Source organism: Dermacentor variabilis, chromosome 5 (assembly GCF_050947875.1).
Source record: "Dermacentor variabilis isolate Ectoservices chromosome 5, ASM5094787v1, whole genome shotgun sequence".
Taxonomy (NCBI): Eukaryota; Metazoa; Arthropoda; class Arachnida; order Ixodida; family Ixodidae; genus Dermacentor; species Dermacentor variabilis.
The window spans coordinates 11,394,421-11,533,109 of NC_134572.1; the positions used below are offsets into that span (position 1 = coordinate 11,394,421).

General features: G+C 46.0%; 1 protein-coding gene and 1 long non-coding RNA gene across 2 annotated transcripts; one reads left to right on the forward strand and one right to left on the reverse strand.

Annotated features, from left to right (window-relative positions):
* Positions 1 to 620: 620 nt before the first annotated feature.
* On the reverse strand, positions 621 to 81,141 carry Fas1 (fasciclin 1 Fas1 domain-containing). Its single transcript, XM_075691708.1, has 13 exons — positions 80,968 to 81,141; positions 51,065 to 51,209; positions 36,905 to 36,999; positions 35,168 to 35,349; positions 34,142 to 34,271; positions 33,463 to 33,613; positions 30,941 to 31,124; positions 25,588 to 25,744; positions 22,130 to 22,274; positions 8,192 to 8,339; positions 6,885 to 7,056; positions 6,190 to 6,298; positions 621 to 3,643 (listed from the first exon to the last, which is right to left on the reverse strand). Exons 1-13 carry the CDS (start codon positions 81,079 to 81,081, stop codon positions 3,438 to 3,440), a joined length of 1,938 nt encoding a protein of 645 aa, XP_075547823.1. The 5' UTR covers positions 81,082 to 81,141; the 3' UTR covers positions 621 to 3,437.
* A 27,113-nt stretch (positions 81,142 to 108,254) lies between these two features.
* Positions 108,255 to 115,957, forward strand: LOC142581798 (uncharacterized). Its single transcript, XR_012828295.1, has 3 exons — positions 108,255 to 108,516; positions 110,032 to 110,168; positions 115,169 to 115,957. It is a non-coding gene; the product is annotated as an uncharacterized LOC142581798 (long non-coding RNA).
* The last annotated feature ends 22,732 nt before the right edge of the window (positions 115,958 to 138,689 follow it).

Below are 138,689 nucleotides of genomic sequence, written 5' to 3' on the forward strand. Positions count from 1 at the left end.
CCTGTATATCATTTATTTACTTCCTTTATGTTGCCTCTCCCCTCAATAATGTATATTTACTCTGAGGGTACTGTAAATAAATAAATAGATAAATGCCCTGTATAACGGCTGCCAAGCACAATGTCATTGCAAACGAAAAGGGCGTCAAGGCGGTAAATAAGTAGATAAGCCTATATCTCCGCTAGCATAGCTGCAGGAATTATTGATGCAAATGCAAAGGACCAAAAGCCTAGCATTCCCTCAAAGGGCTTTTAACTTTCTGAGCTGACCTGCAGGTGTAAGCGAGCGGACCAGGTTATATATAACCTTGGGTTGATCGCAATTATCATGACAGAGCGTGCACCGGAGAGGCTTCTTCGGCACAACATCTGTGACGTACTGCCACAACTTTTCAAATCCCTTTCCGGAGCTGCCACTTTCGATGCTCAATCTTTTGTGAATCTCGCCGCATAATCTAAGCCCTGATCGGAACAATATAACCTTTTATTTTTTTTTTTGTAGGACGGCGTAGTTGACTGAAGTGTAGGGAAAAGTGATGCAGTGCATCTATGAGCATGCGATGCCCGTGGTGTTACACGAACAGAAAAAGGAAGGCGTCACGCGAAAGCGAGTGGCTGGTCAACATTTGAAGCACTATTTTATTTAATCTTTCAGTTTACACTCATACTTTGCACAAAAAACATTTTTCTCCGCAACATTATCGCACAATGGTAATCATGGAGAACTTGCGTTCTGTGTGTATGCTGGGGATGTACAATTAAATTAGATGGACCCACACCTTGACACACTTGGTTCGACATGCGTTCAAAATATGGCAGTGTTGTTCTCGTGTAAATAACCAGAGGCGTGTTGCGCGCACCCTGATCGTTTGCGTGGCCACGGGGCCAGATTTATGAGAAGCCCAAGGGGGATTTCGACAACCAGCAGACGGCGCTCGGCCAACCAAAAGCGAAATGAAATACTATGCGTCTATATAAATAGCAGCAACTATCGTAACAAACCAACAACAACGTGTATAAAAAAATAAAGACCCTCTCTGCTTGACCTGATCGCAGGAATCTTGCCGTTTTCGTGACTCGGCCGCCAAGGTTTCCCCCGGGGCCGTGCTCCCCCGCCGCGTAGAGCCGGTGACCTCGAGGCAACCGGACACTCGTGGTGAGCTAGCGCTGCTTACGCGAAATCTTCTTCCAGGCCCAATGCGTCGCATTTTAGCGCCCGTATCACACCGAGGCCTCTGTCTCGCGAATCAACCAAGCAAGAAGCGCGCACGACCCAGCCAGGTCGCTTACGCAGGCGAGTGTCTGTGATTGGGAGTGCTACGTCGCGCTTCCCGAGTGACTGATTCGCACCGGCAGCGACCCCAGACAGAAAAATAGTATTCTTAGTTGAAGCATAGTTCCCTTTTATTCTTTGGTTCTACCAGGACACGGAACAAAAAAAGCTATCGCCTCGCACAGGAAGGCGAACACCTCCCATGAAGGTGCGACCGGGCGGCGCCTTTCCCCCGGGACACCGCACAAACCCGGGGAAGGCTTCCGCGCAAACGCCGTCGACGAGGCGCTGAGCGAGGTGCGCCCCCGAAAGAGACACGAAAAACGAACAAAGCCACACAAATACTTGAAGCTCGAGAGAAACATGGGTGAACAGTGGAGTATTCCATACAGATAGTTATGCATATGAGAGAGTGTCTGCATTATGTGTACATATAATATGCTGTACTTGTAAGGGAATCTTAATTGAGCAGAAAGAAAAGTGTTTAACATTAAGTGACACTACTGTACACCAACTTTTTTTTTTCACAAAGGATGGTAGCCACCAAAATATCTCTGCGGGTTGCGCGAACAAGAGATAAGCTTATAATGTATATCCCTATGTACAAGATGTTTAAGGGATCACGAGAGAGACGCAACATGTTTTAATCTCTGTGGTACTTCCGAAAGACAAAGCTTAGCGAGTGAAAGGATTTCAGAGTAAATGTGGAACGCAGCAATAGGTTTCATCGAATTACTGTTAATGAACGCTGCGACTTGAAATTTCACGACTTAAGTGGCCAATCTCTCCCGCATTCTCTCCTGCTTTGTCAAAAATTTTCTAAAGAGCTCCGACGCAACGCTTTCCAATCAGAATAAAGTTGGCAGAAGCAATTCGGTTATTCGCGCTAGACATCACATCTAGAGCATTGGCTCAGCTTTCTTTAAATGGAAGCTTCACACGAACTTCATGACGCACGTCACACATAGACTATACAGTGTTCATACTGCCAGTACAGTTCACTTCAGAGTCATTCGCAGAGGAACCAAAATTAATTATCTCCTATCTATAACTGCGCAAAAAATAAAACAATTGACTCGAGTCGGCTAGAATAAGTGAGCTTTAGCTATGCTGCTGAAAACAAAAATAGGTGCTTATAAAGACCGAGCAACAGCACAGAATTGAAAGATTCGCCGTGCCATTTCGTAAAGCATTTCTAGGAGACCCCGTAGAATGTGCGTTATGTACAGGGTAATAATATCTGTGATGGAGATGTTGACCTAAAAACCTCTTACAACAAAATACCACCAACGCCAGTGAAACAATGGGAGAAACGCGTGTCCGCGGCAGCAAAGCAAAGGCGCATCCCTTGTGGCAGCTCGCGCGCTCCGGGTTGGGGTTGGCCGTGTCGAGCTCCGCTACCTGGCGCTTCACCGGAGGTCGTGTGGGTACGTGACGCAGTCGACTCGAGCATCTCACCGCTCCAAGAGCAAGCACGAAAGAGCGCGCCTCGTTTGCGCCCGGCTCTTGGAAGAAGTGGGGCACGGAATGTGTTGCATTATTGGCTTGTCTCGTCCCTTCCTTGCGCTGCGTATAAAGCCGGGACACGTTGTGACCGCTGAGCACTCGAGAATCCCGCTCTCCAGGAGTGGGCCTTATGAAGACTGCTTGACGAGAAAAGTGAAGCGGGGTGATCGAAAATTGAAGTCAACGTTAATGACACTAAAACGGGCCGGAGCGAACAGACAGCGCGGCGCACCATTTCGACAAGAAGCACTTTTTTTTTCTTCTTTTTTTCAAGCTGATAAGAAATTAACGTCGCCCATCCTTGAATGAAGAGCTGCCAGTTATCTTTTTTTCCTTTGTGCGCCACACTAAGCATCCGAACTTAACACGCACACTCACACAGGTGCTCGAAAGGAACGAGTCAAAAATGAGGTTTACCCCTGGCCAAGGGTCGACACGGCGACATGCACAGCGACGTGCTAGACAAAGTACGTCGTCGTTTCGTACAGCAAGTGCGTAGGGCAACTTGCTCTACCGTTGAGCGCTATCTGTCCAGCAACGTGTTCTACTGGAATGCGCAGTCGCCGTGCGCCACCCGAGGCAGAAACAGAATGGCTTTGTTTTTCGAAACAAGGAAGTGGGTCGGGGCGAATGCGGATGAGTGGCGGCGGCCGCGGGGCTCAGGCGCGCGGCGTCCGGAGTACGAGCCCTGCGGCCAGCCCCAGCAACACGGCGGCGAGCGCTGTTGCCGGCGCGGCGGCCGCCGAAGTCATGTCCCTGCGCAGCATCATCACCTTGCTGATCACGTGGATGACTCCGTTCGTGGCCTGTACATCGGGGCGCACGACGACCGCCTCGCGGCCTTCCCACAGCAGGTGGATTTTGCCTGTACCACGGAAAGGAACACGCGCATTAGTATATTTCGGGGGGTGGGTGGGGGTGGCACTTTGGTGGAATAAATGGGCAGACAGATCGTCTAGACAACACGAAACAGAATGTACAATTGTCAATGATGTGGGCGAAACGGCAATCAAACGATGCCTAAGAAAGAGCCAGCTTCTAGTATTTTAGTATCCCCCCACCCACCACCCCCCTTGCCTGCACCTCCTTTGAGCTACCAGCACTTTATTTAAATACAAATCCAACGAGGGTGTACGGTAATGTGCATCTTGAACAAACAGGCCAGGCGGCTGGAAAACACATAGCTTAAGCAGCACACATTCGAGTTAAGAAGTAATGATCACAGAAAGGAGAGAAAGCACAATGGAAAGGGTCACAAAAGGTGCACGTCGCAGGTGTACGTTGCGGGACCAACAAAGTGTTTTGCGCGAACTGTATAAAGAAATAGGGAAAGGAGCAGCGAAAAAGATTTACAGTACACACTGTGGATTTGAACTCCATTTCCACACAGTGGCACTCGGAGACTTTGCTTCTCAGGCACTCCATTTTCTTTTTCTTTATTGTCGGTTTATCGCAGTACAATGACTCTTTCAAGATAAGCTTTTTCATCTCAGCTACTCCGCTGAACTTCGCCCAGCTGTCATGATCGGCTGACGGAACTCTCTGCAGCTTATCTATAAGAGAGCGTCAAGGTAAAATCAATTAATTTACGCCATCGATAAAATCTGAAAGGCAGGATAGGAAAGAGAAGGAAGAAATAAAACAGTCGCACTTTCGTCTGAAAGGCGAAGCATTGATTGATGTAGCAAATTAATAGGCAGCTATATAAAGTAACGATAGTAGTTTTATCGTCCGTATAAGCTTGTAAACACTCGCTTACTATCTAAATTAACAATCACGGTATCACCGCGCACAGGCAAACGTGAACACATCACACTCGATGACCACGGACACTCAGTATCAAAACACTGGCGTGAGGAAGCGCGGCCGCAGCAGCGAGCGCTTCAACGCAAACCGAGGGCCGAGAACACAGCACGCACGAACGTATGAGCCGTCGACGCACCTAGACTCTGCCCCAACGCAGATCGCTTGCAATAGATTGCACGACCGCGCGCCGCAGTGCAATACGCAGCTGCTGCCAGATTACAACGTCGCTCCCTCCCTCCGTCCCCTCCGCTCGGTGCCTCGCACGCGACGGAAGACGGCACGCTTCCTCCCCGCTTTCCTCCCTTGAGCGCGCAAGATGAGTCGCGATCGTCCGCTCCCCTCGTAGGCTTTCCCTTGCACGCACATACAGCATACGGCGAGCGGCGACGGTGTTATAGCTCTTGGAGTTTATGCGGAACATCACGGCGACGCCGACGGCAGAGATGCGCCTGGAGTGGCCATATAATTGCTATCGCAATAATAACGGTCTCCTAACGTGTATGATGATGATGATGATGGTGCTTATCGGCATCTCCTTTGAAACGAGGCGGCGACAAATGGTAACTTAGCCTGCTTCATTTAATCATGTTTGACTACATCTATTGTCATCTAGCGTTGTGTCTATCTGATTTCATTTTAACTTTCGCATTTAAAACGTCTACCACTATACTGTACCGTAACCTACGCTTGCAATAAATACGATTTTATAGTCACCAATTATCTAAGTGTCTCTGACTTATCTCGAAGGCTGACCACCAGCGGGGAGCGCCACCTTCACAATGAATCAAGTATTCCAGTTGAGAGGAAATTGCGCCGCGTGTCTGCGAATGCTTACCACAATTGGTGCTGCACTAAAAAGCGCCAGACTTACTGATGACACTGAGCTGGTGCAGTTGCTGCAAGAAAAGAATATGTGTCTGGGTGGCTATGGTTGGTTGATCCGCCATGAATGACATGATACCACGCCTTGATCTATAAACCAGCACCGAATTGAAACGAAGCCAGCGATAAGAAGCGATAGGGAAAGAAGATAGCGGCCGTGTCTCTACGCTCCACCACCACCGAGGAGCGCAACCTCCAAAAATGAAGACATGGAGCAAGGTCGACATGTTGATGCGGCCTGAAACATTGAAAGTTTTCTTCTCGAAAGGAGATTACTCGAGCGTAGCTGCGAATGTTTGCTCCAATTTATGCCATACGTAACTGTATGCGATAAATACGTACTGGGTATAATAACGTTCCAGACCAGCATGTCACCGTTACGCGCCATGAGCTAGAATGCAACGTTCGGAATAAAATCTCAGACGGTCAACTACGCGTTTGTGACTTTTGGCGTGAAATGACCCGGCAGATCTTTGCAAGCACCACTTATGTTTACATTCGCCGCTGAAATGCACACTTTCAATCTCACAATAAACTCTTGTTTGGCGCAATTTATGCGGCATGATTTGTTTCTGTCGCATTCATGTAAAGGCGGCTAATATGAGGTACCATGGCCTCATCTGAAGCACGATGGTTAATTACTAAGTAACTCGAGGTTTTACAAGTTCCACGAGTTGTCGCATTACAATTTCTAGACTAGCCACACACAATCACTGCGCTCACCATTAACATTTCGGACGTCCATCTTGCCTCTGGCTGTCTCAATGGACTTTAAGTTCTCCAGTTCCATTTGAGGTATTTCTCTTCCTACTATTAGGTGACGCTCAAGAATCTGGCAGAAGAAGAAATAAGAAGAACATGGTCACAATACAGCCTACCTGATCTGAAGACTGTTCTTGAAAATTTTAGTTTTCCTAACATGCATCAGAGTCACTGGAACGCTGTTGTTAACCGGTCCTGTTTCGTTTAACAGCCTTCATGTTGCGAAACAACATCCTCGAACATATGCTACCATCTATTCTATTCTGTTAAGTAAAAGCACATCGCCAATCTGCGTAAAATTTATTCAAAAGGACGAAATGATGCCTTGCTTATCAACCTTTTACATTGGTTAGTGCTGTGTTTTTATTCAGTACAATCATCTGAACCACGCCCTCGATTTTGCCTATTTAATTATTTCCGTACAACACTCAAGAGATTATTCGTTGTTTTATACATACCCTTAAGTAATTAACATAGTTACTTTCAATGTTATATACACGGAAAATTCGGACATATATACTGCTAAGTTAGCTTTCGAGACATCGTGATGCTACTAATATAACGATAGACGTGATAAAACTTGAATAAGATATTGTGTTCTAATGTGGGGAATCGGTTTTATGGCTACTGTGATGGCACTATAAAGAAATACTCACTTTCTCCGCATGGTACCCGAACTGATCCATAGACAGCTGTTTGTACTCAGACGGGAACTCTAGCTTGATGTCGTGCCAGGCGTTGTCACTCGGCGCAAAGAATGTGTACCGCTTGTCGGTGTTCTTCAGCCGTTCAATCCAGCCCTTGTGTTGGGCGAAACGCCTCGTGTCCCTGCGGCAAAAATCAAAGAGCCGGTTGATTAATTGTCGCGACATCCCTCTGTGCCTTGCATCACGCGAATATTTCCACACGAAATTAATTAAATCAAGCACTCCACACAGACCAACGCGTAACGGTTTTGACCAATCCGTTACCGCCCATGAGCCTAAAATTTGCAAGAACAGGATTGGTCAGAACCTGGACCCATTTTCACAGAAAGCTCTTGCGCTAGAATTCTTATGTAGCAGTAAATAAATTAGACAAAATATTATTAGACCCCGCCCATCGTCGCTCATTTAGCGACACATTCTCGCTCAGTACTTTTGGCTCAATGAAAGCCTTTGGGTACTTTTGCTGTCAAATTTGAGGCTGTCCAGAGTACGTCAACGTATGTGAGAATGCGAATGCAGGTCCTCTGTGCCGCTGATACCTTAACTGTCTACCCTAAGGTGGACACGTCACATATTCAGTGACAGAAAGGTCGTGGAATAAATACATATTCCTTGACAACGTTGAGCTTTTCCAGGTGGACTGCATCCCAAACATTCACTGACCAAGACCACTGCTGCTAAGCTTCAGTGATGAGACGAGAACCACAACATTATCATGATATGAAAAAAAGTGTTTTGTGACAATTAATAGAGTTTTGGCCTGTGCATATACCAAGTATGCTTTTTGGAACGCCGCACTGCCGGAGACGCGAATGTCAGCCGAAATGCCCGTAGGGCCCATCTTGCGATGCTGAGCTCAACTGGAGCGCTCTGGGTTATAATTGCAATGACGGACTACGTGGTTATTTAGCTCGTGGCGCAAAGGCGTGGCCAGCAAGATAGTCATTAATGCAAAGTGGCTTCTTTTTTTTTTTTTTTGGTGACTCGACAAGAACGGTCACACAACACGGGCAAAAAATAAAAAGAAAGAAAACAGAAACGTTCCTTAGCGCATGTCGGTTGAGCAAAGCACCCCAAGTATTCGGCATTCCGGGATTTCGTAGCAGACCGCAATACAGTTGCAAACAGGCTAAAGCTCTCTACTACAATTTCAAAGATTTTCAAGCAGGATTTATTTATTTTTAATTTACTATAATTTGTTCTCACTTCGATCTTTTTACCATCGCCTCCAGAACCCGTGGTCACGGTATACTCACTTAAGCTCGGGGTCACTGCTAATCTTCTCGTAGATGGTGTGCGAAGGCATTCCAAGCACGCGATCAATGATGTGGATCACGCCGTTGGTGGCTCCGATGTCCGCTTGGACGGCAGTGGCATTCACGCCGCCACCTTCCACGGTTAGCGCTGCAAAAGTATCACCGGTGGAGTGAGCGTATGTAACGGGCAGCAGTTATATTTGCGTGTGACGCAAGTTCAAGATACAGAAAGGGAGGGAGACAAAATGAATAACGTAAAGAGGCCGACAGAGCAAAATGTCGGGCTTCAGGGGAGACCAAAAATTAAATTAAATTATGGGGTTTTACGTGTCAAAACCACTTTCTAGTTATGAGGCACGCCGTAGCGGAGGACTCCAGAAATTTCGAACACCTGGGGTTCTTTAACGTGCACCTAAATCTAAGTACACGGGTGCTTTCGCATTTCGCTCCCATCGAAATTCGGCTGCCGTGGCCGGGATTCGATCCCGTGACCTCGTGCTCAGCAGCCTAACCCAATAGCCACTGAGCAACCACGGCTGGTTATGGGAGACAAGGAAGTGGAGACGGGAAGATAAGAAGGAAGTGGAGAGATAGAGACACCGCGTAGATACAAGTTAACATTACTACGTACTACAGTCACAAAGGCAGTGTTGCAGTTGTTAACGGCAACTCAGGCTACACGTTCACGGTACAGCGCTGCTTTACTCTCACTGACCTTTCCAAGATCTTAAGGGATCACTCATTTTTAGGCAAGGTATAGTGGAAACATTAACCCTTCTGCATTTCCCTCTTGATTGCTTTCTCGCTCACTCACTCCTTTCAATAGGACAAAATCAAGACACAAGACGGCAAGTCACATCAATGTTCACATTCATGGACATCGATGTCAGCCGCATCGATGTAAAATATTGTGGTGAACACATTAAAAATACTAGGGACAATACTTTATGCATACTGATTTGATTGCGAGCCGTATATATTCATGTAAGGGCCGCACTCCCACTTTGGAGGGCAAATTTTTGGAAAGATATTCAAAACATTCCGCCGGAAAGCAAAGCTGGTTCCGTTGTCGCTAGGTGACGTTAGCTGCTTTTCCGTCGACGCCGCTCATGCAGACGCCGCCGCGCTATTATTTCTTTGTGTGGCGCGTCGTCTAGGCCGTGTCGGCAGTTTTTGCAATCAGGTCGGTGGCATTTCGCCTCTAGTGAAGGGAGCCCTATGTGGGGTCAGCGCTGGTCAGGAACGATGGGCCGGCATCTGAGGTCGTTTACTGCAGCGTTATGTCATTTACGCCTCTCTTATCCTCTGCTACACTTGCGGAATCAGTACGGACCTTTAAAGGGCAGCTCAGGCGATTTATCAATGTCCACTGATCCTAATAAAATTTTGAATATACGTTCTCTTTTACACTCTATCTGTGCTAAACGATATGGCTGCAAGTCATTTAGTTTTCCTGAAAATGAATTTTAAAGATTAGTTGCATTCCCGACTCATGACTTTTTACTGGCCACTCAGTGTTCGTGACGTCAGAGACTACACCCCACTGTAGCTGAAATCGTCGCTGAAATCGCCGCTGTCTAGTTCGGAAAATCTATAAAAGCTCCCTGTGTCGTCAGGAGACATCATCAGCTTCCCTTCTTTGGCGTTAGAACCACGTGTACTGCGTGTTTAGCACGCGTTCTGCGTGCTTACATTATGGTTGTGTAGAATCTCACATGGAAGGAAGGAAATCAAATTTATTCGAGGTCCTGCAGGCCACGAGAGCTTTCGGCTCTCATGGAGTGGGCGTCTCCCACGATGGAACCGGGAGGTTGAGTTTCCTGGCGGCGTCGTGGACCTGCTGGACGGCCCAGAGTTGGGGAGCGAGTTCTTCGCTCCGGATTGCTTCTTCAAGCTTGCGCTTGTCCTATTCGTAGTTTATGTGAGCTTGCGAGCACGGCCAGAGTGAATGATATACGTTAAGGGATCTATTGCAATTGGTGCAATAAGACTTGTCGTAGAGCTCAGGCATGTAATTGTGTAGTCTGTTTCGGGTATGGTATGTGTCTGTTTGTAGCATTCTGAGTGTAACCGCTTGAGCTCGAGTGAGCGTGCGGTGTGGCGTGCTATACTCTCTACGTTGTAGGTAGTAGTGTTTAGTGATTTCATTGTATGTAATGGGGGCGTCCTTGTTCTCCGAGTGGTCGGGTGAAGCAGCGCGGTCTCTAAGCATGATGGACTGATCATGACCTCACACGAAGCCGCTACCCGTTTCGGTTTCGGTATCTTGTTTGTAAGTTATTTAAAGTTATTGAGGAAATTCTAAGCAAATTGAACCACCCGGTACAGTGGCAGGATTGTCAATGCTATTTGGAAATGACAGTATTCTAATATGGTTAAAAAAACGCCGGAGTTGACCTTTAACGGACCGTCATTGGCCTGATTCATCTAAGTGGCGCAACCATATAAGATTCTAGAAAAGATGTGCACCCCTTACACGAGGTGGGATTGACAAAAGAAAAGAAAACAGCAATTAATATATGGAGTAAACAAGTATATGACGCAAATATTAGGTTATACGTAGTATGACTGCATATAACGTCTGCAGGCTTAGAGTGACGCCTCACACCGGCAAAAGATGCCGCTGCTGATGCTTTTGATGGAACTGGAAATGCGTAAAAATTACATGGCTGCAGATTTTTCACTAAAACAATACTCGGCAATATTAAACAAAGAATACCTTCTGGAATGTAGAGAAAACAGAGGGAATGCCGGACATCGAAATTAAAGACGATGATAAAAACGTGAACAAGATGAAAGCAGGAGCCATCGTTCCGACAAGTGGACTTGACGAAACGTTGGCTCTGGCTTTCATCTCATTCACGTTTTGATCATCGTCTGGAAAATAGGCACATATGACTACGAAATAGAGGAATAGAGTGAACTTTCAATGTTTATTCAATCTTTTATTGGTGGGATTGACAAAAGAAAAGAAAACAGCACTTAATATATGGAGTAAACAAGTCTATGACGCAAATATTAAGTTATATGTAGTATGACTGCATATAACATCTGCAGGCTTGGAGTGACGCCTCACACCGGCAAAAGATGCCGGGAGCGAGTGGGACTTTACTAATCCAGGTAAACTCAAATTAGGAAGGCCCACTAAGCTCGAACAAAGACACTCGCTCGCCAGAACAGAAATTGGCCTCCCTGGTGCAGTATTCGATCACTACCTCCCTCACGCTTCCTACAACTAATCCACGGCCCTCAGTCCCCAGCAGCTGCGGAGCACCTGACCAAGGCGGCGCCCAGACCTGTAACGCAGCAGAGGGCGCTACGAATCTCTGGGTCCGGACAGGCCGCCAATGGAAACTGACCCTGTCAACCTTTGATTGCCGAACTCTGTCAAGTTAGGCTAGCTTAGCAGGACTCCTTTAGGAGGAGGAGGAACATTATTATTACAGAAGTCGTTGCGTGGTTTATTCCCGGGTGGTTCCCTCTGACAAGGCTCCACTGGCGATCGCGGCTCGCCGGGCCTGGTCGAGGGTCGCCAGTTGGCTTCCCAGGTCCAGTTCGAAGAGTCTCGCCTCCCAAGATCACGTAGTGAGTGTGTGTGTTGTGACTCGTGGCGAAATTGCGTCGCCCGGACGGTCGGTGCATTCGTGTGTTATGTGCGCCAGTGTCGCTGTGTCGTTGCTAGACCAGGGACATGTCCGGGACGTATATCTTTCTGGGGAGATTGCGTGTAGACGAGACAAGTGTGGGTATGTGTTCGTTTGCAGGCGGCGCCAGTCCCTTGGAACAATCAGACATAGTTTGGGATATTATCGGCGTTAGTAAGATTAGAAGGACTGGCGAGGCTGAGTACCGTTGCTGAGTACATATACATTGCTGAGTAACGGCGGTGTCCTCTGCTATAAAGGTCTCCCAGATAAGAAGCAATACGGGGTAGGATTCCTAATCCATAAGGACATAACGGGCAACATTGACGAATTCTACAGCATTAATGAGAAATTAGAAGTAGTCGTAATCAAACTTAATAAGAGGTATAGATTAAAGGTAGTACAAGGCTAAGCTCCAACATCCAATCACGATGATGAGGAATTTATAAAGATGTTGAATTGGCGATGAGAAAAGTGTAAACTCAGTATACTGCAGTAATGAATGAGTTCAATGCAAAAGTGGGGGAAAAGCAGGCGGGTGAACAAGCAATTGGCAACTATGGCGTCGATTCGAGGAACGCTAGAGGTGAGATACTGGTAGGATTCGCAGAAAGGAATAAAGTGAGAATAATGAACACCTTTTTCAGGAAGCGTAGCAACTGAAAGTGGACCTGGAAACGCCCTAATGGTGCAACAAGAAATGAAACTGATTTCATACTTTCTGCCGATCCCAGCATAGTGCAGGATGTAGAAGTGATAGGTAGGGTAAAGTGCAGTGATCATAGGTTAGTGAGAGGTAGGATTCACCTCAATTTAAAAAGAGAAGCAGTAAAATTGGTCAAGAAGAAATAGGTCAACCTAGAGGCAGTAAGCGTAAAAGCGGACAAATTTAGGATGGTACTTGCAAACAAATATGCATCCTTAGAACAAAGAGACGATGATGACATAGAGCTAATGAATGAAACCGTAACTAGGCTGACTTCAGAGGCAGCAATTGAAGTGGGAGGCTAGGCACCAAGGCAACCAGTAGGCAAGTTCTCACAAGTAACAAAGGACCTAATAAAGAAACAACACAGAATGAAAGTGTCCAACTCAAGAGATAAGATAGAATTTCCGGAACTTTCAAAACTGACCAACAAGGCGAAAATAAGTGATATTCGAAATTATAACGTGAGAAAGACTGAAGAAGTCGTAAAAAATGGACGCACCCTGAATCAGTGAGAAAGAAACTTGGCATAGGACAAACCAAGATATATGTACTGAAAGATAAGCAGGGTTGTATCATCAGCAATCTCGATGATATAGTAAAAGAAGCGGAAGAATTCTATACTGACCTGTACAGTACCCAGAGGACTCAGGAGAACTACATTCGAAACAGTAATGAACAGGATACAGAAAACCGTCCTATATCTAGCGATGAGGTCAGAAGGGCCTCGCAAGACATGAAACGGGGAAAAGCGCCAGGAGAAGATGGAACAACAGCCGACTTATTCAAAGATGGAGGAAACATAATGCTTGGGAAACTTGCGGCTCTCTATACGAAGTGTCTCTCGATTGCAAGCATCCCAGAAAACCGGAAGAATGCAAAGATTGTACTAATCCACAAAAAGGGAGACATTAAATAACTGAAGGCCCACAATAGTAGGCCCATAAATAAGCTTACTCCCAGTATTATATAAAATATTCACCAATAGAATATCCAACAGAATAAGAGCAACACTAGACTTTAGTCAGCCAAGGGAACAGGCAGGTTTCAGGAAGCGATACTCTACAATGGATCACATCCATGCCATAATCAGGTAATCAAGAAATCCGCGTAGAACAACCAGCCTCTATATATGCCTTTCATAGCTTGCGACAAGGCATTTAATTCAGTAGAAATACCAGCAGTCATAGAGGCATTGCGTAATCAATGAGTAGAGACCGCTTACGTAAATACCTTGGAAAATATCTACAGAGATTCCACAGCCACCTTAATTCTACACAAGAAAAGTAGGAAGATACCTATGCAGAAAGGGGCCAGACAATGAGATACAATCTCTCCAATGATATTCACTGCGTGCTTGGAAGAAGTATTCAAGCTATTAAACTAGGAAGGCTTAGGAGAAAGGATCGACGGCGAATACCTCAGCAACCTTCGGTTTGCCGATGACGTTGTTCTATTCAGCAACACTGGAGACAAGTTACAAAAAATGATTGAAGACTTTAACAGAAGGAGTGCAAGAGTGGGGTCGAAGATTAATATGCAGAAGACAAAAATAATGATGAATAACTGGGCAACGGAACGAGAGTTCAGGATCGCAAGTCAGCCTCCAGAGTCTGTGAAGGAGTACGTGTAACTAGGCCAATTAATCACAGGGAACCCTGATCATGAGAAGGAAATTCATAGAAGAATAAAAATGGGTTGGATCGCATACCGCAGACATTGTCAGCTCCTGACTGGAAGCTTACCGTTATCATTGAAAAAAAAAAAAGGTGTACTATCAGTACAGTTTACTGGTGCTAACATATGGGGCAGAGACATGGAAACTGACAGAGAAGCTTGAGAACAAGTTAAGGACCGCGCAGAGAGCGATGGAACGAAGAACATAAGGCATAACCTTGAGAGACAGAAAGAGAGCGGTTTGGATTAGAGAGCAAACGGATATAGCCGATATTCTATTAAGCATAAAAGCGCAGTCGCCGCAGGTTCAACTACATAGAAAATGGGAAGTATACGGGCAGAAAAATCCGTGGTTCAAATATTGGTTCAAGCAAAGATAAAAGGTCAGAGTGAATGTTGGTTGTCAGAAACACGTAAGATAAAGGCCGCACCTAGAATATTTTGGAACCACATAAACTTCATCATCATCATCAACCTATTTTAGGCCCACGCAGGACGAAGGCCTCTCCCTGCGATTTCCAATTACCCCTGTCCTGTGCCAACCGATTCCAACTAGCGCATTTCCTAATTTCATTGCACCATCTTGTACTATGACGTCCTCGACTGCGCTTCCCTTCTCTTCGTACCTATTCTGTAACCTTAATCGCCCGCCGGTTATCTAACCTGTGCATTACATGACCTGCCCAGCTCCATTTTTTTCCCTTTAATGTCTATTAGAATATCGGCTATACCCGTTTGCTCTGTGATCCAAACCGCTCTCTATCTGTCTCTTGACGTTATGCCTAGCATTCTTCGTTCCATCGCTCTTTGCGTGGTTTTTTAGTTGTTCTCAACCTTCTTTGTCAGTCTCCAAGTCTCTGCCCCATATGTCAGCACTGGTAAAATGCACTGATTGTACACCTTCCTGTTCAATGATAATGGTAAGTTTCCAGTCAGGAGCTGACAATGTCTGCCGTATGCGATCCAACCAATTATTATTCTTCTATGAATTTTCTTCCCGTGATCAGGGTTCCCTGCGGTTAATTGACCTAGGTAAACGTACTCCTTCACAAACTATTAGGCAGAAAGTCTGGAACACTACAAGATATCCTAGACGAGCATGGAAACAAATTGAAGGGGATGCGTCGTTAATTTACATCCGAAAAATAACAGCCGATGCATTCCAAGGCAATGATGAGGTAGCTTTAGAGAAAAAGAAGAGTATGAATGAGAACCAGACGGAAAACTATTTTAAGGCACCAAAGAACAACACACAGCACACAATAGAAGACAGCGGGACAGAGCCTGTCTTGTTAGAATAATCAATCGACACCAACTTGACCAACAAGAAGTTCTCTTCAGCATATGGAAAAGGAGCCGGTGCTGAATTTGAAATGGAAGACAGCCGAAGAGAAAATTCCTAAGCGCACAGCCACGTGGTTATAGACGAGGTTTCCGTTAGGCTGATTAACGAACTAGGAGCAAGAGGTAAGGAAGCTTTGTTGAAAGCAGTAAAATATGCTCAAAAGGTAGATGCATATCGGACAGTTGGCAACATAGGAGAATGAATTTAATTTATAAAGAAAACGCAAGGGGGAAAAGATATAATTCACTCATATAGACCGTAGACCATCACTCATATAGACCGTTGACCATTACAGCGGTAGTATAGACGTTAGCAATGCAAGCGATTAAAGGAGAGCTGCAAGCGAAGCGTGGACAGAGAATAATGGCATACTGGGAGAACTTCATAATGGTTTCGGAATCGGTAGGCGTCTGGATGATAACTTATTTGTTATTACTCAGTTTATTGAAATATCCGGTGCGGAAAGTTAACCATTATATGTGGTTTTTCTAGACATTACAAGAGCATATAACAACGTAGACCACAACATATTGTGGGGTATTCTAGAAGGGGAAGGCTTAGGTGATGATTGTCTACAGCTTTTCAGAGAGATTTACCAAGAAAATACCGTTTGCGTTGAATGAGAAGGGATGAGGAGCGACGAGAAAGTTAATATCAGCAAGGGACTGAGGCAGGGGTGCCCTTTATCCCCGCTGCTGTTTATGATGTACATGGTGAGGATGGAGAGGCACTAGAGGGAAGCAACATCGGATGTAATCTCTCATACAAACAGGCGGGCACCATAGTAGAGCAGATGCTTCCAGGTTTGCTTTATGTGGACGACATTGTGTTGCTTGCTAACAAGCAAAGTTATACGCAACGTCTGGCTGATATCTGTGAAGAAGCTGAAAATTTAGGATTGAAGTTTTGCGTAAAAAATCGGATTTTATGGTATTCAATGAAAACACTGAACAGACAGTGTTAATACAGGGTCACGAAATACCTCGGCTAAAAGAATACAAATATCTTGGTGTATGGATAAACGGAGGCCATGTATATCTGGAGGCACAGGAAAAACTGATAATAGCGTAAGGGAAGAGAAATGCGGCCATAATCAAACACAGAGGGCTATGGGGATACAATAGGTGCGAGGTGCTCCGAGGTATGTGGGAAGGTGTAATGGTTCCAAGACTTACTTTTGGAAATGCGGTTGTTTGCTTTAAATCAGGGGTACAATCAGGACTCGATGGGAACCAAAGGTCAGTGGGTCGCCTCACATTGGGCGCTAGCGGGAAGACTACAAATGAAGCTGTGCAGGATGATATGCGCTGGAAAAGTTTTGAAGTGAGGGAAGCTCATAGTAAAATTGATTATGAAGAACGACTGAGGAATATGGAAGAAAGTAAATGAGCTGGGAGAGCGCTCAGATATTTCTACAGGAAAATAAATTATTCACAATGGACGAAAAGAACTCGGAATCTTACCAGCAAGTATGCGGCCTGTATGGTGAGCAACAACTGTGTAACAGCTGTGTCTTACCAGTACTCACGTACGGGACAGAAAATTTGAGGCTTACTAAAAGAGTTCTACTTAAATTGAGGACGACGCAAGGAGCTATGGAAAGAAGAATGATAGGTGCAACGTTAAGGGATAAGAAAAGTGCAGATTGGGTGAGGGAAGAAACGCGAATTAATGACATCTTAGTTGAAATCAAGAAAAAGAAATGGGGGGGGGGGGGGCATGGACAGGACATATAATGAGGAAGGAAGATAACCGATGGTCATTAAGGGTTACGGACTGGATTCCAAGGGAAGGGAAGCGCAGCAGGGGGCGGCAGAAAGTTAGGTGGGTGGATGAGATTAAGAAGTTTGCAAGGACAACATGGCCACAATTAGTACATGACCAGGGTAGTTGGAGAAGTATGGGAGAGGCCTTTGCCCTGCAGTGGGTGTAACCATGATGATGATGATGATGATGGTGGTGGTGGTGGTGGTGAGCAACAGAGCAACGAAAACGTCAAGCGGAACGTCAGAGAGACTGAGATAATCTCGTGCGTGGCGGTAATGGAAAAGAGGCCGGCCATAAGTAAGTACTTAAGAGGAATAAACGAAATCAGGAAAGAAATAATTTATGATAACTCAAGGGGAAGCTCATTACTTTTCGGAGTGAGATCAGGGCCGCTATTTTGTAGCGATGTCTTATGCCTCATTCTATGCTATTCTTATCATCCACCACACACGGCCGCCTGGTCCCGTTGATAATGTGGGCAGACCATCGCTCTGACCACTGGCCAAGCGCGAAAAGCCTGAATAAGCATATAATCGGAAAAGGCATCGCTACAAAATACCGGCCCAGGATGCCTTAGAACACGCACCTATAAAGCGAGAGATAGGAAGGAAGAAAAAGCATGTGCTTGCAGCGGTAAAGCTAGGGAAACGATGGATCATGTCTTAGATGTGAAGATATCTGCCCAGCGGTTAATTTATAGGCTCCTCTGGCCTCCTTGAAGCCTTTGAGTTCAGCGATAGCAGGGAAAAAGTAAACATATCCACTGTAGAAATTAGTAAGAGGCGATAGGAAGCTTGGTGGTAGAAACTTAGGAGATTACAAACAACTGAGGCGTACGGAAACAAAGTTTCCAATAGTGGTTAAGAAAGCTTGATGCTGTGAACTTTTCTGTCTTTTCTTTTCTTCTTTCTTTTTACATAGAGGTAGGACATTAGGCAAAATAATAACAACAGCCTGATGACGCAACCCACCACCTCGCTTCAAAGGGGACTCTCATAGCATGCATACATCCATCCATCCTCAGAGCGCTCCTCGGTAGTTTTCCCGGCGTGCGATTCTCTTCTCCACCTCCAGGCGCTTTCCTCCTCCGGCGCTCGCTTACTTCGCGGGTTCAAACATCGCATCGGCGACTTCACTGCCAGCGGGCCAAACGAACTTTCGCGCAAAATTTTTGTAACGCCGTGTACTGACGCAGCACCACAATAGTCACGCGCGTTTACGCGTCATTTGTAATGAAGCACGAAGATACGCGGCTAAGTTATGTCTTTCTTCCAAAGCAAAGCTCACCCACACACATGGCCACTGGGACTCTCTCCGAGGTTGCTGTGCCTATGGGCGGTGTACAGTAAATTTTAGTGTACGCATGCATAGTTGACTGTTTAGTATTGTAGTGCTCGGCGCTAGGTATATGTGTCCGCTTACGCCCAGATTTACCTGCGCTGGTTTGTTTGGTGCTGCAGGATGCATTTGTTTCGCCGGTTACTGGTGAATATTTCATTCAGAGTGTACAGACATCGACAGCCCGGCTAGACGTACGAACGGGAAATTCGCAGTAGCAGTACTTCGTTAGTGGGCTCAGCGCATCCACAGCCTCTCCTTTACTTGGTGAGGTGCGTTGACTGTATTGCTGTACCACCAAAAGCTGTAGCTCATCTGCTAATGCGAAGGTAATTTTCGGCGACTGAAATCAAAATGCGGCCGTCACGCCAGCAGTTTCTCCGTTCGAACGTCTCAGCACGAAATTTCCCTAGAATTGAACAAGTTGTCTTTTCACTAAACACGGCTTAAAATCGCTATATATAGGCAAATTTCCCGAAATTGGCAGCACTGAGTGGAGAAGTGCTCGCTGTGTGCAATATGTTAGGCTTTAAGGCAAATCGTTAAATATAACAACAGTCTTCTCAAACTGTAGCATTCTAAACAAATTTGACAACGTTCTTGCCCTAACATTGACCACTCCAGAACCAACGCTACCGTTATAATACGTTATCAGCTTGAAATACGCATGGCATTTTTCAACCTTCACATGTGCGTCGTACCCAAACGCAAACGGAAAATGTTGGCGCGTGATGGACAAAAACCACGACTACACTTAATTTCTCTGCACGCGGACGCTGGAGGGTCTCCTGTTACGAAACTGCCTGATGACGATAACTCTCGAGAAATCTTTAGCCTGCACAGAGTAACGCACGAGCACGAAGTGGTCACGTATATTCGGGACACCACTATTAAAGAAAAGCGATAGAGAGCTCGTGGCGCTGCTGTTCAAAAGACTGCGAAGTGTGGGGTCGATGTTGGCCCGCCATACGTGACAAGCCGTCAGTTTTTGGGCCGTTAACGGCAGCAGAGGGCAGCACAGCTAGAGAGTAAGTGGCCTCGGATGTTGTGCTTTCTCGCGAAGTGATATCACTTCGCCTCATCGCCTCACTTTATTTTATTCGACTTATCTTGTAGTGCAACATTTGGCCTTCGAAGAGCGACGGAGTCGGCGCCTGGCGCCACAAACACGGCGCGGCTCCAGAGACCGGGCGCGACGCCTTTTTCGTATACACCCCGGCGGGAGCGCTTGCCGGCAGCGATGGGTTTCGTCATCCTGACAAAGGCGCCGTCGATAAACGCGTTTTTCGCGTCGCTGCTCGATGCGGAGAGGAACCTCCGGGCTTCCAGGCGCACGCCGCGCGTGCGGCCGCACGTTCGTGCAGGCGCGTCACGCGACCGGTGGGCCGTGCCGCGCCTCGGGTGATGATCGCTCCTTCCGCAATGATCTGCTCTCGGCGTCGTCACGCCCGCGCTATTGAGCGCCGAGCTGCGCGCTAACGTTGCTGCAACGCTGGTCGACTCTCGAAAGTGCACGAGCAAAGCGGGCAATTCAGCAAGCCCGACGTCCTTGCGCGAGTTGCTAAACGTCGTCACTTTTCAGGTTGGCATACCTTCCGCGTACCTTAAATGCAATTTTAGCGAAAAAAAAAATCGAGTAGGCAACGACTGTTGCCCCGTGTAATTAATCCTTGCGACTGAATAGAACACTGGAATGATAAATATAGATGTAAATCCTTGTGATATACTCGAACAAGGATCTGCGGCTTTCTTTTTTTTTTTTCAAGCTTTCTTTCCGTTCTTCGCGTCACTTATACCCTTTGTTTCCTAATATTTCTGGCGTAACAGCGTTATCGGTGGTATCTTGTTGTCTTTTCTCAAGTCGGCCTCGTTGCAAGGGGGCGCCATAGAGTACGCCATGCGTCATAATGGTAACGGTCAACCTGCACTGCGCTTTCGATACCCTTCTAAAGATGACGGTTTGTAAAAATGGCCAAGATTAGCCAAGATTCGTATGGAATTAGAAAATGACATTTAGTCCTGCCTTGAAAGTAAATGAATCATTTGACAAAAAATATTGAATGATGTGCAAAGTAACATAATGTGCTAAGAATTTAGCAGGCCTTGAAACAAACATAAGTTCATTGACGGCTGAGCAGATATCCTTGTGACAATGTCTGATGGACGATGTTGCCGGATAAGGAATGTCAGGAATGGAAAAGTTAAAGCCAACTTTAGGAAACGTGGCGTCTGAAACATTTTTGTTATAAGTGAGAAACGGCGACAATATAAGAATAAATACTCTATTGTCCTAGCGTCAACCCGTGGAAGAATGCAGGCAACGTCTTCTTTCTCCAACTAAAGCAAAGTAGAAGCTATTTAACCCCTTACTACAAGTAAGAGCTACTTTTGTCTGCCAACCTGGACTGCAACACCATATCTTCGACCGAAACGTACCAACACTGACGCTTCAAGCAGCTTTATAACTTAAAAAAAAAAAACAGTGGCACTGCGTCTTAAAACTACCGCCGGATCGCAACTCGGTTCGTATTCATTGAAACAGACAAGAATTCTCAATATCCGTGGCGAAGAGTCTGCATGGACATGTAAGATACCAATTTACTGAACGTGCTGAACGTTAATCTTTGTTTATTGAGCATTTGCGTCGTCGATGACTGGCCTAACGGATGTATAGGACATTAATAATTAATTAACACAATTAAGCTAAAAAAAGTAACAACAAATACTTCCCCATGTTTTAGCGCTGAGGAGTGCGAGCCTAATAAAAGCACTACGTGGCTTATTGTAAGCCCACATGGAAGATGTGACTGTAGTGTGCCACGACGCGCTTGTGGCGCTGGCTCGCGCTTGCTCGCTCGTATCGCTATGGTGTCAGAAGCATCTGCACCGTCGGCGCCCGGAACCTCGGCAGTAGCGATATGTGGCCGTCCACGTCAGTACAACGCAGACGAAGTAACGGAGCGCAAGAACGCAGCGAAACGAGCGAAGAGGCCAGGCAGCGAAATCCACCATCGTCGTCAATTCTCCCCATTACATGACAGGCGGAACGAGCATTGATACAAATATTACTCGCAGCGCAAAGCAGCGGTAAATCACCGAGTTCATTCTATAACCAAAGATTTTGCGCTGCACACGCACCAGAAACGGACAGATCTCTGAGGGAAGTAGCCCTCAAATTCTTACGCATTAAAACCGAAACGACAATAAGGTGCTCGCCGTACCCCTCGTCGTTGCTTGAATAGCGCCCTCCTCGTTTAACCTCACTTTGTAGAAGTCGCCCATCATCGGCCTCACATCACGATGTCCGCCCTCCCTCATTCTTGCCTACACAAGCTTTCTGAGTGCGATCCTCACTTCACCCTCACCTCATTCCGTGAGAGGGATGGCAAATGAGGGTGAGCCTCAAGAGGGTGGCCATGTCCGCTTGGAACACGCCCTTTGCATCGAAAGCCGAAACTCACTGCGTCCGTGTTCTCCCTCGACGACGCGCATGTAGAGCATCCGCCGGCTGCTGGCAGACTCCCGCTCAAAGATTCCAGCGCGGCCCGCGTCCAGCACCTCGTCAGACGCCACCGCCTCGTTCTTGATCATGTGCAACCGGAGGAGCTGCGAGAAATGGGCCCATAAGACGCGAGAGAAAAGGACGTTGCTATTTTACTGTCTACAAACAGCGACCCCGACAAACTTGCGGTTTTCACAACAGAAATAGAACGGACAAGAAAGGCAAAGGAGAGACACAGTTGCGTGCCGAAACATAACCCTGAAAAGTTAGCAATTGTAATCTGCAGATAATCACAAATGCACATATCGACTTCACCAACTAATACGTGAAAATGTATAACTATGCCTCCTTGACGCACGATGGTGGTTTCTTTTACTCGAGAACATATAAAAGTGCGGCTCCTACGTTGAGCTAAGTTGAAAACAAGCTTTTTTTTTTCTTCGGCACAATAGACTGGTACACGTCCGCGTCTTTCTTGCGCTCTTTCACCATACTGCGTATCACGAACCAATAAGCCCAACGACATGCCTTGCTAGAACACGGGACCGAAGGTTTCTGGGATGACGCGGGCCCACTGCTGTCAAGGCGCGTGCCTGCACAGGGAGGGCGCGAAAAAGACTACGTAGCGCGCGTGTCATGCGCGTCGATCGCAGCGCACATCCGCCGTTTTCATTACACAAAAATCAATGACTCCGAGCTATCCCTAAACTTCAGATTTGACGAAAAACACTACGTGTAGAGCCGACGAATGAAAAGTTGTTCACGGCGCATAAAAAAAGCCAGTTGGCATGGAGTGAAACGTGCAACGTTAACGAGAATTGGATAAATAAAAGGGATGCTCACAGGAATGCAAGCAAGCAAAAATGAAGGCAAGAAAAAGGCCCAGTATGGAACAGCGTACGGTAAATGCTAGAAGAGACTGATAGAGACCATGTGCATCAAACATGAAGGCACGGTTATTCGCATTACTTACGCACAGATTGTCATGTCATCGTGACGCGAAAGAAAATAGAATGATGAGAAATATGCAAGGAATGAAGCTTCGGCATGTGCGTAATATCTTCTGCATTGCGACTTGCCCGCCTCGACTATAAATATGTATCTCACAGGCAAGCCAATGACCCAGCACGACCGAGGCGCTGCAGGATCACTCGCAGAGGGCGTTCTCCAGATTGTATGGTTCCACGGAAGAAAGCTCTTATCTCAGGGTATGTGATTCCCTTTAAAGAAAAAAAAAAAGAATAGACAGCTTCTTTTGTTTCACGGAGTCTTCATTAAAAGCAAATTCTAATGATATCCACGGGTTAAACCAGCCCGCGTATTTTATCAAGTTTTGTATATGTTCAAGTAGTACTCCACCTTCCATTACTCCCTATCATTTCCGTTTACAACACACGGTGAACAGCATGTTATGCCTCGGGAGATCATTAGATAGCACCTACGCGTTCGCGTCTGAAAAGCAGATCTCTATGCCGGAAATGTGTCAGTCATCGTACGCACCGTCGAGAGCACCAAACGCGTTTGTTCAAGCTGGTATCGCAACCAAGGCGTTATCACTGGGAGTGTTGTTAACCCGGTCGTACCATTTTTTATTATTATCCGAACAGCGCAGTGTTCTCAAGCAGTATTACACTTGATTACGGAATACAGCAAAAAAGAAAGCTAGATTGAGAAACACAACAGAAAACTTTCGCTCTACGCCTGCATTAAAGGGACGCTAAAGGTTACTGTGAAGGTTACTGTGAAGGTTACTGTAAAGGTTACTGTGAAGTCGAGTTAAAGTGATAAAGCAATGCTCTAGAACGTCTAAGGCATCAATATAATCCCGAACAGAGCTTTAGTAACCGAGAAATTGAGGTAAATGCATGACACGATTTGAGACCCCCCCAGCGACATTCCGGTACTAGCCCGATGACGAAGTCACTCCTCATCCTAATTTATGTCACTAGTGCTCAACTAATCGTTTTAAAAAGATAATTTCATTAGGTTATCAGACGTAAGAAAATGCTACTTGTCTACTTCTGTTTGATTCTAAGAAAAAACATTTTGACGTTACCCTTCAGTAATATGAGTGGTCGAAAGGTTTCGTTTTCGCTCGACTCTGCGCGCTCGACTCTGCGCCGCGCGCGCTTTGGAGTTTCAGTTGTTTCGCTATCGCGTTGTTCTACGCTGCTTCTGCTGGCTCGCGAAACTTGCATTTGGAACAAGCAGCGAGAATGCCACGTCCATGTGATTTCGTGGGATGCACGAACGGTCCGCTGAACTTGGCCAAGGGCAGTTGCAGCGGCGAATCCAACGTTACTTATCACTGTCCCAACGAGTGAACCTCTCCGCTCGAAGTGGCTAAGTGCCGTACGTCTGCCACAGCGCGTTGGAAAATAGCCGAAAAATCGCATAGTGTGCTCGCTTCACTTTCGTCGAGAGGATTATGAGTTCAACGCCGACTTACTGAAGTCGTGTGAAGCGTCTTTCAAAGCAATGCGTTCCCGCAGCGCGGTTCCGTCGGTCTTGCCTGCATTCTTCGAAGCGCAAGAACAACTGCAGGTCGAAGACGGGGCGGTGAGTGCGGTCTTTCGTTTTCACGAAGGAAAAGCTACAAATGTGCGAATATGTACAGCCATGACATACAGTTGCCGTCGTAGTAGTACGCAACGACGCCGACAGCGCGAGCCCTAAGCAGCAAGTCACGTTCATCAGTGCTTAAATCGCTGAAGTCGAGCCTAGCATTGCGAGCCAATGTGTCGTTGTCAGGGTCGTCTATTGCAACGAGCGTCAAAGTTGGCGTCATAAAGTAAAGTACCAGCTTATCGTCACGCGCTTTCCCTTCCCCTAGCAGCCATAGTTCCGCTTTCGCGATGCTGTCGGCTCTGTCTTGGCTCTGTTTCTGGCCACGCGTTTGTGTTTTGCGCAGAAAAGCCGTATATAGTGCCGTCTGCGGGCGCCATTTTACTCACCGACGGCGCAACGTCACTATGAGACCATGAGGTCACCACTCCTCGATCGGAGGGCGGGCGATTTGAATTGCGCTAGAGGTACGCGGACGCTTCAGAACGCATTTTCTATTGAAATAAGTCTCTTCTTCGCATGAAACAAGCGTTTCGAGGTTTTTGGGATGGTATTTCAACAGTCCACGTTGACTTAATATTAACCTTTAGTGTCCCTATAAGTTTCTTGTTGATATGTACGAACATTTTAATAATAGTCGCTGTTGCGGAGTGTAGCAGCTCACTTGCACCGATCAAAGCCTTTCGTTTTCGGAGAGCGTTCAGCGTTTAGTCGAGAACCCGGCACACGAACACTGACAACTGACTAGCAATCTTCCTATGTGCACGGCCATGGTATACGCTCCGTCGAGCCTAACTTCAGGAGCCCATCTCTCGATAAGCTGAAGAGGGGGGAGCGTTCAGCCTAACGTACCTGTGTGAGTCCAGACGTGTTAGCCTTCAGTGTGTCCAGCACGCTAGCCGGGATCACTTTCAGTGCCTCGTTGGTGGGCGCGAACACGGTCTTGGGCTGGTTTCCATCCAGATCCATCAGGAAATCCGGCGAGTAGTCCACCAGTCGCATGAAGTCTCTGGCAGAAAGAAAAGCCACGCAGGTAAACAGCCCGCTCCTGTTAATTATTTTAATGCATTTTAGTAGCTGTCTTAAACCGCGACTAAATATTACGTGCACGTGCACGAGGGTGATAAAGACGCTCGAGATCAATGTGAACGGTTCAACGGTTACGCTCACCGCTCTTGTCAAGGATGTCATTGTGGAAGGGTGGCATTGGCGACACGAAAGTCAATGAAAAGACGGACATGCCCTACACGGAGGCGAATGTTTGGCAATCAACAGATGCGTTCACTCAACCTCGAAACGCTGGGACCTTTTGTTCATGGCGGCAGGCACCGTTTCCGCTCTCTAAGCGTCGGTGACAGAGGCTGTGCTGCTTGGTCCAATCTTCTCGCGAAACGTCAGTCCCGCCTGTACAAATATAACGAAAATTCACCTCGATACTCTACAGTCGGCAGGAACTTCAGCATTAGCAACATAAGGCGACGACACATAGAGTGGCTGGCATAGAATTGCTATGTAGACTCCCCGCCTCCACTTCCATGCCCCCTTCCAGGGACTACAAAGGTTGACACGTTGCATGTCGGAGCGGATTGTACCAGTGACTGCAGCGTCGACGCGTTGCAAGCTATTCACTGTTACTAAAATAATAAGCGCCACATCAATTTCAACTATGGTCAAATCAACGTCTCCGTAATTTCAAGGTAAACGCTTGATCGACTTAGCCTGATGGGGGCCTCAACTGCTCTACAAGCTTCTTCTTTCGTGTTGAGCGTCCAGACGGATTCTTTGGGGCTTTTATACACATCATTTCACTAAAAGCTTTACAGCCGTTAAAGCTGTCAGAATATCTTAATTGGCGATGACATTTCCTTTGATCTTTGTGTCATCATCATCATCATCATCATCATCATCATCATCAACCAATTTAAATTCACTGCACGCAGGACGAAGACCTCTGCATCCGATCTCCACTTACCCCTGTGCTGCACCAACCGATTCCAATTTGCGCCTGCGAATTTCTTAATTTCATGACCACACCTAGTGTTTTGCCGTCCTCGACTGCGTTTCCCTTCTCTTTTGTGTATGTATTTTCTTTCTCAAATTCATTGGTTGGCGGCATTTACCGTTCCAACAAAACTACACAAGAAAGCCATAGAAACAAAAAAAAAACACAAAAACGGCAGCAAAAGGCACAGGTACAGCTCCTGCACGTCCAATGTGCCTTCTTTTGTTCTCGTGTTTCCATGTGTTCAACCATCTTTAGTCGAACAGCTGGATCGTATTGCGGCTTTCACTGGCACGTTTAGTGGAATGTTTGCAAGAAGCGCGGTCGGAATGCAAAGGGAGTAACCGCGATAAACTGGCCCAAGAAAAACGAAAAGCAAGACCTTGCTCACGCGCCATGGAACTAGAGGCACAAATTACAGCGCGATATGTTATAACCATTCGGAATGAACCCAGTTTCTGACAAATTAGATTAACCATGCGACTCTACTATAGCTAAGGTTCGCTGATGATCGATGAAATGCGAATGATTAGACTATTTGGCTTTGACTAATGGTACATCCTACCTCTTACTAAAGCTTTTTTTACGAGTGCGTTAGACGGATCCGGCGATGTTCTTATTGCAGTACGTTTCACGTTAGGATACCTCGGGCAAAAGCACGTCAGACAGCTGAACAGATGTTTGCCTCACGCCAGCGCTTATTCTGTGTGTGTGTGTCGTGGTGCAGCCTGCCTTCGGTGCAGACAGCGCTGATCCCTGCCGTAGCAACTGCTGTATCTGCTTCCATAAGGTTGATGCAGCACTCTCACAGCCCGAAAAAGGCATACCATTCGGTGGCCCTCAACGCCATACTATGACAAAGTGCGCTTATCGCAAAAAGAGCAAGGATGCAATTACGCTCCGCTATCGATCCACTTAAGCGATTGGTGGAAATCCGTGCATGTTGCCCCATTTCGTAATCACGAAGATGCCGAAGGCGAAAGTTCAATCTAGAAATTAACAGAGTCGTTCACTAACGAAAGCAGAGAAGTGCAACTTTTCTCCAAATAGTTAGTTCTGCTGACCACCCTTCAAGTCGCATTCACTTTTCGTTCGCGAAAACGCGCGAATGACCTTTGTCGTACCGTCCACTTTGTCGCTGAAAGTAGTTATCTCGTGACACTTATTCAAAAGATTGCTTTAATCATACCACTACGCAGACCACTAGTGAAAACCTGAAAATTGGTAGCATAAGTAACAGCGTCGTATAAGACGTCGTTGTCTACATCAGCTTACAGGCAGTTTCGGCTGTGTCCGTGTGTACAAACTTCTACTTTGATGCTGTTTCATTTGTTTAAAGTACTGAATACTGTACAGATTAGGTTCTGCGCAAACGTGATGAAGAATAGTTCAGTAGCTCACTTCGAAGGTAATGAACGCTGGCTGAAGGCTCGCTTATCTTGCCAAAAATCCAGTCTATGTTTGTATTCAGTACGTTATAGATTAAAGATTAGTGTACAACGTACGTAAAGAGCCCAATAATTAGTTTAGAAATACCACAATCAAGAAAACAAATTCGGCAGGAAGCTGAACAGTTTGCCGTCAGTGGTTAATATTACAAGTTCAGAAACTATTGCAAGCCGGCCGCTTTGTTATAGCGTTGTGGTAAAATCTCCGACTGCTACGCTAGGTACCTTGGCTGGAATACCAGTTCACTAAATTTCTTGTTGATTGGTTTCCTTTCTTTTTGTCTGCGGCAGTTTGCCTGGCGGCGTGGCGAAAACCTTTTCGTCAATCACACTTGACAAGGCGGGACCAGACGAAACAGTGCGTCATCGCTGCTGCCGGACTGGCGCACTCGCCGGACCGTCGGGGAACGCGGTTAGCTTATTGCGCCGTCCTTACATGCGCTACACGGCACGCGTAAAAGCACCGGAAGAAAGGTATTGTAGAAACAAAGCAACGATCCCACTGGTACGTATGACCCGACGTTAGATCGGGATGCCGCGCCGCAGTGAGGACGCGCTGCTTGCTGCCATTTGACGTTATCAGATATAGATGGCGAAAATACTTTGGCCATGTCAGAGACGTTGCTGAAAAAGAAGCCAGAGAAAAAGAAATAAAATTTAACTTAGGAAAAAAAAAACGTTTTGCCGGAGAATCAAACCTTGGGCCACAGAGGGTAAGTAAGACGTTACCTTAGCGCCACCGCAGATTTTTTTTTCTTTAATATATGGGAAAACATACATGGAAACAGCACAAACAGAAATTCAAGAATAGTACATGCTACACAAAAGAATTAAATATCGGGTAAGCATACGCATGCATTGAACATCTCCATCAAATCTTGCGGCTGCGCCGCACTAGCTTGAAATGCTCCTTCTCCATCAGTATAATAGCATCATTCCATGGAAGGACTCTGGTAATAGTAACCATTGCCTCAAAACGTTCTGGACTCTGTCACTTTGTTTTTGTCAATTTTGGAATGTTGAAGGCCGGTTACTTTACGCCCATTCTGCTCTAACATTTTACCTATAACATATCTAGCCCCTAGCGAAACTTCTAAACGGATTTTTCATCAGAACGACGAGCCCTTCGCCGCGCCAGCATGACAGAGTGCCGTCCAAGTGCGCCACGGCACGCACTTCTCTCCACTGTCGATGCCGGATTCCAGCTCACACACATTATGACGGCAAGGTATGCGTGCATGATAATCAGCTCTGTACGTAATTTACGCACTGTATTCCTAAGGTAGTGTGAATCTTCGCGCAATGCGGTTATGGACGGGCGTTCTCCCTACGGATGCGCCATTGCGTCGTATCATTAGACCGACAAATCGGATTGTTCGCACGTTCGTTCGACGTAGCTATATACACACTTCGAGGCTATTATCATTACGTTTCGAGCACGTGTGCACGAAAAAAAGAATCTATTTGTATTGCAAGGGAGTGCAAGTGAGGTATTTTATATCGGACGCACTTATCCCTCTATCTCGACCGTCGCTTGCCTGATATGAGGAGTGCGCTACCGTTCGCTCTATGCGGCGGAGAGAGGGCTCTGCGTCAGGCGGAACACGCGCCTGCCGCCTACTCTCGCGGCGGTGAACTAATCGAGTGGGCAATCGTGCAGGCATCTAAGGGGCAGTTGCAGTCAGGCGCATGTGTTCCTCAGGATTATTAAAACGGAGTACGAAGTTGAACAAAAGTTGGATGTAAACTTCGGATCATCGGCTAACATCGATCACCGCCATTTCACTAAGCTACGTACGTGCGCGTGTGCGTTTTCGGATCACCGTTCCGTTGAGACGAGGACGCCGCCACCTCGAAAAAAATAAGCGACATTTGACTCGGCAGCAGGATCAAAAATTAAATCGCGCCGTTCAACATCTCGAAAGAACTCGTGGGCCATGAGACCAAGGCGTCTTAATGGCGAGCTCCGGTAAATGTCAGTCATCTGGACTCGATTAACGTTCCCCCAAAGCATGAGCGTTTTACATTCCACCCCCGTCCGTATGCGACCGCCGAGGCCCGGAATTCCACCCGGAATTTCGTGTTTAGCAGCAGAGCGTTAAAGTCACTTCTCTGGGTATCCTCGATTGTATGACTCGGTAGAAAACAATTTTGGCGTGCATTCGACTGCTCGCGAGCAAGTTTAACGTTTATGTCAGATGTGGCCAAACATCACGCCACACGTCACTTTGATTACACCTTTTTACTCTAATCACGCACCTGGCTCCTGCAGCCATTCGTTAATCTCTTGTCTGGTGGTAGACACGTTGTCGCGATACCGTTTCCCGATGTGCAGACAAAACTGGAGAATTTTCTTAAAGCACCTGTTTTATATGGCATTGCCTCACCTTGTTATCAGGAGTATTCGGAAATAATTATGAGTAACCAGTATTCGCGCATCGCGGCAGCAGACGCATCCTTTAGGTTCCAGGCTTCGTGGTCCAACTTGGCGACGGCATGTGTATGGAAACGGAACAGAGCACACACCGTCGGATCAACGGGATTACATTATTAAATGCGGAACGTGTTCCACCTAGACGGGGCTATCTCGCCACTTTGACTCTGCCGTAACGTAGTCTGTCGAAAAAATGCAACTGCAAGAGGAGATTGGCTTCGTAACCACATCGCGCAACTGTGTGAACTGTGAATATAATGTACCGAAATATACAGTAGCCGACGATGTCCTGTATGCCCCACCCAAAAGGTGAAAACTCACTCGAGGCGTCCGTGCCGCTCCCGGTGGAAGAAGTCCTTGATGGAGGTGTCGACAACCATGAGCGGCTTCTCGATCAAGTGGACGACGCCATTCTTGACAGGGATGTTTGGCTTGACGATCTTCGACAAGACCACACCCTTCTGGCGCTGCGGCTCGGTCGACATGGTGTTGCTCTGCGCAAACACTTCGGCCAGAACGGGGCAACCACTTCATTATGCGGACCAACAAGCGCCTCAGGAAAGATCCCAAACAGGCGCATGGCTACAGTGCTTTGCACTGCATTATGCCATGATAGAATGTGTAAGCGCGACGGAACGAGGACGTAGAAAGAAAGAGACACACATAGACGGCGCTACTTTGAACTATGCATTTATTTTCGCACGAACCGATAAATACGTAGCGATCGAAGGCAAACAAAAGAGACAAAAAAAGTACATTCAGTGGTGCACATCGAAGAACCGTACACGTGTCTAAGGCATGATCAAAGCATACACTGCAATAGTTACAACGATAAAACGAGGAATTAAACCGAGAACAGTACAATTGTACTTTTCACCTCAAAAAGTCTGCTGCAGCTACCATCCGAGAGGCAATAAGCCAGTCCTATACCATTTCCTTCCGCTCATCTAAATCTCGTCAAGCGCGCTATAGTAACATCTTGGTTCATAATTATCTCACAAAGTCACGTGACCCAAGGTGGAAACCAGTTTCAGGGATCAAGCCAAGAGCCTGACAGAATCTGGTTACCGGTTGCGTCTACTCACCTCGGTCGCGGAGCGCTTGAACAGGAAGTATAAAAACGCGTCAAGGGGAAGCAGTAGCACTGCTAGAGCAAAGAAAGTTGCTGTAGTGCCGTACATTCATTGTATTTCACATGATTTTAAAATAATGGCCCGAAAGTCAGGAGCGGACGCGGGTTTCTTTTTTCATGCCCCTGTGAGGCCACAGAAGCTATGCAAACAGGTTAATTCAGAAAATAACACGACGAACGCAGGTTCTACTCAACATAGCAAATATTTTGTAACCTGCATTCATAACGTTGTCTATGCCATTCTGCTTTCGCGCGAAAAACGTATGTCGGTCAAACAGGCAGATGCACCAATCACGGACTAAATAAACATCACTGACTACACACCCTCCGTGGTTGCCTAGTGACTGCGGTATTGGGCTGCTAAGCACGCGATCAAGGGATCGAATTCCCGCCACAGCGGCTAAATAATTTCGATGGGGGCAAAATGCGCGAACACCCGTGTACTTAGATATAGGTGCACGTAAAGAACCCCAGGTGGTCCAAATTTCCGGGGCCCCCCACTACGGCGTGCCTCATAATCTGATCGTCATTTTGGCACGTAAAACCCCAAACTTTAATTTGATTTAACTACACTACAGTAATTCCGGGCCATTTGGGCATTGATTGCCGAAATTGCGGCTGCAATCCCATGTTTGAAAGTACTTCTGTTTTATATAAGGCTTGAAGTAGGATGACAAGAGAAATTGTGGAAGCCCATGGATGGATGGATGAATGCATAACTTTCTTGAGGTCCGTCGGCGCGCGCGATTAGTGCACAGCGGGCCGCTCCCACGTCGGGACAGAGAGGCCATGCCCCTCTGCCGCGTCGCGGGCCCGATGAAATTGTGAATTTAGAAGAAAAGTGCGTAAGCAAGCCTTCAGTGTTCAGAAAAAGAGATGCAATTCCTCGGTTTATCGCCGTAAATATTGCAGTGTATATTTTGTCCATGCCTTAGAGACGTGTGCAGTTCTTCGATATGCACCACTGAATGTTCTTTTTTGTCTCTTTTGTTTCCGCTCGTTCGGTATATACTTATTGATGCGTGCGAAAAGAACTCTATAGTTGAAAGTAGCGCCGTTTCTGTGTGCCTCTTCTTTTCTGTATGTATACGTCCTCGTTCAGTAGCGCCTACACATTCTATCATAAATTATAGCAAACTAACCCGCCATGTCAAGCCAAGTTCATTACGTCCATAAGGTGGCAAGCACCAACTAAACAACTAACTTCCTGGTGCCCGGACAAACTTGTTTAGAGCTTGTCGAAATATATCCCTAAAAAATGTGCTATAACTTACACAGCATTTTCAAAAATCCTCCTGTGTACATTTTGTTTCCAAAGTATATACTATTGCCACACACATTTTATGCGATGACTGAGTTTGTTTCGATAAGGAAGTGTGGAATACGTGTCGCCATTATCGATCGATCGATCTATCGATTGTCTGACTTTTATTTATTTCATTTGCAACAAAGCTTGTACACACTGGGTATCCACATGGTCCTAGGCTAGTTTGGGTCCAACAAAATTTTATTTTTTCACAATGCAATTCGGACAGGGTAAACAACATTGAACAATATCAAGTATACAATCATCAAATTCAATCATCAAATACGATCATCAAACCATCACATATCGCGTTAGGCAGTGACTGCGACAACATGTAAGTCGTTCTTGCCTTTCGCTGCCAGTCTTACGTGATAGGGGTGAGCGGAGAAGGGAGAACGAACTCACACGTGTACTCGGCACCGGCCGAATCCGACTGGTTGGCGAGTGACAGCTCGACCTTGACGGCGTTCTCTTCCCACGCGGCTGACTCGTACGTCTCATTGCCCATTGTGCGCGTGAAGAGCCGGCGGTTCTTGATCACGTGGCCGCGAACCACCTGGTGAGAACGATCGGCGAGAACATTGCGACGGGGAACACGAACCAACCGCGACGAGTACGTGCGGCTTCAGCCGCGCTTTTTCGAAATGTTGGCCTCTCGAACGAAAACTTCCATGCCAGTACGCAATCGCTACGCGCTCATGTAGCAACTTTTCTGAAGGCAGCGCTTGAGTGCAGTGCCGCCTGTCTTTTTCTTTCATTGTTTTTAGAAGATGACAGTGAAACAGTCAGGAGACCAATTTTCTTGGCCTAACTGCTTCACAGTGTGGTACTATAGAAAACAAACAGACGTGTAACGGTAAACGCGAAAGCAAAATAACCCACAGTTAGAATTGAAACGGAACAAATACAAACGAAGTCGACAGAACAAAGACTGAGAAACTGCTTTCAGTCTGTCTTTTTGACAGTGAGTTCGCGACAGTGTTGCTTTCAGCCTTTCCAAATCTGTAGCGCGTATCATTCTGCTACATTGTGGATCTTACGGCTCAAGTAAAAAAAAATGACGTAAACAGAGGGCAAGACTCACGTATTTGTCAATCTCGACGCGGGTGCGCTTGGCCGGGTCCGCGTCGTCCACAGGCACAAAGAACGTGTGCATGCCGTCCTCTGTGAAGAGGCTCTGTTCGTACGCCATCTGGACGCGTGAGTGAAAGAACCTGCGCAGACCCCGGCGACAGAGTTGTGCTTACCACAAAGCTGCGCAAGCACGTGACTGCGAAGACGCGGCCGCCGAAAGCTGTTTTCTAAGCCACATGTGCAAGCAGAAATTTCTCGTTAGATCAACTTGTACACACTATTAATGGTCTGCTGAACGTTCCCACCAGAGTACGGGAAGATCTCGGACCAGGATGACAACTCTAAGAGAAGCAATCGACACTGTTACTGAATGCGCCCCGTAGTCCTTGGTTGTTTCCAGGGCGGAAGCCTTGATAGATATTGCTGTTAGTCTCTGCATTAGTGGGGCATGTCCCACACTCCACCTTTCGTTATGTATTAAGGGGGATAATAAAGACGGAATGGTGCGCTACATTACAACCGGCTATCCTATAGACTAGTCACTAATCAAGAAAAAACCTGTTCTCTTTCTATTCATCTGGCTATAGGTGGAGCCCACATCTTACTCATTTCGTCAATCAACGAGAAGAAAGGGGGTTAACCGAGGTGCCCGATTTTTATTAGTCATATCAGAAGAAGCCAACAAACACTGACACCAAGGACAACATAGGGGAAATTACTTGTACTTTAATAACTGAAATAAAGAAACGATAAATTAATGGAAATTAAAGTGGATGAAAGAACAACTTGCCGCAGGGGGGAACCGAACCCGCAACCTTCGCATGCCATTCCTAATTTTCTCGCTACTGTTGAATTGACTGCTGGAGCAAAATCTATGTGGCACTTCCTTTTAGTAATCGGGATGCTTCTCCGTCTCAAGCACTTCGCAAACAACGGTGCCTCATTTAAGCTCACACTAGTGCTGGTGAGCTCACAGCATGCGTACTACAGTGTCACCCACAAGGAGAAAGTAAAAATACAAGCTAAAAATACTCACACCAGCCTCTGGTTGATGTTGTAGATTGATGGCTGGTTGAGGAACTCGAAGGCGTTCGGCGTAACACCGCTGGTCGGAATGAACGCCTCGAGCACGTCGTCAATCACGTACAGCTTCTGCTTGTACTGCTCGAACGTGAGCTCCCTCCGCCGAATCACCTTGGCGTTGTTAACGAAGAAGAACTGCGAGACATGACAACGGAGAAAGTGCTAATCGAAATCCCCATTGTTTACGTTATGTGCCGCACTTGCAAAGATTCGGCAAGATATTACATAGTACTGCATAATTAGGCATTATTAATATGCTGCATTGTTTATTTTTCGTATTTCATCGTTATGCTTCCCGCTTTCGCACTCCCTTCTGTAATACCTTGGGGCCTTGAGGGTACAATAAATAAATAAATAAATAAATAAATAAATAAATAAATAAATAAATAATTCTCAACGCTATTAGGTTTGCTACACAAGTGGGACCGCTGTGATGAAGCAAAGTACCCTACCTTCTCTCTACTCAACACTCTGCGTACAAAAAATGAAAAAAATAAACGACTCTCGTATAAGTTTGTTGTCAGAAAATTAGCACACCGGATACTACATTCGAGGGGCGTTAACTTCACAGCGATTATGATGTGTGTCTTGAACGAGATCACCGCAAGGCTAAGAGGGACGATGACCGCCTGCCTGGCGATGTGGTTCACCTCCGGTATGCCGTAACGGTGGTAGAAGTTAAGTTGCAGATACATTCTGTACAGAACTTGTGACTAAAGCCTCGGTAATCCATTGTCATACACATTTATGTGCGTTTAAGATAGAGCCGTAGTAAGAATATGGCAAAATTAAGTGCGCAGCTACGGATTTCGTAAAAAGCGTTCTGTAGCATCGCAGGTTTTATTATGAGTGCTATATATATATATATATATATATATATATATATATATATATATATATATATATATATATATATATATATATATATATATATATATACATATATATATATATATATACATATATATATGAACGAGAAGAAGGGAAACCGAGGGTCCCGATTTTTATTAGTCATACCAAAAGGAGTGAACAATATATATATATATATATATATATATATATATATATATATATATATATATATATATATATATATATATATATATTGCAAACTCTTCGACGGATTTCTCGCTACCCTAAATTACTTCCTTTAATTTATCAGTCTCGTTAGCCCCATCTACAACGTCTGTTTACCGACACTAAATACGTCGAGCCATTCGACATAGACACACTGCGGGAATTACACGTTAATATACACCTGTTGAAAGTGGCTCGGTGCGCGAGGAGGAGCAGAGACGAAACGTACCTTGTTGCTATACATTGCTCAGGCGGCCGAAGGTTTATACTTACCTTTTGACTAATTCACGGACTGCGCTACACGAAACCTCCAGTGGTCCAGCAGCTACGCCTAAACCCAACCGTAAACAAGGTTAACTGGGAAATGCCAGTGGTGACCAAAGTTTGGTCAGAAACTAGCCGGTGCTTTTACGAGATTGGTTCTTTGACGCTGTCGATTAATTATGCCAGAAAGGCAGCGTGGAAACTCGTAAACACGGTTTCGGGCTGCTAGCGCTCGCGCAGTCTGACAGGAAGTATTCAGGTCAAGGCGCATTCAGGTCAACGATAAGAGAAAATGAAGCCCGCTCTTATCTGCATTTGCGTGCCCGCGTGGCAGAATGCGAGCTCTTACCCTGTCCCGCGCCCTGGTGAGGTAGAGCTGCGGTGACCCTTTGGCAATTGTTGGCACCGACGAAGGAAGGTTGTCCTCCGCCAAATTGAGCGAAACTGAAAGAAAGGGGGGATAGAAAAAACGTTGACGGACCAACTCGGGTTTCTATATCCAAGAATGCGCTTAGCTTGCTTTGAGAGGTGATTATTTCTGACACTGTGTCTTACACGTACGTGAGATCCCAACTGGGATATCAACCGGTACTTCAAGCGCAACAAGGATAATTCCGGAATCCTGTGCAGCACGTGATACTCGTATGTGACGGCCTCTGGCGACTAGAGGCCCAGCGTCTCGACTGATAGCGTCTGCGTCCTCAAACCGAGGCGCAGCGTTTCAATGACAGCGTCTCAAAACACTAACTGTCACCAGGGAAGAATGCGAGAAAGCTACCACCGCGCGGTACTACCGGCAGCGGTGCTGGCGGTACTGTACCACCGTGTGGCTTTTACCGCTGTGTGAGACTGAACCGTTGTCGGGATCAGCTCACAAAAATGGTTAGGCGATCGCAAGACATGACGATTAGTTCCAAACAGAAAGCTAAATAGAAGCTCCAAATATTTCCGTTCACCAAGCGACGTTAAGTGCAGCTTGGCTTCTATAGCGAAAATACGCGTTCTAATAGAACGCTTGTCCCTCCATCGGAAAGCTGTTGTGCACAGTATGCGACAGCAGACACCGCGCGATTCGTGTCTCGCAGGGTCCGTGTTCGCAACGCCACCAGATTTTATCAGCGAATACACCCGTGACATTCGTGAACACCCGTGAATTTAATCGTAATTCCAACGCGCGATTACGACTGGAAGTGCTGCGGAGTTCTTGCAGCCATAGTTTACATCACTTTGCAGTCTCATCAATGAGGTAAGACTCTGGTCTTTCGGAATTACCGTTACGTTGGTCTTTATAGCTTAATGGGAACGCGAAGTAACCGAGAAACAAACTAAGGGCAGGAAAGGCAGTGTCGTTCTGTGCTCCTGGCTTTGTTTAAATTTGGACGTTTTTTCTTATGTTGATTTTTATGCATAGTTTTTTCTTCTCGCAAGCGTGGATATTTTGTTTTGCAATGGTTTACTGTATTTGACGACGTTATGAGTGAGCACAGTTTGCAGCTTTAATGGGGTAACTTAGTAATGTCTGCGGTTCGTTCACACAAACCAAACAGCGTAAGCAAGAATCGCATTTGCCAGTATCGTTCTAAATCTTTGGTCACGAGAATTTGTCTTGAACAAAAATTTAATAACGACTTTGAGAAATTTATTGTACCGAATAGTGTAAATGAAGAGGTAATTGGAGATCGCAGAGAGATCTCTTCGTCCTGCAGTGGACATAAAAAGATGATGATGATGATGATGATGATGATGATGATGATGATGATGATGATGTACATGGCGTCGTACAGTATGTTCACTAAGGCACGAGGTTCTAAAATTTGGTTGGGCCTGCTGCTAACATCACGGAGTCAAAAATTTTCTTTATGTACGCACCAGCTTGATCAAAGCCTGCCGGCCGGCCTTGCAGGGAATGTTCAACAGTTCATCACGTATGACATTCTGGTAAGCAATGAGTGCAAAGATGTGAACGTGGCGGGTTTCGGCGCATTTCAACTGGTCTACATAACTATGCAGTCAAGCACTATTTATTTATTTATTTATTTATTTATTTACAATACTCCAAGCCCCGGCAGGGGCCGTGGTAGGGTGGGATTGACATCAGTACACATCAAAATAGCGAAACAGTAAACGAATAAAGAAAACAAAACGACAATAACACTGTACATGATTAGTAAACACAATTATGGCAGTACAAATCATTAAAAACAAGAAATGGCACGGAACACACTTCACATACTCTGTTCAATGAAAGCCTGAAATTGATCAACGTAGTACACTTCAACCCACTAACTACCTAGGTTGTTCCACTCAACCAGCGAGCGATGAAAAAAGGAGTATTTTAAAAAAACATTGTTTTCAGTTTGAAAAGGAAGCAAAGTAAAATGATTTCTGCGTCGCGTAGCGTAACCAAGAGAATGTGTGACGTATTGATGAGCGTTGATTTTTAATTTGCCTTTAGCAACTTTAAACAAGAAACGCAAAAATATGACGACGCCAAATAAACGGACGCACACAAGAGAAGAGAACGGGACAGGGCGCCGTTTATTTGGCGTCCATTATGCAAGAAAGAAGTGAGGCATGCAGACAGGACACATGAGTAGAGAAGTGGACAACACGTGGCGGCGTTCATGTTGTCCACTTCTCTACTCTTGTGTCCTGTCTGCACGCCTCACTTCTTTTTTGCATAATGAATCTTTACCAACCAGCTCAGCTTTCTGTCGTTCTAAGATTATTTGGCGTCTTCATATTTTATAGTGAACAGCTACCAACTAGCCCAACAAGAAGTGATTTTAAGAAACACAAGCCCGCTCTCTTATTTCGGTCTGATAATCCCCTCAAACCTGCTCTTTCCCTTAATTCAGCTTAATTCAGTAACAGACGTAATGCCATACTGATTGAAGATGAACCTGACTGCTTTATTTTGCATTCGTTCTAATTTATTGATATTAACAGAAGTAAATTTATTCCATATTATATTGCGATATTAAAGACGAGGTAAAACAAGAGATGTGCACGATAAAAGTTTAACGACCTTATAGTAATTGCGAAGACATCGCTTCAAATAATGTAATTTTGTTATGGTATTATTAGCAATGTAGTTAATGCGACAGTCCCAACGCAGATGGTGAGCTATGTGACGACGCACATATTTGAATTCAGAAACTCGACAAAGTTGGTTACTATCAGCTGAATACTCAAAAAATCAATGGAGGCTTCTTATTTGTAATTGTGAAAACAACACTTTTAGCGTTATTCACACATATCTGCCACGTATAACATAACTTCAACACACAATTGAGTTTAATATTCAGTTTAACTTGATCATCATGGGAATTTATAGCAGAATACAGTACACACTCATCAGCATACAACCGGAGTTTCTCCGTTATAACTATGAACAACGTCATTAATGTCAAGTATAGAAAGTAACGGTCTCAGTGCGGAACCCTGGTGTACCCCTGATAAAACCGGTAGAAATTTCGATGGAAGTTCTCTGTAAACGACATATTGGCGCCGAGACGTCAGGTATGCTTGAAGCCGGTTACAAAGCAGATTATTTTTTAGTATGCTACGAAGTTTACTTTGTAGTTTCGAGTGCGAAATCTTATCAAAAGCTATGGCTAAGTCCAAGAACACTTCTTCTATTTGACTTCGGTCATTTATTACTGAAGCAAAATCATGAATTACTTCAACAAGTTGAGTCATGGTTGAGGAACCCAACCATGCTGAGCTGGTGAAATAATACAACGAGTATCAAAAAATACAATAATGTGTTCATAAAAAGATGTGTTCCAGTAACTTACAGCAGGAACAGGTTAGGGCTACGGGCCGATAACTTGTAATCAGTTGTTTGTGTTCATTTTTAAATAGCGGCTTTAATTTGGACGTTTCCAGTCGCCCGGCAACGCACCTGACGACAGGGATGCATTGAAGATAAATGTGAGAAAATTAGACGACCGCTCAGCATACCTCTTTAAAAAGACATTGGGTATTTCATCTGGTCCATGGGATTTCCTCTTGTCTAAGTTCTACAGAAGGTTAAACACACCTGGTTCAGCGATTTCCAAATCATCAATGGCAGCTGCAGGATTTCAAATTCAGCGAAATGAGGTACGCATTGAGTTATCGGATGTGAAAACCAATTTGGAACGATCGTTGAATGCATCTGAGACTTCTGTTTCGTCAGACTTTAAGCGATTGTTTATCACGAAGGTGTCAGCACAAGAGGCTCTTGGCGATATGAATCTCTAAAACTTAGTAGGTAATTCCTTTATTAGCCTACATAGGTGAACATTATATAAAGTGTTCCGTTTTCAAAAAAATTCGTTTTTCTAGTTTCGAGGACAAGAGCTTGATTTGATCGCGTAGGCTTTCAGTTTTGCATTTTTTTCCTTTTTTTAGGCGGTTAACTTTTCTTTTTAAATGAATAACATTTGTTGTGATCCGAGGATTAGACTCATTAGCTTCCCTAAGCTTAAATGGCACGAAGTGATGAATACTAGCATGCACAGTGTTCTTGAACTTTAACTACATAGAATTTACATAATCAGAATCGTTAATAGCACTATTTTGAAGTTCACTAAATGATAGCTTAAATCTATCAATGACACTAACATCATCGGCAGCATTAAAAACTGACAAGCGAGTTACAATAGTTCACTTTGTGTAATGGAGCTGAATTGAATCAAGACAGCTTTATGATCTGAAATACCATCAATGACATCGCATTGATTTTCATCGAGGATGTTGCTACATACAAAGACAAGATGCAGAACAGACATACTGGTACCTTGAATGCGCGTGTAAACTTTGACCAGCTGGTTTAAATCAAAGCGAAACGCAATGTCAATGAGCTCTTCATTATTAGCGTAATCACTATTACCAGCTGAAAACGTGGACCAATTAATAGCCGGGAGATTGAAATCGTTACACAAAAAAATCTTGGTAATAATGTTCGCACTGTTCATAACGTAGTTTTGCAAATGCTCTAGCACTTCCTGCCCAACTCCTCATTCGAGGTCAAACCAATTAAAGACAGGTAAAATATTCAGTGTCGTGTACGTAGAGGTATATGACAAGAGTCTTTGGCGTGAACTCGAATTTCCGAATCGCTTTAATATTGGTCAATCTTTCTAGCACACAAAATCTTAGAAATGAGGTAGTTTTAATCTACAATTATTCGCGTCTGCAATTCTGTGGTAAAGTTTGGTCAACACGAAAGATACTGCAGTGCTTACCGCTTGCGATTTTTTACAGCGAAGCTGCATGTGGGCCAAGGCATTCCCGTCGTCCGCGAACAACCCGCAACCGCGCGAACGCGCTCGTCTTCTTCCACGGCTGGCTCCGTTGCCGCGCACTGCTTGAGGGGGCACGAGCCACTCATTGGTAAGAGGAAATCATCATCAACAACAACAGCAATATTGCCACCTGCAGTAGTGGGTACAGTGCAAAAGAAGAGGCAGGAAGGCCAAGGAGGAAGAAGTGCGCGTGCAGCAGCGGCAATGGCTCGAGCACTGTCGTCGTCTTCCACGGCTGGCTCCGTTGCTGCTCGTTATCCCAGCGTAGAATTTCATTTCTCTTCTGTCGTCATAATAGGGAGGCCGCGTCAATTTTTTTTTATTTACGGTGGTAGGAACCATTGTGTTAGGGGGTACGAGCCGGTTATTCTCTTACGTGGCGCACTCATTATTAACACAGGTGATGAGAGAATGTCTGTGCGTACTAGCGTCACGATGACCACCGATCGGGACAATAAATATGTTTCTACCTTTGTTCAAAATTCCATGCAGCATCTCTGTCGTGTGCTAAACATCTTAGCATGGTCATCCACCTTCACAGAGTTGAATGGCTCATGATTACTTTAGTGTAGTCACTGTTTCTTTCTTTCTTCTATTTCTTCTTTTTCTTCTTGTTGTTCTTCTTCTTCTCCTGCTTTTTTTTTTTTTTTTTGCTGGGAAATATCGCAGTTTTAGAATCTGTAGATTGGTGCCGTTACATCTCGCGTTTATTGTCGGCGGCAAAAGCACCTTCATTATAATAAATATAATGCATATTTACGACAAAATGAAGGGGTTCATTAGTTCGACCTGATACGCAGTCATCTTCATCGTCATCATAATTTAGAGCCCGGCAGTACGAAGGCCTATCTCAGTCAACTTCCAACTCTTGCTATAAATTGGGTTATGAGAATTGCTTAAGTATACGCTTTCCCACCTTCGCCTAATTTATTCATGAGGAAAAGTTTATTCATGTTATCAGGTCTCTTTGTTTGCCTGAAAAGTTTTGATACGGGCACTAAATTACTCTTCATTTTTATTAAACTGTAATGAATTGGTATACACATATGTGGTAACTAAAAACAGTGCTCATATTTTACGCCCGCGTTGCTTGTTTAGTCTTCGACTCCGTAAACAAACAATTATTAGGATCTTCATTATCACAGGCGAGATGGTTACACATCTCTATTGGGAATTATAATATTTGTAGTATGCCTCACGTCTCAGGTCTGCTTGTGACATCTGATATACTATCACGTGGTGAACAACAAGAAATATATTAAAACCTGCCTACTTTGTTACAATGTACCAGACTTCAGGTACAAACGTTGGACAATGCTCACAATCATAGTGTCAGAATTAATACAGTTATGTCTTGCAAGTTCTATTGTTTTATTTTTTATGGTGTCACGCCACTTAATACTTGTGACAGCTAGCAAAACATTTAATGTATACCAATGTTCTATTTTTTTTTAACACAGCATGCCGGATAGAGTTGCCAGAGTAAGATTATATGTGGAAAATAGCACATAGAGCTAGGAGACTCCAACTTTTTTTCGACTGTACAAGAAACTTCAGGTGGACCAACAACCAAAAATATTGCATACGCACGCAGAAAATCACTTGTCCTCCAAAGCACCGTCGGTTTCTGCACAGCACCTGAGTTATCCCACCTTTGCAAACGTAGCTGCTGCTCTTTTGTAATTTATGAGGCTTTGTTGAGTATGCGATTAGAGGAGACAGACATCTCTGTACTGTATTGCACAGTGCCGACGCTACAATTTTTTTTCAGTTCAGGTTTGGTTGAGGCAAACATGGTCCTTCTTAGTGCTTTGTGAAAATAAATTATCGATAAGCATCTTTGCTGAAATTATTTTGACTCTGATATCTGCCAGAACGCCAAACTGCAACCATGCGTTTCACCTGTCAGCACAGGAGAAATGACGATGCAGACAAAAAATAACTGTAACACTGCTCTAGAATATTGTGCTTATGGAAAAAAAAAAAAAGCCGCCAAGGGAGCTGGCGGACTCGCCGGGGCACTTCTTTTTACGAAACGAACTAATGATGATGATGATGATCGCTGGTCCGGAGGATGCGTGCATGCTTGCGTCTTCTTTTTCAATACAATTTTCAACAACGCTATTTCTTTCCCTTAATCACTGTTTCGCATATTGTGGACTGTTGAAGAGTGTTTGAGCAATTTTTAAAATATAATTTCTAGGGCGTTGCGAGTCAAAATCACAATCTGATTACGAGGCACGCCGTGGTTGAGGCCTCGGTCCGCGTTAATTTTCCCCACCTGGAGTTTTTAATGCAAAGAGAAGCAAGAAATCTTCTTGAAAACAGTGTCATTCACAAAGTGTTTCGTTCTTTTATTCCTTCGGATGGACAGGCGCCAGAGAAGCTCCCGCGCGCGATTCTGTGTCGTCGACAAGGTACAGTGCGCTCCCGTTATGACGACTTCGTTGGCTAACAGTTGTTACAAACGGGTTATTTTCCCCTTCTCACTGTCGTTGCGCAAGCATCATCATAAAAAAATGGAAACAAAATAGAAACACAAACGAAAGGCTAATCACATTATTATCGGATCGTAAATGCGCACAAAAGCTTACTATCTTCATACCCGCCAACTCTTCCGAATTTTTCGTAAAGTTTGCAACATAGGGCTAGTTTTGTGATTTTACGAGTGTCGAATAAATATTTACGAAAAATATTACTCGCGTAAAAGTGTTGCTGGTCGGTCTCCGGCCCCATCGTTGGAAGTCTTTTGATGGCGTGAGCACGCCAGTGGGTACTTACTGCGAGGAAGTTTACACAGACAAGTTCCCAAAGCAGCTGAAATCGCTGCTTTAGGAACTTGCAGAAAGTTGCTGTGGTCTAGAAACTTGCTTTTTTTCAATTGTTTCACTTCCAAATTTGCTCCTGTTGGGCGCCGAGTCTAAAGTACAGTCGTCATTAATAAAGTGCGCATATATCTCACAAAACGCATGTGTCCAAGGGACCATTAAAAAAAAATTGTGCGGTACCCCCCCCCCCCCCCCCTTTCTGCCTTCATCTCACTGTCGTGTCCGTGGGATTTTACCAATTTTAATGCTTACAGTGGCAAGGATGTGTGTTCTTTTAAAGGGACACTAAAGGTTAATATTAAGTCAAGGTGGACTGTTGAAATACCATCCCAGAAACCTTTAGGAGAAACTGCGTTCTGAAGCGTCCCCGTACCTCTAGCGCAGTTCAAATCACCCGCCCTCCGATCGAAGAGTATTGACGTCATGGTCTCATAGTGACGTTGCGCCGTCGGTGAGTAAAACGGCCCCCGCAGACGGCGCTACGGCTTTTCTCCACAAAACGCAAACGCGCGGCCAGAAACAGAGCCAAGACAGAGCCGACAGCAGCGCGAAAGCGGAACTATGGTACAGTGTACTAGAATTACTGTACTGTAGTGTACACTGTACTGTACTGTACTGTACTGTAGTGTACTAGTAGTACACTGTACAGTGTACTACTATGGTACAGTGTACTATTCTAGTACACTGTAACTGTGGTGGCTAGAGGAAGGGAAAGCGCACGACGATAAGCTGGTTCTTTATTTTATGACGCCAACTTCGACGCTCGTTGCAATGGATGACCCTGACCACAACACATTAGCTTGCGATGCTGGGCTCTGATGCGATTTAAGCGATTGAAGCGCTGATGAACGTGACCTGCTGTTGAGGGCTCGCGCTGCCGCCGTCGTTGCGTACTACTACGACGATCGCCTGCTTTGGAAGGCACTTCACGCGACTTCAGTAAGTCGGCGTTGAACTCGTAATCCTCTGGACGAAAGTGCAGCGAGCACACTACGTGATTTTTTGGCTCTTTGCCAGCGCGCTGTGGCAGAGGTACGGCACTTAACCACTTCGAACGGAGAGGTTCACTCGTTGGCACACAGTGATAAGTAACGTTGGATATTCGTCGCTCCATCTGCACTTGGCCAAGTTCCGCGGACCGTTCGCGCATCCCACGAGATCACTTGGACGTGGCATTCTCGCTGCTTGTTCCAAATGTAAGTTTCGCGAGCTAGCAGGACCAGCGCAGCACGACGCGATAATGAAGCAACTGAAACTCCAAAGCGCGCGCGGCGCAGTCGAGCGCGCAGAGTCGAGCGAAAACGAAACCTTTGGATCACGCATACTACTAAAGGGTAACGTCAAAATGTTATTTTTTTCTTAGAATCGAATAGAAGTAGACAAGTAGCATTTTCTTCCGTCTTATAATCTAATGAAATGATAATTTTAATACGAGTAGTAGAGTACTAGTGACATAAATTATGATGAGGAGTGCTTTCGTCATCGGGCTAGTACCGGAATGTCGCTGGGGGGTCTCAAATCGTGTCGTGCATTTATCTCAATCTCTCGGTTACTAAAGCTCTGTTTGCGATTATATTGACGCCTTAGACGTTCTAGAGCATTGCCTGATCACTTTAACTTGACTTTCTGGTAACCTTTCGTGTCCCTTTAAGACGTAAGCATTTCTAAGCTCATCCAACCAGAAAACCGTCCCTCCGTCCGTCCCGTAAGACGACCGCTTTCGAGATGGCGCCCGCAGCAGCGAGCGAATTCACCTTTGCGCTGCCTCTCGCTTCAACGCCAACGAAGCCGCGAGAACACAGCGCTGGAAGAGCTCTCAGCACACGCCTCACTCTGCCACTTTCGCTCGTCGCTTTCAAGATACGGGACCGCGCGTCTCTCTTCAACGCTAAGCAAACGGCGAGAACACAGTGCGGCAACTGTCAGCAGTCAACACACTTGTCGGCATCGCAGATCGCTGTCAAAGTGCGGCCCGCACGGCGGTGCCATACGAAGCCCCCGCCTGAGTACGTTTGGTCACGCTTCACAATGGTTCAATGGTTCTTTCCTCGTCCGTTGTCGTTTGCGCCGTTGCATGATGCACTCCAATATCGACCACCAACTAGCCCGCCTTTTCCTGTTAAAAATTGATATGACACCGGGCTGCGTGGAGACGAGCAAGTGGCACAATCCTAACGCATACTTTTTAATTCGAAAACGGCCGGGTTGAAGTCCACAGTACTGAAAATAGAACTAATGTTTTATACATGGGCGCGACCCCGTCTCAGATACGAATCCCTGTTGCATACCGCGATAGTTTGCTTGAGCTTGTATGCTGAAGTCGCAGGTCTATACATAAGCAAATATATGTGTCCCGCCAGGGCAAACCCACAGAAGATGCTATAGTGACCTTTTCGTTCTGAGGAAGCACTCGCGTGAGACACGGAAACATTTGCTTTCGACTAACCCCCCCCCCCCCCCCCCCCCCGCCCCGTTTCTTGCCATCCGTCACTCGAGTCAAAGTAATTGTTATTTTGGTCACTAAGTTATTTATGCTTCACACAATTTATGATTTCTAGTTGCTGATGGTCCGTTTGTACAATAAAGTGTGGGCCATATCAATATGCGTAAACAAAAACTTTTGATAGCCCAAAGTAGTTCTAAACATTGCTTTTATACTGTGGTGGGACACTGGCCCGAACGAGACGTTTTATGTCCTTGTTACCATGTGTGTTTGTTACGATACTACTAGTGTAAGCTGCGCATGTGCGTATTATGCATGATTGTTTCATTTTAAGCATCACACTTGCGCTGGGCGTATGGCCAGTCACAGATATCCAGTACACCATTAAAGCATGTCTCTTTCTGTAACTCCGCCGCGAAGTTTTCATACGTTGTTAAAGAAAGCTGCAACAGTCAAGAGGAAGTTTAGTGACATTCAATGACACACACGATAATCACGAAGTGATTTGTGGAGATCGACACATTTAAACGCGTTTCCATATTATTACCCGTTAATATGATATAGCACTAATATGTTGCAGGATCGGGTTCAACATAGTTTTGAATCGCAGCGGTTATTTGTCACTGGTTGGCACCTTCACTAACATTGCTCCCCCATCACGACTGACACGCGGCGGTGGCACGAAGTTGCAGGCTCAGTTCGCATTCCAGTGCCTATCACTTATCACTCGTTAAAGAACCCCGCGTTGTCGAAAGTCTCCCCGAACCTCTCACCGCCGCCCTTGTCATGGCCCAGGTGCAGCTTTAGGGCGTGGAATCCCGTCAGCTGTTACCATCAAGACTGACCCCGAAGTTTTTTTTCTTGGAACCATTCTTGCGTATGCGGGCGGCTTTATAAATTCAAGTCCTGAACCCGGGGGGCGGGAGGGGGGGCACTTACCCACGACGACGTGGCGTCGGGTTACGGTATTGTATCAAGTGCGAAGACTGCGCGAAGCGTGCGTGCAACGGCATTCTCAGTGATGCCGCATGCCGCAGCGGGAGTCAGGCCGAGGCGCCAGCATCTACGCAACTGCACCGAATTCGACACGTAGAGCGTCAAAGCCTGCGCGGGAGTGCTGTTAAAAGCTCCGGCACGTTGCTTTCCCGCGGCGGGGCGAATGCCCCGGCTGTGACGCGGAAAACGGTGCCGGGTGGCAGGCACCTCGGTGACGGCGCTTCCGACGACAAAAGGCGCCCTCGGTATGCGTTCCCGCTCGCGGCGAGGCTTGGTATTTCCTGGACGCCTGTGGGCGAGTGCACGAAAACCGCGCGTTTTCCGTCCGTGTTCTTCTTTTTCTTTGTGGAATTTCTCAAGCTAGACGGAAGTTTGTGGTGGTCGCTGGATCCGCGTCACTGCGCGTGTACCACAGGTAAACATGTGCAACATTTTGTCGTTGCAAATGTCTCATTAGCTAAACTATCTGCCCTCGTGATTAGTAGCTCTAATAGACTGAATAAAGCGGGACTAATGCTTACTGCTAAATAATACGCCTCTTAAACTTAGCTGCTGCCCAATTGTAAGAATACTTAAGAGCCAGCAGATAGCGATCGTGATTGTAGAAGCTCTTGCTTTATTCGCTCACTCGCTAATTACCTGCATTTTGAGCTACTGCTCACACTCGAGGATAAAGATTAAACGTAAATATCGAAGCAGCTGTTTTATTACGACATCCTGATTCGCATCTATACTACAATGAAATGCGCATAGTGGAATTCTCACTATACTTGCGGACAACTTTCCGTGACAATGAAGGCAGAACTATACGGAGGCGAAGCCCATGCTTCCGAGCGGTACTGAAAACAGACTTGCAGTCTAATTCGCGTTAGGATAAGCTGGAACTTGGAATAAAAGACATTAGCATTTTGCATATAACACAGCACTTATCTTTAAAACTGAGACAAAATACAACACCCTGTGTTATAGATTCATGTTATTTTTCTCTTTCCCGTTTTGGTAAATGCGAAACCGTCGTAAATAGGGAGCTAGCAAAGAAAGCGCTGCAATAGTGTGCCGGGCTACTTGGTGAAGTTAAGAGTTGCTGGGAAGCTCCGCCCGCGTAGCTTTCCCTTCATTGCCACAGAAAGCTGTCATTGAGTAAGTGGTAATCCGAGCCCGATGAATGGGATGTCAAGATGAACAAACGCAGCAGCTAAGGACTAACATTACTCATTGCGCAACTTGTATTCTGTTTGTTAGGCGTCGTGTTCGTGACCTTTTGCTTGCGTTGTGCGACCTGATACTTCCAACACGCAACACCCCACGCGATAAGGTTACGTTTGTTGCAACGCATTATCGCAAGAGAGTCTCTTCGTATCCGATTGCACATTCGTCATGATGAGTGGTAGTAGATGTTCTCGAATTGACTCAACAAGTACCGGCGAGACTCATCTGCTATGCGCAATGGCGCGCTGTACTAAATAGGGACCGCATAGAAGGTGGTCACTGGATCATGAAGATGGATGGATGGATGGAAAACTTTATTTGGTCCTGCAAGTAGTGATAATTAACCACTAAGCGGGCCGCTCCCACGTCGGGACCGGAAGGCCAAGCCTCACGGCCGCGTCGTGAGCCTGCTGGACAGCCCAGAATTGTTCATCCAGGTCCGGGCTGCGAAGTGCAGCCTCCCACCTGGACGCATCCTTGATCGCCGAGTCTTCAATCCTTTCGCAAGACCAGAACATGTGTTCGAGCATGGCTAAAGCACCACAATCTTGGCAATAAGGCTCTGTGTACGTCTCCGGATAAAACATGTTCAGTCTCCGTGAGCAAAGATAAGTACCAGTCTGTAGTAAGCGTAATGTAAGTGCCTGAGCCCTGTTTAGTTTAGGATGCGGCAAACCATAAACCCTGCAATTAAGAAGGTAATACTTCGTGATTTCATTGTATGTGGAATGGGAGTCTCTGTTCTCGGGGAGTACCGCCACGCCGTGGCGCGGGGCGTCGGAGGGTAAGATCTCGCGCTGCCTCATGAGCGGACTCATTGAGATTCGGAGGGGCTCCCTCAATCCTCCCAAGGTGAGCAGGGAACCAACATAAGTACTGTTGAGAGATCTCACATGTCTGCATAATTTTAAAAGCAACCTTATCCACCTAGCCCTTCTCAAAGGCCCTAACGGCGACTTTGAATCGCTATATACAAAAGGCCTGCGCCTGTCAACCAGGGCGAGTGCAATAGCCGCTTGCTCCGCGACCTCTGGCCTATCAGTCCGAACGGTAGCAGCGTTAACGACACTGCCCTCATTGTCCACGACAACTATGGTAAACACCTTTCTCTCCCCGTTAAAAGAAGCATAATGAGTCTCAGCAGACAAGCCCCCCACATTTCGCTCCGGATGCATGTTCTTCTAAATTCTAATGCGACTGTCTCACCGAGTTCATCACCTCGGCGATAAGCAGTCACGGGTTCGGTACCGGCCGCATTCCGATGGAGGCGGAATGCAAGAACGTCCGTGTACTGTGCACAGGGTGCGTACTAAACAACTTCACGTGGGCAAAATTTATGACTTCGCCTCATAATGAGGCTTTGTTTAAGGCATGTATAACCTCAGATTTTTTAAATCTTGGTAATAGCGGGGTCATGGCTTCGTGCGAGCCAATGAAGAAGGTCAGAAGGAGGACGAGGAGGAGGAGAAATAACTGTTTATTTTTGAAACGGTATCCCGGGGTAAGTTCCGGTTCTACTCTAGGTGGGAGGTCAAAGGTAAAATAAAGTGTCATAGAATGCGGCCACCCATCCAAGAGATGTTGAGAAGTACAGTTTCTGTCTACCGCCGAGGCTGCAAACGTTCAACATTGCTGGGCACCCAACGTTAGCCACGACACAGCGACGGACTCGGCGTCATCGGGGCTGAACGTGTTCCCACGTGGCTGTCCACGCATGCGCGCTGATTGCACTGACTTACCGACATGGTAGGTGACCTCGATGGGCTTGTTGGGGAACCTCTCGCGGAAGCTGTCGATGGCGTCATTGGTAGGCGCGAAGCACGTGATGTCTGTGCTTTCGCTGTATGCCACGAACAGCTTTACCCGCTCGGCCAGCTGGTAGAACTGCGCATGCGCAAAGGAAAGCGAGGGCAAATAAGAATATTATTGCATGGATTCCACAACATCTAGCGTGTTTTTAGCGTCATTGGACTGTAACCGGTACACCTTGATCGGCTCAAAAAGCGTAATACGGTCACATCAAAGACAGGACTACGACATCGACTTCATCATTGAATACTCTTTTACAGCTTGATAGACGAATAGTGGATAGACGAGAAGACACATTTATGTGCAAATGCTCGCATGTAACACGGGGAGGCTATAACTTATACATGCTGTTAGCTCAAGTTGGAGGCATTACAGGACATTTAGCTGGTTCATATGAGTAAGCTAAATTGAAATTATGCTGTTTCACTTTCAATGAAACTTCTAGCGTAATCTACCTAGCACAGCAATTCTAGACGCTTTCACTCAATTCTCGTTAGGAAACTCGTATTACGTCACTACTCCAAACAAATTATTTATTATGCGCCCCTTAGAAGCGCACGTTCATACTCAAATCACCTTTCTTCTTTATTTTTGTAGCAAAAATAGTCATTTTCATTTTTGTAGCGACTACAGCTTTCGATAATGCTCGAACATTTCAAATCTGAATCGCGACGTACGAAAGGTCGTCGAGTTTCACAGAATTTGGAAGACACGTTGCAGCTGTCCATGTGCCTCGTTCAATGTACCTTGGCTCATGGAGCATAGAGAGTTATCCATTGACTCCGATAGGGTTGGCGCCTCTTCTTGAGGCTGTCTGAAAAGGAGCCGCTTGAGGCTCGATCAGCTAACCTCTGCTGAATTTTGTTGCAACTGAAAGCGACAACGCAGTCATCGATGCGCGTTGAGTCCGGTGTATAACTTTGCTCAGTGCATTGAAACAGACGGTGAGAGGGGCGTCACTCAACAATCAGACGCAATTATCGGCACTCTTCTGAGAAATCCCGAGACGTAGTAAGAGCACACGCCCGACGTGATGCCTGACGTCGCAAACCAGCACAAGTGGCGTGACGCGCCGAATCAACGCAGAGGAAGAATGGGATAAATTATGAGGAACGGGACAATTGTGAGGCACGGCGCACAGACTCGCACACGATTAGAGGAATTCGCGTAGGGCGATCAAGAGCGTCATGCAAGAAGGAACACGAAATGCGCTGAGCTGGACGCGAGAACCGAGCTGCCCTGCAGGAGAGCAGGTCGTATCCGTGCCTGTTCGAAAAAAACATTTACACCAGCGACGCGAAGGTGGGCGCTGTCGTTCGTTGTCCGTCTCAAAGACATAAGTATACGTTCAGCTACAGTACTGATAGCTCTCTCGTTCGTCGCATTACTGCGCAGTGGTCTGAAGCCGGTCTTCTGTATCACTATCGTTCACAGTCGTCAAACCAGACCAGAGCTACAGCCGGCTTAATGCGAGAACCGCGGAGCGGAGCTTCTGCTGACATCAGCCGCCGCCTGATGTGACGGCAGCGATATGACGTCTGTCGCGGCTACCACAGTGGTAACAGTGTAGCAGTCTATCACGCTAAAAATGCACGGAGGACTGGCTGTTTTCAACGCAGACTGTGGTGGTGGTGCTTGCGCGAAACGTTCTCGACGAACTTATAACGTCCACTCGATGAACTAGTGAGGAGGCGCTTCATTTAACCATTCACTTCGACACTGCCTGGACGTCGGAATTTGTTTCACACAGCTTAGTACAGGACAAGCTTGCAGAACTCCACGCAGTTGTCGGCAGTGTAGGGCACGTGCAGGTTACCGGTTCCGGGAGGGTTCCGCGCGAGTAAAAACTAGCACTGAACTGGTGCGAACTAGTTCACGCAAAGCAGGACAAATCGAACACTGTGCACAGGAAATCTACTTTCTCGTCGCTGCACTGTCAAGGTACGAACCACCAACTGACACGAAGAGCAACAACGTTCAAGAAGGTATCGCAATAGAATTGGCCGGCAGGCTATTCTTGGACTGAGTTTAGTGTAACTTAGTCGATGAGGGAAAGGGGGAGGGAGGCTGAGGAAACGCAACATGGACCATCCGCGGTTTTTCAGGGCCTATAACGTTCTTCTAATGAGCACGAAGTCACGAGTTTGATATCTCGCGGTAAATGCAGCACTCTGAAGGAGGGGGAACGCAAGAACACTTGTGCACCATGCATGCTTCATGTGCACGTTGAGGAAACCCGGGCGGTAAAATTTATTCCATTATTACTTCTCTCGTAGCTCACTGCGTTCACAATCAATATTTTCCCCCTGGAACATGCTACGCATACGCCCTGGTAAACTCGCTCCCCTTCCCTCTCAAGCCTTTATAATAACAAAATATTTTATTTGTCTTAACGTCCGAATGACTGCTACTTGGTTTAATACAGCTTCTTTATTCTGTAAGTGATAACTGCGTGCAACACTCAAAGCTTTGCCGACCACGTTTCCCATTATCGGTGTGTTAGACTTTTCAGGCAACAGTGTTGTAAGGTTCACAGCACTCGTATAAGCTGAAAAAACTGCATGTTTATTACATACGTTGTATAGCGATAACACCAACGATTGCGCGACAGATCTCTGTTTCTTCGAGGTAAGTTTTGCGCGTGCGTGTATGCGCGTGTTGTGTCTATGCGAGTGCGTGCGTCCGTGCGCGTGTTTGTGCGTGCGTGTGTGCGTGCAAGAGAGAGAGACAATGAAGTAAAGTGATAACTGGTACACCGCGCCGTAGCAGTCTCGCGCTCGTGTGTCACCTGAACATCATCATCATCATCAGCCTATTTTCAGTCCACTGCAGTACAAAGGGATCTCCCTGCAATCTCCAATTACCCTTATCCTGCGTCAACCGATTCCACCTAGCGCCTGCGCATTCCTTATTTTCATCACCCCACCTAGTCATCTGCCGTCCTCGACCGCGCTTCCCTTCTCTTGGCACCCATTCTGTAACCCTAATGGTCCACCGGTTATCTAACCTACGCATTGCATGCCAGTTGCATTTCTTTCTCTTAATGTCAATTAGAATACCCGCTATCCCTGTTTGCTCTCTGATCTACAACGCTCTCTTCCTGTCTCTTAACGTTAAGCCTAACAATCTTCGCACCAACGCTCTTTGCGCGGTCCTCAACTTGTTTTCGGGCTTCTTTGTCAATCTCCGAATTTCTGCCCTATATGTCAGCACCAATAGAACGCACTGATTGTACGTCTTTCTTTTTAATGATAATCGCAAGCTTCCACTCAGGATCTGACTATGTCTACCGAATGCGCTCCAACCCATTTTTTTCTTCTGTAAGTTTCCTTTTCATGTTCAGGGTCCCCTGTGAGTAACTGACCTAGGTAAACGTACTCCTTCACAGACTCTGGAGGCTGACTTGCGATCCTGAACTCTCGTTCCGTTGCCGAGCTATTCATCATTATTTTTGTCTTCTGCATATTAATCTTCGACCCCACTCTTGCACTCCTTCTGTTAAAGTCTTCAATCATTTTTTGTAACTTGTCTCCAGTGTTGCTGAATAGAACAACGTCATCGGCAAACCGAAGGTTGCTGAGGTATTCGCCGTCGATCCTTTCTCCTAAGCCTTCCTAGTTTAATAGCTTGAATACTTCTTCCAAGCACGCATTGAATAGAATTGGGAAAATTGTGTCCCCTTGTCTGGCCCCTTTCTTTACAGGTATCTTCCTACTTTTCTTGGGAAGAATTAAGGTAGCTGTGGAATTTCTGTAGATACTTTCCAAGATAATTACGTAAGCGTCCTGTACTCCTTGATTACGTAATACCTCTATGACTGCTGGTATCTCTACAGAATCAAATGTATTTTCGTAATCTATAAAAGCCATGTAGAAAGGCTGATCGTACTCCGCGGATTTCTCGATTACCTGATTAATGACATGGACAATAAATTGTAGAGCGTCCCTTCCTGAAAACTGCCTATTCCCTTGGTTGACTAAAGTCCAGTGTTGCCCTTATTTTATTGGAGATTATCTTGGTGAATATTTTATATAATACTGGAAGTAAACTAACGGGCCTATAATTTTTCAATTTCTTAATGTCCCCCTTTTTGTGGATTAGTATAATTTTGGCATTCTTCCGGTTCTCTGTGACCTTTGAAATCGATAGATAGTTCGTATAAAGTGCCGCTATTATTTCAAGTATTATATCTGCTCCATCTTTTATTAAATCGACTGGTAGCCCATCCTCTCCTGCCACTTTTCCCCTTTTCATGTCTTGCAAGGTCCTTCTAACTTCATCGCTAGTTATAGAAGGAGCCTCTGTAACCTGTTCATTACAACTTCGAATGGAAGTATCCTGGCCACTTTTGGGACTGTACAGGTCCGTATAGAATTCTTCCGCTGCTTTTACTATGTCTGCGGGATTGCTGATGATATTAACCTGCTTATCTTTCAGTGCATACATCTTGTTTTGTCCGATGACAAGTTCCCTTCTGACTGATTTCAGGCTGCGGCCATTTTTTACTGCTGCCTCAGTCTTTGTCATGTTACAATTTCGAACAACCCTTATTTTCTCCTTGTTGATCAGTTTTGACAATTCCGCGAATTCTATCCTATCTCTTGAGTTGGACACTTTCATTCTTTGTCGTTTCTTTATTAGGTCCTTTGTTACTTCGGAGAGCTTACGTAGTGGTTTCCTTGGTGCCTTACCTTCCACTTCAATTGCTGCTTCTGAAGCCAGCCTAGTTATGGTTTCATTCATTACCTTTATGTCATCTTTATCTCTCTGTTATAAGGCTGCATATTTGTTTGCAAGTGTCAACCTGAATGGATGGTTCATTCATCCCGTGTTTACTTGCTTGGAATTCTTCCAACATATCTGAATTGTGCATCCCGGAATCACTAGGCACCACCGCCGTCACATACTCAAAGTGCTTGCATAATGACCTCACTGCGAGAAAAAAAGTTCCTGTACGTCGCGCAACTTGAAACATGCTTCCCGATACGCACTCCTGAACGGGGCTCCAGAACACATTCGAAGACAGCCAGCCTACTGACACTACGCCCGCCGAAATCGTAACGCGCTGGCATTCTCAGATTTCGAGCCGCAGTATTGAAACGCAGCCACGGCATACGCGCACATTGTCTCTCCCTGGAGGGACAGCAAGCGTCCGTTCTCTTCTCCGACGCTCTGCGCCAAACTGGCGTGGCCGACTGCCGGCATGGACGGCCCACACTGCTCTGGCCGCGTGCCCTTCTCCAAGAAAAGGACCCGGCGCGAGCACCTCCGATGCGAGCCAGAGAAAGAGTGGAACCCGGAGGCGTCCTTGGCCCCACGAGCGCGTCCGCTTCGTTCTGGCGAGGCCGCTCCAGTTGAGGCAATCCGGCACACCGGCCGCCCAACGGGGCAAGCATGCCGGCGCTCGACCACGAGGCCCGACCAACGGGACGCATGCGGCGTCACAAAGATGCGATGCCTGCCACTACCACCTATAGGCGTCGTCAGACCGCACCGGCAGAATGCTACGCCTTTCCACTGGCGTGCGCTACTCTCTCGAGCGTGCCTCTTTATATTGTTACGGTGGATTTGGACAGGACCGTGCGCGTATGAGGGAGACGAAGAGGACGTGGTAGACTGTCTACTGGAGCTGTGACCTTTGTACCAGCCTGCATGTTTACCACTAACCTTTACCTATGTAATGAGTTATATATACGTTTGTGCGTCAGGCTTCCTCCTCGTTTACAATATACCACAATATTCTCTAAAGTGGCACAGCTCTTCAGAGAGTACGGCGAGTCTTCTAAACGAAGTAGGGGAAAGCTCTGCAACTTGCTCATTCGAGCCGTCAGCTGTAGGTACTGCAGGAGCGAGCAGCTGAAGCGAGTACAGCTGAATAAATGACCAGCACAGTGCGCACTATCAAGAGGATTGGGCCTTGTTCTAGCTGCACGCTATCGACACCATGAAGCTATTTTTGCGAACACGAAGACAATCTGCAGTAACTCCTTCCGATACCTCGTCCAATGACGACCGGTTGACGACGACCCCCATTAGAGCTGCGCTATCGCTACCGCTGCTATCCAAAGCTCCAATTCTTTGTCTTCGCAAAGATAGTCAGCCACGCTCGCTCCACTTTGGATGTTCGGTTTGATCATTCTGGTGATGTGCTACATCACATCCTGCTGGGCGAGAAGCAGATCTATAGGCCACTCTTGGAACGGATATGGCTTGTACGAAGCATTTCGTCGTTAAAAGGAACATATTTTCGTAAAGTTGGAGGAGCCCATATTCAGCCCATTCAGCCCATATACGGGCTGCATGTGGACGAAGAAAACGTATTTGAAGATGCCGGTTTTGACCTTATTGTAAAACCCGTTTCCTTTGCAAACTATAGCGGTTTATTACTATCATTCCCAGAATGAATACAAAGGATAAATTTAAGAGCGCACAAAGGGCACGGATCAGGTTATCTTGCCGTCTTCAACCTAAGAAACCAATCAATTTAATAGACGTCCCTTATTTTCTTCGAAAAAAAATAATTAGGCGGCGACGTTAAAGCCCTTTTTTCATTCTCAGCACAGCGAGCCTTGCTATCCAGGAAGCGATGTTGTGTTCAGCTTCGACTTTCGTGTAAAGAATTAAACATATCACCAATCTTCCAAATGCGCACAGAATCGTGGAGCACTTTTCTTCATGAGAACCATAAGCATTATTAGAAATAACGGAAGGCTGAAAGAGAGCGGACATGAAGGTCTCCTTATTTGTTTACTTGAGACCGCTTAAAAATGCGATGTGCTAGAAAATAGCATTAGTCCAAACTACAGGTCGATAGAGTCACGCACATCGCTTTAAAAAAAATCACGTTATTTTATATATGTAAAGAGTTGCCATCGAGCAAGACAACTCATCCAAGTTGAAGCTTGATTGGCATTCCTTTCCTTTCGCTCACACATGTTCAATGCAACGAGTTCCATTAAAGCTAACGTAATTTATTTGCTTAAGCCAACAAATGACAAGAAGCACCAGCGCCCATGCTCCTCCATGAGACAATCCTATATGCTTTAAGTTTTTTTTAACCTACAATCAATGTTGGCACTGCAGCACGACACACGGAGAAATAAATCCCTGAGTGGTGCCATATAGAATTTCACCAAACGGGGATTGCGGTGTTTCGATATGAAGGTTTTTCTGAATTTTATATGTGGCAAGACGAGCACTGCGTGGAAGATATGGACACAGACAGAAGCACACGGCGCTGACTTCCGACAATCCAACAGTGACCACTGCAAGTCAATGCCGGGTGTGCCTTTCTTTCAGTGCACCCGTCTTTTGCGCTGGGCTCGTTTTGCATTAATTACCAGCTCGCCCAAGCCTCTACCCTTAACAGCTCTAACGATGATTTCAAATCGCTGAAAAATGGCAACATGGACAGCCATCCGCCTAGAGTGTCCAGAAACTAATACTAAAAACCACGTTTAACACTTCATGAAAAGCCCGCAAAAGGTATATGGCATGTGGCGTCATACTGTTCAATCAGTACCATATCTCTAACCGCGCCCATGCCATGCCTGTGGCATTTTCGCATTTTTTATCACACATGACGTTAAGACCACCAGCATCGGTGCGCCTCGCCGGCAGCCGGGTCTTACCAGGAGACCGGGCACGGCTTCGAGTCGGGGTGGCCCGTCGGAGAGCAAGAGATGCCATCCAACCCAGGCAATTCGCTATGGTTACACATAAAGGAGCACTACGCTACAGCAAATGAAGAGTATTATTCTCCTGGAGTATTCCACTCAGCGACAGCTTGCAACGCGCTTTCGTTGTGCGGAATTCAACGAACTACACTCGCTCTTTGGTGGAAGAACGCACAACGTTTCTTTAAGGGCCTTGCTTAGCGACGGTGAGGATGTAACTGCTCAGTCTTAAACAGTGCTTTCTGAAGGAGATATCAAATATACAATGTAAAATAAATAAGTAAATAAATAAATAAATAAATTAATTAAACGAACATAATTGAACACTAAGTAAGTAAGAAGTAGTATTAATCATGTTGCTGTTGAGTTTTATCTTAGTATCACTGAGCTAAAAAAGTTGCTCTACGTTTGCGAAGCCTCTTCGATCACGGATGACATCAAACGCCAATAATTTAATGGAGATTTACGTACTCAGTGATAGGATATAAAAGACGTGTATGCAAAACAGCGGCACAACGTGAGGCGATGGCACACTGACAGAAGATGCGACGCCCATATTGCGGAATATTGCCTTCCTACAGCTAGCGTGATTCAGCTATTTGTGGGGCATTCGAAGCGATGCTTGACAGGGCTGTGCGAGAAAAAAAAAATATTGCACTTCCTCAAACGCGCTTGTAAGTTGCACCTCGGCCCCAATGAAATTTTCATACCGAGTGAAGTTGTTCCAGTTTTAGTTTTCCTCGTTTTCATTTCTCGCAATAGCTGTCGGGTTTTGCTATCGGCAAAACCGGCCAGGAGGTACTACAAAAATAAAGACATGTCGTGGCCAACTTAAGAGAAGAAAAAGGAACATACCGAACCAAAAAAAGAAGAAAGAAAGAAAAAAATGCACGAGCGCTGTTGAAAGTGAAAGTTATGGCAATCTGTAGCGCATGCGTTATCACCGCCGTCACTTGGCAGAGCTAGTAAATATGGATAGCACGTGTAAAAATTGGCACCGAGTCAATTGCCGCGGCCACAACAGCTGGCTGCTATAGAGGTCGACGAAGGAAATCTGGAAATGTCTTTCGCTGCATACGTTATCCAGTTGCATGGACGATGGTGCTTTGGCCTTATATGAATGGCGAGAAAAAGATAAGATATTCATACAAGCGGAAAAAAAGAGAGAGCCGACCTTAGATCCCTTGAGCCTATTATGTACTCTAAGTGGAAAAATAGAGAAATGAGACCATGAGGGATTATATGAGTGCTGACATTCAGAACAATGTTCACCTCCTGAATGGCATCCGTAAGTCTGTACGGTATACACGATGGCGATCTGAGGTATTACCCCAATTTTACCACAAAGGCGCCCCCCCCCCCCCTCGGTAGTCTGCACAGCACAGCACAAGACTTCGTTTTTTTTTTTCGTTGCTGTTTGGCGTGGTTGGCTCAGAAAAACAGCTGCTCAGGCTGTTGATCCCCGCAACAGGTGTTCGCATGCCCCGCAGCATCTTTAGGCGGCTTTCAGCGAATGTAAGGTATCTTCATCTCGTAGACAGGGTTTAAAGCCGCACCTTTTGCAGTAAAAGAGGGGCAATCACAAATGCTGACGTAGCGTGAATTAATGGACCATCTGCTGTAGTGTGATTGCTTGGCCACTATACTTACTAAATATAGCAATGATGCAGCAATGAGCAAGTGCGTATCTATACAACGTCTTCGTGTATTCGTGTTCACACGGCCACCGAAGGTTTGATAAGTTGGAGCCATTAAAGTGACGAGGGTAAAGCATGCTCAGTTGAGTTAGATGTGTTTTACGTCATTCTGAGGCCATTTATTTATTTTTCTTTCATCCGTGGATGCGGAATCGGGACAGGCGCAAACTAAAGATATGTCGTCAGGTGTCCCAAGCTATTCTCTACCTAGCTTTCAGTAGTCAATACTGCTGGTATTAAAGCACGGGCTTTCATGTCTAGTTACCAATGTGATCACATTTCTGGTGAATGGATAAACGCTCGTCCCAGAGCTCCTCCCCCATCTCCCCTTCTGCTTCTTCTTTTTTGCCTTCATCAGAGCAGCTTTATAACCCTGAATTACAATTTGATAGACTTGTAACGGCCCCAAACAGGCTGTCCATTTTACTGCTTTCCTACGAACGTCAATGTTTTCCTCTAACAGCAGACTGCTGCTTTTACACAACCTTGAAGACTGCTTGTCCACCAATTACCGCTTCCTAAATTATACGTTTTACGGTGCAGTTACACGGATGCCATAGAATGTCAGACATCCTTGTCGACGAAGCAGTGAACGTAAAATGCCAGAAAAGGCCTCGTGTTATATTTCGAGACGTGTAGAAGGTCAGTAAGCGTAAAGTCGTTGGACAGCGTGTCCTAGACAAGCATGTTCACAAATGGTGCCGGCGGAACGCGCAACGCGTCTTGGGCGGGCAGGGTAACATTACCATGACATTTAAAGCGTGTCGTGAGCAGCTTCTAAATACGCGGGTCATATTTCATGACTTTCACAAGTGGCAGATTACAAGAGCGCGAACAAGGTGTTCCCACTGCGCCAATGTCATGTATGCGTTTGTTATTTGTTATAAACTGTCCCTTGTGAAGGTCACGCGCCAGTGGTCTTATATCTGCGTGTTCTATTTTCAGCAGTACATGTTGTCGAAAGTCAGCGGTGGTGCTTTCCGTTTCTTTCCTCATGCCCGCGTCGTCTGTGCTGTACAGAATCCTTATTAAGTGATAAATAAGCCCGCCTTGACGACATAGACGAGTGAACCGCAAGGAGGAGGAAGGAAGGAAAAAGTGGAGAAGGAAAGGAAGAGAGGTTAACCAGTTTAGCTCAACAGGTTTGCTACCCTACACATGGGAGCGGGAGGGGGGATGAAAGATGGGTAGGAGAGAAAGAGAGAGCACATAGCACAGCACACATATCGTCAGTTACAGTCCGTCACTCTTGCGTGGTACCTGACATCACTGTCACAGCCGCTTGTCCAAGCCCGTCTCTTTCAAAAACCGAAGTAGTAGTCCCTTCGTCGCCTTCAGCTGCGATGTCTTCTGTCGGCGACACGTGACAATCGTTTCATCTGACAAACTGTCTATTGGCAAGGTGCGTAGAACAGACGCCATGGGGGACTGTCTCTGAACATTATATTCAGGACAGTCGCACAGAATGTGTTCTAGCGTCTCCTCGCAAAGACAGGCATTGCAGAGAGCGTTGTCGTCCATTTTAATGCGAAATGAGTAAGAATTCGTGAATGCCACCCCTAGCCATAAGCGATAAAGCAGAGTGCCCTCTCTTAGGCGGAGTCCAGTTGGCATACAGAGATGCATCAAAGAGGGCAGGTGGTATTGACGATAGCTCCGGCTGGTCTGGCTGCTTGGTGTGCACCATAGAGAGAGCGTGATCTCCTGTGCAAGCACTCGAAGTCTGCTGGCTGCGTCGGACCGTGAAAGTGGTATGGCCTCTTCCTGTGTGTCTTCAAGAGCTGCCCGAGCGGCATTATCGGCGTCTTCGTTTCCTATGACGCCGCAGTGACTTGGCAGCCAGTGAAACATCACGTGGTGTCCTTTCTCATGTGATATATGGAGAAGGCATCGAATATCGAATACGAGCTGTTCGTATGGCCCGCGACGCAGAGCTGATAGCACAGATTGTAGGGCTGCCTTTCAGTCACTGAAGATTGACCCTTGTCGAGGAGGTTCCCGATTGACGAAACAAAGTGCAGCGCGAAGAGCAGCTAGTTCCGCAGCTGTCGATGTCGTTGGGTGGTCAGTCCTAAAACTGATGGTAATAACTCTTGCTGGGACAACCACAATACCGGACGAACACTAAATGTTTGTGGACCATCAGTAAAAATATGTACACTATCCGCATACCTCTCGTGCAGAAGAAGCGGAGACAGTTGTTTCAGCACAGGCGACGACAGCTCAGACTTTTGCCCGATTCCTGGTATACATAGATGTAATGTGGGGCAAATAACACACCAGGGGGGTATCGATGGTTTAGATGCAGCGGTGAAGCCCGAGGGAAGTTTGTCGTTGTACTTGACGATAGCTTTAGAGAATGATGCTTGGTGCCTGCAGTTTCTGAAGGTAGTGTTGCAAGGTGGTGAAAGGGGGCAAGTGCATAATGTCTGATGTGCGTACTCAGGGCTTCCACCGTAATGTGAGTTTGCATTGGATGGTCCCGAGCAATCACAATGGTTGCCTCTGTTGACGTGCATCTGGGCAAACCAAGGCAAACTCTGAGTGCTTGAGCTTGTGCGGCCTGCAGAACACGAATATTTGTCTTGCAGGTGTTGTTCAGTACAGGTAGATTATAGCTTAAAAAACCGAAAAAGAGAGCTCTGTAGAGTTTCAGCGTTGCGTCTACTGACATTCCCCACGTCTTTCCTGTCAAGTATTTAAACAACTGGGTAGTTGTTGTCAGGCGCCGTTTCATGTAGGCCACGTGCGGTCTCCAACAGAGGTCTCGGTCAATAATTACGTCAAGAAATCTGTAGGTTCTGACATAGGAAATGGTCCGCCCATTCACTGAGATGACATAAGGCGTCACTGGTTTGCGAGTAAATGCCACTAATGCGCATTTTTCTGGTGATATGCTGAGACCTTGTTTACACAAGTAGCTCGCTGTCAACACCCGCCGTGGTTGCTCAGTGGCTATGGTGTTGGACTGCTGAGCACGAGGTCGCGGGATCGAATCCCGTCCACGGCGGCCGCATTTTGATGGGGGTGAAATGCGAAAACACCCGTGTGCTTAGATTTAGGTGCACGTTAAAGAACCCCAGGTGGTCGAAATTTCCGAAGTCCTCCACTACGGCGTGCCTCATAATCAGAAAGTGGTTTTGGCACGTAAAATCCCATAATTTTTTTTTAAGCTCGCTGTCAACGTTGCCGCTCTTTGAAGCCGCGCACGTATCTGAGGACGTATAACTGCCGAAGTCCAGACACAAATGTCGTCTGCGTATATTGAAATCTTGATGGTAGTTGGCAAGTATTCAGCAAGTCCAACAAGAGCGAGGTTGAGTAGCGTCGGGCTGAGAGAACCGCCTTGAGGAACGCCTCTACTGGTATAGCGTCGCGTATAGTCGGGCCATCATCAGTTAACACAAAGAATGATCTTGCAGATAGGTAACTTGCAATCCACAAAAAGACTCGACCACCTAGGCCAACCGTCGCAAGAGCGTCGAGAATGACCTCATGTAATACTTTATCGTATGCGCTTTTCACATCTTAGAATAAAGCTGCAGATAAACGCTCACGGGACCTTTCGTGCTGGACATATGAAACGAGATCAACTACATTGTCGATGGAAGAGCGGTCACGTCGGAAACAGCCATGGAATTCGGATAAATCTTGTAGTGTTCAAGGTACTGTTCCAGGCGGCCGAGAATCATTCGTTCCATTACCTTTCCTACACAGCTGGCCAGCGCTATTGGGCGGTAAGAGGTGAGCTCTAGTGGGGATTTGCCCTGCTTCAAGAGTGGCATCAGGCGGCTTTCCATTCAATTCGTCAGGAACATTTCCCTCCTGCTATGAGGGGTTGTAAAGACTCAGCCATTCTCTCCGTGGGGATTCTCCGAGATAGCACAAGGCTCGGTATGATACATCATCTGGACCCGGAGATGAAGAGCGCCTGCAGAGAGCTAGTGCCGCTTCGAGCTCCTCCATTGTAAAAGGAAGGTCCATGCAGCAATCACGGGAACTGTGGACGTCACCTCAGGCTGGAGGATGTGGGCGAGTCGCTTGGTCTGCGATCCGCGCATAAAAATCTTCTGCGACATCGATGTCTTGCCGCCCCTGGAAAAGGGCGAGCGCCTTGAATGGAAAACGCTGTTCCGGAAAGCAACGCAGACCTTGCACCGTTTTCCAATTGCGAGACAGTGGCTTGCGGGGGTCTAGTGTTTGGCAAAACGTTCTCCAACGTTCCGACGCTAATCTATCCATACGATGCTGAATATTCTTTTGCATCCTCCTGGCTGCCCTAAAGTCATCGATTGATTTTGTACGCCGATATCGACGTTCTGCCCTGCGACGAAGTGCTCGAAGTTGCTCTAATTCCATGTCGAAGTCGTTTTGTGTGGAAGAGATTGTCATCATGCGAGTGGCGTTTTGCATCGTATTTTTAATTGTTTGCTCTAATCCAGAGGGTAGGCCGTCGCGGCAGGCATCTTCCATATCAGATTTGAAGTTGGCCCATTGAATCGTCCGAATGGTATTCCGTGGACCAGATCTAGACGACAAGCCTTTGACGTTTAGAGATGTGGGAATATGATCACCCCCATGTGTTTCAATATCTGGAAACCACTCCACATACCTGGCGAGAGAGTTGGAGAGGAAAGCACGAAAACATTGCTTATAACTGCGTAACACATTCTGTGGACGAAATGCAGTGGGAAGTTTCATAGAGCAACACTGCTGCGCGATATAATATTCGGTCTGTCCCAGTACTTCCATAATATACTCGTTAAATTTCATTCTTAGTATTACATCCGCCTTGTAGATAAGTAACAAACATGTTTTCTTATTTGCCTTTTTTTTTCTGGCCCCCCGCTAACGAAGGGGGGCCCCAGAATTCATGGTTAATTTAGAGGTATCGAAATAAAGCGCCGCGTACGCCTCGCTGACCGGAGTGACACTGCCTGCGTAGGGCGAGCAAGCGCGCCGCTGACCCCGCGACAACGTTGCGAAAACGCACAAGGACAGGATGTCTTCGCATCTCACGATGGTGGTGCGCATGGTGAATACGCCCTTGGCCAAGGGACAAGAGCTGCATCTCTCGAACACACACACACACACACACACAAAAAAAAAAAAATGAAAGTAAAGGGGAACGAGAAAGAAGCATCGGCTGAATGCGGGCGTCTGCAGTTGGTTTTTCTGACTGCTCCACAGGGAATAATAATAAGAAGAAAAAAAGCACTAAGAGGAAGATGCATTTGGGCAATTTCAGCATACGCTGAGTTACTTAATAGCTTCTACGTTCTTTCACAATTTATTATCATTATTTTGCATTTTCCCACCAGTCTCCAGGATCTCTTCAACTCACATGTCCCTGTTCATGCGGAATAACATGTAGGTAGTTTGATTGTAGCAAGGAAAATTTAGATATGCAACGCCGCGAAATCTTCCAAATCAATGCTGCTAACCAACGCCACCCTGGGGCGATATTGAGCCAGAAGGGAGAACGACCCCCACTGCGGTGACTGTTATGCTTTAAATTCAAGAACCAAATGTAAAAAAAAATTAGGGGTTTTACGTGCCAAAACCACTTTCTCCTTCCTTATGAGGCATGTCGTACTGGGGGGCTCCGAAAATTTGGACCACCCGGGGTTTCTTAACGTGCCCCAAATGTAAGTACATGGGTGTTCTCGGACCAAATGTAAACAAACACACTGGCGGCAAAAAAAAATAAATAAAATAAAAAAAGAAAGGCACAAATGTCAAGCAGTTCTTGCTGTGGGACACGGCGTTAGGATGTCGGTGATTTTTAAAACGGAGCAGGTGCTGATGCGCCGACGACACACACGAAGCGCTACATTGTGTGCGTACTGTGCCGCGTGTCGTCCGCAATGTGGCTTTCTCAGAATTGGTCCCCCACTCAACGTGCACGGTTCTAGCGACCGATGCGTCGGTCACGGCGGCGCTACAGTGTCACTCGCGTTATCTTCAGCGCCCGCCGTGTTGGTTCAGTGCCTACATGGCGTTCTAGCTGTTGTTAAGCGTGATGTCGCGCGTTGGATTCGCAGCCGCGTTCGGATGGGGGCGGAGTGCAACATATCTCGTGCGCTGTGTTTTTGGGCGCACATTACGGAAGCCCAGTGTTGCGTTTCGCCTGCGACACGTGGTTTTGCCGGCGCGACGGCGGCGGGGCGGCGGACATTTTGGCCCGATCGTCGTCACCGCAACACTCATCGCCAGGTGTTTCCAGGCGCGTCTGCGGCGATGCGACCGCCTAGGGATTTCGTTCCAGTCATTGTGCCCGAAACAGGCGAGGCCAAAGCAGGGATCTCCTTCCAGTTATTGGGCCCGAAACAGGCGATGCCAAAGCAGGGATCTCGTTCCAGTCATTGTGCCCGAAACAGGCGATGCCAAAGCAGGGACCATCTTCTCGTTACAGTCATTGTGTCCGACCGGCAGCGCCACGACAGTATGCTGCGCAGCGCCACGACAGTGTGCTGCGCAGCGCCACGACCAGGTGCTACGAGATCGTGCGCAGCGCCACGACATGGTGCTACGGCATCGCTACGACAGTGTGCGTCACCATTAGCCCATTGTACATTCACGTGCTCGTCTTTTGAGGGGTTCCTTCTTGCCCTCAACTGCGAGAGTATAAAAACAGCTGCCCCCGGACGCCAGAGGAGGGCTCCGATTTCTTCCGTTGAGTGAAGTGCTCTCCCGTCTCTCTACTTCGGTCAAACCTGACCGCCAACTCTTTGCGATGTTAAAATAAACAAGTTGTTTCGTTGTTACCTGTCGACTCATGCTTTGCCGGGACCTTCGGATGCTTGCAGTTGTACCCCAGGCCGCCAGGCCAACGCTACCCTTGGGGCTTGCGACCCAGGTACAACCACGGGCGTCAGCGCCGAGGTCCCAACAGATCGTACCCGCAGTCGGATCCAAATATCTGGTTGCCAGCGGTGAGATCGCCTACGACTTCAAACAACGGTCTGCCAGCGGCGAGATCGCGACAACGGAGGCCAGCAGCGAAGAGATGCAGTTGACTGTATGCTGAGCAGCTCAACGACGATCCGGGAGCAGTGCAACGAGCCCTGTGTGACGACTGGTTGCCTGCAGCGGAACGACTGCGCGGAATTCCTGCCTGCGAGGTTTGGTGAGTGCGGGACTTTCTTCTACTGAGCTTTGCCAGGCTTTTTGTTAGTGTCAGAAACAGAGCTGGTAATTGTGGTTGTCGTTGCTGCCGGGTTAGTTTGCGGCAAGACAATAGTAAGCAGTAGAAAAAGCAGCATTCAGAGCAGCCATGGATTTGAAGTCGTTGCGCAAACCGAAATTGTTGGAGCTTGCAAGAGAGTTGGGTCTGGATGTCTCGGACAAACTCAGAAAACCGGAACTGATAACGGCTATTCTTGAGTTAGAGGCTGAGGATGACGAGCTGTCGGAATGCCTTGAGACTATTGAGGAGAGGTCAAAAAGACAGGAGCGCGAACTTAAAGAGCAGAAAGAAAAAGAAGAGCGCGAACACGCTTTGGAAATGAAGCGTCTCGAGGTAGAGATGGAACGCGCTCGTAATGGAAGTCAGGCACACGGTGCAGGAGAACGCGTATGGTTCAAAATGACTGACCTGATGCGGCCGTTTAAGCTTGGAGAGGACATTGGTTTGTTCCTGGTTAACTTTGAGCGAACGTGCGAGAAGCAGGGGTTCTCTCGGGAAACGTGGCCACAGCGCTTGCTCACTTTGTTACCCGGCGAGGCGGCCGACGTAGTCGCTCGCTTGGATAGAGAGGAAGCAGAGGATTTCGACAAAGTAAAATCGAGTCTGCTAAAAAAGTACCGGCTGTCTGCGGAAGCGTTCCGTCGGAAGTTTCGGGAAAATGAGAAAGGCAAAAGTGAGTCATATACAGAGTTTGCGTATAGGCTTATGTCGAACATGCAGGAGTGGCTCAAAGAAGAGAAAGCGTTTGGTGACCACGATAAAGTTCTGCAGTGTTTCGGGCTAGAACAGTTTTATAGTCGGTTACCGGTGAACGTGCGATACTGGGTCTTGGATAGGCCAGACGTGAGTACGGTGGCTAGAGCCGCTGAGCTAGCCGAGGAGTTTGTGACGCGTCGAGCTCGCGGAGCTAAGGACGGTCAAAAGGGTGAATTTGGCTCCAAGTCTGAGAGGCCAAGGTTCACGCCCATGAGATTTAAGGGGGACACGCGTAGTGAGGATGCGAGTGAAAGCAATCCGACCAAACGTAAAGAGACGGCAGCCGAAGCCGAACGCAGAAAGCGGTTCGAGATGAGGCGAGCGGGCGTTTGTTATACGTGCCAGAAGCCGGGTCACTTTTCGGCGCAGTGTCCGGAAACAACACCAAAAGTTGTGTTTTTTTCAATAGGCAGCACTGACGAGAACATGAAGCTTCTTGAGCCTTACATGCGAGACCTCCTCGTAAACGGGAAAGAGTGCCGAGTGCTTCGCGATTCCGCAGCTACGATGGATGTAGTTCACCCGTCTTACGTAGAACCCCATATGTTCACGGGCGAGTGCGCGTGGATCAAGCAAGCCGTGGAAGCTCATAGCGTGTGTCTGCCGGTAGCAAAAGTGCTTATTGAAGGACCTTTCGGAGCGCTTGAGACGGAGGCGGCAGTGTCATCTATGCTGCCACCCCAGTACCCGTACCTATTTTCAAACAGGTCCGATCACCTCCTGCGCGAGAAGGGGCTTTTGTTTGGTGAAGCTAGTGTTCAGGCCTTAACCAGATCGAAGGTTCGGGAGCTCGCTGCAAAGGCGGTAGTTGCGGGGCCAACGTTATCAAACAACGAAAAAGGGTCAGAGGCGCAGCAAGCTGATATTCAGAGCACGCCCGAACTGAATAAACTAGAGTCTGTAACGTTAAAGGCGCCAGATACTGGAGAGGAAAATCCCGACGCGGGAAAGTTAGAAGAGCTATCTACTGATTTGCTCATCGCGCCTACGTCAGACGGACTTGATAGGTTGCTAAAAGTCAGCCGGACGGCTTTGATAGCCGAGCAAAAAAAGGATGGCAGCCTGGAAAACGTGCGCTGCAATGTCAAAGAAGGTATCGCCAGGAAAACTGCGCGTTTTGTGGAAAGAGGTGGAGTCCTGTACCGGAAGTATCTAGACCGCCGAGGAGTGGAGTTCGATCAGCTGGTCGTGCCTCAATGCTATCGTCAGGATCTGTTGCGCTTGTCACATGGGGGTTCGTGGTCCGGACACCTAGGAGTTAAGAAAACTAAGGACCGTCTCTTGCAAGAGTACTATTGGCCAGGGTGTTTTCGGGACGCAGACCATTTCGTGAGGACATGTGACACTTGTCAGCGGGTGGGCAAACCAGGGGACAAATCGAGGGCGCCGTTGAAATTGGTACCTATCATTACGGAGCCTTTTAGACGGCTCGTTATTGATACAGTGGGACCTCTGCCGGTAACAGCCACGGGGTACAGACACATTTTGACTGTGATCTGCCCAGCGACAAAGTTCCCTGAAGCAGTGCCGCTTAAAGAACTCAGCTCAGTTGAGATAGTTAATGCACTACTGTCCATATTTGCGCGAGTTGGTTTTCCTGCAGAAATTCAATCAGATCAGGGCACAGTGTTTACTAGCGCTTTGACGACAACTTTTCTCGAAAGGTGTGGGGTAAAGCTGCTACACAGCTCAGTGTACCACCCACAGTCGAATTCCGTTGAGAAGCTCCACTCCGTCATGAAGCGCGTGTTGAGAGCCTTGTGTTTTGAACATCAAACTGACTGGGAGCTGTGTCTGCCTGGGGTGATGTTTGCTTTAAGGACCGCGCCGCATGCGGCTACGGGGTTTTCGCCAGCTGAACTGGTGTACGGTCGCTCGCTTCGATCTCCGCTTCGCATGCTTCGAGAATCATGGGAAGGTAGGGGCGACGACCCAGTCGTGGTGGAGTACGTGCTTAAGCTCCTCGAACGCTTAAGAAGGGCACAGGAGTTGTCAGGTGAAGCAATGACAAAGGCCCAGCAGAGGGCCAAGGTTTATTATGATCGGACAGCCAGGGCCCGTCGTTTTGAGGTTGGCGATGAGGTCATGATATTGCGCACATCGCTAAACAACAAACTAGACGTGCAGTGGGAGGGCCCAGCGCGAATTGTTCAGAAACTGTCGGACGTTAACTACGTGGTAAGTCTGCCAGGAAAGCGGAAAGCACAGCAAGTTTACCACTGTAATCTGCTCAAACCTTATAGACAAAGGGAAGCAGTGGTGTGCATGATGGTAAACGTTCCTGAAGAGCTTCCGGTCGAGCTTCCGGGACTAGGCTCAGTGACGAACAGGGAAGACACCGGTCAAGTCATTAGTGACCTTATCAGTAAAGCACCGCTGTCGCCTGAGCAGAAAACCGAACTACACCAGCTATTACAAGAGTTTCAAGGTCTGTTCTCTGAGAGGCCTGGTAGGACTTCTGTACTTACTCATGATATAGAACTTACCTCCACAGAGCCAGTACGATCCAAGGCGTATCGGGTGTCACCCCGCCAGAGCGATATTATGGAGGCTGAGGTAAAGAAAATGCTACAGCTCGGTGTTATTGAGGCAGGTGAGAGTGATTATACCTCCCCTTTGATTTTAGTTGAGGTACCGGGCAAGGAACCTCGTCCTTGCGTCGACTACCGCAGGCTTAATTCCATCACTAAGGATCAAATTTATCCGATCCCTAACATCGAGGAGCGCCTTGAGAAAGTTAGTAGCGCTCAGTTTATTTCCACCCTAGATCTTGTCAGGGGTTATTGGCAGGTTCCACTTACAGAAGAGGCTAGTAGGTATGCGGCGTTCATTTCACCAATGGGAACATTCCGTCCTAAAGTGTTGAGTTTTGGTTTGAAGAACGCGCCATACTGTTTTTCAAGTCTCATGGATAAAGTGTTGCGGGGACAGCAAGAATTCGCTTTACCGTATCTAGACGACGTAGCGATATTCTCCGCATCCTGGTCTGAGCATATGACACACTTGCGGGCAGTGCTAACCCGCCTGCGCGAAGCAGGCTTGACAGTAAAGGCTCCTAAGTGCCAGTTAGCACAGGCCGAGGTTGTCTACCTCGGTCACGTGATTGGTCAGGGTCGTCGCCGCCCCTCTGAAATAAAAGTGGCCGCTGTGCGAGACTTTCCGCAACCGCGCACAAAGACCGATATTCGGTCGTTCTTAGGTGTCGCCGGCTACTATCAGAGGTACATCCCTAGGTACTCTGATATCGCGGCTCCCCTGACGGATGCTCTAAGAAAGACAGAGCCTCAAACAGTCGTCTGGGACGAGACAAAGGAAAGAGCTTTTAGCGCCCTAAAGAGTGCCCTAACAAGCCAGCCTGTGCTACGATCGCCAGACTATACAAAAGGGTTCATTGTTCAGTGCGATGCTAGTGAGCGAGGCATGGGCGTTGTACTATGCCAACGGGAAAATGGAGAAGTAGAACACCCCGTCCTGTATGCTAGTCGTAAGCTGACCAGTCGTGAGCAGGCGTATAGCGCCACCGAAAAAGAGTGTGCATGTCTCGTGTGGGCCGTTCAGAAATTGTCATGCTATCTAGCCGGCTCGAGGTTTATCATTGAGACAGATCACTGCCCTCTCCAATGGCTGCAGACCATCTCTCCCAAAAATGGCCGCCTCCTGCGCTGGAGCCTCGCTTTACAACAATATTCCTTTGAGGTGCGTTACAAAAAGGGGAGTCTCAACGGTAACGCCGATGGCTTAAGTCGAAGCCCCTAACGTAGGAATCAGCCTCAAAATTGTTTGTTACTGATGTTTTTCTTCCTGAGGCAGGATTTTTTTTAACATATTGCTTTTGTTTAGTGTTTCAAAGTGATGATATGCTTTCTAGTGCAATTTTTCAATTTGTGGACGCGTTCTGAGTGATGCTAGACTACTGTAAGGAACTAGGCAGTGGTATAAAAAGGGGAAAGAGCCTGGCAGGGCTTAGTGAGGGTTGTGCCGTGCTTGCTGACTGAGCGGTTGAGTTTTCAGCGTAGTTCTAACGCTTGCCGGGAACGAGAACAAAAATGTGAACTCTCCCGAAGTCACTTTGCAGTGTCCCGTGCGAACCTGAACGAGAGAACGAGGCCTTCTCTGTGCGCTGCGCTCAAGAAACGTCAAGGGACGCCCGACTTCGGTTATGAGCATCATCGAGCGACATCCCTCCGGACAGCGGATGCAGTCCCCTGTCCATCGGGATCTCCTTTCCCCGGCGGGGCGGTCTGTTGCGTTTCGCCTGCGACACGTGGTTTTGCCGGCGCGACGGCGGCGGGGCGGCGGACATTTTGGCCCGATCGTCGTCACCGCAACACTCATCGCCAGGTGTTTCCAGGCGCGTCTGCGGCGATGCGACCGCCTAGGGATTTCGTTCCAGTCATTGTGCCCGAAACAGGCGAGGCCAAAGCAGGGATCTCCTTCCAGTTATTGGGCCCGAAACAGGCGATGCCAAAGCAGGGATCTCGTTCCAGTCATTGTGCCCGAAACAGGCGATGCCAAAGCAGGGACCATCTTCTCGTTACAGTCATTGTGTCCGACCGGCAGCGCCACGACAGTATGCTGCGCAGCGCCACGACAGTGTGCTGCGCAGCGCCACGACCAGGTGCTACGAGATCGTGCGCAGCGCCACGACATGGTGCTACGGCATCGCTACGACAGTGTGCGTCACCATTAGCCCATTGTACATTCACGTGCTCGTCTTTTGAGGGGTTCCTTCTTGCCCTCAACTGCGAGAGTATAAAAACAGCTGCCCCCGGACGCCAGAGGAGGGCTCCGATTTCTTCCGTTGAGTGAAGTGCTCTCCCGTCTCTCTACTTCGGTCAAACCTGACCGCCAACTCTTTGCGATGTTAAAATAAACAAGTTGTTTCGTTGTTACCTGTCGACTCATGCTTTGCCGGGACCTTCGGATGCTTGCAGTTGTACCCCAGGCCGCCAGGCCAACGCTACCCTTGGGGCTTGCGACCCAGGTACAACCACGGGCGTCAGCGCCGAGGTCCCAACAGATCGTACCCGCAGTCGGATCCAAATACCAGGTGGTCGGTACCAATGCAGTGTCCTCCATCACGGCGTCTCATCAAGCCCTGTCAGTATACCATGATAACTATAACTTCCATTGCAATCTAAACCCACAGCGTTGTGCACTATGTGTATCGCAGCTATCCTATCCCAAGTTGCTTCGAGATATTCAACACAAGTAGAGGCCACCAGTACTTGTCACACATCGCGCGATGATTTATCGTTAAGCAGGATATGTATATATTGCAAACAAAGAAGCTGAGGTTGTGAACTTGCAATCAGAGATGAAGAAGGAAAAGGGAGAGACAGAGGCGTAATCCGCACAAACGCGTGCGTAGGCTTCTGAGCGCAGAAACTTATCCATATTAGGAATTTTAAAGTATTTCTATATATTGTCTACCTTAAATAGGACCTGCCGTATTTGTGATATTCCGGTAACAAGTGCCTGCTTCCAATATGGCCCCAACGGTCTAGCTGCACAATAAAAAGAAAGGCAGACTGCCGAAAGGCTCAATGAGTAGGCAATGAGTAGGCAATGAGTAGGCGTGTGTTTGGGACGACAGCGATTATTGTTGGCCTTTCGCTTCCTTCTTTTTCTACTTTTTTTACATGGGTATGCGTAATGAGCCACCATCGGCTTCGGACCCTTGGGCGTCGACATTACCGCATTACCTACCTACGCCAGACAGGCTGCAGGCGTGAGGCTCCCCCCCCCCCCTTGTATAATTATGCGGATTGACTGCCAAGATTTACCACAGCCATGTCAAAACAAACATGCTCGGTACAAGGGCAAAAGGAAGAAAGAACATAGTCGTTCATAACATATATGCGCTTCCTGTCCAAAATAATCCTTGTAAACATCTCTATGAAATCGCCCATTATGGCTGATAAAAGTGTCGTAGCGAGTGCATTTTATATTCAGGCAGGAGGAATTTCCACTGAATTCATGCCTGTTTAAGAACCAAATGTCAATACGTTAAGACAGAATCCATTAATCAGGAGTTGAATTAACAAAGCTTTTTGTTCGTAAGTGCTCTCTGCTATTGGCCAGCCGCCTTCGTTAATTGTATGTACAGCATCAGCATAGACTGAAATTTGGTCTTACGAACAATTCTAGCGTGAGAGCTTTTTGGGAATACGGACCCACAATCCACCACAGACCAGAAAATGAAATTCTGCACTAACCTGAGTAATTATAGAACCACAGAGAAAACAACCTCGACTAAGTGCCTGATCTATAGCTTCGCGAAGTTAGGGTAGCTGTAAGAGGCATAGTACAGAACGCTATGGGCATAGATAGGAAGTTATAGTCATCTTGGTATACTAAGGAACCATTACGAGCTTTCGTGGCTTATTCCTACGCGTAAGAAAAATAAACTAACCTAAACGGGCGTTAGCATGTAGCAACTGTTAATTTCCGACTTTCAAGACCAGACTATATTCGCATGCAACTTCCGATGGAAAGAAAATCTAGGAGGCGGAGCTTCTGTACGTGTGTTACTGCGCCTAGTAGTCCGGCAGCGTTCGGCAGCGCTTTCGGTTTCTCGGAACAGAGGCTGGAATCGACGCAGCTTCCGCGTGCGGCGGTTTCCCGTTTGCCCGTACGCGGAAGGGAAAAGTCGCAAAATAAGTCAACTTCAGCACTCAATGGTGTGTTTTGTCTTATTTAGCGGTTGTAAATAAGGATATTGTGCTTTTTCTTCCCCATCTTAAACTAAGGGGCAGCGAGTGCGGGACTCGATCTTTTCAGAATCGCTCTCGCTTGTGCGCACTTTGCCTCCGTAGCTTTCCCTTCATTGCCACACATATTTGTCCACGAATGTAACGTAACGGGCTACCCCACCAACACTCTTCTTCAAGGCAAGCTATTCTATACTGAACTCTGGAATTTCCCAATAAATATATTTCAACAAATAACCGAGTTTACAACACAGCAATAATTAACCCTGGCGTGAACATGAAAGAAAATGAGAAAACCGTAACGTTAGGCGATAACGAGGCAAACGAAGGATTACGCGCTGCTGGGAAAATACGACTATTCCAAACCATTTCTGAGCAACTTCACATTCTGAATAATGGCTTGTCCCGAAACAATTCACCGACGATTATGACACTCCCTAATGCGAAATTTGAGCGCAGCTCTATACGTGTTTTTATTTCGCGATATGTTAACGCAAAGAATCTGAGCGAGACACGTAGCAGAATCGGCAATCGTCGAAAATTTGATCTGCGGGTTAAGCGCGTCGGCTTTTATAGATGACTCGTCGAAGGTTCCAGTGTAATCGCTGGTGCCGCGTCGCTTCCAGAAAGTATACTACATAGTTCGCGTCGTGCATACAATCAGATCGCAAAACAATCGCAAACCATGACAATCGAAACAAGCGCGAACAAGACTAATCCAAGCTAACCAAACAAGCGTGAGCGAAAGCCGACGCGAGCAGGCGGTACTATACGAAACGAGCGTTCCGGCTGAGACCAGATACGAGTACGCATGGAACGGTAGGGCGGGTCCGCATGACACCAGTTTCCCGTGCGCACGCCACTGAAGGGGCTGCTCTCATTGGTCTCCGCCGTTCGCGGCTCGTGTCTTTCATTCTTCCGTGTTGTGCTCATTCGCTCGGTTACGCCGACTTTCGCCACAGGAACGAGCGCCTAAGAGGTGCACCCTAAAACAATAATAATAATAATAATAATATTTGGGGTTTTACGTGCCAAAACCACTTTCTGATTATGAGGCACGCCATAGTGGAGGACTCCGGAAATTTTGACCACCTGGGGTTCTTTAACGTGCACCTAAATCTAAGCACACGGGTGTTTTCGCATTTCGCCCCCATCGAAATGCGGCCGCCGTGGCCGGGATTCGATCCCGCGACCTCGTGCTCAGCAGCCCAACACCATAGCCACTGAGCAACCACGGCGGGTCCCCCCTAAAACAAGGTTGATACGTGAGGGCAAATTTTCAAAATAGTCCTGCCAACTTATATTATTCGATGGGAAACTTTAGAGGATATTCTTAATCGAAAATTCATTTGAAGCCATAAAATAGCGGTGTTGTCTGCTTACTATATATACAAAAGCGGTGAGGAGAGAAAGAAAAATCGCAAGAATAAAACAAAAAGAGCGGCAGCTGATCTGAGTTTGCACATTACTCTGGGTATAGAAATGTCGTACCAGTACACTGGCGACACGCTTCCTTCAAGGCAGCCTCTATACGCCTGCCAAGTTCGAGAAGGCCGCAACTAAGAGCAATCTGAAAACCATTTCCGTGACTCCTTCGAGCCGACGTACCGTCGCTCAGTTGCTCGCTGCAAATGCGCACGGAGACTCGCTAGCGCACGTGCGAAGGGACGTCCCGGTGTTGCAAGCCCTGCGCCGACACTGGCCGCGCGTGTTGAGTGTCCGTCGTTGCCGCGAGGCATAGCTAGCCGCTGTTGCTGCGGTATGAATTGCACAACCATGTTACGTCACAGCAGAATGTGTACCTGTTCGGTGGGTAGGTGAAAGCTAAAGGGGATCGATGGAAGCGTTTCATTCCTTAGCCGCGTTGCGTCACGGCACACAAGGGTTCAGTGCTCCGAGCGGGAAGTTATAATTGCGGTGATGCCAGCGACAGACGTCAATCACGCTCGGGACACTATAATCTGCGTGGAAGACGCACTCATATATAGAGAGCAGCCGAGGTTGGTCATTGGCTATGACGTACTGCTGCTGAGCAAGACGTAGCGGGTTCGATTCCCGGCCTCTGCGTCCGTATTCCGATGAGGGCGGAATGCACAAACGCCACTGTGTAGTACCAGGTGGTGGGCGCACGTAATCGAAAGTGTCCTCCACTGTGGCGGATCTCGTAGTATCTGCGTCGTTCTCGAAGGTTAAACATAATAAAATAGAATTAATAATGAATGCTCACACACTCAAGGAGAGAAGACTCTAAAAAGAGCTCAAATTAATTGAACAGGCGAGGCACATCGGAACGCCGAACAGGTTTGAAACCAGTCACTATACGCGTGGGCTGCAATCACAGTGTTTTTGTTGTTTCCTTTGATTGATATGAAAAAGAAAGAAGAAATGCTCAATTTCTTATGCGGGAGGTAGGTGCGAGAAAAAGCTTATCATTTCGTATGTTTTTAGACAATCCGAGTACAGAAAATTTTCTCAGCCCGGTCTTCCGAAAAACTTTTCAAGATATTTTTGGAAAATTTAGGTGAATATAATTATACTGAAGTCAAGAAATTGAAAAGGACAGTTAATATGCGTAGGTCACAACAAGAACCGAGAAGACACATGGCGCGAAATGTAAACATAAGTTAGAAGAAAGCAGCACGCTGTAGTAGTTCAACAAAACAAAGAACAGGAATCTGTCTGAACTGGGACGAAATTTTTAATTAATATTGTGTCGAAATTGGCACTGTATTGGCGTACGAAATCGGTAAACCAAAGGATTTAAAGTCAATTTATAAGCTACTTTTAATGGCGCTTTATAATCGGTTACTCTGCGGTGCCTCGCACTTAATTATAGTTCATACTGTGTTAGAGGCTTGGCTATAGACGTTTAATGTCGATACGTAAAATGAAGTATTGTAAATGAACGTAAATGACGAAACGCACCATTTCAACTGCCGAAGCAAAGTTTGTTGTGCTGGACCACTTGAGCACTGTGTTTCAAAGCCATCTACAAGTGTACGCAGACGGTTCGGTGTGCGCACAAACAGATAGCTGTGCAGCGGCATTCTGCATACCATCCCTTGGTGTGTCATAGTCTGACCGACTGGATCGCGTAGTTTCCTCTACAACAGTAGAAAGCGCCGCAATCACCGCGGCTTTGCGGAAACTACGGGCCTTTTCTGCACGAGATGTCGTGGTGCTGACGGATTCCAAGTCAGCATTACAGAGATTACATCGGGGCCTACCTCTAGAGAAATTTACAAGGCAGTCTCTGGCACTGATTGACGACCTAACGAGCAAAGGATTTAACATAAGGTTTCAGTGGATTCCATCACATGTAGGAATTGATGGAAACGAGGAAGCTGACGCCCTTGCACGCCTGGCGCTGACATGTGTCCCAAAAGTGAAAGCTCCAAAAGCTTTTCAAAACCCTAAGGGTGCCATCCGCCTTCACTATAGAGAGATGCACAAGAATTCACACGAATCCTGTGTGACTCATGGATTTACACGCGAACAAGCGACGCTTTTGTACCGCATCAGGACCGACTCCGCGTACACCCCAGCTTGGTTATTCAAGACTGGGCTTCGCGCTTCCCCACTCTGTGTTTTCTGTGGTGACATTGGCGACATCGAACATTTCATTTGGCGATGCCCGCAATTTGACACAGCATGAAAAGCGATGGTCGATAACCTACAAAAGTGCGGTCTTACGCACAGGACCTTTGAAGACGTTGTTTTCCCCGGAGGGCACGCGGCATTCAGGAAGAGAGCGCAACGAGTGCTGACAGCCTTCTTGCGCGACACGGGGCTCATCGACACCTGGTGACACAACGCTGATCTCAACTCGAAGGAGGATCAGGCGGAACAATTGCCAGCTATCCCCGCCTGCTTCAACATCACCACCACCACCACCAAAATGAACGCCTGTAAAAAGAAAGTATCTGGATTGCCCACAGCTTAGCCAGCTATGGTTGAAGTACTCAACAGCAAAGCACAGTCTTCTGCCTCCCAACGAAAATGCATCAGGACGCCCCGTAAAAACAAATTGCAACTGGCATGAAAACAGCGCATGGACAAGAACTTAACACTGCTGCTTATTAAGACGGAGTAACTGATCGCAGCATACATCATGCCACGCCCACTTTACAGTTATGGTGAAACGCATCCCATGTTATGCCACTCAGACCTAAAAAAATACCGCTTACAAACAAAACACGTTGCCGATAGCTGTGAAAATAGGCATACATGGACTGTTTCTCAATATTGACGTCGATGCTATTCTTGTACGCACCCAAATTTGCCTTAAGGAAAAGGTAAAAGAGAGAGAGAGAGAGAAAGGCTAACGACAGTGGTTTTCCCAAGAAAGTGACTGCGCGGACGATTTCCTCATCGCTGTTTGCCAGCGCCGAATGCTCGCTTTCCTCGCCTATTTTTTCTGGTCGGCCAGTGCGTAGCAGAACGCCCGAGCGACCAGCCACGGAGCATCGCTGGCGTTTGAGTGACGCATCAGGTTCTCAAGCGACGACTCATCTGTCTGTCGAGAATCGAATATGAGAAAGAGAAATCCCGTAGTGTAAAAACGCGCCCCAAACAGGCAACACGCCGACGCGTCGAGAGGGTGAGACTTCCGCAGACACGCGGCGTCAATGAAAGCACGTGCCGCTCCATGAGAACCTGTTTGCATGCATAGGCACGAGCTAAGCGTTGTAAATAAGGAAAAAGAGATGCACTACCGGTACACAAACGACCGCTCCTGACGACAGGCAGCCACTTTCGATGCAAGCAGCACCGCCCTTCCACCACGACGGTTAGAGAACCACGTTAGTGGGGGATACGAAACGTCGTGACTCATCCGGCATTAGACGGCTTGTCAGCGTTCACAGTTTTCTGCAGCGTCATCCTCGTTTGAAACATTATATGCCTGCGAGACGCTGTCTGCAGTTTTCTTTTTGGCAGAGACGGGGCACGCCTGCCCATTTCATGCTGAACTATTAACGCTCGCCGCTTCGCATTTTCTATCGGCAACTCCGCGACGGTTCCCGTGCTGTAGCACCGAGAATAAAGGCTCGCCCGTGCGTCACGCTGAAATCCGAGACGCTACGGTGGAAGTGCTTGTGGAGGGCATCCGCAACGGTCGGAGATTAGGCCCGCACGGAGCGATTCTCCGGCGAAAGGGCTTGTAGCCCCGCCCCACGGCGAATGCTACCGTGGCGGCCGCTTCACGTAACGTCCGTTTCGGCGGCGTGTCTCGTGCGCCAAGGAGGAGTCATCAGGCGGCGCATCTTTGGCAGATTCGCCTCGGCATTCGGCACGCTGTGCATACTGACTCGGTAGATGCGCGCGGACGAACCCCACACGCCCCGCACTGCAAGGGACTCGTTCCTGCCCCACATGTCGCGCTGCTTCCAGAAAGGCAGGATAAGCAGCCTGACCACGGTGATGGAAGCCGTTGCCGGCGAAGAGGCGACCCCACCCCATGGGGCGAGTGTGTCCGCGCGCACTGTGACGGCGGCGTCGGTGCCTGCTTTGCTCGAAGGAGCCGACGACCCGAAGCGCTTCTTCCGGCCCTGCAGAGGGTTCCTCCTTTGTGCGGTCAATTGCGCGCCCCATTCACGGCTCGCTCGCTCGGGCCGGCTCGTTCGGGTCGGCATGGAAAGACCGGAATGGGCGGCGCTGCCGGGCTGCGCGCACGGGCCGCTGCGGCGGTTTCGATCGACCGGCGCCATGACGGCTCGCCCATGCATGGGGTCCACAGAACATGGCGCCAAACTGGTCGCGCGCGCGCACTGCCAAGGCGCGCGAAGCAACCGGTCTACTTACCGAGGACAGCTCGCCGTCGTTGCGTATGGCATCCAGCACGTTCTCGGCCGCTCCTAGCGCGGCGACGATGGCGAGGAGCAGCGCGGAGCACACGGCCATCGGCGGCGTCATCATGATCGTGGCACGGGGACACAGCGCGGAACGACGCCGGCCGAGACGACGCCTAGCGCATTGTTCCCCCGCGAGCGGCGCTGCCTCTGCCGGAGAGGGGAGGGGGGACTAAGGGGTACGAGGGGGGGAAGGCGTTCGTGGCGTCCAGCTGACGTCATCCCCCGCCAAGCACCGGTTTTGCCCGCGCGCGCGCAACAAAGCCACCGCGGGGCGCCCGTCCGCTCGACCACGCTCTGGGCGGCGCCCACCGGCTGCCGCTGCTGCACCGTCATCGCGCACCGGTGTGTGACCCCCCACCACCACGAACAACCACCGGCAACAAAACTACAATGGACCCACCTACAGGAAACCTGGCCGCGTATTGTAGACTCATCGGGAAAAGGGACTCCGCTTTGCATCGGCGCTGACCTCCTCTCCTTCGCACCAAAAAACAGCGGCAAACGTGTGACGCATTAAAGGCACCTGGCCGCTCAACGAAACTGTTCGTGCAAGTCTCTCAAGTTGTCTTACAACCACCGCCACCAAAAATAATGTTACATTGGACCCACTTAAACATCGCGCGCGTCGAGACACCCTTCAGACGCAGCAACTCCGCTTCACGACGGTACCGGCCTCCCCCCCTGGCTCTGCGAGCTGGGGCAAATGCATAATGGATTAGCTTTTATAAGGACCCCGGCCGCTTATAGCGGGCTTCGAGCCGGTGGTGCGAGACGTCTTCACGGCCACTGTACGTTGTGACCGGCTACTGTGCGCGAGTTTCATGCAGGCGGTGCGACCCGCCGTGTAAAAGGTACTCGCGACAGCGAGAATCCCCCCGCTGTGTTCCGGCGAAAGTCGCGAGTGCATGGCCGACTGCGCGCCCGACTGCGCATCTGCGAGTTCGAGTGGCGGTGCGAGCGAAGAGTTTTTCAACGATAATTGATCTGCGTGCGCGGCCAGGTGTGCCAGCAGCGCTTACCACTGGCGGGACTCGGGTTTCGCACTGATTGGCAGCACGGCAGAGGGAGACGGCGGAGAAACGTGAGCGTCGAAATTGGCGCTACATTTTGCCGAAGCGCCGACTTGCAGCATTGGTAATATAATTGCAGCCCACAGAATAAGTTTCCACACAATCTGCCTGCTAAACAAAGCAGCAGGACAGGTGGGCTGCATGATTAGCAGAGTGGCACACAAGCGATATGGCATGAAAGAGGAGGACACACTCAGGTTGGTCAACAGCCTGATAGTCAGCCGGGTCACATACTCACTGCCGTACCATGCAATCACCAAAACCAAAAAAGAGCAAGTGGAGACCATCCTCCGGAAAGCGTATAAAACAGCTCTCCACCTCCCAAGGAACACATCAAACGACAAACTCATGCAACTTGGAATCAGCAACACTTTTGAGGAACTAAGGGAATGCCACCTCAACGCACAAGTACGAAGACTCAGCAATACAACAACGGGAAGGGCGCTCCTGACAAAGCTAGGTCGGGAAGTAGAAAAACCACAAAGTAGCAGGGCCACAATACCAGACCCACTAAGAAAGAAACTACGCATACAACCTATCCCTCGCAACGTGGACCCAAACCTCCATGCGAGTAGGAGACAGGCTAGGGCAGAGTTTTACGAAAAGACGATGGGACATCGGGACAATACAGTCTATACCGATGCGTCCCTATACTCACAAGCGCACAAAAACAACGCTGCAGCGGTAGTAGTAAATAATCAAGGAGAATTAATCACAGGACTCACGGCCGAGGTGGCTAACATAACCGAGGCAGAGGAAATTGCTGTCGCACTGGCAGCGGAAGAAGGTTACAGATTCACAAGAGGCGTGCCGGAACTATATAAGAGGCAGAATTAGTAACACGGCGCTCAAGATCCTCAGCAGAGTTCCAATCGCTGAGGGACAACCCACACATAACATTATCTGGATACCAAGCCACGCAGGGATCAGGGGCAACGTAGGGGCGGACAGCCTAGCTCGAGGGATGACCAGCCGGACAGGGACGTCAACCGCCCCAGAGGGGCCACAGATCAACTGCGGGAACAGCTATTCAGAGCTATTAAACCTCTATAAGGGGCTAAGATATCAATATCCCCCACCACATAAAGCATTAACAAAGGAGGAGGCCGCAGGATGGCGGAGACTGCAAACGGGCACCTTCCCAAACTTACACATACTAAGTAGGATGTTCCCCACGCGGTATAGCGCAACCTGTCCGTGGTGTGGAGCTAAACCAACATTATACCACATTACATGGGAGTGTACGAGAAACCAGGCATTCCACAAACACAAAACACCAAGTGCGGAGCAATGGGAGAGCTGGCTCACCAGCCGCGAGCTAGAGGCTCAAAGAGCTCTTATAGCGCACGCGTGCGAGGCGGCCCGGCTCAGTGGAGCCCTGGACTAGGGGCCCATCCATGGCTGAAGAGGACCCAAGCTTCAAGAACGAAGACTTCGGCCTCGACCCGCTAAAACCTTAAAAGAGTCAATAAAGTTTTCCATTCCATTCCATTCCCGTGAATTTGTTGGTCGCCTATTAGCCGTGTCAATTGGCAGGGAGGGCAGAGTTTACATTTAGTTAATGATAGGGCAGTATCAGTGTGCTTGTGAGTAACGCGCGGACTGTAATAAATTGGTGGGTGATGGGGCACCTCGAATGAAAGCATGTACTAGCGTCAGAACTTCAGCTAGTTGGTATTGATGCATGTTAACCTGTCAGAATGTGGAATCTCCGGTCCATATTTTTTGAAGATGACAACCCGATCCATAAGTACGCTCTCCCCCTCCCCCGCCCCCCCCCCCCACCACACAGCCTTCTAGAACTCTCCACAACCACCATTTCTACACTGCATACTGCACAAGATCGTGTCATCATTCTAATCCAGACGTCTACCGTCGTGAGCGCTGCGACTGAGCGACTCTAGGCCTGTGTTGAGCAATAAATAATCTAATGAATTTCGTATGTCTGAGCAATGCGCGCAACAGGAAGGTAGGGTCATGTAAATTTGCATGTGATCCTGTCGCTCTTGGACCGTCCAGCTGTGCTATAAGAAATACTTTTCTGCTATAATTTTTATTTTCTCCAGAAGGTATGAAACTTGTAACACCTTTGTCAGTGGTACAGCACGAGAGCCATCGTGGGAAGACCGATAGAAAATACAGCGAGCATATTGTTGAGTTTGAGTGTATTTATCCCTTAAAGAATCGCTAAAAGTGATAACATTGGTTACTCTTAATATTAAGAGTACCTTCCTAAACTGTAAACAAACGAACGACAAGGTCGGGCGCACCTATAATTAGAGAAGATTCTGTAGCAAGAGATCGAATGCCCTTTGGGAGCCTGTATCTGATAACTGGTTGCATGTCAGCTGATATTCTATTTTCTCTATAACCGCTATCGATCTCCAGTCTGCATGTACCGTCACAGTTGTATGAGAAGTCTTGGTTTGACCCGCTACAGGTTACAGTAAGTAATTGTTCCAGTTCGGAGTAGCCAGACATCGTATGCGGCCGGAATGTAGTTGCTGGAGTCCGAGAATGGGGCTGTCATCTCACTTGTTTATTCCAAAAATGACTCCACCTTAAGTGTCTTTAATAGAGGTAATGCTGGAAAGGGCGTCGCCTTTGGATTTCCTTTCACTACGCAGACGGGCAGATGCGCATGTCTTGATTGCCCAATGATCCATTTGCGAGAACAGGGGAACGCCGCTGCCTCTGTGTGCAGCTAAAGCGACTCAGAGCAGCGGCACGCATATACCGCGATAAATGATAGGTAGTACCACGCCACTCTTTTTGTTTATTCTTCGCATTTGGTCAGCGTAAAAGAAGACTCAGGCTTTGCAAGGCGGCGGCGCGAAAAAGAGAGGGGAAATGCCGGACCAGTTGTCCAGGAGTGTCGGCGGCGGGCGGAGCGAGTGCGCCTTCCGGGCCTCGTGTGCTCGCATAGTGCGCAACCAGGGTTGCCAGGCGTCCCCTACCTATTCAACAAGTTCAATGCCCACGGGCGCGGACAAAGAAACGCTCGCCCCTCTTCGGGCGAGGCAGCCAAGGAATTGCTCAATTGCCCCAGTCTATTCAGCGTTCCGTAAACGAGAGATGAGACGGCGCTTACGAAGGATAGCTTCCATCGGATCCACGTGGCTTCGCGGAGCGTCGAAAATGTTCGAGTCAAGATAGCACTTAATACATCGAAGCACACAGTGCTGGCTGCAACAATTGAGGCTTAGCACTCGCAAAATTTATCTTACAGCAGTTATATTCGTGATTAGCCATCATGGGGGTCAATCGTCTGGCTATGACGCCGATCGGCTAACATGAGTGGCGGATGCTCGCGAGTCGACGAATCAGAAGGCCCTCCTACATTACAGTTTTCTGAATGGCAGCCCCGGTCACAAAGTATTATAACACTCTGACCAAAGTCCAGTCACAATGTAAGCTGAGTCCGTACACATCTGCAGAATACAAAGTGTTGAACCAAGTAGACGTTCTTCAAGCACTTGGCTTAACCTTCTATCCATAATTACGACTGTGTGCTTAGAAAATCACAGGAAATGTCGAATTGAAGAACATGTTTTCTCTTCAATGACTAGTTCCCATTTAGATTAAGATGTTGTGCGTAGATTCATCCAATTCTACTCGCCTTTATGAGTCCAACACTTACCCACTTGAACTGCCTAGGTATAGTAATTTACTAACGGATTATTCTTGTGCTTTCTTCCCATCTTCTTGGAGCCTCACCTATATGCGCGATAGGAAGTTTGTTATCAGATTACAATAGGGACACAAGCACGTACAGATAATTTGAACATAGAGGAATATATAAAATGCACATTGACTACCGTTAATGGGGTACAAAATAGCTTTTGTGCTGCTAGCATCATCATAACCATCATCATCGTCTTGGGGAAGGTTAAATGTGCGCCGAATGCAAGTACCAGTAAATGGGCTTACAGTATAATCGCTGTATACTGGCCGACAAACTTGTGGCTGCAAAAGTATCTGCGTTCTCCGTAATAAAGAAATAAATTCCTACATAAAGCCTATCTAAAGCATATGAACCCTTTAACTGAATAGTGCAATATATTCAACGTGTGCTTTGACACACTTGCTTTTGTTTCATTTTGCCATTCGGTATGTGCCACTGGACTAGTACGCATTTTTGTCCATTTCTTCGGGAAGGGCATGTGCCACTATGACACTAAAGGCAGGTATTACTTAAATGTAGCTGGACATATGTGTGGTACTTCTGTGTTCATACACGTCATTTACACTCCTCAATCGACAAGCTGCATGCATTGTCTTCGTCCTTGAAAGGTCTCTAAATAAGCTATGCATCCGCTTCATTTGGTGTTTGCATTTCAGCGTATTCTGTGCCCGCGAGCACTCATAGCGGTAACGCTAGCATGACGAGGAGTGGGAGCTCGTCCAAAAGCGAAGGCTGGCCCTTTCACCCTTTCAACCCTTCGGCATTTACAAAACTCACATTACGCGACCCCCAAAGCTCCTTGCGTGAGAAGTCGGCGCACGTGAAGCCCTGGCAGCCGCCGCAGATGACCGTCAACATGGGGCGCGAGTGCACCGTATGCGCTCCGTCGCGTGGACAGTCGTGCGCAGCCACGGCCGGACCAGGGAAAGTAAACGCGTGCTCTCCTCCCTTTGCGCGCGTCCGAACCCGTGACCTCGCAACACTGGGCACGCTGGCAGACGGCGCGCATAAAGCCACCATCCTCCTAGCCTCACCATCGTACGCTTGCCCACGCACCCGCGGCATATACGCTGCGCGGATCGCTAATTCTCCTCGCACTTGTACTTTATTTGGAATATCACGGCAATGGCGACAACGAAAATTCGCCTGAAGTGACCTTATAATTGCTATCGCAAGATTGCACGACAGTCGCGGCCTTTGTTTGAGATTACATCTCGTGAACAATGTAAAGCTTCACATCGATTCCAACATGTTTATCGGAGCTGCATATTTTTCTCCTGGATTGCGGCGTCATCTCGTAGCATATGAAGTGTTGTCTTCATGGGCGACCTCCGCCGTTGGGGATGATACAATGGTATAACACAAATAATACTAATTTTCATCGAAAACTGGTGGCAATAAGATGACTTACACTACCATTACTTAGTGCCACATTCACCTGAATTTAGGTTGCGGTAGAATTCTTTCCGTAGCTCTTGGGGTTTACCTTGCAAACAATAAATACTGACGTCACAAAGTTTGTTCTCAGTGTCTACTATTGCTGTTAGCCGCGAATTCTCAAATGTCAGCAGCGAGCTGTTAAGCTGAATGTACTGGCTACGAAGCAACGAATCGTGAACGTCCCCATTGTGGTGGCGCTTCGCACATCACGTGACTTGACGCGTTCCCACGGTATAGCACTACGTACTGTGTCTCTTGGTATACGCGATATCCTTCCTGCGAGCGTCAGAGCGTGCAGACTGACACGCGATCACAGCTGCGACGCATGGTCCTGTTTTCGACGAACCATAAACGAACGTGACTCCCTCTCTCTGTTTTGTTTGTAGCTGTCACTACGACAACAAAGTGGAGTCTGGTGTGAACGTTGAAATCTGCGTGCCGAAGACCGATGTGTCGATCACTGTTGATTACTGGTACCCGAGCGGTAAAGAGCTTAAGTTTACGTTCATACGGTGTTTTGGCAGTGTCCAGTTCCTGCTAAGATGCGCCGGTTTATTTATTTATTTATTTATTAAGATGTCATAGGTAAGCTGTTCCTTACATAAGCTTCATTGTTCAGACCCTTTTTTTCTATAATCGATCCAAGAGGCTGGCTTGTCAAACAGTTACTCACTCTCTGTCATCAAGAGTGTGTGTGTGTGTGTGTGTGTGTGTGTGTGTGTGTGTGTGTGTGTGTGTGTGTGTGTGTGTGTGTGTGTGTGTGTGTGTGTGTGTGTGTGTGTGAAGATGAACCATCAAGATTACATATTCTATACTAAATACTTGCTTTCATCAGCTAGACACTTGATATCCCACTGAGATACCACAGGAAGTGCATTTTCTTGTCATGTGTCTCCTTATTTTCTTCAAGAGCATTTCTTTCCTTTCGTCGAATTCCCTACAGAGTAGCATGTAGGCGAATCGGCGTTGGCTGAACACGATGTTTATATTTGAAGACCTTTCTCCCTGTTTTAACGATCAGTGTTCTTCATTCTTGAGTGAGGATATAAGGCCAGAGATGCTCACTTGCCCCAGGAGCCTCCATTTCATGGTCCTTTCCTGATTGAAAGCTTGCGTTCCGTGCCATTTGAGGGTGCTGAAAGGGTATTTATGAATGAAGCACTGCACAAATGTGCTAACTCATTCTAAAAGGCATATTACTCCTTCAAAGCTGGATCTACATTTGGTCGGTTGTAATGGTATTAGCAATTACAGATGTCAAAGAAGTTGAAATTATTAGTTATGTGTGATTGCGGCTAAACCATGGCGCAAAATTAGTCGTCCCGACATCACAGATTTCTCTCTATTTCATTTACACTTACTTTATTTTTTGTGCATGAAGCTGACATAAAGCTTGTTTAAGACAGTTTCTGCTTGTTTTCGATTACTCTGTTTTCCATTCAGTGGATCCTCTGAAAATATATTTAGCCCCGTCATTGCAAGGCCTAAACTTATTACATAAAGGAGAAGGAACTTCAGTGATGCTTCCACTAGTCTCTAGTTTTTACGTCATTTCGGGCACCTGTAGCCTCAGGACACAGCAGCACTTAAATATCTTTATTTCAAAAAGTATAATCTAAAAATATGCCCTAACATAATGGACACATTTTGTGTGTTATGAAAGGATACAGTCACTTCTTGACCCTAATGGGGTTGGGTGGTCCAGTATGCGAACAATGACACGTACTTTTTACGAGGGGTAGTCCACGAAGCGGGCGGTAAGAGTAAAGTGATCGCAATGGTGGAAAAACAACCGCCGGAAAGTCAGCTCTTACTGCACATCATCTTCCACATCATTTAGTCGAGCACTCGGCGGCAGCACGGCACCAAAAGACCCAAAGCACTGAGAGGGTTACAGAGTTTTTATGCACTCTTGTCAATGCAGCAGTCGTAAACAGAGGCCTTCGCCAGCGATTGCGGGCGCCGCCTCTGTTTACATTTCATGTGCTGTGGCTGTCGACAACTGTTTATGCAGTTCTCGGCTGTTCATGTAGCTGTCACCGTGCGTTAGACACGGAGCCTCTCTGGGGTCGCTATATTTCACGACGGTGTCGCGGAAGCAGCGCTTGCTGTAGTCGTGTAGTTGTTAATCGTTTTGACAACCACGACAACCACCATGCTCATGGCAGTCTGCGGGCGCCTCTAACGCACACATCTTTGTCGAAGCAGGCAGCAGGCAGCTTCTGCATCATCATCATCATGAGCAGCAGCCTATTTTATGTCCACCGCAGTGCGAAGGCCTCTCCCGGCGATCTCCAATTACCCCTGTTCTGCGCCAACCGATTCCAACTAGCGTCCGTGAATTTCCTAATTTCATCGCCCAATTAGTCTTCTGCCGTCCTCGACTGCACTTCCCACCTCTTGGTACCCATTCTGTCACCCTAATGGTGCAACGGTTATCTCACCTACCCATTACATGACCTGCCCAGCTCCGTTTCTTTTTCTGTTAATGTCAATTAGAATATCGTCTATACCCGTTAGCTATCTGATCCAAACCGCTCTCTTTCTGTCTGTTAACGTTATGCGTAGCAGTATTCGTTCCATCGCTCTTTGTGCGGTCCTTAACTTATTCTCGAGCTTCTTTGTCAGTCTCCAAGTCTCTGCCCCATATGTCAGCACTGGCAAAATGCGCTGATTGTACACTTTCCTTTTCAATGATAATGGTAAGCTTCCAGTCACAAGCTGACAATGTCTGCCGTATGCGCTCCAGCCAATTTTTATTCTTCTGTGAATTTCCCTCCCATGATCAGGGTCCCCTGTGAGTAATCGACCTAGGTAAACGTACTCCTTCACAGAATCTGGAGGCTGACTGGCGATCCCGAACTTTACTTCCCTTGCCCGGCTATTCATGATTATCTTTGTCTTCTGCATATTAATCTTCAACCCCACTCTTAGATTCTCTCTGTTAAGGTACTCAATCATTTGTTGTAATTCGTCTCCACTGTTGCTGAACAGGACAATGTCATCTGCAAACCGAAGGTTGCTGAGATATTCACCGTTGATCCTTACTCCTAAGCCTTCCCAGCTTAATAGCTTGAATTCTTCTTCCGAGCACACAGTGAATAGGATTGGAGAGATTGTGTCTTCTTGTCTGACCCCTTTCTTTATAGGTATCGTCCTACTTTTCTTGTGTCGAATTAAGGTAGGTGTGGAATCTCTGTAGATATTTTCCAAGATATGCACGTAAGTGCTTGTACTCCTTGATTACATAAAGCCTCTATGACTGCTGGCATCTCTACTGAATCAAATGCATTTTCGTAATCCATGAAATCCATATAGAAATTCTGTTTGCACTTTGCTGTTTGTACTTTGTACTTATATAATACTGGAAATAAGCTAATTGGCCTATAATTTTTCAATTCTTTAACGTCTCCTTTCTGTGGATTAGTATAGTGCTTGCATTCTTCCAGTTTTCTGGGACCTTTGCAGTCGATAGACACTTCGTATAGAGAGCCGCCAGTTTTCTAAGCATTATGTGTCCTCCATCTTTGAATTAATCGACTGTTATTCCATCTTCTGCTGTCGCTTTTCCCCGTTTCGTGTCTTGCAAGACCCTTCTGACTCATCGCTAGTTATAGGAGGAGTTTCTGTGTACCGTGTTCATTACTGTTTCGAATGGAGTTCTCCTGGGTCCTCTGGGTACTGTACAGGTCAGTATAGAATTCCTCCGCTGTTTTTACTATAGCCTCGAGGTTACCGATGATGTTACCGTCTTATCTTTCAGTGCATACATGTCGGTTTGTTCTATGCCAAGTTTTCTTCTCACTGATTTCAGGCTGCGTCCATTTTTTATGGCTTCCTCAGTCTTTCTTATGTTATAATTTCGTATATCCCTTATTTTCGCTTTATTTATCGGTTTTAACAGTTCCGCGAATTCTAAATTATCTCTTGAGTTGGACACTTCCATTCTTTGTCGTTTCTTTATTAGGTCCTTTGTTACTTGGGAGAGCTTGCCTACTGGTTGCCTTGGTGTCTTACCTCCCACTTCAATTGCTGCCTCTGAAGCCAGCCTAGTTATGGTTTCATTCATAACCTCGATGTCATCTTCATCTCTTCGTTCTAAGGCTGCATATTCGTTTGCAAGTACCAGCCTGAATTTGTATGCTTTTATCCTTACTGCATCTAGGTTGTCCTGTTTCTTCTTGACCAATTTTACTCTTTCTCTGTTCAAATTGAGGTAAATCCTAGCCCTCACTATCCTGTGATCACTGCACTTTGCCCTACCTAACATTTCAACACCCTGCGCTATGCTGGGATCGGCAAAAAGTATGAAATCAATTTCATTTCTTGCTTCACCATTAGGACTTTTCCAGGTCCGCTTTCTCTTGCTACATTTCCCGAAGAAAGTGTGCATTATTCGCAACTTATTCATTTCCGCGAATTCTACCAGCATCTCACCTCTAGCGTTCCTAGAATCGACGCCATAGTTGCCAATTGCTTGTTCACCAGGCTGCTTCTTCCCTACTTTTGCATTAAAGTCGCCCATTACTACAGTATAGTGAGCTTGCACTTTTGTCATCGCTAATTTAACATCTTTATAAAACTGTTCCACTGTATCGTTATCGTGACTGGATGTTGGGGCGCAGGCTTGTACTACCGTTAATCTATACCTGTTATTAAGTTTGATTACGGCTACTTCTACCCTCATTAATGCTGTAGAATTCGTCAATGTTGCCCGCTATTTCCTTATGAATTAGGAATCCTACCCCGTATTGCATCTTATGTGGGAGACCTCTATAGCAGAGGACATGGCCGTTAGCCAGCACTGTATAAGCTTCACCAGTTCTAATCTCACTAAGGCCAATGATATCCCAAACAATGTCTGATAGTTCCTCAAAGAGTTCTGCTAAGCTAGCCTCACTCCACAGCTTCTGCACTTACCCACAATATATTTTGTAGAAGAACTGGGTGAGGACAGCGTTAAATAATGACACGAATGCTAACGTATATATTCTGGCCGCTTCATCTACCCTGCGGCATATAACTGAATTCTAGTGCCGCGCTTTATTGCACTACCGGTCCACGACAATCCATGCTAGAATATGCCGACCAGAAAACCTGTGTTGAGTGGTAGCAGCGCAGGCTTGGCAGCACACGCCAATCCTTACCTGCCCGCATAAGCAGATGCAGTAATTCAGACGGAAGGGTGTAATTAATGTATAGACGGCATTTGTGTAGTGACCTCTAGTATTGCCGCTATATCATTGCAATCTGTTTTCACATTTAAAAGAAGGCTACATCTCTCCTGCCTTATGGCGAAAATAGTTTTCTCGCATGGACAGTGTATCGTGCCAGGTTGATTAACAGATGCAGCCACAAGGCTTCTCTCCCTCGCGCGCGAGCTTACACTAACTCAGCGGAACACCAGCGAATTCACGAAGACACGTCTTCACAGATTGGATCGAAGTTTGCAACTCCGTCTTCCACCAGGGTTGGCACGAGCGGAAACAACACTTCTGTGCCGCCTATGGCTCGGCGTGGCTTTCACGAACTCCTGCTCCTTCCGCATTGGAATGGCCGACAGCCCTGCTTGCGACACCTGCGCTGCGAAGAGACGATTGCGCACCACCTCTGTGACTGTCCACGTTACAATGTGCCAAGAAAAGTGCTCGTGACCACGCTCGAAAAACTGGACAATCGCCCCTTGACAGAAGAGAAAGTTCTAGGACACTGGTTCAGACGGGTTTCGGCACTGAAGGCCTTAAGGGCTTTGCTCAAGTTCTTAAGGACATGTGAATTGTGAGACTGCCTTTGACTATTGTTGTGCGTAACATCGCTTTGCTATGTGCATTTTTTTCTTGTTTTTTTTCCTCTCTTCCTTCTCCTTTTATTCCCTTTACCCTTTCCCCAGCACAGGGTAGCCATTCGGCATTTACACTGGCTAACATCCCTGTCTTTCCTTCCCTTTTGTTTCTCTCTCTCTCCCTCCATCCTCTTGAGAATAACAGGCCTCAGTAAAGCTGCACGCGAGCTTCATTGCATGTACAAATCTTTAACAATGGCCTTGGGCTGCATGCACTACGTCGAAGAGCATGCAGTCGAGCGAGCACCCATCGTGTTCAATGGAGGCCTGCCCGCAGTGGGGCGCACACGCTCCGTGATTCCAGGCGGAAGCGTCGGTGTCGAGCGACGAGTTACGCCTCCATTGCGTGTGCTCACCCGTGCGGAAGAACGCATAATTTCCCGATGTTCACAGCACATGTGTGTAGACATCACTGTTAGACAACGAAACATATGACAAAAATATGGGCCACTTGTGTTATATGAGACGATGGATTTTCGCTCTTCGGGCTTGAAACCGATTGAAACTTGCAAATGTAGTCCAAGCGGCGTACTCGAGCAGTTATCTAGAACAGCGCTCCTTGACAATATTGTTGTCTTTGACGCAAGAACGAGACTGTTCTCATTACTTTCTGCCTTATTTCGATATAGTGGGCAAAGCAGGCTCTCTGTTCATCCAGTCACAACTTGGTTTAATTTTCTTTCATATACTCATTTCCACGTCCCATGGCCAAGTACACGTCACATGGAAATTGTTTACTTAATGAAGCCAAGAGAGAGAATTAAAAAAAGGCAGTCTGCCAAGTACTCAGAGTGCCGGGCTCTGCGATTTATTTTTGCTGGAAACCTCGTTTGCGCAGCCTATAAACATTGCATGTCTTTAAAAGGTGGGTGGCTTTTTCGTAATTCGAGGCGCAGCAACAGACACCGGATTCGGGAGCTTAGTGTGTTCTGTAAATCTCTTACGATGCCCCTTATAACGTGCTACACGATTCTGCATGTCTCTGTTTCACGATTGACTGACTACATGTCCGCGATTCGTCTTAACGCTTTTCAGCTGCCTTCAACATCTATTCCGCAATGCCTCACGTGCGTTCTCTCGATCTGCAATGTTTGCAGGATTTGTGATCAACGTCTCGCTAGCTGCAATCGTCAGATGCGCACGGCCTACGTCCCATCACGAGCGCTGGGTATTCTCAGCGCATGCGGCTACGTTACGTCGTGATTATGCAATCGGCTGACTGAGCGTTTCAAAACTGATAGCGCCCAACTGTGACCGCGACTACGGCGCCCCCTTATTTAATTATTCGATTTTCACTAATAACGGCGTTGATCTTTGTCAAGGTGACGTCTTACGCATGGGCAAATTGAAATATCTCTCATTTTCAGGTAGCCGCTCCTGTTTCGGATCAGTAAAGAAGTGAAAGAATAAATAAATAAATAAATAAATAAATAAATAAATAGTTTGTAAAACGATCGCTTCTTGCTCAGCAGCTCATTTTAACAACATTGTAATGTACGCACGACCATACACCTTAAAAACCGCGTGACACCTTCAAACTCCGCGTACTCCCTGGATACTGATGGAAATGTTTATAGTTTAGGATGATTGCAGCATAAAGTCATTTCCCGCGGGAAGTGCCGCCCTCTACATATGAAGAGAGATTCCTCATGTGGCTTTGAACGTCACCGATCTTTGCACCGATACTATTGAAGTAGTGGCTGTGAGGATACGGCTTGGCTTCCGAACTCTTTCTGTTGCATCCGTATACGTGTCTCCGCGGAAGAAGGTAGCAATGGACTTGTTTCTCCAGCAGCTTTGTGACCGTTGCCCAGCGCCCCGAATTATATGCGGGGACTTCAACGCCCATCACTCTGTCTGGAGTGACAGGAACACAGATTCCCGCGGACGCAAACTTGTAGAAGTTATCGACAGTTTGGACCTGTGCGTGGCCAATGACGGAAATTCCACTTTCTTCCGGCCTCCAGCCTCAGCCACATCCATAGACCGAACCTTGCATTCATCTGACGTCCGCGTGAAGTGGTCAACTGCACCTGACCGCATGGGAAGTGATCACTATTTAGTGTTTACTGCCGACTTCCATATGTGCGGCTGTAAAATTAGCCATGTTGTTAATTGGGACAAATACAGGGAGCAACTTGCATGTGTTTCTGGTGATGTGATAGACAAAATGACTTCTGGTAAGATGGCTGCTACCACAGCGGTCAGGTTGCCTAATCATTTCCGACTCCGGATTTAAAACTCAGGAACCTTTGCGCAGCGCGCAGAAGGGCGGAGCGACGACTGATGCGGAAGAAGGACGACAGATCCTTGAAGACGACCTTCAATAGGCTTAACTGTGCCATTCGACGCCATACGAACAAGCTCTGTAGGTCGCAGTGGGCATCTTTCTGCGCTAGCTTGACATTTTTCTCACCGATGACGGGAATTTGGCGAGTCATTGGCAGTCTTGCTCGTCCCAGTAAACATTTCCTAGTAAAGCTTTCGAAGCGCTTGCACTGCGCAAGCAGAAACCTCTCGTGTCTGTGGCAGAGGAATTTGCAGATGTATTTGTAAGTGCAAGTTCAGGAATTCATCCCTGCGCTCTGCCTGCAACATCTACGTCTGTGATGGACGCCCCGTTCACACTTCGAGAGCTACAGACAGCACTCAGCAGCCTGCGGCGTAGACGTGCACCAGGTCCCGACGGCATTACCAACCAGATGATGCAGGACCTACCCCTGGAACACCGGAAGATGCTCCTAAGCTATCTCAATCGAGTGTGGGAGACTGGCGACGTTCCTCCTTCATGGAAGGTGGCGTGTGTTGTCCCAGTGCTGAAGCCCGGCAAGGAAATGACAGACTTGGCCTCGTATCATCCGGTACCACTGACGTCGCGTGTGGCTAAGCTCATGGAGAAGCTGGCAAGTAAGCGTTTATCTTGGTGGCTCGAGCATAGAAGGGCTCTGCCAACATGCATGACTGGATTCCGAACAGCTTTAAGCGCGCAAGATAGCGTCTTGGACTTGATAAGCCATATTGAACATCATAGAGCTTTTGGCCTTTCAACACTAGTTATTTTCCTAGACGTATCAAAGGCTTATGATAGCGTCCTTCAGAGCTCAATACTAAATAGTTTGCAGGCCATGGGCGTACAGGGCTATCTTCTGCGATTCATTCACTCATTTATCAGTAATCGTAAAATTCAAGTGCGGTTAGGAAGTACCACAAGCACCGAAAGGGCGGTATCGCGAGGTGTACCTCAGGGAAGTGTTCTTTCCCCAACGCTCTTTAACGTTGCAATGGCTGGTCTCCCCGCTGAAGTGCAAGAACATTGCAGGCATGTCCATATGTCGATATACGCGGACGACATTTGTCTTTGGTTAACCGGATATCCACACAAGCGTTTAGCTCTGATAGCTCGACAGGCATTACTTTCAGTTCAAAATTACCTTTAAGGTGTTGGGTTGACTCTCTCGGTGGAAAAATCTGGCTTCATCATGTTTCCAGGTAGAGGATAGAGAGAGAGAGAGAGAGAGAGAGAGAGAGAAACTTTATTGATTCTATCAAGGGGTTTAGCGGTGAGCCGTCTTGCGCTTGCTGCCTGGCTCTTCAGCACGGGTGTGCCCCTATTCCAGGGCTCCACTGAGCCTGGCCACTTCGCACGCGTGCTGCACCATTGCCCTTTGGGCGGTGCAGGAGTTTCTGTATTGTGTCGGGTACATTTTGCTTAGTATGTGTAGATTATAGAAAGTTCCGGTTTGTAGCCTTCTCCAGTCGGCTGCTTCCTGTTGTGTAAGTAGTGTGTGTGGCGGAGGATATTTGATTCTCTGCCCTCTATAGTATAATATTTCCGCACACGTCGGCTCCACCGTCGTAGGGTTCTCGAGAGGCTCTATCTGTCCAGCTCGGTATGTGATCTCGCGAACTAGACTGTCTGCTCTCACGTTCCCTTCTATCCCGGTATGGGCCGGTATCCAGAAAAGTTTGTTTCCCTTTATTTCCGAGGGTTCCTGCTTCTTCCTCTAATTCCAGGTAGAGGAAGAAGGTATGCGCGGCTGAAGATAGACCTTAATCAATCTTGTCTTCGATAATTGAAACACAAGCGCTTTTTGGGCGTCATTATTGACTACCGCCTACAGTGGCGACGAGCTGTGGACTCGGTTGTGACATCGATATCTTCGCGTCTCAATGTGATCTGTAGAGTTGCAAGTGAGCAATGGGGAAATCACCCTTCTTCAATGATTAGGTTGCACGATGCACTAGTGACGAGTCGAATAATGTATCAGCTCCCTTTAATTTCCCCATCGATATCACAGCTGGAACGACTTGAGGTTCTGCAGAAAAAGGGCCTAAGAAGGGCTCTTGGCGTTCCGCAGACTGCGCCTAACAATGCAGTACTTTATGAATCTCTATCGAGACCTCTTAGCCTAGTCGCTTCACAAAGGTTATTGATGCAAATTGGCCGCCTCAAACAGACGGCAGCCGGCCGAGCCCTTCTGCAGCGCCTTCGAAAGAGATCCGAGTCCCGAGCGTACTTGGCCCTTAATACTCTTGGTTACCTGGGTCTTGACGCTAGAGATCGAGCTAAGAGGTTGAAACCACCTTGGTCTTTCGCGAGCCTCGATTGTTCGTTGGCAATTCCTCACGTTCGTGCTAAGCGGAGTTCTCCTTTGGCGGCAACGCGTTTGCTCGTACTGGAACATCTTGAAACTGAATATGCACGTCATCTTCAAATTTTTGCTGATGGCTCTGTGGACAAGGTCGGAGGATCTAGTGCAGCTGCTTTTCACATTCCCTCTTTGAAGTATGATTGGTCCGTTCGCTTCACTGCGGTCGTGTCCTCCACAACGGCCGAAAGCGTCGCCATTGAGGCAGCTCTCAAAAAGCTACGGTTTTGTACGCCTCAACCTGTTGTCATTCTTACACATTCGAAATCCGCCCTTCAAAGGTTAGAGCACGGGTTCCCTACTGATGCCTTATCTCTAAGCTCCCTACTTTCGGTGCAAAATCTCCGTGTCAAAGGCTTCTCCATACGATTCCAATGGGTGACATCAGACATAGGTATCATAGGCAACGAGATGGCGGACAGTCTCGCCCATAGAGCGCTGTCTGGAAATCCTTTGAGAAAAGTGCCTCAAGAAGACAAGAGACTCTTCAGAGAAGCGGTATCGTGCCATTTCAGTTCTTTGTGGAGCTCACCTCACAAGCCATGTGTGATCAAGGGTCTCAAAAGAAACCAAGCCACCTTACTGCTCCGTATTCGCACGGGCTCTGCTCGTACCCCTGCGTGGATGCATAAGACTGGCCTGGCGTTATCACCATTATGTTGAACGTGTGGTGTGTGCGGTGACATAGAACATTACCTAATGTGCTGTAGTGTGTACAACGCGGAAAGGAGGGTGTTATTCGGGTCCCTCAAGAACACAGGACTTCCGCACAGTTCTCTTCAGGACATTGTTTTCTCGCGCGGGAACCGGTTGTGTAGGAAGGAGGTCTCTCGCCTTCTGTTAAATTACCTACAGGACACGGATTTGGCTTCCACATGGTGAACTGAGGAGTCACCATTTGTAATTGGGAGGTCTGTGCATGATTATGTGATTTATTTATTTTAAGCTTCGCTACGGTGGAGCAATTGCCGGCAGCAACTGCAAGGCTAATCCCACCAGTAGCCTACAACAACTCAACTCATTTACATCGTTCAAAATAAAAAAAAGGTAAGCTTCTAGTGATCGTGTGGCGCACTAAGAGGGCGTAAAAAATGTTAAGAAAGAAGAACGTTAAGTAAAACTCTCGATTTCCCTAACAAAAGCCGATTACGCCACACTGTGAAGTAGACACGTTTGAGAGATTAAAGCGCACAAAACTGATAAAAGGGGAATAAGTACATATTTTGTGAATGGGACATTTTCGAAGTTCGCGTAATTCAGACAACAGTTTCACCTAATCTGTCGTATTATACGTTAATTTTGTCCAATTATTTACATCATCTGTACATAGCCTCTGTTTTCTACGCTGCAGTACCTGTTTAGTTCCGCTATTACAAACTTGTAAACTTGATGGTTCTTCCTTCTTGATATTGTAAATTTCGTTTTTTTTACAGATGTTACTGTGAAGCTAAAGTATTTCCAGACAGTCCAAGAATTTCATGTTTGTCTTTAATGCAACGAATTTTATTCAATGACGTTTCCGCGCTTCGCATGTATTTGAACAAAATGGACTTGGCAAACAAAGCAGCTAAAGCCTCTCGACAGACGTGTAGGTAGCGAGGCCAACGTAGTCCGACGCTCGTTATTGTACTCGGAGGCAGGGGTTGAATCAAAGAGTGAGACGTGAATGAGTCTGCGCAAGACTGCTTTGTTCCAGAGGCTACACGCTATCGCACTGGAATAAAACCGCCGGAAACGCCTCGTGGTCATTCAGGAGAGACAGTTCTTCACCGGACGCATCAAGCGTAATGGAGCCAAGGTCATTATGCAGGAAGGCCAAAGCAATTTCACCGGACACTAGGCAAACCTTTTAGCATTTGGAACACTTAGATTCACATCGCGTAATTTTTAAAAGGACACTGAACAGAAACACGAGATGAGTTTATAAACCGATGCCATAGTTTTTCAGAATTCTATGTTCGTTGCGTTCCGTGCAACAGGTTGACCTTTAGAAAAGAAATCGCAACGGAGCTTTCAGCTCAACTTAGAGATTTGGTGTCGCTCTACGTCACGATGCTTGTAGAGCTGACCGCTCCGTAGCGATGTAACTAAACGTCTTTGTTCATCGTTGCGTCATCGCAGTGTTCTCTGCCTGGCCCCTTCGGGACTCGCGCGCCGCTGCAAAGTGGAGTCAGCCGCATGATCCTGCCAACTCGGTGACCGTCTGTAATACCGGCCACTATTGGAAAAAAACCAAGGCCCTCAACCAAATTCTACTTTGGCAGTCAGTATACCTTGCTCTCTTTAAATGTGACAAATCTAATTCAAATCGTTTCAGTGGTTCTGTATTGAGAAAATTTAATTCTGCATCTTACATGTATTTGAATGAGGGGATGGGAGCTGATGTCTCTGAAATTCAACTCAGGATCTGTTATCCAAACTCATAGGAATAGAGAAATCGTTTTTCTCGGCAACCACTGCATTGATTTTGATGAGGTTTGTTGCACTTAGAAGCGAAATGTAAAATGTAGTAGCTGTAGGTATTAGAACTTCAATTTATGCCATTTTATTATATTGCAATTGCAAAATTAAAAAAAGAAGAATTAAAGTGTCAAGTTTACAGATGTGTAATTCTATAATGAAAAAGTAACTATTACAATTCTGTAAACTGCACCTAATACTAGATCCAAAGAGGACAAAATTCATGTAGTATACACCACTCTCATATGAGCCACTAATTTGTCAGCAAGACAACTGCGAAACTCTGGTAAGCATTGTAACAGTTTGCTGCCGACGAAGATGAAGTGTCTGTAAGCCGGAATGCTATTTCTCTAGGCAAGAGTGACGACCGCATCATAGACTCTTGCCTTTCATTTATTAGTGGTTTATTTCTCATCTTCGATTATTCATTTATGTTCCTTTTTTATTACATATTTACTTATTAACTAATTTATTTCATTTTTCAATCATATGACCACGCGGTTCGTGGCCTATCCCCCACAGTGGGTTTGTGCCATTAATTGAGGCATCATCATCATCATCATCATCATCATCATCATCGTCGTCGTCGTCGTCGTCGTCGTCGTCATCATCATCATCATCCTCATCAAACCCTGTGCTCATTGGTTCAAATTGCTTCAGATATTAATTATTTAAGCAAATTTTGTTAACTTCAGCACATTTAAGAACTATGACACATGACTTGATCGAATCAGCAATGGGATCATGAAGAAGAAATGGTAATAAACTTCTTTTCTGTCTTAAAAAATTCTGCAAGAAAATCCCAATTCACTGTGCACTCCACTAAAAGCGGGTCTTCTAACCCTTGGTAGGGTAGAAGACCCTCTTTGGAATGAAAGTGGATGAAAAAACAACTTGGCGCAGGTGGGAAACGATCCCACAACCTTCGTACAACCTTGCTAAGGTTGTGGGATTTCCCCAACTGTGGCAAGTTGTTTTTTCATCCACTTTCATTTCCATTAATATAACGTTTCTTTATTTCATTTATTAGGCACAAGTAATTTCCCCTTTGTTGTCCTTGATGTCAGTGTTTGTTGGCTTCTGATAACTCATCTAAATTGGTATTTTTCCATTCGGCTACCTGACTTCACACCTATCTTTCAGGCCGAATTATTGACAATTGTCTTAGCTTCACACAAATTGCCATCATCTCTGTCATCGGCCGTAATCTTAACTGATTGTCTGCCTGTCTGCTCTCCACTAACCACATCCAAATTGTCAGATTCCTTAGAAACTTTCTATTCTCTTCTCCCAAGACATTTACGTTTCGTTCGTTTAGTGTGGGTGCCAGGCCACAAAGGTCTAGCCTTGCAGCAGTGGCGTAGAGGTAGAACACCCGCCTCGCATGCAAAATGTCCGTGGTTCGAATCCCGGTGCCGGCAATTTTCCACCGGATCAAAAAAAAGAAAGAAAAAATCCGCGTGTTGATAAAATTGCACAAACAGGCCTGGAGTGTGGCCTGATCCCAGTGACCAGAACCGGTAACGCACTCCCTCACCAGAGCAGGATTGGCCACCCTGGTGCAGTACTTGGCCACAACCTCCTATAGGAACACAACAATCAAACCCCGGCCCTCAGTCCCCAGCAGCTGCGAAGCAACTGACCATGGCGGCGGTCAGAACTGCGACGCAGCAGAGGGTGCTAAGAATCACTGGCTCCGGACAGGCCGCCATTGGAATATGAACCTGGCAACGTTTAACGCTAGAACGTTATCCAGTGAGGCGAGTCTAGCAGTGCTATTGGAGGAATTACAGGGCACTAAATGGGATATAATAGGGCTCAGTGAAGTTAGGAGGCCAAACGAAGCATATACAGTGTTAAAAAGCTAATCAACAAGCGTAAGACAGCTGACATAAGGAAGTATAATATGGATAGAATTGAACATGCTCTCAGGAACGGAGGAAGCCTAAAAACAGTGAAGAAGAAACTAGGAATTGGCAAGAATCAGATGTATGCGTTAAGAGACAAAGCCGGCAATATCATTACTAATATGGATGAGATAGTTCAAGTGGCTGAGGAGTTCTATAGAGATTTATACAGTACCAGTGGCACCCACGACGATAATGGAAGAGAAATAGTCTAGAGGAATTCGAAATCCCAAAGGTAACGCCGGAAGAAGTAAAGAAAGCCTTGGGAGATATGCAAAGGGGGAAGGCAGCTGTGAAGAATCAGGTAACAGCAGATTTGTTGAAGGATGGTGGATAGATTGTTCTAGAGAAACTGGCCACCCTGTATACGCAATGCCTCATGACCTCGAGCGTACCGGAATCTTGGAAGAACGCTAACATAATCCTAATCCATAAGAAAGGGGACGCCAAAGACTTGAAAAATTATAGACCGATCAGCTTACTGTCCGTTGTCTACAAACTATTTACTAATGTAATCGCAAATAGAATCAAGAACAACTTAGACCTCTGTCAAGCAAAGGACCAGGCAGGATTCCGTAAAGGCTACTCAACAATAGATCATATTCACACTATCAATCAGGTGATAGAGAAATGTGCGGAATATAACCAACCCTTATATATAGCTTTCATTGATTACGAGAAAGCGTTTGATTCTGTCGAAACCTCAGCAGCCATGGAGGCATTACGGAATCAGGGTGTAGACGAGCCGTATGTAAAAATACTGAAAGATATCTATAGCGGCTCCACAGCCACCGTAGTCCTCCATAAAGCAAGCAACAAAATCCCAATAAAGAAAGGCGTCAGGCAGGGAGATACGATCTCTCCAATGCTATTCACAGCGTGTTTACAGGAGGTATTCAGAGACCTGGATTGGGAAGAATTGGGGATAAAAGTCAATGGAGAATGCATTAGTAACTTGCGATTCGCTGATGATATTGCCTTACTTAGTAACTCAGGGTACCAATTGCAATACATGCTCACTGACCTGGAGAGGCAAAGCAGAAGAGGGGGGTCTAAAAATTAATCTGCAGAAAACTAAAGTAATGTTTAGCAGTCTCGGAAGAGAACAGCGATTTACAATAGGCAGTGAGGCACTGGAAGTCGTAAGGGAATACGTCTACTTAGGGCAGGTAGTGACGGCGGATCCGGATCATGAGACGGAAATAATCAGAAGAATAAGAATGGGCTGGGGTGCGTTTGGCAGGCTTTCTCAGATCATGAACAGTAGGTTGCCATTATCCCTCAAGAGGAAAGTATATAATAGCTGTGTCTTACCAGTACTCACCTACGGGGCAGAAACCTGGAGGCTTACGAAAAGGGTTCTACTCAAATTGAGGACGACGCAACGAGCTATGGAAAGAAGAATGATAGGTGTAACGTTAAGGGATAAGAAAAGAGCAGATTGGGTGAGGGAACAAACGCGAGTTAATGACATCTTAGTTGAAATCAAGAAAAAGAAATGGGCATGGGCAGGACATGTAATGAGGCGGGAAGATAACCGATGGTCATTAAGGGTTACGGACTGGATCCCAAGGGAAGGGAAGCGTAGCAGGGGGCGGCAGAAAGTTAGGTGGGTGGATGAGATTAAGAAGTTTGCAGGGACGGCATGGCCACAATTAGTACATGACCGGGGTTGTTGGAGAAGTATGGGAGAGGCCTTTGCCCTGCAGTGGGCGTAACCAGGATGATGATGATGATGATGATGATGATGATGATGATGATGATGCAGTAGCATCCCACGATGTTCCCATAATCCCCATTTTACTTACGTCATATATATTACTACTGCAAAGCAATATACCACTGGAAATCGCGCAACCATCATTGGCAACATCTGATTTCTTGCTTCTAAATTTTCCTTGGAATAACAAATGGTGCTCCTCTAGGAACATTGAAGTAACGATTACAAGACTGCTGTGCCGAGTCCCCCCACGAAACCTTTACCTTCACAGGTCTGGTCTGGCTATATCGCCTTTGTTCCCTTAATGCAATGAGAGTGGATTTCTGCAACACTTCTTTTTAGCATGCCACAGTTTTATTGTTCAACGGAAAAGGTTTTTAGAAGAGCCCTTTTAAAAGCTTGTCTTCAATTTGACTCTTCCTGTAATTCTTTCTTTTGGGGCTGCCGTAATATGTTACAGCCACAGGAACGTTCGTGAAGCCCTCTGCATCTTTCCTCGTGAGAAAAAACGAATTGCATGCTAGAATTGTTTTTAATAATTATTTCTGTACTACTTAGATAATTGATTATTCATATCCATAGCAGTAATAATTTAAATCCCATCTGCAAGATGCTTATTAGATTTCACCGTAATTTATTAAAAAAATATGGATAACAGTTATTTCACCACCCGATTCATGACCGATCGCCCAGAATGGGTTGCGCCATTTCACTAGGGAAGAAGAACAAGATCTCCTTCTTTACCTCAGCTGTTTTTGCCTGATTTCTGCGTATACGCGAAGCGCAAGAACCGAGAAGACCTCGACAGCCCCCTCGAAGCACCAGAAGAGACTACCGTGCGCTGACGTGGCCTGGTTCCTGAGCTCCCGAACACCGGTTCTGGCCAAGTAGCTGGCGGTTTTCTTTTAATCTGTGTATTTTACGTATTTTTTTATCTTTTATTTCAATATGTGCTAACCTTCCAGTGTAATTTCCTGTTTTTTTTTTTTTTGCAATGTCACTCTCATCGCCAGGCCAGGAGGCTTCCTCCTGGTCGGCTTCTGTTCCTAACTCTGATTTGCCGGTGGAGCTTTTCTTACGCAGTCGGACGAGCAGCGAACCTGTGGCTTTGGTTCAGAGTGATGGCGGTGTGATTCGCATGAAGAATCCCAAAGCAATTCAAACCGAGCTCCGGATGGCCTTGGTCAATTTTCAACAAATCACCGAGGTTCGACAATTCGGCCGAGGGGGGATTCTTTGCTGCTCGTCAGGCCAAGCTTGTGTTCAAGATTTACTGATGTGCGATGTTTTCGCGGCACATCCGGTGGGCAGTTTCACTCCTCATCACCTTGCATCTTCCAAAGGCCTAGTCCGCGGTGTCGACATAAGTCTATGTCCGGCAGAAATTTGGGAAATGTTTGCAGCGGCAGGCATGATTTCTGTGTATCGTTGCAGCGGTGTCGTTCACTGTTAAAATTTTCACACCCTTATGGGTGTAATACGGGTGTATTCATCTTTTCACCCTTGTAAACACCCTTGAAACACCCTTTTTAACGGAAAAGGGTGTTCAACAAGAAAACACCCTTGGAACACCCCAGTCTTTCTAATTTACACCCTAATTGTAACGGAGTAAGTGAACAAGCTTACAGTATATGATAAATGAACATTGCCAGTTAAGGCGTTGATATTGGCTATACATGAAACGCGCGCTACCTGCGCTTTAATTAGGTAGCTGGAATGATTAGATCGGGACATCTAGGCAGCAGCGCACTGGCTCCGAACAGTGGTCAAAAATGAAGTTTCCCACGAATGTTGATATCGAACGGATGACACTAGCGCGCAGACTTTGCATAGCCAGATATCTGCAAAAGGCTTCATATGATCAATGGCAAAATATTTACAATGCTATCACTGAATACTTAAAGGTGTGCAACCAGTTCGACTGGGAATGGTTAGGAGTGAGGGCTAACGGTAAATAGCTCACTAACTTACGGTTTGTAGATGACATTGGCATACTCAGCAACGCTGTAGACTATTTGCAAGAAGCGTTTGAGGACCTTGTCGAAGAAAGCGTAAGAGTCTGATTGAGAGTTAGTATGCAGAAGAGAAAAGTAATGTTCCGCAGCCTGGCGAGAGAACGAATGTCATGGTCGGCAGTCAGCCTCTAGAACCTGCGCAGAAATACGTTTATTGAGGTTAATTACTCGCAGGGGCCTCTGATCAAGGAAATTAACAAAAATAAACAAATTAGCTGGAGAGCTTACGGCAGGCATTACTAAATCATGACCAAGGAGCTTACTGCTAACCATTGCTTTCTACTGTTACTAACGTATGGGGCCGAAACTCGGAAGTTACCAAAGAAGCTTGGGAAGACGTTGAGGACCGCGCAACGAGCGATGGAATGAAAATTATTAGGCATGACGATAATAGACTGGAAGACAGCGATGTGGATTAGAGAGCGAACGGGGATAGCTGATATTCTGGTTGACATTAAGAGGAAAAAGTCGTACTGGGCAGACATTGCAATGCGTAAGGGAGCGAACTGCTGGTCTATTGGAGTTGCAGAATGGGTGCTAAGGAAAGGGAAGCACAGTCGAGGTCGGCAGAGAATAATGTGGACGTGATGGAATTGGGAAACTTGAAGACACGTGGAACCAGTTAGCACAAGACAGGGGTATTGGAGATCGCTGGAGAAGCTTTCGTCCTGCGATGGACGTCAAAATAAGCTGATGATGATGATGTTGATGATGTGACGACATCCATGCTAGCTTCGCGGCATGTCATTCATGTTATGTCATGCATACGTGTCATGCACGTTCTGATCGCTCGATTTGCGTCGATTACGGGGGGATGGGGGGCTAGTAGCGGCGCAGCCAAGTGGGGCACGCCGGGCACTTGTAACGCTCACTAACAGTAAAATTTTTGCTGCTATGGCAATGGCCCCGCTCCTTCCCCCTCCACGGTCAATTGGGACTCCCCCCCCCCCTCACGCGAAAAAATTTTCTGGCTACGCCACTGTGGGGAGGGAGGTGTAAGATTGCTCTAGACCCCTCCCTCTAACTTGTCAACGGAAACGGGGGACGGGAGGGCAGCTGCCGCCGGGCCGCAAACCTTAGGCAGCCCAATTACCGGCTGCATTTCCCTTTGGACGTGAATACTGCTCTAATGTCATTACACTGTAGGATTCGTGGCGGTTCGAGGGCATGCGAAAACAACAACAAAAAAAAAACCACATACAGCCATCAGTAAGTCTTAGCTTGAGCCGATCTTTGGGAGCTGGGCAAGACTCTCACAAAAAAAAAAAAAAAGTTTGGCACCCCTCTTACAGGCATTGTCAACTCTGGGTCCCACCGCTGACTGCACATTTCCGGAAAAAAAAAATCACACAGGAACTCCTCTCGCATTTGTCTAAGTGTGCGTGAGCATTGTGACTCTTCCTCATCTACACGCAGTCCATGTCGTTATTAATGTTATGAGACTTGATCCGACAAGTATAAGCGACAGCGCTGCGGCGACACGAACTGCTCTGGTCGGCGGCGCAAGCAAAGTACTGCAGGTGACGGGGCCAGGCGCGCTGGTGACGTTCCGTTCGTTTTGAGCCGGTATCGCTCTTTAGCCCTCCTCATCCGCGTCGAACCATTATCAACCGTTCTCCGGCGGCGGCTGCTTGTGGCACGGCCGTGCGAACCGTATCTTGAAAGCGACCTGCATTGTGGACAGAGTGTGCCCACTGCTGAAAACTTCACGCGCTGTGTTCTCACCGTTTACTTCGCTTTAAAAACAGACGCGCGTACACCTATCTTGAAAGTGATCTGCGAAAAGCGCATAGTGCGGCATAAGCTGAAAGCTTCGTGAGCGCAGTGTTCTCGCCGCATCGGTCGCGTTGAAGCGAGAGCTAGCACGTAGGTGAATTCACTCGCTGCTGCGGGTTCTATCTTGAAAGATATCGTGCTGTACGGACTGATGGACGGATGGTTTTTCTTGTTGGGTAGGTATAGAAATGCTTAAGTTATAAAAAAAATGGCAGGGTTCGCGAATTTCGCGATAAGAACCAACACCAACCCCACTCCCCCGCCCCCCGCTGAGCGATGCCGTCTTGATCGCCCCCTCCCGACCCCGGGAAAAAAGGGACACTACCTCTCTATCTCAGTTGAAGAAACGATGATGAAACGTTAACAACGACAAGAACGGCATTTCCTCAGTTGTCTTATGGCCTCCGAGATTTGCGCGCGAAGCTGGCGCGCGCGAACCTGGGAGGCCATAATTGGCCGCTTAATAGCATAAAAAGACAAAGATAATGCCAAACGACACAGTTAAAAATTCAAAGAACTGATCTTAGCTATACTGTTTGGGGAAAAGAAATAAAAAATTAGACGGCCGCAATACACGCCACTAAAGCCGCCACCGCCGGCATAACGCGGAACCAACAGTTGGCAACGTTCATTCGCGCATCATTGCTTCGTCCGCTTCGTCTCCGCAACGAGAGCCGCCATCTTCTCGCGCCTAACGTTTTGTATGGTTTTGATCTCTGCAATCCGCGCTCATAGCTCATCGGTGGATGCACGTCTGCTCGGCGTCGCAATGCGGCCTGCGTCATTTTCTGGTGTTCGCGCAATCGGTGTGAAACATGTCGCATGTGAAATGTTTGATAGAAGTGCCTCACGTCCAAGTCAAGCCGCCGTACGGGTGTATGGCTGTGCGCCCCGTTCTCGGAAGCGTCGACGGGTTTCCGGCATGCGGATTTCAGGTACGTGCAAATGCGTTTCGCCCTCCTATTGAGCTCCGGAGCAAAGCGTGCAATATTTCATGTGAAAGATGCAGCGCCCGTCATCATGGTGTGAATTTCGAGCGGCAAACGAGAACTTTGGCACTTAGAGCACACCGCGGCTGCTAAGTCAGCGTGGAAATTGTTTTACGTTACCGTAATATGTTGCTGTCAGTCTAATCTGCGGCTTGTGGACAGCTAGCCCATTGACTTTTTCTTGTGGCAGCGATAGGTATATAAATACAAGCGGTAACAATTTTCGAGAGCAGGGAGTTGTTTCGCTCCATCTTTGGTCGTCGTGTTCATGGCGTTATGAAAGCTAGAAAACTAACTGGCTTGATCGTGCTTAGTTCCAACTCCAAAGGGCGTAACATTGGCGTTGTTTATGTTTGTTTTCGGTGTCACGAGTACCACTTTCATGCTTTTGTTGCATGAGAGTGGTAGCTGCTACATGCCGTCTGGGCAGAATACAATAAAAGCAATTCCCTCGCTTTCATACGTATGCACTCTGACGTAACAAAATTTCCAGCGTTTTATTCGGAGCGTAAATATCCAGTATAGTTTAGTAAGAAACTCAAATTCTGTCTTAGCTTAGTAGGCGTGAAACAAGTGAAACTCTCATTCCTTTTTGAATTGTTCGCCCAAACCGCACCGCCCGGAGATGCGTCATCGGGTAATTGACAGTAGCTTCGCTACGTGAGTTGTTTTATGCGCCAATATTGCCCGGTTAAGTATCCTGCTAATTTATGCCGACGCTCGTTCATCTTGATTTTAAGCGGTTACTATCCCCGAGTACCGGACGATGCCAAACTTGTGAGGTGTAGCTAACGCGGGAAAATGAAAGTGGCGTGTTTGCAAGTTCCTGTTTTTACGTTTCTTGCATTCAAAGCCAACAGACACAGTAGCACTGATTTATTTTCCATTTCTACTGTACTTGATCAATCTAATGTGACAACTGCATTTCTCCATTTCTCCAATGTTCTCCATTTACTGTGTATTCAGCTTGGCTGCCGTCCTCTCTTCAGAGGATGCCGCTGTGATAGCTCTTTCGTATAGCACATGGTTCTAGGTCCTTGTGTTTCAAGGGCTCTGGCGAGGCAGCAGTGCTCCAAGTAATTTTACCATCCTATATATTTTATATTTTGCATCATTCTTCTACGATGGATTTTAATGTTCATAGTATTCGTCATTAGTCATCGCCATAATTTTATAGCACGTAGATTTTACGCACTTTACAGCGACAATTTTTAGGCCAGTTTACAGCCAAGTCACATCTTCCATAATACATCGTCAACATTACCACTTGTCATGGCGCTCTTTGGCCAAACCTGGCCCTTGCGCCATAAAACACCACACATCATCATCATCAGCTTGGCTGCCAGAAAATGCTTGAATTTCTTTCAGTATCCAAGTGACGAAATATTTCACTGACGGCCGTGTGTGAAACATGCAAGATGACAAAACTGATAGCAAAATGATGAGATATTTCTTTTATAGCGTTTGGACTCGACTTTTGGTGAGGATGTCGATCGACCTTGGGCCTGGTAACACCACACCCGACATCGCCAAAGTGCAGCCTATCAGTTGAGTGCCCCCGAATGGACCATCAACATCGGAAAATGAGGCAGAGCCAGGTAGGGGCAATCTTTACTTTGAAACAGAATACTGACAGCTGCCTCTTTTTTTAAGAACTAAATAACATATTTACAAACCAATCCTTTCTCTTTGTGCAGCCTACATAGAATTCTTTTTTCTTGTTATACAGACTTTCAGAAAGCAGTTCTTCTGAACCCTTTTTGCATGCACAAATAAATAAAGAGGAGTGCACTTTCTGAAGAAATTGATGCACTGAAATGTGCGTTCGACACACAATGAGATGCAAAATAACCAACAACTTTAAAGCGGTAAAAAAAACAAGTTTGAAACAGGTTCTAACATCATAACCCGCCTTGGCATACGGGTCTAAATATAACAGCAACAGAGCTGCATGCAGAGAAGTGTTTGTAAATGTTCGCAAGATATGTACATTGTCTAAGAAATTGTTTTTATTTAGTTGGAGCTTCTTGGTGCCATGGCAGTGCAGTAAAAGCTCAAAATGATGACCCTGCTCCTAATAAAGCACCTTTAGAGTTTAAAATTAAATTACGTGCTTTTACATTCCAAAGTCACAACCTGAAGTTTTGGGAACCTGGCCTTTTTAATGTACACCTGAATCTAAGTGCATAAGCGTTATTGCATTTTACCCTCATTGGAGGGCAGCTGCCATGGCCTAGATTGAAGCTGGGACCAGCATGACTGAGCAGCATGGCATCATAGTAAGTGGGCTATAACACTAGGTCAAAATGAGAAATACTGTTTAGAACCACCAACTTCTTGGCTCACAAGCACTTTGCACTAAGTTAAAGGAGTATGGAGTACTGACAGCGACCGTTTATGTACCAATTTCTTTTTAGGCTGACTGCATTATTAGGGTGCGAAGCTTCAAGTAGTCAAAACCAGCCTAATTACAGAACCAGCTCAAAACACGCACCATGTATAGCTGGATTTGGACATGAAAATGGAGTCAATTCATGTCGCCGAAAATGGAGGTGGCAGTCACACTATTTCATGCATTTTGCCTAAAACATAGTCAATAATAATTAATTGATTTCTAAAATATTATTTTCAAAAAGTTTTTTTTCAAGCATGAAAGGAGGAGCCAAACGGTGTTCAGGTGCACGAGCGGTTAGTTGCGCGGCACTTCTTGCACGTGTTCACTGGCTTCTTTCAAGCTTGAAAAAAAAAATTGTTGCACCTATTGAGCAGTAGAAAGCTGGATTGGGAATTTTTCAGGATGCTCTACAATTTTCGCACTGACACTTTTGCTTTGAATATAATATTTGAGCAGTTAAATAATCTTTAATAACTAATTACCTAATTAGGAAAAATGCAAGAATTGGTTTCACTTCCTCAAAACGATGGCAAACGACATTACCTTGGTGCTGTCCAGCTACGTGGTACTTGTACATATTTAGAGCTTGCACATGTCATACAGACCACCTGGTAATTACAAGGCATATATAGAAGTGGCTAAGTTGTGTGAGCCAGCCATGTGTAGCGAATCATAAGAAACAGCCATGTTTCTTTGACTTAAGGGCATGATAAGATTTACATGCTCGACACCTTGTATCAGTGTGTTCTAGGCCTGTTCGTAGTTTAGCTGCTACATAAACAATATTTCTCCACGTGTAAGCTCATATGCATCTTTCAAGTATATTGCCTCGTGTGTCCAAAATAAACCATCCTCGCACTTCATTATGTCTTCATCTGTTGCTGTGCTAAATTTTTAACATGCAACTGCACAAATTTTCATCTAGTTTTCATATTTCCTCGTTGTTTGGTGGCTTTATTTCTGAACAAGTTGTTTTCGTTAAGCCCTGTTGCACACAGCAGTACACAGCATTTCTGCCTGGAGTGGGAATTTTTTTTTCAGATTGACATTAATACACCTTGCCTGGGCAATGTAAGGCATTCTACATAACACGGCCCCGCAATAATGTATTATATTGCATTCCAGCATCATGCAAAACTGTTTACTTACCAGATTAGAATATGTATAAGTGTTGGAAGTAACAGAACTGGAAGAAGCCAGCAGATAATGAGGCCAAGGAAAGCATACAGGAACATGTTTAAGTTTTTTATATGAAGTATAGAAGTGATAAATTCAAGGTAAATGAAAGTGGATTAAAAGATATCCAGCTGTGGGTGGGGAACGGACCCATAACCTTCACATTACGCATGTGATATACTAACCACTGTGGTACTACGGCCGTGTTCAAGCGTCGACAATCTGAGGGGCCACTGTGGACGGTTGAATGCTGCCTCGGTGGCACAGTGGTTAGTGCATCGCATGCCTAATGCAAAGGCTGTAGGTTCGTTCTCCCCCCATGCCTGGTTGTTTTTGACCATTTTCATTTCCCTTTATCATTTCCCTTTTTTCCCTTTAATAATGAATTCACCTTGTTCAGCATCTCAATGTGGTCTCAAATCTTATCACAGCATATGTATTACTAAGTGAAGTTTTAAGATGATGATATAGCATGGGACCTAATTAGTAGCCTTTGTGTACAGATATATGACTAGTCTAATAAATAGGAGGATTTTAAGAAGCACTTCTAACATGGTCTGAGCATGTGTTTAAAAAAACTAATCTAGCATGATTCCAGGCATAACTGTTGCCCCTGAAAAATATTTGGATCATCTGCATTGGCATTGTTTTTAGAGAGCACCAATACTGCTTTGATAGAAGTAGCCTCGTGGAACATGAAGCATCGCTTCTTGCTGAGTCAAGGAAATATTATCTGCATATCTGAGGTGCATGTGTCATATGCTCGAATGCTGTTTAAAGGCTGCTAATAAGAAAATTACTTTATTTGCCTTCCAGAGATTGCTTCAGTAGTCTATGCTACTCGATCATAAACAATTTATTATAGTGAACATTCATCACAGTTGGCTTTGCAATGTTTATGCAAAATACCACAATTGTCTACTAGACATGTGACTGCACTAAAACTTGGAATTAAGGACCAGTAAGATTTATGGGACCAGCAAAACTTAGTTTATTACTCCAGAACAAAATGCGAGGCACTTCGGTTATTTCTGCCATAGAATTTCTTACAGTAATTACTAGAGGGAGCTCTGGCGCTGCAGTCGTACCACCATGGGGATGACGGGAAGCACATGGATTTGTCTGATATTCGTGCTTGTGAATTCAGACGTTCTTGTGGCTTCGTATATTATACGCTATATAAATCTTATTGTCGTAAATTTCAGCGCAGTCTATACTCTTCGAAGTGCGGAAGACGGCGCCAACACGCACAATTGCTATTTATTGCAACGATTGAGCTTGTCCAGGTGGCCAAATCGAAAGGCGCCAAGCGTCTCAAGGCACTGGTATGCCCGCGATAAATTCATCAGGGCGTTGCACTCGCTTGTCGTTACATGCCTCCGTGGCTTAATGGTTTCAATATCAGACTTCTGTTCTAGAGTTCCTGTGTTTGAACCCTGTCGTCGGACGATTTTATTGCTTATTTATTTGTTACACAGTATATTGTTGAAAATGACTAGTTTGCAAAGTCACAAAGCCGTTTGAAGCCAAACAGACAAAGTTTAGGCAAATCCATGTACTTTCCATAATTTCCATGCTGGTACAGCCGTTCTTGTTTGATCTCCTGTGGACACTAACGTCAGAGTTCCCTCTAGAAATTGTATGAAACTGATTTCTGCACCTCGCTCGTGCAGAAGCGGCACCACACCTGCTGCGTAAACATGCACTACCTTTCGGCCAAGTGCAGGGAATGCTGTGAACTCGCCCTGTACAAAGCCTGCACTAAGTAAAACAAATCACAACGTGCAGTTGCTGCCACGTTGAACTGGTGGAATGAGTAGTGATATGCAGCACCTCCTGAACTAGTTCAGAAAGTGCAGGTTAATCAAGTGGAGATTATATAGTAACAGAAGTTGAGTGATAGTGCATTACATTCACGAAATATACTTCATGATACTTTTCCATTTATTTCCTCAGTTATTAAGAATCCCTTTTGCATTGTTGGACAAAACTACAGAATGCCAACATATTTTCTAGCGTTCACTGGTAGCAAACATGTCAAAACTTGTTCTAGTTTCTGGATTGTCGCTTTAGCCGTTAACCCCCAAGTTAATTCCGGAAAAATGTACCAAATTTTCCAAATTTCTTACGTACTCAATTTTTCGGTGTCATTCTCATTCTAAAAATATATTACTTCATTGGTCTCTGGTTAGAAATAACCCAAAAATAAGAGCTGCTCTTGAGGGCAGCTTTCCCTCAATGCCGATTGTAACTCATCTTTGACAATAAGAGCAGCATAACATTGGGCAGAAAGATTGCGACTCATCATTGGCGATATTGGTACTACCTCCAGTCACTAGTAGAGCTTGGGATCAATGGTTAAAGGTTGCGACTTTGTTGCTGCCCAATTTTAATTCTGCAGCTGTTACACTTGGGTGTAGCGTGTGTACGTACGTGTGCATGCATTAAAATGACTTCACGCTAGAGCAAAGCAACTGTAGTGCAGAGAGGCATTAGTCATCTTTATATATTTGCTTTGTAAAGATGCACTAAGTTTATCTTTTGCAGTATAGACTTGGCGCTCATTGGCCAAAGATGCCCTTGTGCTACTAAAACCTGTCAATTAATTCGCTTTTTGCAGTAGCAGCTGCTTATTCCTTTTTCAAGATAGGTCTGTGAGTTTTAATTTGTTTTTCTTCAACTGTGCAATCCCCACTCACAGGACTGCATGTCATCTGAGGTGTTCCTTTTTCAATCAAGAATGTTGAGGTTGTGTTTGTGAAACTTGATTTCTTGCCTCAAACGAGCTTGTACAAACTGACCAAGCTGATAACTCTACCTGATTATATATTAAATATGTTGCAGTTATGAACCCTCATAATGAATGACACATAGTATAAAAATTTTATCTAATAAAACAATTTAATGAAATGTTTCATGTTTTTCGCGTTCATGTTCACTTCTCTACTCTCGTGTCCTGTCTGCATGCCTCACCTCTTCTTTTGCATATTAAATATCGTATAAACTTAACCATGCTTCTTACCACAGTGTAGGGGGAAAAGGTTCCGGTAACACCATGCATTCAGTATGGTGGCCCAGATGTGTATGCAAGCAACCTCCTTCATGTGGACCAAGAACTACTCTGCAGTGTCTCGCAGACTTCCCTGCGAAGCCCTCAACATTCTCATCTCAGTGGAATGGCTGCTCATCTATCTGCGTGTCCATCACCAAGACGGCCAGTACTAAAGCTCCTGTACCCGTTTAGGAAAGCTTAATGATTTTTTAAATTTAGTTTTCACGGTTGGCCGTAGAATCCTAACGTTTTTGATGTTTCTAACATTTTTACCTGGCACAAAGTGGTGCAATAACTTTAAACCGGTGTAATGTATTTAAGTGATGCTCACTCTAATGCCTATCTGGTTTTGTTTGTGTTTAAGAAATTTGAATGTCTGATGAGGTAACAGCATTTGAATTTCTCATCGTGGCTCTTTTCAATGAGCTGCTAGGAAATAAGACGCAAAACTTATCACTCGCCAGTTGTAGCATTTTTGTTTTCATGACTGAAGTATACCAGTTTCAACAGATGGAAAGTGGGGAAAAAAGCTTAAAGAACATAACCATCCTAGGATTGTCATGTCCTTACAACTCTGCAATGACTAATGCCTCATGCATCTTGGGAGCACATTGGTCGCAATGCCTACAGGTATACTTGATAAGAGAATAGCTTGCACTCAGATTTGCCACGCAGTTGATGGCTCATGGCTTTTGTTTGTCGTCTTCATGTTACTACTATGTATTCAATACTCATTTAGATGTGCTGCGGTTTCTTGCAGTCACCTATATATATATATATATATGTGTGTGCGTGTGTGTTCTTCGTTGCAATAAATATTTAGCTGAGAGTTAGCGCTCATCCTGTCTGCTTCTAGTCTGTGTCCGCGTCACTTCGCGCTACAATCCAAGATCATGTTACTGTACCAACTCGCCCAACTTTATATCCTTGTGTTAAAGACACACTCAGACTTGTTCTTACTTATGTGACCGGTTATTTTTGTGCTTTATAATAAGATGCAGTGCTTTTCGAATGAAAACATGTGATAGTTCGTAGTGAGGTTATTTAAAAAAACTGTTCTGCTTAAAATTTAATTCAGCAAGCCTGTGCCATCATTCGGTGCTTATGTCTTTGTATTGGTGTGGTTTTACTCCTTATCATCCTTTTTTACTTTTAAAATGTGCAAATATTATTATGTAACCATTTATCTTTAATGAAATAAATACTTTTCTGACATTTTGTCACAAATTTTACAATGATTTTGTTCGATTAGGTAACCTTAGACTAGGTGATTGTTATTCTGGTAGCTTAACTTTCCATGCCTGTGGAATATTCAATGCAAGCACATGGTGAAAAATAAACTAAATTATTGGGTATAAGCAGATCACTGGCAGTAAATGGAGCATACATATATTTCAGGAAATAGTGCATGCTTATATATTGAACAGCACGCACAGCTACACAAGCTGTTTTGTTCGTAAATGCTGAAACATTCGACGTGGAAGCACTTTATTCTTTGGCTTTCAGTGCTACCTTCAAGTCATATGTGTGAAAGTACTAGTAGAAGCATCCCGTGGAGATAAATGACAGCTTTGATGAATAGAGGTATAAAGTGTGTGCTTAAAATGGCAAAAAACTGCTTGACAGGCAAACGCATGCTTCTGTAGTACTGCACTTGTTACCGTCGCCAATCCATGCATTGCTTGCGCTCTATTGCATTCAATATGAGCTACAACAACGAGCTATGGTGTCTTTCCCTCCTGGTCGAGCTGCTGTTGCGAAAATTTTTGACCAAGAAAAGTGGAGGTTTTTAATTATTTCTGAAATGCATGTAACCATGCTTTTGGCTGTGTGCTGTTTCCACGGCGTTATAAGTACTGGTGCACCAAGGTGCGGGAGATCCTGTGTCCTTAGTGCAGCGCGCATTGTTATTGCGCTCTGCATCCTGCCGGCAGTGTACTATCACTGCAGAGGAAGATTACGAAAAGCATGGCGTGTGTGCATTGCTGCAATGGCGAAACCTTAAATTGTTTGCCTGAAAGGGTCGCACGTTATGCTACCACATGACGGACCAGAAGCGCAATATGACGACGCCTCACAGATTCTAGCTCATGCTGAACAAGGTAGTACCACAGCTAAGGCTAGGCAGCATTCACAACAGCTAGTCTGCCCATTAACTACATGGCTGTAGTGAACACTAATATACTTGCAGGGATAACACCCTTTTGGAATGGTGTTGTCCATGCTACACCCATATTGAAAGGGTGGTGTCTGTGTTACACCCCATATAGAAAGGGTGTTGTTTGTTTTACACCCATAGGCGAGGTGACGTCATATTAACACCCCTTCTGTTGTGGGGTGTTAATTTGCCCCCTTTGCTTGGGGTGTAGCAATACACCCAAAAAGGGTGTCACCCATGGGACAAGTCATTTACACCCTTAAGGGTGTTAAAATTTTTAGAGTGAATTGACAATAAGCGCATGCCCACTGAAACAGTCATTGCTACTTTCGCTGGAATGAACCACCCATCGGAAATCAAGGCTTGGCCACTGATATACCGAGTTGAGCCTCTCTCACCTCGCGCCCTTCTGTGTCTAAAGTGCTGGCGGTTCGGGCACCCCATAAAAGGCTGCAGATCCAACACACGATGCCGCATTTGTGGAGAAGGCCATCACTGTTTTTCCCGAAATGAGTCCTGCTGCCTTTGCAGTGGTCCCCACCCCGCAGATGAGCCTAATTGCCCTGCAAGTTCAAAAGAAGTTCAAATCCTTGAAATAATTGATAGACGTCGATGCTCTCGTCGTGAGGTCATAGGAGAAATTCAAGAGTAGGACTCAGAGGTATGCGGGTATAAGGGCCCGTCAAACGATGTGTATGGAAAACTCAATCTCTGAGGCTGTGGCAGCTTCCGTAGAAAAGGCGCTGGAGAAAGCAATGGAGCGCATCATGACAAATCTCACGACTCCCTTGTTCAGGTGTTGTCCTCGCAACTAGCTCCGTGGTTTCAACTAACTAATAAAGCCAATATTGAGGATCCGGTGTCAGCCGCGGAGTCCACGAATTGGAATATCGACCGCGCAGACATCCACAAATAACGAGCCATCTAAGCCACCAACTTCTAAGAAAATCGACCAAATATGTCTTTCTGACACAGACGGGATGGAAAATCAAGATGTGGATATGGATCCCCGATCTCTTAAACGAACAAGGTCACCTACAGAGAAAAAACCTAGCTCTCCCACCAAGTCCAAGGCAAAAAAGTACGATAGAGCGATTCCTACTAACAAGGACTCTTTAAAAGAGAGCGTTTTAGACCAAGCAGTTTCTACTGCTCGGATTTATTCACCATAGGAACTTTAACAGTAATTCAGTGGAACTGTCGTTCCATACTTTCCGCTGCAACAGATTTGTTATATCTTATTTCTAAATATACTCCAGATATTATTATTTTAAAGGAAACTTGGGTTTCCTGTAAAACGGCGGAGTGTCAAAAACTTACGCACGGCTTCGCCTACGATATTATTGGCGAGGGATGTACACCTTCGTCCACAAATACGTACGCTCCTGCATTGCCTGCCAGCGACGCAAATGTGTCCCGCATCTCTCCACCGCACCTCGCCAACCACTTCCCTGCCCAGCTCAGCCATTTTACCGTGTCGGCATTGATATATACGGACCTCTTCCATTTACTGGCGCTGGCAACCGATGGATTGTTGTCGCCGTAGATCATTTGACATGATATGCTGAAACCGCCGCCTTGCCTGCCGCATCAGCAAAAGATATCGCCTCGTTCATTATAAACAACTTCGTTCTCCGCCATGGCGCACCTCGTGAACTGTTGAGCGATCGGGGCCGCGTATTCCTCTCGGATGTCCTGCAGTCACTCCTTTCTGAACTCCAAATTATTCACCGCACTACTACTGCTTATCATCCACAGACAAATGGTTTAACAGAACGATTCAACAGAACTCTTGGTGACATGCTATCAATGTATGTTGCATCTCACCACTCCAACTGGGACCTTGTACTTCCGTTCGTCACTTACGCATATAACACTGCCTCTCAAGCCACTAACGGATTCTCACCATTCTTTCTTCTTTACGGCCGCCATCCCTCCAGCACCATTGATACGGTTCTCCCGTACCGGCCGGACCCTGCTGAATGCTTACCTGTTTCTACGGTTGCTCAGCACGCCGAGAAATGCCGACAACTGGCCCGTTCTTTGACGTCTGCTCAACAGTGCCGCCAAAAAGAACGCCATGACCTCAATCCTCCCCCTCACCCCTTGCCCGTCGACTCACTCGTGTGGCGTTGGGTCCCGCCTGTTGCTGCTCCTGGCCTTTCGTCCAAGCTCCTCCCGAAGTACCACGGGCCCTACCGCGTGGTTGCACAAACATGACCAGTGAACTACGTGGTCGAATCCGTATCGCCATCTTCCGATCTGCGTCGTCGGGGGCGAGAGACTGTGCACATTGACCGGCTGAAGCGGTATTACGATCCGCCGCCCACCTCTTCCTAGGTCGCCAGGATGGCTACTCTTCAACTCCGGGGGTGATTGTGACGAAGAAGATCGGCAGGCTGAAAAGCCCCGTTGTCGTCGCGTGGTTCGTAGCATCACCTTATATATATATATATATATATATATATATATATATATATATATATATATATATATATATATATATATATATATAAGGTGATGCTACGAACGGGTGGATGCCTAATTGTTCCTTTATTAATATACACAGGGTGTCCCAGCTAACTTGGACCAAGATTTTAAAATACCCAGGAGCTCTAGAAAAATCTTACCGTCTGCATAGTAGCCGCAGTCGTATGTACTGACGGCCACTATTTTTCTCATCACGAAATATTTATTCATTACCTTTAATTAGTGAACATTTTAATAGTGCTTAAATCGCAAACATGTCAATTACAAAGTTGTAGGGCACCTCAAATAACCTCCGAATCAAGCATTTGTTTAGTCCTCAGCTTTGCCTCATTGGCTCTTCCGAGAAAAAACAAAAGTGCGCGAAACTTCCAAAATACGAAACAGATACGCGCTAGCGCGCCGCTACTCAAGCGCTCCCATGCGAATAGCCACGGATGCACGGCTTTACTAGCGGCGGCAGCTCGATACAGGGCTTCACGCTAAATGATGGTCGCGGCATCAATAGAATACGCCGCTGACGCATCGATAAGCGTAGCGGAGTCTTGTACGATGCGGCGATAAGAGAATGCAGCCGTATATATTTCAATGGTCGCTTGTAGGCGCTTGAGTAGTGGCGTCCGAGCGCGCATTCATTTCGTATTTCGCGTATTTCGCGGGCTTTTGTTTTCTCTTGGCAAAAACAACCAGGATCATTTCAGCACGAAATAAACGCTTGATTCGGAGGTTACTTAAGGTGCCCTACAACTTTGTAATTGATATGTTTTTGATTAAAGCAATAATTAAAAAGTTCACTGATTAAAATTAATTAAGTAATACTTCGTGATGAAAAAAACACTGGCCGTATGTACATATGACTACGGCTACTATGCAGGTGGTATGATTTCTCTAGAGCTGTTGGGAATTTTTAAAATCTTGGTCCAAGTTAGCTGGGACACCCTGGACAAAAAAAAATATATATATATATATATATATATATATATATATATATATATATGTATGTATATATATATTTGCAAACTGCGAAAAGTATTTAAATATTGAACATTTTAGTCCATTTGGAATAGTGCATGAAGTGTCCATATATCTAATTCATTGCTACAAAAGATCGGAATACTTCCGCCTCCCTACAGGTGAAAGTAGCATTCATAGTAACGCATTATGGTTAAAAGGCTTGTACACAGCCTTGTGTACAAAGGCTGTGTGTGTACATTTGTGTACAAAGAAAATAAAAAAAGCCAAACAGTATTCTGTATACATAGTGTGTGAGGCCTACAGTGCTTCTCACTTACGTTAGAAGTTGCGCTCACAATTGTGGCCTAACAGGAGTGACATAAAGAAAGCACCACCAAGTCAGGATAGATTGCCGGCTAACCTCCAGAGTCATCACGGCGATGTCCCTTGCTCTCAAAGCACGACAAGCTGATGAACCGAGAGAAAAATCGACAGTGCATATTATCAACTCCTAAAGTCCCACGCCCGAGCCGTACTGGCTTTATTTATATCAAAACCACCACAGACGCCGATTCTTCCTCGCCTCTGGAATAAATTTTCTCTTTATTTTTTTGATACCCGAAGAGAGCACCGCTCTTAGGCTAATTTCAGTGCATGCACTCGGATTTTGACGCTCACGCGTGCGCATTGTATTTTGTGCGTAGTATATACACCTCTCATTATCAAGTGTCCGCTAAAAAAGTATGGTTAGACATGTTTTGACAAGAAGCAGTTTTCTCAGAACAAGTTTTCTATCTTGCTTTCGTTCAATGCAACAGATGACCAACACTAATTTTATATTTTGAATGAAATAAAAAAGAACACACTGCACAAGTGACGCATAGCATCAAAAAACAAGTTGGGAAATTTTGTGCATTTTGTCTGGTAAAAACGTGTGAATGTTTAAGGGTTGCTATAAAATCTTTCTGGAAGCATCGCCGGAGATTTATTTATTTATTAGTGGCCCTATCAGATACACTATATGAACGAGAAAGCAATATCGGTTATTCTTGCAATAATAAATATAAGAAGTTTCCGTAGAATGACTGCCCGATACTTTCCGTGTATTTGAAACTCTCGGCAAATTTAATTTTTCGTCCCAGCCTTGTAAGAAATAAATGTTACTGTATTTCCAGACGCAAAACTCCACCTATTCGATATGACTCATCGTTTTCCCTCTGGTCTTCATGCTACAAGTTGCAATCGCAGATTAAGAGATTGAGTTCTGTAAAAATTGTCTTGCGTATAACTGATCTCTCTCTCTCTCTCTTCATAATTCTTGTTATTGGAAGAACCGACTTGTCGACTTTCACATAAATGCCCTATATCGCAGCGTATATGTAGTCTCAGTGTTCCACTTACTATCAGAGTGAATGTATGTCGAAGACCTGGTTAAAGCGTAGCTTCATAGCGAGCGACAAATCGCGGCGCTTCTTCCAACTTTCATCAGGTGATGCCACCATCTTATCAGTCGACGAGTGCAGCGTGATGCGTTCCTTCACTTTTCGCCTGCCAAATGCAAATTTTTCTCTATCTGTACTTATCGCGTATGCGTCAACATTTCTGTGTGGTTCGCCCACAGCAGAAATATCAAATTCAGTCATTCCACGCCAACTATACTAACCTTAGCGCTCGACCATCTGGGATTTCTTTCTAAAAATTTTAGGCCGCTTGTGTACAACACAAGAAGTCATTCCATTAAATATTTATCACGAAAAATTTTTTTCACCGGCTCAAGAACCATCGAAACTTTCTCGTAAGGCACGAATGTATGCACCATAAGAGTAGTTCCCCAAAACTGCGTTCAATTTATAAAATAGCAACACTTATTTTTTGCAGGACACTGAAGATATGCCATACACCCGAAAGCAATCATTAATCGATTATTAGATTTTCCTCCATTTTTATAAGCCGTTACGGACGCAAAAATTTGTCTATATTTCGAATTTCTCTTCAGAAAGTTGATTTCATACAAAAACACGAACGGTATACAACCTAAGTGCCCTGGAGCTGTGCATTACGAAAAAAAAAATGTTTTTAGGGAGATATATTGCGCAGCAGCCGCGATGAATAAACAAGGAAGCTCATTTTGGCCTATGTTTACCCGACAATAACGCTAAGGCGGTGCTAGTAAAGATACGCTAGATGGCGCTTCTGGTGGCGCATTATATGATTGCTAAACTCATAAAGCTTTATCAAATTACTTTTTTGTTTGAAGCGAGAAAAAGATTTTTGAATTTGTCTTCCACCGGCTCTCGAAATTTTCATGATTTATTTCGTGTTCTCCGCAATGCCTCTTTATTCATTTATTTATTTATTTATTTATTTATTTATTTATTTATTTATCTATTTTCAATACTGCCATTCCCATCAGGGGCCATAACAGGTGGGCATACAAAAATGAAATGGTAATAAGCGTGCACGTACAAATTGCGTGTCAACGCAAAAGAACAAAGTAAGAATGCACAAAAAACAAATATAGATATCACATGTTTAAGAGACATGCGCAGCAATACTGAGAATACATCATGAAAAGGACAGCAAACGGGAACAAAAATAACAGCAAACACCTTCACGATAATCAGATAATCAGCGTGGCTTACAAGCGCTGCAAAGCATATGTGAATGAGACTCCGTTATTGATTGCTTGATATGTATTCTAACCGCGATGTGAACTGGGATAATGATTCTGCAGAAATGACTGAATGATCGAGGCGATTCCATTCCCTTATCACATTGGGAAATAAGAGTACATGAATGTGTCATTATGGCATGAATATTGTGTTATAGCGTGTACATGTTTATGTCTCGATGATCGAAACTGTGAAAAACATGTATTTTGTTAGGTTTACCTTATAATAGTTGTAAATCAAGTTAAATAAAATTTTGAGCCGTGCTTGTTTCGCTCTTGATGATAGTGTCGCTAAACCCGATATAGCCGCAAGGCTAGTGGGTGAATCGGTGCGCTTATACTTATTGTAAATAAACCGCAGCGCTTTTCGCTGCACTTTTTCCAGTTTCGTTATATTAGTTATGGAGTGGGGAACCTCCCCCCCCCCCCCCAAACTGTGTTAGCGTACTCCAAAACCGGTCTAACGAAAACGAAAGTAGTATAAGCGAGAAGCTTAGTCGATGTGGGTGCGAGGCGGGGACATCTTCGGCGATGAAATAGCTTGCGTGAGGCCTTCGAGGTCACGTTGGCAATATGCGCGTCCCACCCCAGGTCAGAAGTTAGAGTGATGCCTAAGTATTTATGCTGGTGAACTTTTGGTAGCATTGTTGCCGTTAATAAAGTACTGAAAATCGTGAGGTCGTCTTTTTCTTGTTGCCGTCATGCAAACTCATTTAGTTGTGTTTATCGTCATTGCCCATTTTTTGCACCATTCATTAAGCTGGACTAGTGAATTGCTAAGCGAAACATGGCCTTCGGAGGTATTAATTGTTTGGTAGATGATGAAGTCATCAGCAAACAGTTTGACGTTACAGTCAATATTTCTGGTTATGTCGTTGATGAAAATTAAAAATAATAGTGACCCCAACACGGATCCTTGGGGGACGCCTGATGTCACTGGCACTGTCGCAGATTCCACATGCGGAAATAGTATGAATTGTGTCCGGTTTGCTAAGAAATCTGTTACCCAGTCTAAAATTTCCCCATTCCCAATAAAACCTCGCAATTTTGTTAGTAATTTACCGTGGCATACGCAATCAAATGTTTTTGAAAGGTCTAATAATATTATATCAGTCTGACTGCAGTTGTTGATGTTAAATGCGAGGTCATGCACAACTTCCGTAAGCTGCGTGACGGTTGACAATCCATGGCGGAATCCGTGCTGGTGTGAGGTTAAAAAGTTCTGAGTGTCAAGAAAGTTTGTTACGTGTTTAAGGATGATATGCTCGAGCATCTTGCAAGCGGTGCTAGTGAGAGATATTGGTCGACAATTAGAGGGCAATGACGTTTCTCCTGTTTTGTATATTGGTATTATTTTCGCATTTTTCCAGTCGTCGGGTAAGGATGATTGCAATAGGGATTTTCGAATCAGCAGGCCCAAGTATCTGCTGCACCAGTCTGCGTATCTCGTTAGATAATGGTCTGGAATGTCATCTGGTCCGCATGGTTTTTTAGGGTCAAGGGTGAGCAACATGTTAAGGATACCCGCGTCAGATATGATTAAAGGATCGATGTGCGATGTTGAACTGCTACTAAAGTCTGAAAGGTTGCCGTCATCTTTTGTGAAGTTCGAGTGAAAATAGCTATTGTATGCATTAGGGTTGTTAGTTTTTCCCTCAGGAGACGTCCGATAACGCGTCTTTAGTAGGGCGGAAATGGTTCCAAAGAAATGGTTTACCTCTTGGCGGTAAATATAAAATGTATGACGTAAAGCTGTTCCAAATGTTTCTATTCCATTTCTCCAATCAGCCCTTAAAAATTCGTCAACAATTTCTTGGGCCAACCCCACTTGGCCTGTCTTTCACGCGACGTCACGAAAACTGCGAAAGCTCGCCAAATGCTAAGACGTGTACACATTGATTATGCTTGACTAAACCGAATAAAAAAGAAGAAAATATACTTTACTAAAACGAGTTATTTCCGATTCTACGCCTTTTTCGCCATTAGCCCTCCGCAATTCGTCGAAAGCTTTCGGGCTGCCCAGACAGGCGGAGGCCGGTTTATCCCACGATATCACATAACCGCGAAAACTCCCCCCGTCCAAGTGACGTGTACGCATTAAAAATGCATTAATATGCCGAACAAACCTTTATGTTTTTCGGAAGGACCGAACAATGTCCCATTCCGAAAGGAATAAAAGATCGCGGCCCATTGGTTACTCTATCACTGGCTACTCGGAGCGGCCGGTGAGATTGAATTTGTTAGCGTATAATAAAACCTTTATCGTGGTAACATGACTCTGTCGTGCCCTTTCGACATGTATACGACCTCGCTCTTCCTACTCTTCTTCGCTGAGGACCCGTTTTAGGCAGCATTCTTCCGTTGCACGCCGCAGTGATTTTCCTCAAGTCATGACAAGCTAAACAAGAGGAAGCGGGCCAATCGCAGATGCCGGCACTACCCTGCACTACCCTCCTTATCCGGTTATCTACTTTCACTGTGTTAATTTGGCCCCATCTGAACTGTTTCCACTTCTGCCTGTACCTCGCCTATTTCCAGCTAATTAGATAAAAAGAGCCGGTCAAGGCAGGCAATGCTATTCGCTTTGAAGGAAAAGCGATCTATAAACAAGGAGAGCGTTTGATTGGGCTGTTCAAACAACGCTGCAGGTGCCCGCCCGATGCTTGCGTCAGCGGTTACGTAGATTTAGCATAAGGAGATCGCAATAAAAACATGTTGAAACAAGGGCGCTATAACGTAAAGCTATTCCAAACTTTTCTATTCCACTTCTGCAATCAGTACTCCGCGATTGGTCAAAACTTTTTTGGACCACCCCCATTTCGCCTGTATGTCACGCGACGTCACGAAAACAGCAATAGCTCCCCATCTCATATGGCGTGTACACACTGATTATGCATGATTGAATCGAACAAAAGAAAAATTATTTCTGACTCCCCACCTTTTCGCCATTGGCCCTCTGCTATTAGTGAGAAGGGGATAAGCGTCGTGTAAAGGGCATGGAGACAGTTTTGGAAAAGTTGATATTCATTTGCCATGCTTTGGACCAGTTACAGAAGCCAGCAAAATAATTAAGGATAATCTGATCAGTAAGAGATTTAATGGCATGATATAAAACACACTCACCCGCACAAAGGCGTATTTTAACTGAGGTGTGTACGGGAAGATCATTAATATCAAGCAGGAGTAAAAGTGGACCCAGTACTGAGCCTTGGGGAACCCTTGATGAAACAGGCATCAAGGGTGAGTTAGTAGAGGTTAAACATACGTTTTGAGAACGCTGGGAGAGAAAGTCCGATATCCAAGCAACCAAAGATGCATTTTTCAGTATAGTGAACAGCTTGTGCATTAGTTTAGGGTGTGAGACAGTGTCGAAGGCCTTTGCAAAGTCTGTAAAGATAGCATCAGTCTGGTCACCCATGTCTAAAGAGTTGCTGATTTCATGAAAGAATTCTGTCAGTTGAGTTATAGTGCTGAGGCCACGTCTAAAACCATGCTGGAAAATGCATAAAATTTTTGTTGGTTTCAAGAAATGCCATAATATGTTATAAGATAATGTGTTCGAGTAATTACATTAGTGTGCTGTTAAGGACATTGACCTATAGTTAGATAGGAATTGAACGTTACCCGGCTTAAATAATGGCACAACTAAAGCAAGTGTCCAGGAGGGAGGAAGGGCGGCGGTCGAGAGAGATTTTTCTAAAATAATTGTTATATACCTGCTACACCAAAGCGAGTATCGAACGAGAAAAACAGTCTAGATACCGTCAGGACCACTCGGCTTCTTAGTGTCTAATTTATCGATTAAGTTAAATACACCCTCAAAGAGACAGTGATATATTGTCGATTGGAGGGTATGGTTCCTAATAAAAAACAGGGGTTACAGAGTTATTAGTCGCAAAGACAGAGTGGACGTAGGTGTTAAAAGAAGAAGCTATTGCCTGCGAATCCGGAAACGCAACATAGTTAATTACGTGTCCGAGGATTACCCAGGTGGTAGGATAGCGTTCAAAAATTTTCGTATGCAACTTCATTGTTGTTCAAAATGCCTTAATTTGCACTCCTTGCTATCTATACTAAGCATATGATTACACCATCTTGCGGCCATGTGCCACTTCTTATTCAACGTCACTTTGGTTATTCCCTACTTTGGCGCCACCAGTATTCCAAACATCTTTTGCATTTATACGCCAATGTTTAGTCTCCCATTACTGCCTTTAAACCTTCATATATAAGGCTTCATGGAGATTGACCACATTATTTGCTACCTTTAGGCGTATATTGTTCCATTGTAGTAAAATATGTGGCTGTCTGAGCAGCAATATTGCGCGCTAGGCACGCGCCATCCTCTTCAGTAAACTTTCCTTTCGTTTTGTAGTTTTGCATTGTTAGACAGCCAGCTCTAGATTAAGCAAAGTGCGCTGTCCTTCAAGTTACTCATTGCCTGATTGATCTCTTTCTTCCCTTTTGTAGTTTCCCGTTGTTTTCTCATTTCCCATCTTCTTGAACAATGCTCTCCCTCAACCTGCCCGAGTTTCTTGTTCTTTATTGTTTGTTTGTTTCACTGACATGTTGTGGCCTGCATATACCGACCATTTTTCTGCTGTCTTCCGCCACTTGGATGCACAATTAGTTCCTGCAGACATTTAATCACTCTTGCTGCACATCTGCTGTCTTCCGTATGCCTCACTCTGTTCTCATAAGGTATTCAAGTACAGCAATCCGGGACATCGACTAGTGCGATTAAGCCTACCCTGGGGCGATGCGGTCGGCGTAACTCTATGGTAAGCATTTTTAAAAATTCGATATCTGAGCAATGACTCATTTTTCGCCCATTGTACTCCAGGCACTTAATTCCGACAACGGTATCACGCTATATGTGGCGTGTAGTTTGATTTCACTGGCTGGATTTATTTCCTGGGACACTTTCGTAGACCCGCTTAAAATGCATGGGGTGATTTTTTAAATGGTCATTGCAGCACAGCTGCAACTCATCCGCTAATTGCACTTTAGTGCCTTATACTCTAGATCTATCTCTATAGTTTGGTTTTATTCCGCCTGCAGAAATTTTTTCCTGGGGTGCATTTGTTGGCTACTATGCGGCGAAGCAGCATTATATACATGGGAAAAAATTTCGCCCGTCGTTGTATTGAAGGGGAATTGTTCGTCGATCATATTAAAACTCATAGACTCGAATGTGCAGCTATGGTGCGCATACATAGTGTCTAGATGTACAAGGAGAGGTGACACTGCCAGATTCTGCAACAAGCAGGAGACCACATGGCTTTATGGAATGACATCCAAGCGTTAAGCCTGGCTATGAGCGCTTTGTTTCTCAAATTTCGCCGGATGGTAAAATATATCATTTGGTATTTAGAAAGTTAACTTTACGTTCTAGCGTAACTCAATTTATTGATGAAAACCAATCAGTAAATAGACCGATTTGATAAGCAAATAACTAAGTATGTACGCAATACAGGTAGTTTATAGGACTATAGTAACTAGTTATCAAGTTAATAACATACTATGCTTAGTTATCTCTGCTTTACACACCTGTGCTGCCATGAATATCAAATGAAATATCATATGACGATTAAGTAAACGATGAGGCCTGCAGGGAACTCGTATGAAGTCAATAATGATAATGAATCATGTATTTTACTGGTAAAATAGTTGTTTTGATTCGTGCACGTCGTCATTGGGGTCATTCGCACTATAAAATAATGGGCATTTTGGTTAAGATTGCTAACTGAACTCGAGGTTTTAACGGAAGCCCGTCTGGTCGGGAGGCATCACGAAGAAGGGTAAAAAGGACACGGACCACTGAAAGAATACAAGAAAAGACGTTTCGGCTCCCCTGACGAGAGCCTTGTTCACAATGAAATCAAGGACGTGCGATACAATGTTTATATGGCTTTAAAATATGACGTAAGCAGCGCGTGTAGATTGGGGAGAGGGTTACGTCATTCCGGTTGAGTGTTCTATCTGTCATTTGGATTAGGAGGGATAACGCTGGGGAGTCTACCGTTCACACAGCGTTTCGTCATAGATATGAAATGAAAAGTCATTCAAACAGTGACTCAATTATGATAATTAGGAGTGGCAGGACAGGGTTACCAGTGATCCCGAATCACTTTGTTTAGTATGACATTGGTAGCCTTTATTCATATACGCAGTCTTTGATATGTATCTAAAATTCAATAAATGAGTATTTCTTTGGTTACCGCCGCTGACCTATTATGCCCGGTTATTACAGATCACTAGGGATACGCTCAGTTCAATGTTATCGTATTTTATCCAGCATGACTTAATAGATATGAAATGAAAAGTCATGTCAACACTGTTTCAATTATAACACCTAGGAGATGGTAGAGCCGAGTCACTGGTGATTACAAACACTTTGTTTAGTATGACAGTCGTGGCCTCGATTCATGCTCGTCGTCATACTTTTTTATTGCCTGTGTTTTGCTTTATCCCACAAGCTTTGTTTATTGGATGTGAACGGTAAATTCTGAATTCAAATAGCTTCTTACGTGAACAGCTCTATTAGTCCCTCACCTGCAGTTTCGTGTGGTTGGTGGTGTATCGCACGCTTATGGCTTTATTTAGTTTGATGAAGACACGGTGGAAGTTAAGGAGCCGATGTGAAATGGCATTGAAGTGCGATTATGATTTACGCTAAAAATTGATTATTTGCCTAAAATGTGCACAAAAAATTTAATAAAATGTGAAAGCGATCCTTGTGACCTTGGGTATAAGTACATGGCTACGCTGTTGCTTCTGCGAAAAGTAGTGAAACTTAATGGTGGCTACCGTTGCAATGCGAAGGTTATTGGATATGACGGAGGTTGGCGCCGAAGATTTAAAGGATGGTTGATATAAAAGCGATAACTGTGCACTTGGACATGGCCGAACTCAGTGAGCTTTAACGATGAATTATGAATGCTTTTAGAGAGAAGGTTCACTCCAAAGATTAATTTGGTGGGTAGAGGTTTGGTGGGTTATAAGCGATAGGGCCCTGTCGCGACCCATACGCAATAAATGCTGTATACAGTAGTCCATCCGCACGGCATGGATTAAACAGCACCCCCACTTTCATTCCAATTCCTAATCTCCGGTGTGCGACACCCCATCATGCTCAGAGATGCTGCAGATAGTTATTGCACGGCGATGAGGGTAATCGTATATACTGCTCCAGTGCACACGATAAAGTGCGCACGCTGCTTCGGCCGGAGCGGCCAGAAGTGCAGGTAATAAGCGTGTTCTACTGACGCCAAGGTGGGAACCCGCTTTTGCCGATACTGACGGCACAAGAGCTGAAGCAAGTGGTATACACCGGCGTTGTTTCCGCCGGGTTGGCCTCTCTGTGTCGAGCATAACGACGGCTGTCACGAAGTGACGATGCTCGGTCAACGGCGGTGCGGGGGCGTGAGGAAAAGAAAGGCGCTGCGATAGCATATACAGGGGCACTATCCCTCAGTATACGTATAAGCCGAAGCACGCTCTAGTTTGCCTACACTCTAGAAACAGTTGCACCTTTTGGGGTGTATATTTGCCACACAACAATAATCGTCATTTGTCCTGCCTGCATTTCTTTTCTTTAATGCTACGAGCCTGGCACTTCCAAGTCACGAACGGCATGCGCGTTATTAGCATTACAGAGCATTCTCGACAGGAAAGTAGCGAACGCAGCGTTTTCAAGAAAGCAAACGCGGGCAAGACAGATGACGATTATCGTTGTGTTGTAAATATACACCCCAAAGGGTGCAACTGTTTTTAGAGTGTACACTTTTTAAAAATTTTACACCCTTTAAGTCGTATTTTGTCCCACAACAATAATCGTCATCTGTCTTGCTCGCATTTCCTTTCTTTGAGGCTGCGAGCCCGGTACTTCCAAGTCACGAACGGTTTGCGCGTTATCAGCGGGACACAGCATTCTCTACAAGAAAGTAGCGAGCGCTGAGTTTTCGAGGAAGCAAGGTAGATGACGATTATTGCTGTTGGACAAGGTAAGCCCCAAATTGCATAAACTTCTTATTGCGATAGCAATTATATGAACCCTCCAAGCGCATTTTTGCCGTTGGCGTCGCTGTCGCCGTCGCCGTGAGGTTCTGTGTAACGTTCAAGCGCGATGACCATAGCCGTCTTCAACAGTCCCTTATGTCTTTCTGCGCTTGGCGTAAAACATTGCAAATGAACATCAGCTGTAGTGAAACAAGCACGATGTCATTTGCTAGTAGACAAATGCCCCTCTCGTTTGATTATTCTTAAAAGAGTGCCTCATTATATATATATATATATATATATATATATATATATATATATATATATATATATATATATATATATATATAGAGAGAGAGAGAGAGAGAGAGAAACGAGAAGAAAGGGGGTTAACCGAGGGGCTGAATTTTTATTAGTCATATCATAAGAAGCCAACAAACACTGACACCAAGGACAACATAAGGGAACTTACTTGTGCTTTATAAATGAAATAAAGAAACGATAAGTTAAAGGCAATTAAAGTGGATGAAAAAAACAACTTGCCGCAGGTGGGAACCGAACCCACAACCCAGTTGTTTTTTCATCCACTCTAAGGAAGAGATAAAGTGCCTTAACAGTTATTTCTCACGTAGACCGGACTGACACGTGGAATTCCTGAGCTTGCGCAGATGAGTTTTGTGTCTTCTTTATTTTTTCGCCTCAGTGCTCCCTTCAGTTGATAGTCGGCGTTCGTGTTGTCCACTTCTCTACTCTTGTGTCTTGTCTGCGCGCCTCACCTCTTTTTTGCATAATGAATCCTTACCGATTAGCTCAGCTTTCTGTCGTTCCAACTTCCAACCCAGCTATTGCTGCCTTAACATTGGATCTTATACTGTCCTGTGACTGGCGCAGCATAGCCTTAGTCGCTTTTGCGCCATTAAACCCGAAATAATTAATTATAAAATACTGGGGAAATTTATATCTTCGAGCAGAAAGAAAGGTAACGATGAGTGGCTAATTAACAGTGTGTTAATTTTATCATAAAGATTGTTTGCGAAACGTGGTGAAGAGTTAGGGGACAGAAACGAACCCCCAATATAATTTTAACATTTCGAATTTTTACTGTGACAAACACATTCTTGATATCACCGTTGGTACAAATTCAATGTGATGGGAGGTCATTATGTATCGTCAGTAAGATGCCGCCTCCCTGTTTTGAAATGCGGTCCCACCAATCAATATTATGAATATAACGATATGGCGCTTGAAAGATATCATGATTGTGAATGTCAGGACGTAGCTACGACTGTGTTAAAAGCGGTGATGCTAGGTTTACAATCATGAATACCAGATGATAAAGAATCACGTTCGTCTAAAACACCGCGAATGTTAGTAAAATGCCCTGACAGATTAGGCAGAGTACGTTCACTACCCCTTGCTATTATGTTCTGATACGCGCCTTGTCAGAAGACTGGGCATTTACCGATGATGAAAGGCAAGGGTTTGGTTCAATATTAGTTGCTGAATGTGATGTGCGCGTAGTTCTGTGTGCCTTCGCTGTTCAAGTTGGAGTATCGTACATGTAATGTTTCCTTTTGATAGTTAATTTCTTATGATGAAGCTGAAGAGGCGCTGTTCCTGGCTGTGTTCTAGCGAAGTTTTTTTTATGGACGGCGCGTGTAGACGGCGAGGAGTCTTCGGTCACACAATATTTTTCTCCTTTAGCTTGCATTGAATAAGCGTTATAGATTCATTTTGTTTTAACGCTTAAGTGCGAGCTCAACAATTATAGGACATCTATTAGGTGTAGATGGTCCCAGGCGTAGGCGCGCTCGGTTGCTGTATGCGGCGGTGAGCAAGACACGTCGCGCAAGCAGTCATTAATTGGCATTTCAGATTGTTGCCATGATTCATGAGAATCGGGTAAGAACCGGAAACACTAGAGTCGAGGAAATCCGTAATCTGCCGAGCTGGCCTCTCGGTACAGTGTGCTAGAATAGGGGTAGTGGGCTCAGATGACGGCTCCGCTTGAGGCCCTTGATGTCGCCTCCGAGAGATGGCGCTACAGACATTTTCACCTGAAACGTTTTGCAGTCCTGCGCCTACGCTATGCGGGTTCTGCGGTAATTTCACCGCATAGCGTAAGTTGTTGCTATCTGTATTACCGGAAAGGCGCTAATTCGCATTTTGTGCTATATATTAAAAAAAAAAACTTTACTATTGTGACTGCGACGGCTCGGGAGGCGTTATCGATGACCTCGCGAGTACATAAATTTGGGTGCTGGTTCGCCACCAAGTGGGCAGCCTGCGGTAGTTTGTAGCAGTTACTGTGACGATAATGTTAGCGCGATTATTCGTTTTATCTACATGTAATACCAGTAATCACCGCGTAATCGTCCACTGCGGTCCGCTAAGGCCAGCGTCGAGCGTGCGCCGCTCTCTTTAGCAGTGCCCAAGCTGACCGCACTTGGTCAAGTTGCGGACAGTTTTCTTGCGCCATAAATGCGACGTGTGGGTACACATCGTCGGAAAGAAATATACGGCGCATATATTTATGAAAAATTATTTTCTGTAAAATATCAAAGAAGCTTATTTCTAATTGTACACAATAATTCCAGCAATGATTTCAACGAGCAGGCGACATTAATTGTTCTCTGAGCGCATAAAATTGCTTTTATTTTCGAATGCACTTTCAATTTCGTACGTTTTATTAGGAACAGCATTGAAACAAAAACGGTGTACAATATTGTTGCAGGAGTGGAAAATAAGCAAAATCAGCCCCACCGAAGAATACTCAAAGAACGGCACAGATAGCAAAAATATTACAAATCTCACTCTTAGTGCACGCAGGAAATATTTCTTTTCACAACAATAACAATAGTTACAAAATAAAACAAACCATTTTTTTTCTAAGAGCATGCCTAAGAATATGGAGTAAGGCGAAATGAATATATATATATATATATATATATATATATATATATATATATATATATATATATATATATACAAAATTCCCATTAAGGTCATAGTGAACCAGACTCCTCAAGAGTTCAAGTATGGTGTTGGTTCTTTCATGCCCTTTTTCATATGGTGCACCGCCGCGACATATGGGCTTCATTCACGTTAACATATAATTTGTTTTTCTTTTTTTTAGATCTGCCTGCCCCCTCTTCATCCAAAGCAAACCTAACAATAATTGAATTTTTTTTTTTTAATGGAGCGAATGTTTTAAACATGTACTGCACAGCTTTCTCATACAGTTTTACTTATTCTCCGATGCTTAGCTGCTTCCCTTCTGATTCGTTGCTCTGAGTTGATGCCTTTCCCGAAAAAATGGAGCCGTGTTAAATAGAAGCTGATAACTTTTCTTTTAACTTCAGCTGCGTGGTCATTGCAACCAATGTTGCTCATGCACCTTGCCCTCACGAGGGTGTGTATATCCATAATACTATAGGCATGCAGTTCTTGCTTACTAAAACATTCTGTAAACAGGTTTTCAAGCATTTCGCAATTCACACACTGCACATGTTTGGTCAAGTTTCGTGTCTTCAGGGTGTAAGTTTCTTTCCCACGGATGCCTCCTTTCTTCGTTTTATGGGACGCTGAAAAGAGACGCCTTCGGCGAGTCTTTCACTCGACTATACGCCTCGTGCACCGCCTATAGAGGCGCCACTGAAAGCCACCTAGCGGACGCTTCCAACAGTACACGCGGGAGCAGTAGCAGACGACAACCCTTTGCAGCAAGGATGGCTGAAGTTCGCGGCTGTGATTTCTCCTTTGTTCGGGTGCCAGGTTGCTGCTTCCGCTGTGACAGCTGTAGGGAAGATGCTGCCCTCTGTGCGAGCGGGTATGAACACGATGTTACCGGTGTTTGGGACAACATGGTCCACATACGTGCAAGGTGTGTCCCGCAGACAAACGCCATGAACCCCATTTACATGACGTGGAGCTCATGTTCACTAGCCGATAAATTTTGTTGAGTGATGCGATCTCTCGATGTTTTTTTTTTATTCTACCCACGCCGCAATGCTGCTTCTGAACCTGAATAATAAGCACCCGTCGTTAGTGCAGACTTATATCAAACAAATCCGCACGGTGCAATCTCTGCATATGCCGTTGTGATTTTTCTGCCGATGAATACATGTGACATCACCGAATTGGTGCAGTCGAAGTCGCCTCAAGAAGAGTAATTCCTAATTTATTGATGGAAACGCGTACACTAGCCAACGAAGTCACCAAACACACGGGTTAATAAAAGCGCGTGTTAGTGCTGCACCGCCGATGCAATTCTGCTGCATACGTCGATGAACTACCGTTCCCGCTGAGGTGTGTGCAATTTTAAATTTCCCCAGGGGGCTGCTTGGAAACGTACAAAGCTAAAGACTATTACTTTTCAGTACTTTTTTTATATTACTAGAGAGAGGTGCCACATGATATATTTGAAGGCAGACCAGCGCCAGTCAAAGTAGATGAGCGCTGGCGGCAAGGCCCGGTTTAGTCGCCTGCAGCGTAAGTATAAGAAAGAAGTCAGTTGAGTACAAAACTCACATGCAAGAAGGGACTACATTGTGAAACAAACAAATCACTCGGCGTCGAGGTGTGATGACTTCCCAAACGGGACGCGAACTTTTCGGCGAGAAATGGAACAAAAATACCATATGCAGCAGATATTAGCAATTCTCGCCCTGAACTACCTATTTTCTAAACACATTTCCAAAAACGCAAACAATATCTAAGATGCCCTCGGGCGAAAAGAATAAAGCTGTTAAAGAAGCACTTCCTTGGTATCATTCCGATAAGACACAGCGTGATTTATACCCTTTACAAGCAAGGCAGGGTGAAAACTTCGTAGCTCAAAAGAATCGACAAGAGTTATGCATAGAGCAACTAGCAACGATTAAACATGTGCAAAGCCACGCATAATATAGATGTAAAAACATCAAGTGCGCGACAGCTGGTGCGAGGATTTACCGCGCCACATGAAACCAACCATTTCAGTTCTTGCAAACTTCAGTAGCTTTTACAACGCAATGCGCTCGTGCAGCCGTGCTGCCTAGCTAGCGCAACGCGGTAAAGAAGCGGAAAACAATATAAGCGGCAAACAGCATTCCAAACTTTAGCGAAATGCCTTTAAACCTCATGCTGCACTGCAGACGAACTTCGCTGCTCACGCGTCTAACTATGATCGAGGGGAAAAATAACACCGACGAGACAAAGGAAAGGATGAGAACAAGAAATTTCCCTTCGAAGCGACGATCCATTTTTGCTACCGTTGCTCCCGCTGATGAGGCTTTGCCGGGAATGATTAGAACCGTGTCCCCGGCACGTTTTCACCGGTATTTGAGCCCCCCACCCTGCAACAATTCTTCTTCGACATTCCCTGAAGCTTTGGCCACCCCACACGTGCGAATGGTGTTGCCTATCTTGCTCTGAAAACGTGAATAAGACAGAGAAGCACGATCAACGACACAACAAACTACGGCGCGCGCCAGGCTCCTCTCCCGCGGGTTTTGCGCAAGGCCGCCACCAGTGGCGCGTCCGCCGTCATGCACGGCGCCTGGCACCCTGGCGCAAAACAGTAATTGCCCGGCGACTAGCATAGTTGCTTAGCGCACCGCAGAACGAGCACAAAGGATGTCCGAGGATGTTGCAGAGACAAGTCTACGAACGTTGCACTTCACGAAAACAATCAAAATCAAGTCGATTCGCATCCTCGTGTGCAGGCTGCAGCAAGCGAATGGCAGTGACGGGAGCGCACGCGCTGGCACGAGTCTTCAGGTGGAGCTAAAGAGGGACTTTAGGTGGAACTAGAGTTACTGTATGTACTACCGCAGGTAGCAGAGTTGCGCGTCTGTTTTATCACGCCGCTAGCGCCTCTATTGGCAGAACGTCGTCACGTGGTAGCCAAGCAACCGTGCATTGCGGAGAAGCAGATGTTCGGGCCAATTTTTGTATTTCCCGACGCCGCCGCTGCAGCGAACTGGATTGACACAAGTTATCGCCAGTCAAATTCAAATCCAATCCGGCCGATCTTGCCGTTCGCTGTTCACGTGCGTGCTAGCTGCGTAGCAACAACGCAACGTGCGCAGCGCATCTCACGTTTGTTTCGTCGGCCTGCCTCGTGAGATCTTACTGCAGTAATTGTTTTTCTTCCTTTGTAAAACTAGTGAAGGGTGTTCAGGTAAAGACACCTGAACAAACAAATTTTCAGTCAACTGCCTATTGCATCAAGTGTGTATGAGATGAAATTGCTTGACTAACAGCCACGTGCTCTTTGGGCTGTGCTAAAAAATTTACAGCTGGAATATTAAAAGCTACTGCAAGTCTGGATTTTTTTTTTAATAATGGAAGCACGTAGAGTTATACAGGAGATTTAGCTGGAATTACCAGTTTTCTGCATGTGATGCACCACACTGCTTTCACAGAAGTGTCGTAAAAAATCCAGCTCACATTTTCATGATTATACACTGCTTGGGTTGTTTCTGAATATGAAAGAGGTTACTACTAAGTAAATATATTTAATCTACTACAGCTTATGTGAAGCAGGATGCAAGAGGAATGAATGTCGTCATTTAACATACGGTAAGGGCCTAAGTGTGTTCTGAATTATTCCCTATAATGTAGCTATGTCAATGCTGTGAGAAAAACTTACGCTACACTCCCGCAGAAGGCTACTTTTGGAATCCCTGCAGTGAAAAGGCACATAATGAAATCACACTTGCAGGTGTAGCTGATATCCATTGCTTGCTGGTAGATGGATATGTTCCTACACAAGATCTAATGGGGTACCAGAGTCGAAATATCAATGGTTGGTCATTGATTGACCAGTAATATTTTAGACTGGCTACATGTTGGGAGCTATGGCACATAAGCAAGTATGGGCCTCATTATATTTAGTACACTTCCCTTTGTAAAAGAGCACCACTTGATAAAGCTCATTACATCAAAATACTTGCACGCACATACACTAGTGTTTTTGTTTTTTTCTCTGAAATTCGCATTGTGATTTTATTGCCAAAAAAAGAGGCAGTCGCGGCTCGGTGCTTTTTGTTACTGTTTACATGCTAAAAGAGCACTGCTCTTAGTAGCGTATTTATCTCTGTTGAAACAAAACCTGAGTGCCAAGCAGTATTCAAGCGAATGAAGGTTATTAACGTATCTGATTGTTCACCTCAATTACTAACGTTTGTCCAGTTTTTAATACGCTATGTTATTTCGAACCTTAAACTACCTAGTGAAGTAG

Excerpts from the sequence above, each read along its gene's own strand:
- Fas1 (XM_075691708.1), bottom strand. The coding sequence starts at position 81,081 with ATGATGACGCCGCCGATGGCCGTGTGCTCCGCGCTGCTCCTCGCCATC. Across the intron at positions 35,350-36,904 it reads TCACCAGGGCGCGGGACAGG|TTCTTCTTCGTTAACAACGC; the intron begins GTAAGAGCTCGC and ends CATGTCTCGCAG. Across the intron at positions 8,340-22,129 it reads CGAGGGAGAACACGGACGCA|CGCTAACCGTGGAAGGTGGC; the intron begins GTGAGTTTCGGC and ends ATACTTTTGCAG.